This window comes from Schistosoma haematobium, chromosome 4, assembly GCF_000699445.3.
Source record: "Schistosoma haematobium chromosome 4, whole genome shotgun sequence".
NCBI lineage: Eukaryota > Metazoa > Platyhelminthes > Trematoda > Strigeidida > Schistosomatidae > Schistosoma > Schistosoma haematobium.
Window position 1 is genome coordinate 39,598,738 of NC_067199.1, and position 144,179 is coordinate 39,742,916.

Below are 144,179 nucleotides of genomic sequence, written 5' to 3' on the forward strand. Positions count from 1 at the left end.
ACAAAAGATAACTGAGAAAATCGACATTCAACATGTAACACTTAGAAGAGATCGCCAATGCTGGACGGTGGAAGAATTTTTCGGTATATTGTGGCTCGGTCTTGTGGGCGAGGTCATTACTTCCCGAATATTCTCTTCAGAAGTGCTTAACAATGTATTACTGATTGTCACGATACGACGGATCAGTGTGGACAGTGATGCAACCTCCACATGAGGTCATAGAGGTAAAGTTGTCACGTCAGGACATATCTACAGTTCTGGGAGTAAGTCTTATTTGTTAGTAACAAAGTTAAATGTACTAGTGCAGAAGTAGACTTTAATTCTAAATGTTTACGTCATAGCCAGTTTCTTGTCAGATCAACCAAAAGTGCCTATCAACATATGAGACAACTTGTATACTCCGATAAAGCTAGATATTAAATGTGGAAAAAAAACACTTCTGCTCAAAAGTATTCGTTTGTATTTGTCGACGAACATACGACTTGACCAACAGGTGCCAGGCCAGAGTAATTACTTGCATCGTTTACAGTGACATTTATCTAGTAACAAAATAACTTACATAGGTAATGAGAGCACAGTATAATATTGACATGATCATGTGTGAAACTTAAAGTCCTTATCTCAGTTTGTTAGAAGTCTATAAAAAATTAGTGTTTCATATTATATTACAAAAAGATAACCAGTGTCTATCTCTCACCGTCGGTTGACTATGTCTTTGTCCACACAGACAGAAACGGACAATAACGTCAACAATTACTGATAACAACTAATCGGAACAAAGAATTTCTACAAGTAACATTTGTGAAATAACCTTTTTAACTGTCCATATTTATACTGCATTTCAAGCCAGTGCACACCACTTCAAAATACTTCACATGCAGTTAAATCTGACGGTGAGTCGCAAACAAAACCGCGTCATAAAACCGTCCTCTGAACAGAAATGCCTTATAGATTCATTCTGATGTAGTAAACTGGGCAAATTACATTGTAGCGGTAAATAAATCCCCAAAATAAATAGCATTAAGTTTTCGACATTGGATGCTGACCATATGTTTTAGTGGACTCATCTAGCTGAAGGCGCTCGGTCAGGCATCCGCACCAGATCACGTGTGGTAACGCCGTGCTCAACATCAACCGCAATCGCTAGCCAGATTAGATCAGAGAATTCCGATATATTGGTCATCGCCAAATATACTCTTCCGGTCTCCTCGACTCTGTCTTTTGATTTCTCTTGGTGGGAACGAAATATATTAGAAGGTGTTACTGGTAGAAGCGTTGTCAAACACTGAATACCTGTGACATCATCATTGGTGAACCCAACGTGATCTGGTACACCTAATTGCAACTGTGAGTCTGTTCTTTTTTGGGATTTTTATATATCATTGCCTTATTTTTTTATTTTTATTTTTAAACATTGTGATTTTTTTTCGTGTTTTTTCTTGGATATATATATTTTCCCCTCGTTCATTATCGTACTTCATACTTCATCATGACTGAACAGACACCTAAAGTACTCAAGCTTAAGACTTTGTCCCCACCTTCGTTTCAACTGATGCCTTTCTGGCCCGACAACATCGAAGCCTGGTTTTGCTACGCAGAAGCCGACTTCTCCGAGCACGGCGTGATCGACACACGTGCACAATTCCTCGCAGTAGTCAAGGCACTACCGCGCGAATTCAACAGGTACGTAACACCTAGTATGTTTACTAGTGATGTTTCCGATCCTTACGAAATCTTAAAACGCTCGATTCTTAAACGAGGAGATCTAACCGATCGACAAAGGTTAGATCAACTCTTCAATAACATCGACCTGCAACACGGTTCTGCGACAGACATGTTGCAACGGATGAGAGAGGTTATAGGCCTAAGAACTTTCGACGAAGGTCTATTCAAACAACTCTTCTTGTCAAAACTTCCCCAACAGGTGCAAGCAGTTCTGGTCTCGTTCCAGAACAACGGCTTAGACGAGCTAGCTGCATCTGCCGACCGCATTCTAGAAATTACGAAACCTTCTACTACCGAGGTATTTTCAGTCAAAGAAAGGCCTCACACGACTCAGAATGATATAACCGACTTATGTCACACACTCACGCGTTATCTTAGTCTTCGTACCGACCGTAAGAGATCGCGCACACCACGTAGAAGCATTTCTCGTAAGCGATCTGTCTCTAGACCACGAGAGACAGATAACCCCGACTGGTGCTGGTATCATAACCAGTATGGAAAGCTTTCCAGAAATTGCAGAAAACCCTGCAATTTTCCCAACACGAAACCGACTGATTCGAAAAACAATTCGGGAAACTTCCAAGCCGGCACGCGTTAACGGCAACCGTAGCCGGCGAACAAAGCCGTCTGTTATTCGTCACAGATGTGACAACGAGAGTTCGCTACCTCGTCGACACTGGCGCAGAAGTTAGCGTTCTCCCAGCAAATCCTAACGACCGACTTCACGAATCGACCCTAAACTTACAGGCGGCAAACGGAAAACCGATCGCTACATATGGCAAAAGGTACGTTTACCTTAACGTGGGTTTACGCAAACCCATACACTGGATTTTCGTTGTTGCAGATGTTTCTATGCCAATCATTGGTATGGACCTTCTACAACACCACAATCTGATCATCGATACGCGCAAACGGAGGCTAGTAGACGGGAACACTAATTTGTCCGTTTGCGTAACTTCTTTTACTGGTTGTAGAGTATCCCCAGTCACAGTTAAACATATGATAGACCCACTCTATCAACCACTACTCGATAAGTACCCTGGGATACAACAAACTCAACCGAAACTACCGTGTGTAACCAGCAACGTTACACATCACATCACGACTACAGGACCACCTGTATTCTCTAAAGCACGACGACTAGCTCCTGAAAAGCTAAGGTTAGCGAAAAACGAATTCGATCACATGATGGACTTAGGAATCATACGACCGTCAAGTAGCCCATATGCATCTCCGTTGCACATGGTCCCTAAAAAGGACAGCAACGATTGGCGTCCAACTGGTGACTATCGGCGATTGAACGCGAAAACCATTCCCGATCGTTACCCGTTGCCTCACATTCACGATTTGACAGCTACCTTGAAAGGTACAACTGTCTTTTCGAAAATCGACTTGGTTAAAGCGTATAACCAAATCCCTATGGCTACTGACGACATACCGAAAACAGCTATCATAACTCCTTTCGGACTCTATGAATTTTTGCGAATGCCTTTCGGTCTAAGGAATGCTGCTCAAACATTCCAAAGATTCATAGACGACGTTTTTCGAGGTCTCAACTTCGTACACGCGTATGTTGATGACTGTCTAATCGCAAGTCCGGACAGAGAAACACATCTCAAGCATCTGGATCTTGTTTTCGAACGACTTCAAAAACATGGCATTACTGTAAACGTTCAGAAATGCCAATTCGGAACCGACTCATTAGACTTTCTGGGACACACTATCGATGCTCAAGGCATTCGACCTCTTAGGACCAAAGTGGCGGCCATTCTGGATTACCCAGAACCGACCACCGTCAAGCAATTACGCACGTTCAACGGCCTCGTAAGTTTCTATAGACGTTTCATACCCAAATGCGCATTACTTATGAAACCTCTGACCGACCAACTTCGTGGAAATGCGAAATCCATTAATTTGGACGACACCGCACGAAAAGCATTCTCCACAGTTAAGGAACTGATTGCTAAAGCAACAATGCTCGCACATCAGGACACCCGAGCACCCATTAGCATCGCAGTAGACGCATCCGACTCAGCAATCGGAGGAGTCTTACAACAATGGGTTAACAACTCCTGGCAACCCTTGGCATTTTTCTCTAGAAGGTTGCTAGACACCGAATCTAGGTACAGCACATTCGGTAGGGAACTCCTAGCTATGTATTGTGCTGTACGGCATTTCCAACACTATATCGAAGGCCGTGAATTCACTCTTTTCACGGACCATAAACCGCTCACTTTCTCGTTAAGCTCTCCTGACAAGTACTCTCCTCGTGAGTCTCGACAACTGGACTACATTTCGCAGTTTACTTCAGATATTCAACACATCTCTGGAGCAAACAATGTAGTTGCAGACGCTTTATCTCGTATAACTTCCTTGAACAGTTTCCAAGGAATCGACCTTCTTAAACTCGCCGAGCTTCAAAAGAAGACAGTGATCTTCAGCACGAGTTATCGTCCACAACACTTAAACTACGCATCAAACAGATGGGAACAGGTAAAGAAACCTTACTTTGTGACACATCTACAGGTAGGGATCGCCCAATCGTGCCGAAACATTATCGACGCAATGTCTTCAACACATTGCACAAACTTTCTCATCCACTTGTTCGTGCAACCATCAAGCTTATAGCAGAAAGGTTTTGCTGGCCTGGAATGAATAAAGACGTGAGGGAGTGGGCACGCTCCTGTGTAAGCTGCCAAAAATCTAAGGTTATCAGACACAATAAATGTCCCTTAGGCTCGTTTAAAACTCCCGATGCCCGTTTCGACCATGTTCATCTGGATTTGGTAGGACCTTTACCAGATTCAAATGGATACTCTTATCTCTTAACCTGCGTTGACCGTTTCACTCGATGGCCAGAAGCAGTACCTATTAAGGACATCACTGCTGAAACAGTGGCCCGCACCTTCGTCGAACGATGGGTAGCAAACTTCGGTTGCCCTTCAACCATCACTACAGACCGCGGACGTCAGTTTGAATCTGATCTTTTCCGTCGTCTGACCACACTTTTAGGAATCACTCGCTTCCGAACGACCGCCTACCATCCACAAGCAAACGGGTTGGTAGAACGTTTTCACCGACAACTGAAAGCTTCGCTATCAGCAGCAAACGTTTCACAGTGGACCGACGCTCTTCCACTCGTCTTACTAGGTATCCGCAATGCAGTGAAAGCTGACATTGGATACACTGCGGCTCAACTCGTTTATGGAACGACACTTCGACTTCCAGGAGAATTCGTGGATCCTTCATCCTCTTCAATGAACATGGATCTAACCTCCTACACGAACAGGCTTACAAACGCAATGCGTTCAGTTAAACCTGCTTTCACTCGACCTCAATCAACTGATGTTTTCGTTCAACCTGACTTACGATATAGTACACACGTTTTCATTCGTCGAGACTCGCATCGACGACCATTCGAATCAGCATACGAAGGACCCTTCAAAGTTCTTCAACGTGAATCTAAGTACTATATAGTCGATAAGAACGGAACAAACGATAGCATCAGCATCGATCGCTTAAAAGCAGCGTATTTAGAAGGAAATCCTATCCACGTCGATTTTCCTTCGGTACAATCGAACGACACGACTCCGACACTTATAATACCTCATCCGACAACCAACACACACGATGATACTTCGACAGTATCCGAAAATAAACTTAAAACGACGCGTTCTGGAAGAAGGGTGAGATTTCCAGAACATTTAAACGACTATTGCACGTAAGGCACTTCTCGACATTTTATATTATTTTTAAAAAAAAACAATTTTAATATGCTTATATATTTTTATTTCTATTTAAAAAAAACAAAACAAAAAAAACAATTTTTTTAATGCTATTACGTGTTCATGAGTTTATTTTCCATTTTTTCCGCCGACATTGTGTTTTTACGCACATACGAGTGTATTTCGACATGCACTTACATTTTCTTTTTCTTTTCCAGGACGGCTGGAAAAGAACGATGACGTTTATGAGGATCCGAAATTTTCATTGTACATTTTCTTTTTTACTATGTTGTACCTCCGTCCCATATAGTAAGGAAAGACGACCAGACGCTGCTAAATTTAGTAAGCTATCAGAAGAGTGTTTACCAACGACAAACTCGTTGGGTTTAAACTTCTGGCTGGCCACGTCTTAGGGTCGTCACTGCCCCACTAGGGGGAGTGATCTGTAGCGGTAAATAAATCCCCAAAATAAATAGCATTAAGTTTTCGACATTGGATGCTGACCATATGTTTTAGTGGACTCATCTAGCTGAAGGCGCTCGGTCAGGCATCCGCACCAGATCACGTGTGGTAACGCCGTGCTCAACATCAACCGCAATCGCTAGCCAGATTAGATCAGAGAATTCCGATATATTGGTCATCGCCAAATATACTCTTCCGATCTCCTCGACTCTGTCTTTTGATTTCTCTTGGTGGGAACGAAATATATTAGAAGGTGTTACTGGTAGAAGCGTTGTCAAACACTGAATACCTGTGACATCATCATTGGTGAACCCAACGTGATCTGGTACACCTAATTGCAACTGTGAGTCTGTTCTTTTTGGGATTTTTATATATCATTGCCTTATTTTTTATTTTTATTTTTAAACATTGTGATTTTTTTCGTGTTTTTTCTTGGATATATATATTTTCCCCTCGTTCATTATCGTACTTCATACTTCATCATGACTGAACAGACACCTAAAGTACTCAAGCTTAAGACTTTGTCCCCACCTTCGTTTCAACTGATGCCTTTCTGGCCCGACAACATCGAAGCCTGGTTTTGCTACGCAGAAGCCGACTTCTCCGAGCACGGCGTGATCGACACACGTGCACAATTCCTCGCAGTAGTCAAGGCACTACCGCGCGAATTCAACAGGTACGTAACACCTAGTATGTTTACTAGTGATGTTTCCGATCCTTACGAAATCTTAAAACGCTCGATTCTTAAACGAGGAGATCTAACCGATCGACAAAGGTTAGATCAACTCTTCAATAACATCGACCTGCAACACGGTTCTGCGACAGACATGTTGCAACGGATGAGAGAGGTTATAGGCCTAAGAACTTTCGACGAAGGTCTATTCAAACAACTCTTCTTGTCAAAACTTCCCCAACAGGTGCAAGCAGTTCTGGTCTCGTTCCAGAACAACGGCTTAGACGAGCTAGCTGCATCTGCCGACCGCATTCTAGAAATTACGAAACCTTCTACTACCGAGGTATTTTCAGTCAAAGAAAGGCCTCACACGACTCAGAATGATATAACCGACTTATGTCACACACTCACGCGTTATCTTAGTCTTCGTACCGACCGTAAGAGATCGCGCACACCACGTAGAAGCATTTCTCGTAAGCGATCTGTCTCTAGACCACGAGAGACAGATAACCCCGACTGGTGCTGGTATCATAACCAGTATGGAAAGCTTTCCAGAAATTGCAGAAAACCCTGCAATTTTCCCAACACGAAACCGACTGATTCGAAAAACAATTCGGGAAACTTCCAAGCCGGCACGCGTTAACGGCAACCGTAGCCGGCGAACAAAGCCGTCTGTTATTCGTCACAGATGTGACAACGAGAGTTCGCTACCTCGTCGACACTGGCGCAGAAGTTAGCGTTCTCCCAGCAAATCCTAACGACCGACTTCACGAATCGACCCTAAACTTACAGGCGGCAAACGGAAAACCGATCGCTACATATGGCAAAAGGTACGTTTACCTTAACGTGGGTTTACGCAAACCCATACACTGGATTTTCGTTGTTGCAGATGTTTCTATGCCAATCATTGGTATGGACCTTCTACAACACCACAATCTGATCATCGATACGCGCAAACGGAGGCTAGTAGACGGGAACACTAATTTGTCCGTTTGCGTAACTTCTTTTACTGGTTGTAGAGTATCCCCAGTCACAGTTAAACATATGATAGACCCACTCTATCAACCACTACTCGATAAGTACCCTGGGATACAACAAACTCAACCGAAACTACCGTGTGTAACCAGCAACGTTACACATCACATCACGACTACAGGACCACCTGTATTCTCTAAAGCACGACGACTAGCTCCTGAAAAGCTAAGGTTAGCGAAAAACGAATTCGATCACATGATGGACTTAGGAATCATACGACCGTCAAGTAGCCCATATGCATCTCCGTTGCACATGGTCCCTAAAAAGGACAGCAACGATTGGCGTCCAACTGGTGACTATCGGCGATTGAACGCGAAAACCATTCCCGATCGTTACCCGTTGCCTCACATTCACGATTTGACAGCTACCTTGAAAGGTACAACTGTCTTTTCGAAAATCGACTTGGTTAAAGCGTATAACCAAATCCCTATGGCTACTGACGACATACCGAAAACAGCTATCATAACTCCTTTCGGACTCTATGAATTTTTGCGAATGCCTTTCGGTCTAAGGAATGCTGCTCAAACATTCCAAAGATTCATAGACGACGTTTTTCGAGGTCTCAACTTCGTACACGCGTATGTTGATGACTGTCTAATCGCAAGTCCGGACAGAGAAACACATCTCAAGCATCTGGATCTTGTTTTCGAACGACTTCAAAAACATGGCATTACTGTAAACGTTCAGAAATGCCAATTCGGAACCGACTCATTAGACTTTCTGGGACACACTATCGATGCTCAAGGCATTCGACCTCTTAGGACCAAAGTGGCGGCCATTCTGGATTACCCAGAACCGACCACCGTCAAGCAATTACGCACGTTCAACGGCCTCGTAAGTTTCTATAGACGTTTCATACCCAAATGCGCATTACTTATGAAACCTCTGACCGACCAACTTCGTGGAAATGCGAAATCCATTAATTTGGACGACACCGCACGAAAAGCATTCTCCACAGTTAAGGAACTGATTGCTAAAGCAACAATGCTCGCACATCAGGACACCCGAGCACCCATTAGCATCGCAGTAGACGCATCCGACTCAGCAATCGGAGGAGTCTTACAACAATGGGTTAACAACTCCTGGCAACCCTTGGCATTTTTCTCTAGAAGGTTGCTAGACACCGAATCTAGGTACAGCACATTCGGTAGGGAACTCCTAGCTATGTATTGTGCTGTACGGCATTTCCAACACTATATCGAAGGCCGTGAATTCACTCTTTTCACGGACCATAAACCGCTCACTTTCTCGTTAAGCTCTCCTGACAAGTACTCTCCTCGTGAGTCTCGACAACTGGACTACATTTCGCAGTTTACTTCAGATATTCAACACATCTCTGGAGCAAACAATGTAGTTGCAGACGCTTTATCTCGTATAACTTCCTTGAACAGTTTCCAAGGAATCGACCTTCTTAAACTCGCCGAGCTTCAAAAGAAGACAGTGATCTTCAGCACGAGTTATCGTCCACAACACTTAAACTACGCATCAAACAGATGGGAACAGGTAAAGAAACCTTACTTTGTGACACATCTACAGGTAGGGATCGCCCAATCGTGCCGAAACATTATCGACGCAATGTCTTCAACACATTGCACAAACTTTCTCATCCACTTGTTCGTGCAACCATCAAGCTTATAGCAGAAAGGTTTTGCTGGCCTGGAATGAATAAAGACGTGAGGGAGTGGGCACGCTCCTGTGTAAGCTGCCAAAAATCTAAGGTTATCAGACACAATAAATGTCCCTTAGGCTCGTTTAAAACTCCCGATGCCCGTTTCGACCATGTTCATCTGGATTTGGTAGGACCTTTACCAGATTCAAATGGATACTCTTATCTCTTAACCTGCGTTGACCGTTTCACTCGATGGCCAGGAGCAGTACCTATTAAGGACATCACTGCTGAAACAGTGGCCCGCACCTTCGTCGAACGATGGGTAGCAAACTTCGGTTGCCCTTCAACCATCACTACAGACCGCGGACGTCAGTTTGAATCTGATCTTTTCCGTCGTCTGACCACACTTTTAGGAATCACTCGCTTCCGAACGACCGCCTACCATCCACAAGCAAACGGGTTGGTAGAACGTTTTCACCGACAACTGAAAGCTTCGCTATCAGCAGCAAACGTTTCACAGTGGACCGACGCTCTTCCACTCGTCTTACTAGGTATCCGCAATGCAGTGAAAGCTGACATTGGATACACTGCGGCTCAACTCGTTTATGGAACGACACTTCGACTTCCAGGAGAATTCGTGGATCCTTCATCCTCTTCAATGAACATGGATCTAACCTCCTACACGAACAGGCTTACAAACGCAATGCGTTCAGTTAAACCTGCTTTCACTCGACCTCAATCAACTGATGTTTTCGTTCAACCTGGCTTACGATATAGTACACACGTTTTCATTCGTCGAGACTCGCATCGACGACCATTCGAATCAGCATACGAAGGACCCTTCAAAGTTCTTCAACGTGAATCCAAGTACTATATAGTCGATAAGAACGGAACAAACGATAGCATCAGCATCGATCGCTTAAAAGCAGCGTATTTAGAAGGAAATCCTATCCACGTCGATTTTCCTTCGGTACAATCGAACGACACGACTCCGACACTTATAATACCTCATCCGACAACCAACACACACGATGATACTTCGACAGTATCCGAAAATAAACTTAAAACGACGCGTTCTGGAAGAAGGGTGAGATTTCCAGAACATTTAAACGACTATTGCACGTAAGGCACTTCTCGACATTTTATATTATTTTTAAAAAAAAACAATTTTAATATGCTTATATATTTTTATTTCTATTTAAAAAAACAAAACAAAAAAAACAATTTTTTTAATGCTATTACGTGTTCATGAGTTTATTTTCCATTTTTTCCGCCGACATTGTGTTTTTACGCACATACGAGTGTATTTCGACATGCACTTACATTTTCTTTTTCTTTTCCAGGACGGCTGGAAAAGAACGATGACGTTTATGAGGATCCGAAATTTTCATTGTACATTTTCTTTTTTACTATGTTGTACCTCCGTCCCATATAGTAAGGAAAGACGACCAGACGCTGCTAAATTTAGTAAGCTATCAGAAGAGTGTTTACCAACGACAAACTCGTTGGGTTTAAACTTCTGGCTGGCCACGTCTTAGGGTCGTCACTGCCCCACTAGGGGGAGTGATCTGTAGCGGTAAATAAATCCCCAAAATAAATAGCATTAAGTTTTCGACATTGGATGCTGACCATATGTTTTAGTGGACTCATCTAGCTGAAGGCGCTCGGTCAGGCATCCGCACCAGATCACGTGTGGTAACGCCGTGCTCAACATCAACCGCAATCGCTAGCCAGATTAGATCAGAGAATTCCGATATATTGGTCATCGCCAAATATACTCTTCCGGTCTCCTCGACTCTGTCTTTTGATTTCTCTTGGTGGGAACGAAATATATTAGAAGGTGTTACTGGTAGAAGCGTTGTCAAACACTGAATACCTGTGACATTATCAACATTGATAATATCCAGATGACTAAACGTTATTTAGAAACTTATCGTTAGGGATATATTGTACCTAATATTGTGAACGTCACTGATGGTGATATGTTAAGTGTCTAAACACAATTGATTAGAATGTGCGCGACTGTGACCATATTTTGGTAACATTGTCATTGGAAAATTGCTTGTAAGACTCCCAAGAAACCAGATATTGAATGCTACGCTATGGCGTACTACTCAGTAAAAACGGCCTTAAGTATAATCGTTACGAAGGATCTACAGAAATATACCGTTTTAAGCAACGATAGTTGTACACGGTTTTAGTAGAGGGAGCCTTTAGCCCACTATTTTCCACACAGACCCGAAATTCAGATTGACAATGGCAATATTTAAACTGAGAGAGTAAATTTATTTGGAATGAAGAATAAGCAGATGACCCATGTGGTCTTCTTTGTCTTGGTTGTGGTGTTGAGTTATAAGGCGTATGATCTTAAGAATAATATTGATTACTAGTGATCAATTGTTGTGGCGACGCTCCAATCAATTACGATAGTTTTACCTTCAAATACTCAGTAATCTCCCAAAATGGACAGTGTCTCACTACGACGCAACGAGAATATAATGCAAGTATTATACTCTAAGTTAAACTGTTTCTTCATGTTGATGCCTTTATTAAAGACAATATCAGTTTATGCTTCCGTCTCTTAACGAGTCCTTAGTAGTTTTATGAATTTCCCAAAAGTCCTCATGACATTTCTGCGCAAAGAGTCAGAGGGACAAATAAACGACATGGAGATAATAAATAGATTTTATCTACACCAGCAGAGGGAATGTGTACCGCAGTTTGTAGCTAATTTAAAAATAATTTAATAAAAGTATCAATTCGTGAAGGACAGAATGCTGGATGATCTGTTTTGATCTCCCTTGATCTAACTTTATAATGTGTCGACAGATGTAATTTGGATCGTGTTGATGATCGGCGCTCAATTTGAAACTTGGTCGTCAGCTGACAATTGGTTAGTTTGGGGTATTTAGCCTTTTTCAGCTCACTTATAAACCCTCTGTTTTGGAAGACGAAGAAAATCAAAGCGTGTCAAGTGCAAAGTTGATGTTAAGCAATTCGGGAAATCCAATTCGTTCTATATGATAATGGAATAGGTTAGTTTAGACTGTCGTCACACGACAGCTTTGCGATTGAGCAGATCAAATTAGTCACGCTCCCCTAAACTTTTCTCAACAACTCATCATCTTGTATGAGCTTTAAGAGAAAAAACCAAATTCATGTTCCAGGTAGACTAATTCGGGAACAACAATCGTCTCGTGTTACTTTGCTTTAAAGTAGCAGTAGCGAAAGCGTTTTTGATAAATTGCTTTTGGACAAAACTACCATGATTTCCTCACATATTCAGAATATTTATGGTATTTCGATTGTATGTTCCCCACAATAACATTCGGGCTAAGTTGATTCACTATGTAAAATTGATCTAAAGTAGCACTTACGGAATCATGGAAATATTTATTGACTTGCACATTCAGTTGTATCCTTGTCATTTCATTTTTCCACCCAAGCCATTACTGAATATGAAAGAGAATATACAAAATCCTGGCTTGCAAGTTAGTTGAACTGTTTAGAGAAACGTAGAGGGCTGAAAATATGGACCCCTGTTGTACCTAGTCTGTTTTTGTTCTAATTATCTATTTTATCAAGTGTTCAACCGCCTTCAACTGAATGAAAAATACTACGCTCTGTATATCGGTCGTTGTACTGGATATTAGGACTGCATTAAAAATAAAATGGGGATTTTGATTTTATAACTGCCAAGCAGTGATCATGCAATGGGTTTACTTTGAAATTATCCGAAAATTGATTTGTTTCTGTTATTCTATCCCCGACTCCTACACATACCATTATCGCTAGATTCACTTACTAAAACGTAAGAAAATATAATGGAACTACAATGTGGACTTCAAAAATAGACAGTTATATTCCAGAAGCATTTGATTGTCTTTCTGAATCAGGTTCTAGATATTGTCAGACCGGATAATTTGACACCTGACACTAATTCTGTTGAAAATATATTTAGTTTATTCTACAAAAAGGTACATTTGGTAACCAAAAATATTCCACCGAACACAAAATGACATTATTGTGAAGAAATGAAAAACAAACTAGAGGAATACAAAAGTCAAAAGTTTTGGTGCATGGAAGGACTCAACCACGGAGGGTTTTATTTAACAAGTCATGATGATCCAGCTGAAGATGATCCATAATAACTATACCTTGTACCATATTACCACAACGGAAGCTGAGCACTTCTCAATTGTCTACATAGTGCTAACTGAAAAGGTTATCATCCTCAAGCTCCCTCACTTCTTTATGTCAGTTTATCCCATTCTTGCTAGTTAATCCTAGTTAATTTCCTTGTGAATTTCATATTAATTTATTATCAGGTGAACTTTGATCTTAAGGTTTTTCACAAGTCCGGTATCTTTGCGGGTAATAGGATCGATGTTGATTCGTCATTCACCTCCTGGACCGCTATAATTCAGTTAGGTAGTGGTTGGAGATTAGTCAGCTGTTAGTATTATTTGCTTCAGTTTGGGCACCCGGGCAGTATCACAGCCCTCACACATATCAAATGAGATCTCTGTGGCGTATATGTATTTGATGCCTCCTTGTACCAATATCTATGTGTTGAAATAAATAAATAAAGTATTACTTGTATACTTAAGTAACTTTGCAACTTCGTTAACTGATTTGTTCTAAGCCGTATTTAGTTACTACTACTGGTTTTTGGAATAACTGACTGTCAATTTGTTCTTCGATTGCCGTCGGTCCTTACTGTATTTTAAGGTGGTAAAAATAGACCCTCTTTCATGTCTGTTAATATCTAGTATCTTTGTAAATTATGGTCATACTTTCGGTAGATTTACTGCTGTTTTTGCTGACTGGAAATACTGTAACTCACTGACTTTATGCTTTATCTGTAAGCGAACCTCATGTTTGGTTATTAAGACCGTTTTTGATCATGCAAACTTTATTTCCTGACTCGGTAGCCAAAAATCAAACACAAACTAGTAAGCCACAACTCAACCTCTTTTTTTATAGTATTGGAAATGCAACTTCTGTTTGAATCAGATTAAGGATTGCTACCATTGTTCAGTGGCCTCTTAAGCATTACAAATAGAACAAAGAAATACTTACCAATTTTATTTCGTCCATCCATTACAGTTCAGATATCTACCACAAAAAGTTTTTGTAGTATTCCTCTTCGATAGTGACTATTCTGTATATAATTTCTGCTTATTTTTGGAGGTATTCATTTTCATATTCCAAAGAACCATCAAAGGAATCATGACACCGTTGGATGTAATGTTAACGTTATTCAAAACTTACTGTTATAGTTTTGGTTCTTTGCTTTGTATTTTTTTTATATCTCTAGATACCAGTTCAATTTTCTATGCTTTTTGAATATAACGAATGACTTATTTGGGGGGAGTTGGCTGTACTCTTATTGGAGTGGGTCCTTGTTTAGTTCTTTTCCTATGTACAGTCGCCAATTGTCCAACAAAAGTCATTTTACTCACAGCCAGGTATTCATTACAATTTCATTAAAGTTATGTTTAACTGTGTTTCCTGTTTGCTCAGACAACTCTCAATTTTCTTGCATACGTTTGCTCGTATTGCTGGAAAGCCTTTTGAGACATTTTAATATGGTATTTTGAAGTTTTTCTTGTAACTTTCATCATTTATGAGCAAAACTTACAACCCTCAGGAGATTAGTAAACTACTTCGAAATTTTAGTTCAACAGTTTTAAAAGTGTCCCAGGTCACAGTCGATCATTTCAGACAACCAAGTACACAACGATTATATAGGATTTACTTTTAACAAACTTTTGTCAAATTTTGTCTTGTCCAGTTCATACATGTTTAACAACTGATCTTGTAAATCTTCAGTGCAGGTATTCAAAAGCCATACTGTAATGTCTTAGAGCCTCTAATTTTTGACAATTTAACCGGACACTTAAGTCTTTTCGTAGGTACTTCCGTTTAGGCGTATTTATCTCACTTTTGTCTCCGGATAGATAAGGGTTTCAACACGAACTCGTTCTTGACTATCAGAGAAAAAACATGAGTGTAAAATCTGGACCAAAAGCTAATTCGCATTGGGGCCTGTAATTTTAAACAATGTGAATCAAAATTTGGTTCTGCAACCGTGGTTTGTATTAATATACTTAGCTCATATACCTTAACTCTACTGTGTCATCCCTCCGAATTCAGACTAGTTTATTTCTAGCAACAAAATACCTCAAAATGATAAGGTGTATTTTTACTAAGTTTTACGAACTATGTGATAACTACTGGTGTTTCTTTGTGGCAGCAATAAATAATAATTCATCCATAGGAGTGATCTACATCCTCCCGTTTATGCTGATGACTTCAATTGAATGGTCTCTTTCGGCATACTTACATCCTAAGGGGATTACCATTAATTGAGTGACTATCTGAACTCAGTAGCTAGGTGGATAACGCTTTGGGTATTCGGAGCAAATATACTGGGTCTGAATATCGGCGTGAATATCAGCACAGATGCAGGCGTTATCAGTTGACGAGTCCCAAATGCTAAGAAACACACATCATGGATTCCACTACCAATCACTGTTCAACTGCTTAAAGTAAATATTAGTTTATGGTTATTCTCTCTCTATATATAATGGTCGATAATGAAAATACAAAATTATTGTGTCATTAAAAGAGGTACTAAAAGTCAATCAATATTTACAGCTACTTAGTCACTAAAAGATAATAAAATTGAAATAACTTATGAAAATAAAGTAATAAAGATTGTTCACTCGCTGGTTATAAGGAAGATAAAAATTTGGGTGAACATGTGTCAAAACAATTTACAAAATAAGATATAGAACAGATATCTGAAAGATAATTAATCTTTTTCATATAAATGACCACTGCAAATTTACCAATAAAAAGTGTTAACTTGATATTGGATTCAGGTCGTCATCGTATTTAAAATCTAATGATACATAAATATATAAACTAAATGCCCAGTAACATGCTTACGGTCACACGAATTAGGAAATACTATTAAATAGAGCATAATTGTTTACGTTTTGCGAGGATATGGTAAGAACTTCTTTTTCTTTATCAATGATCAGTCAGTCAGTTACAACGTAGGACCAGGCACATACATGCATCGGTCCAAGTTACCACACCTCCTTAGCACAGCAAGACGAACAATGATACAGTTATGGAAATAGATTGTTATTATATATGGGCTCCTAGGCATATATTTCATTTTTGAATATATGTGTCTAATGCGCCGCTGATAATAACTTATCATTCTTGCTGATGGCTTCATAAAGGAAAAACAACTTTAACTCATCGATCAGTATACTATCGATATTAAAATCTACCAGCCATTAATATGATTCAGTGCTAATCCCCTCTTTGAGACACTTGTTTTTTGTCATATCTTCTATTTTTCAATTCTTTCTTTTTTAAAATTTAATTTAGTGGATTTTTCTGGTTGGTGTCATTACTTATTACATCTGTGATGTGGTTTATAGTCACTCCACTACGAGCTTACCTTGCATTTGGGATTCTTATTGGTGTGTTATTCCAAGAAATTCTACGATTTCTATTCTTTTTATTGATTATGTACGTCCTTGTTTTGTCGATTGTATTACTTTTTTATTATCAAAGCTATTTACTTTTAGTGAGTGGGGCGGCTCATCTTAAGACAATCACTTTATATGTATATTCTGTCATGATAGAAATCAAATTACGACTGTATAAAACATTTGACACATGCTTACATTTAAGTAATATTTATGCTTGTGTTGCGATGCTTCCTAACCGTAGCTACTGCCTTGACGTAGTGATAGGGCGCAAGAGTCGCCATGAATAAGTCAGGTTAACTTGACTGAGGGAATTGTTCCTCTGGGTGCGAGGGCGAAGTTGTACTGCTAACTGCAATGGGGTTTAACGGTAGTAAGGCATTTCCTTCAAACATCAAGTCTAATACTGCTCAATAATAGGCTGTAGAATTGACATCGAGCAGTTGTCCCTTCTATACTTTTGTCACAATCCCGGTTTGCCAGTAGCATCTTTAATCCAGTTGTATTCTTGAAATACTTCAAGAAAAAGTATTCATCCACGACATGGAAAACTAGGAAGTATCAACCGCCATCATACCTTTAAAAATACTCAAGATCACTTTAACGTTAAATGAGAGATAAAATCGTACAGATTGACTGTATTCGCTATCAATAGTTATTATTCATGTACAACTGCATCGTACTTAAGATGAAATTGAAATCCAAATTGTTTAGATAAGAAAGTTGTTGATCCTCGTTAAGTAATAAATCACACATGTACACATATGTACTATGTAAAAGTGCTTTTTCTCACATGTTTTTCTATTCACTTTTACTTTTTGTTTCTTTTATAGCAAAGCTGAATCCGGCCTTCAGCTGATTGTAAGTAGTTCAACTACTACTACTACTACTACTACTACTACTACTACTACTACTACTACTACTACTACTATTTCAAGGCCACAGCTGGCTGATGGAATTAACAACGACAACATTATTGATAATCATAGTAATGGAATAGGAGAAACTGAAAGAAATGAAGTTCCAAATTTAACAAGAAATAGAAAAATATCTAGTAGTAATATTGTAATAACAAACGACTATGATCATAATATTTCGAATGATAATAGTAATAGTGGCAATATTAATAATAATAATAATGTTGTAAAACTTGATCATCTTACAGTCGCTTATGTCTCTGGTTTAGGATACGGTTTAATGAGTTGTATTATACAATCATTACGTATGCTTATCGATTCCTATGGCCCTGGAATAACTATGTATTCATCATGGAATTCGAAAACATTCTTTCTATTGTCGTGTAAGTGTATTATTATTAGGTTGTTTTGTTATGTATTCGTATTTTCTTGTGATAATTGAATTTATTATAATGTGATTCATTTACAAAGTACCGTAATTAGCTGTAAATTACATTTTTGCTGTGTGTTGATACCGATAGGCAATCAAAACTTGGTAATCTATAATAATTGCGCGCTACTTCACCATCTTACCATCCCAGTATAATCATATATAGCTACTTTAAAGGCGCCTCAGCATTTTCAACTCAAATTGTTATGGTACGGAAGTTTTAGAGCTGTACTTCACTGGTCAGTCTCCAAATTCCAATACTTATGTCGTAAGCTTTTAACTCTACCTTTGCTTGCTGAGATCTTGGAAACTAAATACTATCACTATGTGTTATCAAATAAATGTGTTACAGATTCCTTTAGTCTATGGACATGTACTTAATTAGTGATATACATTGTAACTCAATCTATCCTTTGTTAATTCTCTTGTTACTGTATCATTATTCAATAATCTAGGGTGCATTTTTCTGAAATGTCCTCACGATTTCCAATGATATTCTAGTTGACATATCAACGTAGATTAACGAACTACATTCATTGATTCCTAATTTGTTAGCATATTTTGTAAATGCTACTGTTATACAGAATGACTTTAATCTCACTCTCTACTAGATCCTAGTGCTATTAACGTAGTCTATAAACCAAAGTAGGTAAAGTATTGTTCGAACCTGAGACAAAGTATTTAAAAGTATGATGCGTTAGTCACCGTTTGATAGGACTAACGTTATTTAAAAGAAGCGCAGACCTACTTAATTTATTAGTCTGTAAAATGTTATCTTTAGTAATAAAATATAGACGATGTGATTTCATGTACTTAATGCATGATATTATAGTAAGCAATGAGTATTATCAATAATAAATGTGTTGTCAGGACTATAAAAGTTGATATACTCACTAGCTGTTCAAATAGGTTGTCTATTTATCAGGTATATGACTGCATTCTCCGAATTTAGATAAACTAATCTCTAAACCATGGGGGTTCACAAAGTCAATAGATCCACAATAGTTGTTTTCCTTTCTTGATTTCAGTGATATGGACTCACCTTAATAAAAGGCTGAACGTGGGGATGTCATGTTTTATGTCAGTAACGTTAAATTTGTTTATTTATGTAGAAAAAAGTAACCATTGGATCATGTTTTCTACCTCATACATATCATTAAGGATTGAATTTCCTTAAGCACTAAAGGTATTAGCCAAGTAGTTACAAATACACAGGGTTAATACTTTAATAAGTTAGCTTTTGTGGTGATCAGACGACAGTTTGACCATAAAAACACTGACGGTTAAATATATACACCCAATCATACTTTCACTCTTATTGACTAGATTTCGTCAAGTAATAATACCAATACATCAGTAAGAATCCTTGCATTTCTAATAAAACGCTTTTTTAATGAACACTAATTATGATGTGTTTGGCGATTACCTAGTATTAGGGTGGTGGATGCCACTCATAGGATTGCTTGCAAATAGTGCGAAGCCGAACATGGCCTTGAAGCTGTCACGAGCGTTAGACGGAGAAGCATTTTAATGCATCAAAAGCACGATGTAGACAGGACACTTGAAGGTAAGAAGAGAGTTCAGATAGCAGAACATACCACAAGATGCAAATGGATGGTCGAAGGCTATGTATACGTGTTATACAAAGACTTTGTGATTTTTCGCACTGAATATTCTTTCCTTCTGAAAATTGCCTTGTTTTACGATTGGCGTCACTGCCAGAATCAGGATGAAAGTGCTGCGGCCGGGGCCGTTCGAGGATGGAAACGTCGGGAGCTATCTGAGACTGTCCAAGACCGTGGCGGAGCTGGTCGGTGTGAGTGAGTAATAAGCGAGGGTGACAGTCTTGGGGACACTGCTGCGTGGTGGGGTGAAGGCAGCGTCCGGTGGAGTCGTTGAAGTGGTTGGGAAAGAATCTTGGGATGTCCGCACTTCTTGGTTGCTGATGGAGTTTGACAGCTTGGGTGACTTTCAAGTGGCATTATAATAGTTTAGAGCTATGCGTTTCGCGCCACACGGAAACCGGCTAATATTGATATCTACATTAACTAACCTGCATCGACGTGCGTTTTTCGCACTGGGCGAGGAATCTAAGGATCAACTGCTGGTGTCGCAACTCCACGGGGAGATATCCCAACAACTACGAGTGGATAGACCCGCACAACTAGTAGAAATCTCGGAAATGGCTAGGGCAGCTAGACAACTGATGAGTCTGACCGTATCATCGACAAAGGATAACTGTAAAACCTCAGTCGCTTTGGAGGTGCAGACCAAAGATCTACGACAACAACTGGCGGGACACGAGGAAGTTTGAAGACGGAAGTTAGGTTATTTGAGTGTTGGAAGGTCAAATATCACAGAAGGGATTGCCCCAGGCAGCGGAAACAAAACCCGTCTGGACGTTACAACATGCCTTTCGTCCTTAAAACGACGCTTGAGGTTGTTGGGTTAGTTAATAAGGGCTCAATGTACACGAGTAAATGGGAAAAATTGGTTTGCTTAGTTGAAACGGGCGCGGCGAAATGGTTAATAGATAAAGGGCGCTGTTAAATTATTAGGCCGTACAAACGGTGAGCGTACATACGCTTGAAATTTTAGCGGTGACGGACTGCTGCATCAAAATAAATTGATGTAGAGTGCAATATCCATTCATTGTAATAAAAGGGATACAACAGACGGTATTGGAAGCAAATTTTCTTAGAGAAATAGAGGTATTGCTAGACACAAAGAACAAGAAAGTAACCACTAAACGTGGACAGTTAATATACGGAAGCAACGGAGGTACAAACAGCAACCATAAGGGGAAACGATGTAATCAATCGTGAAATCATACTTCTGAAGGCGCAACATAAATTGCGTTTATTTCCTTTCGGGGATCTTCTACTGATGTTGCCTATTGTAGTGGCTTATGATCAGTCTCAACACGGAATTGTTGACCAAGTAGATATGGTTTCCATTTGCCTACCACCCACACGATCGCTTTGTTAAGCAAACCAGTAATGTAATGCGTCTACTTCAGTCATCAAGTAATTCCATGTAACTTATATATTGCATTTTTACCCACATATAATATCCAACTTATTGAAATCGTTTCTTTTTTTTGTTAGCGTGTCAGTGTATGTGTATATCAATGCTTCAGGTGTTTTGGTCTCTTATTCTGTTTTCTGCGTTTGTACAACGTGCATATGGTCAAATTATTCTTGTATACTTTATGCATTTCGGACTAGCTGGCATGGTTGGTGTAAAAAATTTTCTTATTGCATTTATGATACATTTTCGATGATAAATAATATTTATGTACTTTGTTTAGAACTCATCCATAAAATAAAAGATATGTCAGATTGATCTAAGATCTATGAAAATCAAACACTATGTTGGATTCTTGGCAAATTTATATATGAATATATGCAAGTAAAAGATGATTCTATATTGAATAATGATTGTGCTAGGTTAAAAGAAATCACAATTAAGGTGATAAACGCATCAGTAACAAGAAACAACAGTGACCTATTTCTGACTTAAATCACTTCACCATATACAACGACGATGTTGTGGATTTTCAAAAAATTGGATTTCTTCAAACCTACTTATCAAAATAACAATTGTGTACTAGTCAGTAATGGTTTATGATTGGATTTCTTAAGACTTTAGTTAAAGGGCACGATCTATGAAATCAATCAAACAATCGATCACATTGTAGGCAAATGCTGAATAACTGAAGTTGGTTATATTGACCAATGTATTCTAACGCAATAAATAAAAGTATCGTGGTTGCTACGAGACATCAGTAGGTGATGCATTGATTTGTTTCAAATTACGGTAAAACAACAATGGGTCTTGATGAAAATTATCCTAAACTTAATCAATCCATTTTTAAACTATACCGACATTATGTTTATATTTATTATTGATTTTACAGTCGTTAATCAATACGTTCTCATCACCTTGCTCAGAAATTGTATGTACAATATACGTGATTTGCCTCATAGGAATGATTATATTCGCTTATTATCGATTTCGTTCACAATTAGACACTAATTATGAAAGAAATAATACTGTCGATTTTATTAATTGAGACAGTAAGAGAAAATTTTATACAAGCGACAAACAATCAATTTCGTCAAAATCCTTTTTGCCGTTCAAAATTCATTATTCGGTACAATTAAAAATATAGATCGACCTTTTTCTTTTTTTTTTTTGTTGTTGTTGGAAAAACGCAATGGTTAATATGAGGAATCTTTAACTTCTGTATCTTGTTTCTTTGTAACTATATGAGTTATGTAACACTATGTTTATAACTGTAAACATTATTAATAACACACGTAATAAATTGATCTTTTAATATTCCATTTATATTTTCATGATCCTGAAATTTATTGAATCGATTTTAAACAAATAAGTTCAGCTAGAGAGAGACGTAATCTTTAATTAGATTCTCAAATTCTTGAACATAAAAGGTATTAAATTTAAAAGATGGAATTAATATCACACTAATATTTAAAAAAAAGAACTATATATGCTCAGTTATTAGACTACATCTAACATACATGCGGATTTATTCAAACCATTATTGAATAAATAGTATTTTTTACAATTTGCTACTGTTACTTTTGTGTCTAGATTTCATATCAACCAATAGATGAAATTGATACCTTACCACAACTCTTTATTTTTTTTGTTTAATTTAAAGCAATATTATTGTTGTGCTAAGCAGAGCTCTTATAAAATATCATAAATATGAATAAACAAAAGGTTGAGGTTTGTGATTAGCGGTGTAAATTACTGAACAATTAGAGAATTCAAGATTATATCGAAAGGATTAGATGGTAATTGTAGTGACCTACTTTTATCAAGAGAATGCGATTAGTGTAATGAAAACAATTTTTATTATAACTAACTGTACCAATGATTCTTTTACTGTGCTAAAGACAGTCACAATGCTCTTCTATTATTCTTCATTACTGTTTCGTGGTTCGTCACCCCGTTTGGACGTACTTTCTCATCTCAATTCCGCTAGTACCTTTTCTAAGCACAATCTCGGTATTCATTCGATACCACGAGATCACCAACGAAATAAACTTGGGACCATTTAGTAGCTATACGTGAGGTCGTCCTCAATTCTAATGTACCCAATGCTTACGATCGCCTCAAAGAGACCATTCTTCGACATTTCCTCCCATCGAAGAAGGAACGAATGAGGACATTGTTAGCATGTCACCCTCTGGGTGATGCTAAACCAAGCCATCACCTCACGCGCCTGCAATCCCTTGCAGGACCTACAGCAGCCGACCCTGAAATAGTTAAAGAATTATGGCTCGAGTCATTACCGGCTTATATTCAATCAACCGTGACGGCTCTGCTCGAGGATGCGCCACTTCATCAGGTCGCCCTCATAGCAGACAAGATTTTAGCGAGGACTAATAACAGAGATAGCTATGTAGTTTCCTCAGCGGCACGTCCTAATGTAAACAAGGACGCCGGTCATTCTTCGGCTCACGGTGACAGGGAAGGGTGTATCCACACACGTCTTAGTTTTCGAGACCGTTGTGACATACCCCAACCCTACGTCACCCGAGCTTGTCCACGTTCCCGCAAAGCCGCCACCACTCGCCCAACCAGGACATCTTCCAAGCCACGCCGAAAGGCGGCTCCGGAAGCGAGTGAAGGTTGGTGTTGGTTCCTTCGCGTCTGGCGGCCGCCATTATCGAGCACCGTGCTCATACAAGGCGGCCGTACTCGCCGGCCCTCTCCCCCAGGTTGGCCGTTTATTCTATGTGCACGATTACCGCACAAACGCTAGGTTCCTATTAGACACTGGGGCCCAAGTCTCTGTCGTACCACGTGGTAGCAGCAAGCCACAATGCTTCGACTACGCGCTGCGAATGGTTCAGTCATTCCTACCTATGGTACACGACAACTCGCGGCCAACCTGGGCGACCGACAACAGTATCTGTGGACGTTCATCATTGCCGATGTTCCCACAGCCATACTAGATATTGATTTCCTACAGCACTATGGATTGCTAGTCGATGCACGTAGGCCGCAGCTAATCGAACAATAAATTCATGAGCTGCAAAGCCCACACTAACGTGTAACGAATCCTTGGCAATTTTTATTCGCGTGACGATAAATTCCCCACATTGACTAAACCACTCGAGGAGGTTTCATCGGTGACCGATCGTGTGGTACACCACATAGTCACCCGCGAACCACCAGTCACGGCAAGACCACGCCGACTGGCACCGGACAAATTAGCCTTCGCTAGATGTGAGTTTGAAAATTTACTAGCTTCTCGTATTATTCGTCCTCACAGTCCCTGGGCCTCTCCTCTTCATATGGTGCGCAAAAAGGATGGGGTTAGTTGGAGACCATGCGGCGACTACCGAGCACTAAACGTAGTTACGCGCTTTGATAGCTACCCTATCCCCCACATACATGACATCACAGCATCGCTGAAGGGCACGACTATCTTTTCTAAGATCGATCTGGTACGAGCATATCACCAGATCCCAGTCGCTCTTGAAGATATCGAAAAACTGCTATCACGACTCCTTTTGGTCTGTTTGAGTTCCTACGAATGCCTTTTGCATTACGGAATGCTGCTCAAACTTTTTAAAGGTTTATCGATAGCATTGTACGAGACTTAGATTTTGTTCACGTCTATATTGATGACCTGCTAATTGCATCATCAAACGTAGATGAACATTATCAACATCTTACGCTATTATTCCAACGCCTTTCGGATAATGGAATAGTAGTCAACTCGGACAACTGTGAATTGGGTAAACCGGAAATAATATTTTTGGGTCACGTCATTAAGCAAGAGGGTATTCTACCTTGCGAGGACAAAGTGCTAGCGATAAAGGAGTACAATGTGCCGTCCTCACTCAAGGAACTGAAGGCATTCCTCGGTTTGGTTAACTTCTACCATCGTTTCATCCCACACGCGGCAGAACGGTTACGACCATTAACCGACTTACTTCGCGGCAACCCACGCAAATTAGAAATGAACGATACCGCACGTACTGCATTTACAGAGATCAAAACGGCTCTGGCGCAAGTCACACTTCTCGCTCATCCCGACCCATCAGCCACGCTTAGTATAGCGGTTGATGCATCTGATTTTGCTATAGGAGCCGTTATGCAACAAAACATCTCCGGTAGTTGGCAACCCCTCGAGTTTTTCTCACGACGCCTTACTCCCACGGAGACGAGATATAGCACTTTTGGTCGCGAGCTGCTAGCAGCCTACTGCTCCATCAAACATTTCCGGCACACCGTAGAAGGACGTCAATTCATCTTATTCACCGACCACAAGCCCTTAACGTATACCCTGCATACCAAGTCTGACCGCTACTCACCACGAGAGTGCAGACATTTGGACTATATCTCCCAATTCACGACAGACCTTCGTCACATCAAAGGCGAGTCGAACTATGTTGCCGATGCCCTATCACGTATCCAAGCGAATGCAATTACTTTACCGGTGCTCGATCTTCCTGCTATGGCAGCCGCCCAAGCAAACGATCCCTGTTGTACAAAAGCACCACAATCTACGTCCCTTCAGTGCCAGGAAGTACCACTAGCTACGAGCTCAGATACTATCCTATGCGATACGTCTACCGGTCTTCCCCGACCCATCGTACCCTCTTCTTACCACCGTCTCGTATTCGATGCCCTGCATGGATTGTCTCATCCAGGTATCGCAGCTACATTACGTCTCATCGCTGCACGATACGTCTGGCCGTCCATGAATAAAGATGTCCGTATGTGGGCAAAGCAATGCTTACGATGTCAACGATCAAAAGTGCACAGGCACGTAGCCGCCCCCTTGGCATGTTCGCTACGCCTGATGCTCGCTTCGATCACGCTCATATAGACATTGTAGGACCACTACCATCATCGCATGGGTATGATTACATGTTCACGTGCATCGACCGTTTTACAAGATGGCCCGAAGTTATACCCATCACGCCTATTACGGCGGAGACAGTTGCCCACCGCTTCGTAGAACGATGGATAGCGCTATATGGTTGTCCCTCGACTGCCACGACCGATCGAGGACAACAATTCGAGTCCGCGTTATTCTCCTCACTTACCCGGCTGCTTGGTACGGAACGCATACGCACTACCGCCTACCACCCAGCTTCAAATGGTTTAGTTGAACGGTTTCATCGCCAACTTAAAAGTGCTCTTCGAGCACACGAAAACGACAATTGGTACGAAACCTTATCGCTCGTCCTCTTAGGCATCAGAACGAGCTTGAAGGCAGATATCCAATGTCCCGCCGCTGAACTGGTATACGGCACGACATTGCGTCTGCCTGGGGAATTCTTCACACCACGGAGCAGTAACGGTTTCGGTAAATCAGACTACGTCCACCAACTGTCTGCATTTATGCGAACACTGTCTCCGGTGTCAACTCGTATACAACATCGACAGGTCGCTCGCCCTCGAGTTATCTACCTGTTCACATGTTTTCATACGAGTAGATTCGGTACGCAAACCATTGCAACAGCCTTACGAAGGACCTTTTCACGTGATCTCTCGTTACGAAAAGACCTTCAAGGTTGATCGACACGGCCGCGTCGAGATCGTCAGCATTGATCGTCTCAAACCAGCACATGTCGGTGACAGTGCCCTACCAGATAACTTGAAACTCAATGCTAGACCTATCAAACCTACTAGCGGGATCCTTACATCTACTTCAGGTCCCACGCTAGATACATTAGAGACCTCATTCTCACGTCCCGGTCAACAGCACGTGTCATCTGCGCCATCTACGAACGAGACTACCGTCTCACGTTCTGGTCGCCGAGTACGCTTACCTGTACGCTTTCGCGACTAACTGCACAGTCAATAACGGATACGGTGTAGGATTATTCCTATACTACATGCATGCTACACTTTTCTCTTTTTCTTTGATTTTTGTATCCTGAGCCTACGCCACCGACCATCGCCCGTTTGGTATCATCGACTTCAGTCAACCTTGGCGAAAGCTGGCCTGATCACCCACGCTCTTGTCAACGCACTCAGTTGATAAATTGGTTTCGAATGTTTGGCATACATATGGTCTCGAACCTGGTTGCTATGGTCGTTTCTGGTTCCTCGGCTCAACGTGGTTTCGTCCTACGTCTGCAGCGTTTTCTGGTCCGATTCCCTACGAACACAATCTTCAGATCCTGGATACAAACCACTCTGGTGTGGTATGCTAGCTCGAGCAACAAATACAGCACACTTCTCCCGGTACCGTTCTCCGTGAAAGACCTTCGTTGGCAACTCGAGGATCAACGAACGCTTCCTGTTCCGCCAATCCTCTTGTCCTACAATTGCACATTAGCCGATCAGTCCCGCAAATAAAACCGCTACTTATCGAAAGTGTAAACCCTTTCTAGCATGGGGCTCCTGTAGTGACCTACTTTTATCACGAGAATGCGATTAGTTTAATGAAAACAATTATTATTATTATTATTATAACCAACTGTACCAATGATTGTTTTACTGTGCTCGTTTGTTTAACTGTGCTAAAGACAGCCATATTGCTCCTCCGTTATTCTTCACTATAGTGGTGACTCACCAGTTGTAGATTGGTTTCGAGTCCGAGTTGAATATGAACACTACTACAAAGAAACACGTGCTAAATCAATCAGAAGGCGAATGCGGGTTGGAACCAAGTTTGTTTCGTTGACGATCTCGTGGTATCGAACGAATACCGAGATCGTGCCAAGAAAAGGTACAAGCGGAATCGGCATGAGAAAGTACGTGCGAACGGGGTGACGAACCGCGAAACAACTTGGTTCCAACCCGCATTCGCCTTCTGATTGATTTAGCACGTGTTTCTTTGTAGTAGTGTTCATATTCAACTCGGACTCGAAACCAATCTACAACTGGTGAGTCACCACTATAGTGAAGAATAACGGAGGAGCAATATGGCTGTCTTTAGCACAGTTAAACAAACGAGCACAGTAAAACAATCATTGGTACAGTTGGTTATAATAATAATAATAATAATTGTTTTCATTAAACTAATCGCATTCTCGTGATAAAAGTAGGTCACTACAGGAGCCCCATGCTAGAAAGGGTTTACACTTTCGATAAGTAGCGGTTTTATTTGCGGGACTGATCGGCTAATGTGCAATTGTAGGACAAGAGGATTGGCGGAACAGGAAGCGTTCGTTGATCCTCGAGTTGCCAACGAAGGTCTTTCACGGAGAACGGTACCGGGAGAAGTGTGCTGTATTTGTTGCTCGAGCTAGCATACCACACCAGAGTGGTTTGTATCCAGGATCTGAAGATTGTGTTCGTAGGGAATCGGACCAGAAAACGCTGCAGACGTAGGACGAAACCACGTTGAGCCGAGGAACCAGAAACGACCATAGCAACCAGGTTCGAGACCATATGTATGCCAAACATTCGAAACCAATTTATCAACTGAGTGCGTTGACAAGAGCGTGGGTGATCAGGCCAGCTTTCGCCAAGGTTGACTGAAGTCGATGATACCAAACGGGCGATGGTCGGTGGCGTAGGCTCAGGATACAAAAAATCAAAGAAAAAGAGAAAAGTGTAGCATGCATGTAGTATAGGAATAATCCTACACCGTATCCGTTATTGACTGTGCAGTTAGTCGCGAAAGCGTACAGGTAAGCGTACTCGGCGACCAGAACGTGAGACGGTAGTCTCGTTCGTAGATGGCGCAGATGACACGTGCTGTTGACCGGGACGTGAGAATGAGGTCTCTAATGTATCTAGCGTGGGACCTGAAGTAGATGTAAGGATCCCGCTAGTAGGTTTGATAGGTCTAGCATTGAGTTTCAAGTTATCTGGTAGGGCACTGTCACCGACATGTGCTGGTTTGAGACGATCAATGCTGACGATCTCGACGCGGCCGTGTCGATCAACCTTGAAGGTCTTTTCGTAACGAGAGATCACGTGAAAAGGTCCTTCGTAAGGCTGTTGCAATGGTTTGCGTACCGAATCTACTCGTATGAAAACATGTGAACAGGTAGATAACTCGAGGGCGAGCGACCTGTCGATGTTGTATACGAGTTGACACCGGAGACAGTGTTCGCATAAATGCAGACAGTTGGTGGACGTAGTCTGATTTACCGAAACCGTTACTGCTCCGTGGTGTGAAGAATTCCCCAGGCAGACGCAATGTCGTGCCGTATACCAGTTCAGCGGCGGGACATTGGATATCTGCCTTCAAGCTCGTTCTGATGCCTAAGAGGACGAGCGATAAGGTTTCGTACCAATTGTCGTTTTCGTGTGCTCGAAGAGCACTTTTAAGTTGGCGATGAAACCGTTCAACTAAACCATTTGAAGCTGGGTGGTAGGCGGTAGTGCGTATGCGTTCCGTACCAAGCAGCCGGGTAAGTGAGGAGAATAACGCGGACTCGAATTGTTGTCCTCGATCGGTCGTGGCAGTCGAGGGACAACCATATAGCGCTATCCATCGTTCTACGAAGCGGTGGGCAACTGTCTCCGCCGTAATAGGCGTGATGGGTATAACTTCGGGCCATCTTGTAAAACGGTCGATGCACGTGAACATGTAATCATACCCATGCGATGATGGTAGTGGTCCTACAATGTCTATATGAGCGTGATCGAAGCGAGCATCAGGCGTAGCGAACATGCCAAGGGGGCGGCTACGTGCCTGTGCACTTTGATCGTTGACATCGTAAGCATTGCTTTGCCCACATACGGACATCTTTATTCATGGACGGCCAGACGTATCGTGCAGCGATGAGACGTAATGTAGCTGCGATACCTGGATGAGACAATCCATGCAGGGCATCGAATACGAGACGGTGGTAAGAAGAGGGTACGATGGGTCGGGGAAGACCGGTAGACGTATCGCATAGGATAGTATCTGAGCTCGTAGCTAGTGGTACTTCCTGGCACTGAAGGGACGTAGATTGTGGTGCTTTTGTACAACAGGGATCGTTTGCTTGGGCGGCTGCCATAGCAGGAAGATCGAGCACCGGTAAAGTAATTGCATTCGCTTGGATACGTGATAGGGCATCGGCAACATAGTTCGACTCGCCTTTGATGTGACGAAGGTCTGTCGTGAATTGGGAGATATAGTCCAAATGTCTGCACTCTCGTGGTGAGTAGCGGTCAGACTTGGTATGCAGGGTATACGTTAAGGGCTTGTGGTCGGTGAATAAGATGAATTGACGTCCTTCTACGGTGTGCCGGAAATGTTTGATGGAGCAGTAGGCTGCTAGCAGCTCGCGACCAAAAGTGCTATATCTCGTCTCCGTGGGAGTAAGGCGTCGTGAGAAAAACTCGAGGGGTTGCCAACTACCGGAGATGTTTTGTTGCATAACGGCTCCTATAGCAAAATCAGATGCATCAACCGCTATACTAAGCGTGGCTGATGGGTCGGGATGAGCGAGAAGTGTGACTTGCGCCAGAGCCGTTTTGATCTCTGTAAATGCAGTACGTGCGGTATCGTTCATTTCTAATTTGCGTGGGTTGCCGCGAAGTAAGTCGGTTAATGGTCGTAACCGTTCTGCCGCGTGTGGGATGAAACGATGGTAGAAGTTAACCAAACCGAGGAATGCCTTCAGTTCCTTGAGTGAGGACGGCACATTGTACTCCTTTATCGCTAGCACTTTGTCCTCGCAAGGTAGAATACCCTCTTGCTTAATGACGTGACCCAAAAATATTATTTCCGGTTTACCCAATTCACAGTTGTCCGAGTTGACTACTATTCCATTATCCGAAAGGCGTTGGAATAATAGCGTAAGATGTTGATAATGTTCATCTACGTTTGATGATGCAATTAGCAGGTCATCAATATAGACGTGAACAAAATCTAAGTCTCGTACAATGCTATCGATAAACCTTTAAAAAGTTTGAGCAGCATTCCGTAATGCAAAAGGCATTCGTAGGAACTCAAACAGACCAAAAGGAGTCGTGATAGCAGTTTTTCGATATCTTCAAGAGCGACTGGGATCTGGTGATATGCTCGTACCAGATCGATCTTAGAAAAGATAGTCGTGCCCTTCAGCGATGCTGTGATGTCATGTATGTGGGGGATAGGGTAGCTATCAAAGCGCGTAACTACGTTTAGTGCTCGGTAGTCGCCGCATGGTCTCCAACTAACCCCATCCTTTTGCGCACCATATGAAGAGGAGAGGCCCAGGGACTGTGAGGACGAATAATACGAGAAGCTAGTAAATTTTCAAACTCACATCTAGCGAAGGCTAATTTGTCCGGTGCCAGTCGGCGTGGTCTTGCCGTGACTGGTGGTTCGCGGGTGACTATGTGGTGTACCACACGATCGGTCACCGATGAAACCTCCTCGAGTGGTTTAGTCAATGTGGGGAATTTATCGTCACGCGAATAAAAATTGCCAAGGATTCGTTACACGTTAGTGTGGGCTTTGCAGCTCATGAATTTATTGTTCGATTAGCTGCGGCCTACGTGCATCGACTAGCAATCCATAGTGCTGTAGGAAATCAATATCTAGTATGGCTGTGGGAACATCGGCAATGATGAACGTCCACAGATACTGTTGTCGGTCGCCCAGGTTGGCCGCGAGTTGTCGTGTACCATAGGTAGGAATGACTGAGCCATTCGCAGCGCGTAGTCGAAGCATTGTGGCTTGCTGCTACCACGTGGTACGACAGAGACTTGGGCCCCAGTGTCTAATAGGAACCTAGCGTTTGTGCGGTAATCGTGCACATAGAATAAACGGCCAACCTGGGGGAGAGGGCCGGCGAGTACGGCCGCCTTGTATGAGCACGGTGCTCGATAATGGCGGCCGCCAGACGCGAAGGAACCAACACCAACCTTCACTCGCTTCCGGAGCCGCCTTTCGGCGTGGCTTGGAAGATGTCCTGGTTGGGCGAGTGGTGGCGGCTTTGCGGGAACGTGGACAAGCTCGGGTGACGTAGGGTTGGGGTATGTCACAACGGTCTCGAAAACTAAGACGTGTGTGGATACACCCTTCCCTGTCACCGTGAGCCGAAGAATGACCGGCGTCCTTGTTTACATTAGGACGTGCCGCTGAGGAAACTACATAGCTATCTCTGTTATTAGTCCTCGCTAAAATCTTGTCTGCTATGAGGGCGACCTGATGAAGTGGCGCATCCTCGAGCAGAGCCGTCACGGTTGATTGAATATAAGCCGGTAATGACTCGAGCCATAATTCTTTAACTATTTCAGGGTCGGCTGCTGTAGGTCCTGCAAGGGATTGCAGGCGCGTGAGGTGATGGCTTGGTTTAGCATCACCCAGAGGGTGACATGCTAACAATGTCCTCATTCGTTCCTTCTTCGATGGGAGGAAATGTCGAAGAATGGTCTCTTTGAGGCGATCGTAAGCATTGGGTACATTAGAATTGAGGACGACCTCACGTATAGCTACTAAATGGTCTCCGGGTAGAGATTCTAGAGCAAGAGGATATTTTTGCTTTTGGCTCCTAATGAGGCGAGTCTCGAATTGAGATGGTAACAATGAAATATACTGGCGTAAAATGATAAGTGGAAATCTGACGATGATCACAACAAGTATGAAAGTTTACTGTAGTGTACCTAATATTTAGCACAGAATTCTAAACATTTCAAGCTTTTTGAAAACGTTTCACTAGTATTTAAATAAAAATTGTAATAAAAGAATTAATGAATATACAGATAATTTGCAGTAAAGTAATAAAGTCAACATTCCTAAACAAATCTATCCCAACTTTGAACTATCACTGTTTTCGGTATTTTTCTGTGAATGTCCTAGATTAACAAGATCTTCACTGAATGGTAGGAATTCAGCACGACACAATGGACACGGTATCTACAGGAATGGAAAAATATGTAGTTAGCATTTTGTTAATCAGATGACTGCGTTTTTTTTAGAAAACCTACTTCAGAATTAAACACGGATTTATAACTCCCAAATAATTGACCACTTATTATTTATGTTGCAAGTATGCTTACTTCTTGTTACGATATTGAGTGAAGAAGAGATATATAGACTATGTATTGATCTACTTAGTTTTTGTTAGTTATTCACTATCATTTAACTGAAGCAGGGAAATTAATAACGTTCATCCAGAATGTTTTCAAGACATTGGAATGATTTAACATATGACAAGAACTACATGACGAAAACGAGTCTTTTTTGCAAGTTTTTATGTGTTAATTCTATGTAGCTAACTGCATAATTATGTGAGCTAACAACCTAAACTATCAGTTACGATATAGCAATAAATTAATAGTATACTTGTAATATTCCTAACTACTCATTCAATTTGGACTATTTTTCTAAACAATCATAATTAATCCCTTCAAATTTTACTTAGTTAATAAATAAATCAGCTATAATCTTTTAAATCAAAAATATTACACCTTTTACAATAATTTACATACGCAAGTATGTCACCTCGGTCTGGAGATAATATGATCGAACTTATTTCTTGTTGAATTAAACATTATGTGCAGATACATGTACTTGACTCTAAGCCACAACCTCAAGTGTAAGGCTTAGATATACTAAACAGTTGCTCAAAACAAACCAGCTGGGACATAGTTCGAATCTGTGACTTATGGGCTGAAAGTCACATGCCTTGATAGTCATATGTTAGTCAGTCAGCTACAAATTAGTAGCAGGCAAATATATGCCATACCTCATTAGCACATCAAATTCATAGAAGTAGTTACTTCAATGGTATTAATATATGGAAGAAAGATTGCATATAAGGATATAATACAAGAAGAAAGAATTAACTTGTAGAAATAAAGGTATAAAGTAATTTTAATCTCACTGTTTAAGGGAAGATGAAGAGTGTATACACCTACGCCATTGTGATCGGTTCTGAGCCATGTCGTCCAGTCTCCAACCATTAAGTACGACAGTCGCATGGACCCTAACCAAGTAGTGTGCATCTACTAACATGGCTCAGACCAGAAAATAGTGACTTTATGGACTGATGCCACTTTTTGGTTTGACCTCTCCTAACTTTCTCCCATCCATCCCCAACACTAGTCAGCATTGTGCGCCGTGGTAATCGGTGTTCAGGCATACGCAACACGTGGCCCAACCATCTCAGTTGATGTAGACTCACGACCTCATCAACCGACTTACCATCATTCCCTAATACCCTGCATCTGAACCTCACTATTACTTACCCTGTGATCCCAGCAGATGCGAGCAATATTTCTAAGACATCTGTGATCAAATACTAGTAACTTAGTCAGTCAGTCATCAGTAATGTAGAACTTCGTACGTACGTACATCAGTTCGAGTTGCCATACCAGTCAGTCAGCTACAACGTAGGACCAGGCACATATATGCATCAGTCCAAGTTGCCATACCACATTCGCACAGAGATACAATTGTCGATTCAAATCTCATTGTGGTACAGGTAGTAAGAGTATAAGTAGTAATCGGAAAGATTAGGGTTTAAAGATGTTATTCAAGGAGTATAAACCAGTGAAACAAATTTGGGAAGATAAAAAAAGGGACATGAAGAATTCAGAAGATCAGAATTTGGGAGAACACAAAGAATGGATGCACCTGCTCCATTGCAAACAATTAACCTAAGAGTATCCTCTACCCTTAATGGTCATGTTTCGCAGCCGTAAAGTAGAATAGAACGAACTGCCGCGCAGTATACTCGTCCCTTAATTGATAGACGGATATCTCACCTTCGCCATAGGTGACGTAGGTTAGCAAAAGCCACACGAGTCTTTTGAGTACGTGCAGAGATTTTGTCAGATACCAACCGATTAGGGATGACCAGACTTCCAAGATAAGTAAAGTTGTCGACGCGTCCGACTACTCCACTCCCTATCCTAAGTCCAGGTGTTGACGCAGACCAGTCTTGAAGCAACAAGTTGCATTTCGAGAAGGAAAAATGCATTTTAAACGTCCTAGCATTGTTGCTCAGTGTTACCAAAAGACTTCATTTTATCAGCGTCTTCACCAAATAGAACTATGTCATTTGTGTATCCTAGGTCGATAAGTGGACCTACTGGAAGGGGATCAATGCCCGAAAATTCAGTCGACGAGAACGTTATTTCCATCAGTATGTCTATGAAGTTGAACAAAAATGGAGATAGTGAACAGCCTTGACAGACACCAATTGAGGTTGCAAAGACAGATGACAGTTCGCCATAAGCTTTGACTCGACTGCAAGTGTTCGAAGTGCTATGTACCAGGTGGGATTTTTCTGCAGGACAGCATAACTTGTCTTAATATCAGAATCTTCAGTACGAATGTCAAAACAGTTCTACTGTATGGGACGCAATCTTGGAAAACTACGTAAGTCATCATCAAGAAGATACAAGCGTTTATTTACAGTTGCCTATGCAAAATACTTCGGATCCGTTGACTAGACACTATCAGCAACAACCTACTGTGGCAGAGGACAAACTATTTGACAAGTAGGAGCTTATTTATCCAAATCAGGTTAGTATTTTGGGCAATGTTCTATATTGTGTGGTTATCGATAGTAATAGACTGTCGTAATTTTCGTGAGGGTCCTAGACATTTTACTTCTGTCACATATTTGTTTGTAAGAAATCTGAAAACATACAAGATCAGTTAAGAAGAAATCAATTATAAGACATAACTAGCAGCCACTATCTCTACCTAACCCTGACAGGAACGTTGTGTTTATGAATGATACGTGTACACTCAATCTGGAGAAAACAGAGGCATCCCTCTGGAAATATTAAGTGAATTCATATGTTGAATTTTAACCTGATCATCTATATAACTACGGCAATTTCATCAGTTAATTAGCGACAGAAATATGATAAATTACTGATTCTATTAATTGTACTATAAGAGAAGAATCAAATATACAGATATCACTGTAGAATTTAGACTTATTGAATGAGTAACAGATTATTGTTCACAAATCAAGATATGGTTTTTGTGCTCATTAATTTTTACTTGGTTAATTATTACGCACCCGATGTGAATTATAAATATAAGTGTGATTACCGCTTTCTCTTTGAATTGAGTGTCTGTTCATTTGTGACTACCAGAGTGTGTAATTTACTCCTGGAATTACCAGTCATTATACTGAATCCAATTCGTCAAACGAGTATACTTTTAAATACTCGGTTACTCAGACTGAAGCTGGAGATTTCAAACAGCTGAATTAAAATACAATCTCTAAGACCCCAGCCAGGGAGTCGTGAAGGACCAACACAAGCCAGCCCTTTGCAGATTTCTTTCATACCACTACACTATGTCATACACTGACCACCTCTCCGCTTCTTCCAACCAGTCCCAGAGTTAGCAAACAATGCACGACGTGGAATTCTCTGGGATGACATTTGTAGAACATGTCCAAGCCACCGAAGTTGGTGTTTCAAGATGATGACACCAATTGCATTATCGTCTGTGCCCGAACACACGATGCCGAACCTCTGCATTACTATCATGATGTTGCCAATGGATGTCAGCAATCCTTCGGAGACAACGACAATCGAACACAGAGAGTCGTCTAACATCCTGAACTCGGAGAGGCCAGGTTTCACAAGCATAGAGCAAAACTGCTCTCACCGACGCGTTGTAGATTCGACCTTTTACAGCCAGACTAACATCACGAAGGCGCCAAGCACTTATGCAGCTACCTAGATACAAGAACTTCTCGACTACTTATATCTGTTCACTACCCAGGGTGAGTACAGGACCAGGGTCCCGCCAGTCTGGTAGAAGTACTTTGCACTGATTGCCAACTGATTGAATGCGGATTGCATGGCTTGGGCATTATCGCACAGTAAGACAATATCATCCGCATACTCGAGGTCGAGAAGTCTTTCTCCAAGCAACATATCCACACTACCATTACCTACATCCATGAGAGCTGTTTCCAGAATGTCATCGATGGCAGAGTTGAAGAAGAATGGTGAGATTGGGCAACCCTGTCTAACCCCACTGCTCGAATGTGACAATGGGGAGAAGTGGTTGTATGCCCTCATTCTGCCTGAGGTGTTTGTATATAGGGCTTTTAGGAAGTTGATAAACTTCCCACGCAAACCGCTTTTCAATAGACAATCCCAGAGGACATTTGGCAGAGGGCGAAGATATGATCAATACATCGTCGACCAGAATGAAAACCAGCCTGCTCCTCGCGCGTCAATCTTTCTCAGGTTTTGACTAGTCTACGAAGTATGACAGAAGCCAATGGTTTGGACGCAGTCTGAAGTAGACTTATCCCCCGATAGTTGTTACAGAAATGACGTGAACCCTTTTCAATGATAGGGACAATAATCGACACATTCCACGATGTTGGGACACTCTAACTGCCAAACTTTTGTAAACAACACAGTCAGTTCCTTAACCAGAAAGTCACCACCATCTTTAGGAAGGGCCGAAGGTAAGTCATCTGAGCCCAGTGATTTGTAGCGCCTTAAGAGTTGGAGTGATCGGACGAGAACCGGTGCTTTCAACGTGGTATGGTCGCCCCCGAATGCCCTGGTATGGCTGAGAGTGGGGAGAGTTCGCTCTCCCTCTCGAAATGCTCTCACACGGCCACGCGCATATAGCCTCTGCCAGGGAAGTCCTACTCACTGCCTTCTCGTGGCGGGGGTGTTGTTTACGAAAATGAGAGGACGAAAAGCGAGTGTCCGGTGCTTCAACCGGATTCCAAACCAATGGTGCACATGGGCTCCAGTATTCTGCGGGAACATATGACGTATGAACCAATTGTTGATCACCGACTTCCATGGGATTGCATCTCCTTACGATGCTCCACTGCCTTGTGGATCAGACCTTCAGGTTGAAGGCTCGGGGAGTGGCCCCCTAAGAAAACCACCTGCTTCGGTTCGGGCACCCGGGCAGTATCACAGCCCCTACATATATCGAATGAAATTTGCGTGGCGCGTATGTATTTGGTGCCTCGTTGTACCAACATCTCTGTTAAAATAAATAATAATAAATAATAAATAGGAGTTGTAGTTCCTCGCGGACTTTCGCCTCATTTGGTGGATCAGTCGTCACAGGCCATGGAGCGCAGGACAGTCTGATCGATGTTGGCGGGGCAACAGACCACTTGAACTGCCCCTCAGAAAACTCTGCCGATCGTCCAAGACATCGATAGTTGTTAGTGATTGGTATCCCGTCATCTTCACAGATTGTCTCGCTCACACCAGATTTCTTGTTGCCAGTGCCTCGGATAAGTTGAAAGGACTTCCGGCAGTTAACAGATGCAGTTGCTGCTTCCAACTCATAGGCACGCTCCGACCACCAGGCTTCTCGATCCTTACAGAAGCTTTGTCCAATTTCATTACGCAACATCCTTCGTTTGTGGTCAAACTCACGGTCACCCAGGGTAGACCGATGGGTCCCGATGAGTTGTAAGGAACCTGAAGAAACACTGCTTATAAGCGAGACGTTTCGCGAAGCCGCAAGAGACTTTACTCGCCGTTTCCATGGCGTCTTGCAACTGGAACCAATGCCCATCTACACTTTTCGGTGGGATGTTAGCTAGCCTTGAACCTAGCTCGGTTTGATATTTAGTTGCAACAGAAGCTGCAACCAATTTACTGACATCAATCCGTTTAGGGCGATGAATTTCTTGGCCACTGAAAAGTAAGGTAAGATTAACGCAAACAACGGCATGATCAGAGTCCAGATAGGTACTTTAAAAGGAGCGGCAGTCTTGCACACAACCACGCCAGCTGTAGCTGATCGTGATGTGATCAATCTGAGTCCAGGCTTGAGATTCAGAGGGAGGAGGTCAGGTAGCACATCGGCGATTACTGTGCCGGTAGTTAGTGCTAGCCAGAAACAGGTTGTGGTCTGCGCACAGCTGCAGTAGACGGTCCTCGTTATCTGTCCTGCGACTAACAAGTCCACACCGGCCACCTAAACGACTCTTTTCTGTGTTTAAACGTCCGGTGTGAGCATCCAAGTCTCCAGCTAGTACTACAATATCTGTCGAACACACTTTCTATATAACAGTTAAATGATGGTAAAACTCATGCTTGATCGCATTCGGGCTGCAATCTGTCGAAGCGTATGCGACGACAAAAAGACATCGTTTCTCACGCCGATTTCCTCTTACTTTTATGGAACTTTCTAATCTAACAGCACATAACTGACCTTTAATGGGGATCTAATCAGCTAGTGTTGTCTCAGCTCTAGATCTTAGTACGACACCAACAAAACTAAACGAAGATGCTACAAGGTCCCCGAATAAGCTCACATAAAACAAGTTTTTCGAAGCGACAAATGGAGAGCAAATTTGTAGCACTTAACTAGAGTCTTGAATACGGGTCTCGGATAGACAACAGACGTCGATATTAAGACTTTCTAAAGACATAGCCAACCATATATGTTGTCCGATCTGCATTATTGTGTGAATGTTGAAAGAAGCCAGCTTGAATAGTATACGTGGTTTCAGAAAGGCTGTTTCAGTATTGGTATTCGGTGGTAGCATTCAACTCTCGACCAGTCAGTGACTCGAGATCGTTTAGATAATTACTCATAAACAAAACATCATTTCATAATAAAGAGTGTGTACTTACTTCAAGTGGTGGAAATTCAGTGTATGGGCCCTTGGCTTTTAATTCGCTTATTTCCTCTTCATATTCTACTCGTCTACGATTCATATACTCACCAATACAGTATGTATGAAAATAATGAAAATTTGTTGTACAATAGACATCACTTTCATTTTGGAAGCAATTCAAGCATATTGCACACTCAACAGTTGGGATGTTGGATGAAATAAATTCACGACAAAACTAGATGTAGAAGAATTAGGAGCATATTTTATGCAACATAATAAAATGAAACAATAAACTGTTTACGGTACACGGATACAGTTACTATAAAAAACTTTGAATTATCTAAATGATCTTTCAACAGTTACTACATGGTGCTGTTTCCACGTCTAATATGGTGGTAACTAAGTTTTAAATAAGGCCACTAAGCGAAGGGATGTAATCTGTTACCTTTTGTATTGATTTCAGCTTTTTGAGTAAAAGTAGTATGAAGCACCTGACTTACGTTTTGGCGAGCTTGTTATCCATCAGTTGTATATATTTAAGATCGTTTAGAGGACTCAGCGGTATGGAGTTGTGCAAGTGAATATGTTAGCTTTACACAATAGCATATGGCACATAAATCTATTTTATAATTTTGACAATCAACTTTATTTAAATTAAACTTAATGGATGTATCATAACATACTATTCCTAATCAATAATAAACTTACGTACATCCACAAGATCAAAAATAACTGCATCGCCGTTTCGTTCCAAAGTTAAATCTCTTAGAAGGGATAATAATTTTGCAATATCCTTTTCTTTCAGACCATGAACACATTCTACAGAGACTGTAGGTGACTCTATCGGATACTGTAAATAATAATATTCAATTAACGAATCAAAATATAGAAAAACTGTAGTTATAAACAAACCTTCAAAGTAACATTCAAGTTCAGGTTAAATTTTATAAACTTGTTTACGGGATTATTAAATCCTACTCCAGGAGTTACTACAAAAGTGACTGTATATTGATTTGAACTAAATAAGACTATCAAAGTATAGCTAGACAAAATAACCTACTCAAAGTCAACTTTGAATTCACCGGGAAACATTTCATATAATAATTGCAATTCATCTTGAATTCTTAAACAAAAGTTTTAATCAACACAGGAAACAAACAAACTTACATGTTGTCCATTCATCGGTAAAACCTGTCTACCCGGAATTGTTTGATGAAGGGAAATGTCTATCAGGGGAATAAAATTACGTGCAAAACATCCGAAAGTTATTAAAATGTTAGAATTACGGGTTAACTGTCTAAACTCAATAAATACAGATCCTAATACTCTGCGTGGCTTAAACAAACGACCGTAAAACGGAAAATAAAGGGAACAGTTCGAAAGAAAATAAAGGGAAAAACGCACTGAAAAGTCGATACTATCGCCCATCATGGGGAAATAGTGCTAAATTTACTCGTTTTATCGCCTTGTAGTCTACTTTCCACTTAGCTCCAATTGCCTTCTATGCTTACCTTTATTTCGATTACGAAACAAACGTTTGGACACCAGTCAACTTGGTTAAAAAACGGTACGTGGTCAAAGACATTGATAGGAAATAACTTCATAGTTTACAAGGAGATTAATGACGGACAGACGCTCGTCACTCACAAGTACAAAGTTCCACTGTCGTTTGAGGTCTACAAAAGGAATAACAGGTAATTCGTAATCTATTAAGAATGTGTCCTAAATGTTAAGTCCATGTAAAGTCAAACATGTTCTCACCACATACATTTAATTATTCTCGACGTAGCACATGTAAGTGAGAAAGTAAATTCATGTCAAGAGAAAGCTTTATTACAAAACTAGGTTTAACAGGACAATAAATTTGGAGAGTTCATACCCCATAGTGGCATGCATTAGCCACACCAATGAAAAGCGTTTAGATAACAGCGGTACGTTAACGAAGTGAAATCAACAATTCATTTTAGAGAGTAATAACGTTGACATGTGTCCCAAGATTTCGATAAACCGAAACGAAAAAATCAATATATATTCCTGATGAAATTGAAGATAAGTAGCAGTCAAACCATCAGAGATGATAGTTTTAATATTGATGGGTTTCGAGATTTTGTACCAGATTTACTAAAAAGCACTTAAAGTGTCCTGAGAGCATGCAACATCTTTCAGCAGTGGGGTTTACTACCATTTAGGATTGGAAACCAATCTGTTAAGATATGTCAAACTTTGGTTGGAATTACGCATTCATGCAGACGGACTATCCCTTTTAGACAGCTCAAATCAAAGTTCAGAACATACAAACAGATTATTCTGATTAGGAAAAGTAACACTAAGATTCAAAAAAGGATTTATTCTCAGAATACATTTTTCTGTCCAGCCTAATTTTATAATAAAGCTTTCTCTTGACATGAATTTACTTTCTCACTTACATGTGCTACGTCGAGAATAATTAAATGTATGTGGTGAGAACATGTTTGACTTTACATGGACTTAACATTTAGGACACATTCTTAATAGATTACGAATTACCTGTTATTCCTTTTGTAGACCTCAAACGACAGTGGAACTTTGTACTTGTGAGTGACGAGCGTCTGTCCGTCATTAATCTCCTTGTAAACTATGAAGTTATTTCCTATCAATGTCTTTGACCACGTACCGTTTTTTAACCAAGTTGACTGGTGTCCAAACGTTTGTTTCGTAATCGAAATAAAGGCGATATTCCAAACACAATGCGACAAAACGAGTAAATTTCGTACTATTGATACACTAGATATGATTCAAGGAAAGAGGAACAAGAAGGAAGCAATCAATACCAGCCGAACAGGAGCAGAGAAAACCATGGCACAAGCTGAATACACAGAAGTAAACAAGCAAATGAAGAGGAGCATGAGTACCGACAAACGTAAATATGTGAAAGATCTGGCAATGATGGCGGAAAAGACTCCAAGAGAAGGAAACATGAGAAAATTGTATGATACAACAAAGAAACTCGCTGGAAATTATCGTAAACCAGGACGACCAGTGAAAAGCAAGGAAGGTAAAGTAATCACCAACGTTGAAGAACAGCGAAACAGACTGGCAGAACACTTCAAAGAGCTCTTTAATAAACCAGCCCCACTGAACCCACCCAACATCGAAGCAGCACCCACGGACCTACCGATCGATGTTGGCCCACAAACAATTGAAGAGATCAGCATGGCAATCAGACAAATCAAGAGCGGCAAAGCAGTAGGACTAGACAACATTCCAGTGGAGGCACCGAAAGCAGACGTAGAGGTAACTGCAAGGATACTCCACATTCTCTTCAATATGATTTGGGATGAGGAACAAGTACCAACAGACTGGAAAGGACTTCTGGTCAAAATACCAAAGAAAGGCGGTCTTAGCAAGTATGAGAACTACACAGGCATCACTCTTCTCTCAATACCAGAAAAAGTCTTCAACAGGGTATTGTTAAACAGAATGCAGGATTCCGGAGACGCCTAAATTCGTGACCAACAGGCTGCATTCCATAAGGATAGATCTTGTACGGACCGAATCGTAACACTAAGGATCACTGTGGAGCAATCAAATGGATGGAATTCATCACTCTACATCAACTTCATTGACTATGAGAAAGCATTTGATAGCGTGAACAGGACAACACTATGGAGGCTTTTTTACACTACGGCGTGCCTGAGAATATAGTCAATATTATACGGAATTTCCATGAGGGATTAAACTGCAAAATCGTGCTGACGGACTCGTTCGAAGTAAAGATCGGTGTCAGGCAAGATTGCTTACTTTCACCCTTTATCTTTCTACTGGTGATTGACTGGATCATGAAGACGTCAACATCTGGGGAGAAGTATGGGACACAACGGACATCTAGGGTGCAGCTGGACGATTTAGACTTCGCAGATGGTCTGGCCCTCTTATCGCGGTGGATTTGATACAGACGTGAGGGCGCGGATCGGAAAGTAAGAACAGCATATTTACAACTGAAGAACATCTGGAACTCAGTCAGTAACAAAGTAGAACTTCGTACGTACGTACATCAGTTCGAGTTGCCACATCACATTAGCACAGAAATGCAGTTGTCGATCCAAATCCCGTAGTGGTAGAGGTGGTAGGAGTATAAGCAGTAATCGGAAAGATTAGGGTTTAAAGATGTTATTTAAGGAGTATAAACCAGTGAAACAAACTTGGGAAGATAAAAAAAGGGACATGAAGAATTCAGAAGATTAGAATTTGAGAGAACACAAAGAGTGGATGTACCTGCGCCATCGCAAACAATTAACCTAAGAGTATCCTCTACCCTTAATGGTCATGTTTCGCAGCCGTAAAGTAGAATAGAACGATTTCGAGTCATGTCATTCAAGGTCTCTAACCATCGGTTGTTATCATCTCGCGGTCCCCAACCAGATAGTCTACACCTACCAATATGGCTCAGTCCACTTGTCAGTGACTTCATGGACTTGTGCCATGTTGACTGGAACTCAAAACAATTGTCAACCAACACCGAGGTCAGAATTTTTAATACAAATGTCAAGACAGTTATACTGTATGGGGTGAGAACTTAGAGAACTACGAAAACCATCATCAAGAAGATACAAGTGTATATTAACAGCTGTTTACGCAAAGTACTTCGGATCCGTTGGCCAGACACTATCGGCGACAACCTACCGTTGAGGAGAATAAACCAGATCCCAGCGGAAGAAACCCGGAAGAAGCGTGGGAAGGAGATAGGACACACATTTGAGAAAAGAACCTAACTGCATCACAAGGCAAGCCCTCACTTAGAATCCTAAAGGTCAAGGGAGAAGGAGAAGACCAATGAACACATTACGTCAAGAAATGGAGGTAGACATGAAAAGGATGAGCGAAAATTGGACAGAAGTCAAAAAGAAGGCCCAGAATAGATTGAGCTGGAAAATGCAGGTCGGCGGCCTATGTTTTATTGGGAGTGACAGGCGTAAGTATTTCCCCACGGTGGATGAAAAAGTAGACTTTTCGGTGCGTTTTACCTTTTATTCACTCTGACCGCATTTCCTTAAGGAAATGCCGGTTTTACGGCTGCATACGAAGTAACTCATATTTAGTATTTAAACTTCGGGTGCGTCAACAAATCGCTTTCTATCATCCTCTGTCAACGAAAAAGACCTTGTGAAGCTGTACGACGTAGCCACACAAGTTTATTTTCACGATGTCAGAGACAAAGTGATAAAGCGTAAAAGAAGGAAAGAAGGGCAGGTATGTACTAGTTTAAAGTGATAAAATTCCTTACGGCTCTATAGTTACAGTCATCAGTGTTAACGGACATAACCGTAAGTTTAGCTTAAAGTATTTGGCTGTGCCAAGACATGTCATTCAGATATTGTTGTGACTTTTTCTGTTTTTTAAACTTATTAGTTCACAGGACGACTATTTCAATTATTAATAGGCGAACGAATGTGGCTGAAAGGAATAATCCATGCAATTTTTTGATGTTCTATGTGCATTTCAATAAAAATTATTTTGTCAAAGAGCTTACTTTATTACTTACTTGGGAAACTATAGAAGTGTTGAGAATGTGTGTTTGAGTGTCAGTTAACTTTAGATTAGATGCAAATGCCTTATGAATAATACATCACCTGTTTCATCTTTCGTGAATCTTTTCAAATAACAATGAATCGGCAAGTACAATGGATATACAAAACGATTGATGCTCAAGCTTCTGCTCTAATGTTGTACAATAATAAGATTTTCCTCTTAAATAAAAATTTTTTAAAATACACCGGTTTTCCAGTGCGCATTGCAGTTTTATTTCGGTCTGTTGTTGAAAATAAAGACGAACATAGGAAACCCTAGGGGTTATGTCAATGGATGTCTCCTCATTTGCGGATAAATCTTTCGCCTTTTACTAAAGATTTCCATGGGGGAGGCACAATACAATGAGTCTTAACTCATTTTTTCCAACTCCGTCCTTGCACGGAGTATAAATTTTTAGAGACTGGAAAGACTCCATAATAAGTCCGGTGTATAAGGCTGGGAGTAGGGATTTAGTTAGTAACTATAGACCCGTTAGCTTAACTAGTGCAGTTGTGAAACTGATGGAGAAAATCATTCGGATAGCTGTTGTAAACTATGTTGAAGGGCAAAATCTTTTCTCCAGGGCACAACATGGTTTTCGGAAAGGCCTGTCTTGCTTGACAAATCTTCTCATTGCACGAGAAGAGTGGGCTGCGGCAAAGGATCGGAATGCTCCCGTGGATGTAATTTTCATAGATCTAAGTAAAGCCTTTGATAAGGTTTCCCACTCTGGTCTTAAATTCAAGCTGAAACTTTTTGGAATCCATTATACAGTCGTCGATTGGATAAGTAACTTTCTCCATGACAGGAAACAAAGGGTAAGGGTTAATGGGGCTCTCTCCTCGTGGGTACCTGTAAAAAGTGGGGTTCCCCAAGGCACAATCCTAGGTCCTCTTCTCTTTTTACTTTATGTAAATGAATTGCCAACTGTAGCAAAATCATCCGTTCTACTCTTCGCTGATGACATAAAGATTTGGAGACCCATACATAGTATGTCGGATAGAATAGTATTACAGGACGATCTTAGCTCATTGGTGGCATGGTTAGACAGGTGGTCACTAGAAATAAATCCTAATAAGAGTGTAGTGATGCAGTTAAATAACTCTGATGAATCGTATGACTATACACTACGTGGATTCGTGCTACCCAAAGCAAGAAACTGTAAAGACTTAGGAGTTATATTAAGCAATGATCTCAAAACGACTAGTCACTGTAAGGCTGCTGCTGCAAAAGGCTATAGGGTATTATGGTCAATTCGTAGGTCTTTTCAGTATTTAGATGATGAAATGTTTAGATTACTATACCCGATTAATGTGCGACCACATTTAGAATACGGGATTCAAGCAGCGAGTCCTTGTTTCAAATATGAAGCAGATATGCTAGAAAGAGTCCAACGACGAGTTACTAAGATGGTACAAGGTCTAGCTGGCCTATCTTATGAAGACAGACTGAGACAACTTAACTTATTTCCGTTATCTTACCGTAGAGTACGGGGTGATCTAATATTGGCTTATCGTATACTGAACGATGACCTTGGTATTAACATGTCTTATCTTTTGCTTCCGTCTAGAACCGATCATTTGAGAGGACATTCGAAGAAAGTTCAAAAACCGAGATCAAACCGTTTACGTCTGGAGTTCCGTTTCTCGCACGAAGTAGTGAATTACTGGAATTTTCTACCGGAACACGTAATATCAGCACCGTCTGTTAATATATTCAAAACGCGATTGGACTTCCACAGTATTACAAACTGCAAGGATTAATATAGGTCGACAGACCTCCTATCCTTATTACTGAAGACTGGATCGAAAATAGGGAGTTCTGTGTGTATTTAGCCGAAAAGTAGACAATTAAGCGCATAAGTAGGCAATTCCGCTGAAATTCAGGCGAAAAGTAGACAATTGGGCGGACATTTAGGCGAAAAGTCGGCAATTTATCGACAAAGCGGCAAAAAGGGGGAAATCCGCATTATTTCCCCCGCACAGGCGATAAAGGCGACATTCCGCCGCATTTTCCCCTTTATTTCTCCTTTTGCTTCCAAAGTATTTACCCCTTTATTTCCCCTTTTTTGGTTGTTTGGGTCATTTTTCAGTTAGATACATAAAAATCCTATAGGGTTTTGATAACAGTTATTTTCGAGCAACGCATTTCACATTCAAGTGAAACATACTGTCCGTATTTATTCAGTTACTTGATACTTGCTTTTGATAGGTCTGAGACTTACGTAGCACAAGTTTATTGTTCTACGGTAAAGTGCTGACGGCCTTGAGAAAAAAATAAAATGTTGCGTAATTTTGAGACATGTAGTAGCGCTTTATAACGCTTATAGCAGGTTCTTCTAGCTGCTGAATGGACGAGTCATTTAGGTCGTATAGATTGATCGGTTTAATTTTCATTATTTATTTAATATCGCTATCTTCATATACATTTATGTAAATTTTGTTTATATGTATCTATCTCAGGCAGAAACTTCGTTCAAAATACTTTGAGCAAGATATCTCAGCCACGAGAAAAAGAAATTCCTCGTTAACGTTAGCAACTCAATAGCTACGGTTAAAAATCTAGAAACTGCAGAAAACTTCGCACTTTTCTTGACCTGAAATCTGATGTTTTTTTCGTTTTTCAGGAAACAACGCAACTCACACGCCTTAACGATGACCACAACTGATGGACCTGTCTGCCTGCTCTATGTGTGTGACGGAGGTTCGTTACGTCACTAACACTGACATTATCATTCTTCCGAAACACCTAAACAACTGTCAACAATATCCTGCGAGGGTTAAGTCGAAAACCTTTCACGGTATACGGCAAAATGTTCGATCACTTGATAATGGGTTTAATTAGATACATTAATTTTGGATTACCCCACCTAAGATGTTTCATTGTCCATCGTTGACACAGAACTGATGAAGATTCGTAGATTTTTTGTCCACCAAGGCAAACGTAAGTTAGTGGATGAAATCATCAAACTTTCTGTGTACAGAGCATTATTTTTTGGATCCAAGTAACCTCCAAATTGAGTCGGACACACAGTTATCAGGTGACTTCAAACCTCTACAAATTACAAGTCGGAATAATCCTGTGTCACCAGCTGTGTTACCAATAATCCCACGACCACGAAACTACCTGCACTCTTGAAAGCACGCTGACTGGTTCCGGAGAGCCAAAAGCTGGCAAAGACCGAACTCGACAACACAGAGAACATGAGAATAATTCGAACAATGAACTATCTTAACTCCAAACAATGACATTTTATCATTAAAACCAATACAGAACACTATCTTCTAACCAATATTCATTAACTGACAGTTAACTTTAGAGGTATGATCGTCTTTAAAATCGAAGTTGCAAAAAATTTACAGCCTAATTCCGATTACTAACAAGTGTATTAATTGAATGGATATAATCACTTCTTATGAACCTTATCGATTGTTGCATATCCTTTGGGTTGTTAAACACCATGAACTCTTTTCAAAGTACAATTTATAACGACTTCAGATGTCTCGCTTTTGAGCATGCATAATTCAAAGATATTCCTATAGCTAATCCAGACAGAGAACTTTATCTTCGTCATCAGGACTTTGTTCTTCAACGACTTAAACATCATTTTATTAACTAAAACATATATAAATGAAAAATTTGAACAAACTTTAGAATTCCTTGGGCATACCGTGAGCGCTCAAGACATTTTCTCTCCGAAAAATAAGGTAATATTCATCAAGCTCAAACTATCCAATTCCAAAAACAATTTCCAAAATCACTAGGAATAGTCTATCTGATTGGCGAAACTATGGTCATAATAAGCCAGAAAATACCTGAAAACGTACCGTAACATCACGAAGAATGCATAGAGAAATCATCTATTTTACAGTCCTCATGACAAAGACTATGAATATTGCAAACTTGTAGTGGCGTTGAGCCCCAAGTACACAATATTCAAAGCTGAACACGAGATAACTGGGAAAATAGATATTCAATATTTAACGCGGAGAAAAACCCAACGATGGAGAAGGCGGGAAGAATGAATGAAATGAATCCGAACCAATCAGACGGCATGGTTCAGGCTTGCAGGCGTCATCACTCTTAAGTGTTGTACCATAATTTCTTATTCATATTAAATATATTGTTTTATCTCTAGCCTAAGTTTGTTCATCATATGTTGGTGATTGGTACGATGCAATATGTTGGTGTAGACAATGATGTGACTTACACGCGAGGTATTGTTGATTATGCAGTTACGTCATGAGAAATGTACGATTTTAGATATAAGTCTATTACCAGAGCAGTACTAATATCATAGTAGACCATAATTCTACATTGGTAAGCCTGACTAAAGAAACACAACCTATTATTATTCCTCATTTTCACTTTGACTTTCTAGATCGATTTTTATTTATGAAAACCCATTATTCTAATAGTCCTCTGATTAATGCTCACATGTATTTTCGTAATGTTATGTTGATCAGTACTCATAACTTACTAGCTCAATCGATAATAAAAACTGGTCATCTATACTAATTTTTAGTTTTGATGGTTCATTAAAAAGCTTTAATAGCACTTACATGCTTCAAGGAAATAAACTTGTTTAAGTGTCAAGCTCTAACAAATATGACCTGTAAATGACGTAAATATATATTGACTAGCAAAGTAAGCAAAGACTGAATGGTTATCTGGACCTAATTCTTCATATTCTTTCTTCACTTAACATTTCAATGTTTTAAATTATGGACTATCCTGTAATATCTTTTTTTCCGACCACTGCCTGCCTAATTTGCAATTGCTGGATTCCATGGCCAAACTCAGGATACGAATGCTAGAAATTCGCGATGAGTTTGAATTATAAACTTCCTGCAATCTTCGATCTCATTTAAACTGTTCGTTAGGGAATGCTACGTATTCGGTTTCAATTAATTTTAGATGTAAACACATTCAGTCTACAATACTGTGTTAGTTCAAGAACTTAATCAACAGTGCCTCATATTTTAGCCAGATTCGAACTACTGTATAATTCAAATTCTCATTACTTGGAAACAAAAATAACCTTGGCGAGTTTTGCCCTTTTTCCCTTCCTTGGTTCATTTACTGTGATTTAAGTACTTCCTAATTTATATAGATTTTCTCCATCAGACTGGTCGTATATATTTCATACAAGCCACTCCCAAGACAGTAGAAATATTCAATACTTTTATACTACAACATACTACTAAGAAAAAAGTGTGTTGTTTAAAGATATTTCTTAATTCTAGTTGATTTTGACACATATTTGTAAATATCACTAGGCTAAATGCAGGAACTTCTTATGGAAATTTTCTAACGCATCATATTCCTACCTAAAGTTACGAAAGTTGTCTTAACCATAAAATTATTTTTCTGGCCATGTTTATTATTTTCAAATTGTCATATACCTTAATAATCTGCATTTTAACCTGGCCCGTACATACGTTGCACTATAACTCTATGTCTTTTAAATTTAAAAATCATGTGAATCGCCCTTAACCTTTTTCAATAAACCCATCATAGTCGTTATCGCTAAACCTATTTAGGTTTATGAAGTGGTCTGCCATATTAATAACCTAAAAAGACGAACATAATTTAGATAATAAAGTTACGAATTTAGGTGCTATCAACTGCGCTAGTATAATAACTAGACTCTCAGGTAGTTGTTGGCTAAACAAACATTTAAAATCAAAACTCCGGAACCTACTACTAAAGTTAACACTAGATGAATGATTTGAATTGAAAATCATAGTATAATTAGACAACTCGGATTATTTAATGCTACAAACTTCTGCTATTTCAGAAGCACATAAAGCAACAATACCCATTTTCAACTGGCTACTCTTCAATCAACAATAACTAGTTAAAAATGATGGTTTAGAATATCGTCATAAAAGCACTGTCATAACTTAACGACCACGTAGTATGCTTGATAAAATTGATGAAATTATTAATCTATCTAGATTAGGCAGTTACGCCATGACAAATGTACGATTTTAGGATTAAGTCTATTACTAGAGCAGTACTAATATCATAGTAGACCATAATTCTACACGCTCATATAAAAACAGTGATGGTTATGAGGCGATTGACTAACCAAGCCAAAATCTGACATGAAAATGAATAGATTAGCTTATATGGGCGCTAGAATAACTCATGTGGGCTTGGCGTTGTACCTTACATTGCAAATGGATGATTTCTTGTACTCACCAGAATGACTGCCATAAGATCTGGGATATAGAACGTTGTCATGACCATTGGTTTGGACCCTGTAATGTGCCTATTGATGGACTGAGAAAGTGGGGGTTTTATGGATGAGTAAGTGAGTATGTATAAGAAGGGTTGCGATGGTGATGATCATGTGACGGTTAGGGAACTGGAGTTGTAGTCCCGTCAATATCATCGGGGTATGCTGTGTAACGCACTGGATACTTCATGCTAACAACGTTTGACTCATATTATCTGATTGTCTTCGTTTCACGTCTATGTTAATCGTTGTCCGTTGCCTTTATTATCAAACCTAACTGCATTTTATGAGCGTACCGAAATTCAGATGAATTTTTCTCTACCAGACTGAATCACAGTACATAAACTATCTCCAATTCGTACGGTAACCCAGCAAGTGCTAAACGTTGCAATGGTTTGTGATTTGAGTGACAGAGTGGTGTAGGCTATTTACGTCGACAGGTATAAGTAGTATGCAGCACTAACAGAGAGTGGAAAACTTGACAGCAGGAGGGTATGAAGGTTGACTTCATGAAAACAGAAATGGAATAAGTAAGAGATTGTGAATCTGAAGAACCAAACAGAATATGAGGGACAAATTAATGAACATACCAAATGGAGTTCTTAGTGTCAGGTTCTCATATTTAACCAAGCGACTTTGTAATTTTGTATTAAAGTACATTTACTTGAACTCAGTTGTATTCTCATTCGTTACAATGATATTAAACACAACTGTAGATATTATATAGGGAGAGACAGCATGTAACCCAACACAGTTCTTACAAGAACTATGAAGATTTATTCAGTCAATCTGTGTGATAATTGATGTTTTGTATTCGTTCAATCTATTTTGCGATAAGGTCATCTCAAAAACTAGATTTAGAATTAGTCGAATCAGATAGATTTGCATTTTGTTGCTTTCAGTTGATCATGTTAGCACTACGTTAATAAAGACGTCAGAAAACAGTCTAACGGTTTAAGAAAAGTGGTAACTTGGCATAGCTAACAGAAGAGCATTTTTAAACATAAAGATATGTTTACAATACATGTTGCTGCCACCATGTGTGTACATAACATCACTGGTTTATGCGTCAACATAAAATATAAATATTTAATGGGCGTTGAATAAACTCATCGTTGTATTACACAGTATGGTGTAAACGAATTTGTTGACTAATGCAGTACCTGCAATGCTAGTAAGCTCGTAAGAATAAAGTTCTTACTCAGTGATAAGGTTTATGTATAAAAATGTATGAGTACGCATTCGAAGTTAACAATAATGGTCCGAAAGACGTAGCGTGGCAGTCATTATATGTGTAAACAATTACTTAGTAATCGGCAAACGGTTACAAGGGGAGAATTTTAATGTTGTGAAAAAGCAGACAAAAATAACGAAAAAGGGAGTTGTCATAGAATGCATCATGCTTCACAAAGGAAGAGTATAAATTTTCTGGTATGATCTTATGTACGAAGTTAATATCCAAATTCATGTCAAATCTGAGAACAATAAGATATACATATGAAAGAGGTCAAGTGCATGAATTGCGCATATCAAATAAGCATAGTCGTTTCAGAGAGTATTTTCGGCTAATGAAGGTGTGTGAAAAATCTCGCCGTTCTTCTCTATTTGGTGGAAGATGTATTGTGGCTGATTCCACTCCTATAGTAAGTTTCCAAATATATTGCGATGTGAGAATGCAGTTTCTGTTACCTATGTTCGTATCACGAGTAAAAGTAGGTTCAACTCCACAGACTCTAGTAGTGTCTTTCGTATCAATCTCGTCAAAAATAATGACTTCGTTATTTCTTTCAGTGACTACTTGACAAATACTCCACAGGTTGCGACGACTGTAGAACGCTAGCTTATCTGATTAAAAATCTCATACTATTAGCTACGCGTCGAGTAACATGATAAAGCCCGCTATCCACCTTTATAGCAACAGCATGCAGTAGTCTCTAATCAACTCTTTCGTGGACCATTCGTTATAGCTGTTATCAAGTACTAATCGTGGTCTGGATGTTGAACCCTGATTCTTAATATTCGTACTTTAAACTGTCTCATTCGTCCTGCCCTTAAGATTACAGATTAGGGCTTCTGTTGTGATGTAATTTGTTGGCTTGGCCGCTTCTAGCCACGTCATCAATAACACAAGTTAGCAAACACTAACCGCGATTTCTGACTCCGTGTCGAAACTTCATCAAGTACCAACCCACCAGGACTGAGACTTCCAATGATAGTGAAACAGTCAATACACTCAACTAATTTACTCCATATCACTGGGTTAGGGATCGACGCACACCAGTACTGAAGAAATATTTTGCATTTGCAGGGAAAAAGTGTATCCTGAAAATGCTCATACTGTTGCTCAAAAAGATAAGAAAAACTCTAGATCTTGTCAGCGACTTCACCAGGCTAAACAATTTTGACAGTAATAAAATTGTGGTGACGGAATAAAAGGGATAAGTTTACGTAAAAAATTACAGTCATATATGCATTGATGTGGTGGTTAGTGGATGTCACTTGACCCTTGATTAATGAAGTAGCAGTTGAGGCAGGGTTCCAACCTTCTGTATAACAGTCGAGATTCGAGTCCTTTCATCTCCTCCAAAATAAAAACTATCTCTTGACACTTCGAATAATCCGAAACCTGTTCATATAACACATTATTTACTTTGCAAAACAACCAAAGAGAATATGTTTGCTAAACTTGATAACCAACAATTTGTAACATTGTAGATTAGGCCACTAACTATGAACGATGATATTACGATTCGTAAGGGTTTGTATATTCTTATTGTTGACATTTAGAAGCACGGAGTACGATGAACAGCTTGAATACAACTAGATGAATTGGACTTTGCAGATGACCTAGCTCCTCTGTTCTATACACATCAACAAATACAGGTGAAGCCAGCCAAAGTAGTAGCAAAAATGGAGCAGTTGGCTTCAACATACACAAGGGGAAAAACAAGATTCTCGAATGCAACATGAAGAATACCAACTCAATGACACTTGGCAAAGAAGCTCTGGAAGAGGTCGAAACTTTAACATATCTAGGGAACATTTTATGCAGGTGCGAAGGTATAGATTGGCGAAGTACGGGTAACAGTTCTACAATTGGAGAACATATGGAGCTCAAAACAACTGACAGACAACAACAAGGTTAGAATCGTCAACAAGAATATCAAGACAGTTCTCCTGTGCGAAGCTGAAACTTTGAGAACTACCACAACCATCATCAAAAATGTACAAGTATTTATAAACAATTTCCTACGCAAGTTACTCTTGGTTTACTTACCGGATACCATCAACAACAGCCTACTGTGGGAGAGAACAAATCATCATCCAGCTGATGACGACATCAGGGAAAGACGCTGGAGGTGAATAGGATGCAAGTTGTGAAAACCACCCAACTGTTTATTTAGGCAAGCGCTAACTTGGAATCTTAGCCTCAAGGTGACCCCTGACATATAGTACATTAAATAGTGAACACTTGATTATGATAACGCTTTTCATCATGAGCCAGCCCATCTCTAACGCCCTCCCAGTTGGTGAGGTTGCGGTACTTCCGGTTGTCTTTTATGAGAAGAGGCTCAGCAGTCATGTACGAACCCATGGTTTATAGCCTTCGGTTCGGGATGAAAACTGACTACAATAAACAAAGAGAATTCACGTTGTTTGAAATTATCAGACTCCCTTCACTGTCTTATATTTTTTCAATCATTGCTATAACTTTGCTTGTCCAGTTTATCACTTGTCATTTCTTATCGGCTGCCATTTTTGTACATTCTCTTTTTTTCTTAGTTATTTATTCACGTAGAGAAATAGTTTGCTATCTTCCCTCGACTCCTTCCCATAAAAATCTTACTCATTGCGATCATTGGTTGAATGCTTCGTAGTTTGATAGCTTCTGAGTATAAAGATCTCATTTCTTTGAGTTAAAGGCATTCATGTTTAATCGAATACATTAACCTCTAAATAACCGTCAGATACATGAGGACTAATGTAGCCGAGCAACTAAGCTACCTATGTCGACTCATACCAACAGACCTTGAGAAGTGAGCGTGAAGAAACCAGCCTGTTCACGCACACATTTCGGTTTTTGAACTCGACAGTATCATCGTTCAGTTAATTTGAATTCGTGCCATACAGTTTCTGCTCTTTTCTAAGTGTCTCGAAACTTGAAAACAAGTGAGAATATACTTAAATAATGCGTACAGACCGGTTGTTCGACCTGAAATAAAGTTGTACCGGATTTTTTCACTATTTCTATTCTACTCGTCTGGTCCGAGTAGCAATTGTTTCAGTTACTCAGTGTGGCCTTTTACGAAGACCGGGATTTTAACATTACGTGGCGCGGTCATATTGGTTGTTGGCTCTGTTTGGATTTTCACGTAAGTTGAGCTGTTCAGTTATTTGTAATATTTTCAACATTTTGACTATACAAACACAGATTTATCTCTTTTTCATGTTTACGTTCGAGGTTTACGGATCCAAGACTTCGTTTCATGACATGATCTGCCCAGTCATCTGGCTAGCCAGTTCAAACAACTGGTTATAATCAACTTTGATGTGCAACGGTCCTAAGTTAACGCTATCAGGTGGAGAAAATTTCGCTTTTATAACTGGGAATGTGGTTTAATATGTCATCTACTAATGCGAGTTAGATATACTGTTTGCTTTAGGATTATGCTCGTCTTCTTGTATCGGTATTGTCTTCGAATTTACTGCCTTTTAAATTATATTGCAAAGCGCCGTGCAACAATCTATTGCAATTGAATACATCGAGAGCGTATATCACCTTTAATTTTGCCATGATGTATGTCTTCATATATCAATAAATAAGGTAATTAGACAACTTTCTTCCACTGCTTTCATCTCTAAGTTTAACAAGAACCACGATCTCAACAGCAGTGACAGTTCACCCACTTCACAATTTATTATCGGCCACCTACTTGAAAATAGCGTCGTTAAATATTTCTCATATATGTGCATATGTAATATTACTTAAAACAAAAACGCTATCATCAATGAAGATTGGTGAAAGATAGTTACTAGGATGTTATAAAAATACTCGTAATTTTAAATGTGAAGGCCGTCGTTCATGTTTCATTTTGTTATCTTTATAAGAAAGTGTTTATGAAATCCTAGTTTTCCACAATCGGTTGTGGGCTGATTATTTCGCTATTAGTTACAAGAAGCGACAAACTGCTTTTGTTAGGTAGTTGCTGTTTAAGGTGAAGAGATTTTCATGGAACTCACTGACATCTCGCCGAAACTTAGTGCGACCATTTTATCACTCTATCCATGAAATTGATAGCACTCACCAAATTGAGTCACCAATTAAGTATGGCTTGGCAGCACATATATTGTGTTTCATCGCAATTTGCTCCACGGTATACCTGAGTAGAAGAGTCTGTTAACAATACTCTCCCAACAACAGTCATACTGTCATTGGTAGTACCAGTCATAAGTCAGTTTAAGGGTTTTGATTAGTGAAAATAAGGTAAAATGTAAAAGAACACGTTATCAACTTCCTTCTGAACATCTCATATGGTTTCATCTGCATACGTACCTTAAATAGATGAAACTTGATAACCACAGTCAATCTTGCCAGGAAAATATTATTTATGCCTCGCTGATTAATATGCCATACTGTGAAATGAAGTGCAAATTGTTGCGTCCTTAAGGCCTCAAAGCATCTGTTTAGTGAGCACATTAAGGTGCTAGCAAAAGCGAGGATAGAGAACCAATATTTTATAATTTGTTCTGGTCAGATTTATTATAATCCCTATTATTGATGCTACTCTGACGTGGCGGTCGGGATTGCTTATCGAGCTATACTAGCTGGAACAATCGTACCTCAGGGTCCGACTATACCAAAAAGTCGGTTGAAGTGCGGTAAAACTGAAAGCATCAGTCATATTGCTGGCTGTACAGAGGTGCGATGGCAATAAGGTGTTTCCCTCAGACAACCAGCATAACAATGATGCTGCCTTTCCACAAGGAGGGGTGGTGTTAGAAAAGGTTGATCCTAAAAATGCACACCGCCCTATCCCACGAATTTCCATCTCCGAGGGTAAGGTCTCGAGAAGTACGGACTTACTTACGCCTGTTACTCCTCGTGAAGAAGCATAAGCCGCTCACCAACATTCTCCATCCAACCCTGTCCTGGGCAATCCTTTCCAGCTCCTTACGGTTGTTATTCTTCCTTTTCATATCTGCTATTTCCCGACGTAATGTGTTCTTTGGTTTTCCTCTTTTCTGTTTCCCTTTAGTATTCCAAGTTAGAGCTTGTCTCGTGATGTAGTTTGATGATTTGCGTAATATATGTCCTACCTATTTCCATCGTTTTTTCGTAATTTCTTCAGCTGGAAGCTTGTTTGTTCTCTCCCAGAGAAGGCTGTTGCTGGTGGTATCCGGCCAATGGATGTTGAGTATCTTGCGTAGACGACCATTTATAAGTACTTGTATCTTCTTGATGGTGGTTGTTGTAGTTCTCTAAGTTTCAGCTCCATACAGTAGAACTGCCTTGACGTTCGTATTGAAGATTGTGACTTTGATATTGGTTGAAAGTTGTTTTGAGTTCCATATGTTCTTCAATTGTAAGAATGCGGCCCTTGCTTTGCCAATCCTCGCTTTTACGTCTGCATCTAAACCTCCTTGTTCATCGATGATGCTTCCCAGGTATGTGAAGGATTCTACATCTTCCAAAGTTTAGCCATAAAGAGTGATTGGATTGCTGTTCTACGTGTTTTATTCGAGGACCTTGTTGAGGTGTCCTTCTTTCCAGTCCATCGGCACTTGTTCCTCCTACCAAATCTTTTTGAATAAAAGGTAACGCATGTTTGTAGTTACTTCGATGTCTGACTTCAGTGCTTCAGCTGGTATGTTGTCGGGTCCTGCTGAACAAGTACGGAGCTAACGCGGAAATTGCTTACAAAGAGGCCGTGTGTGATCAGCTTCAAGCAGTTGTCCCTTGGGAACTGCGGTCACGCTCTCAGGTCGCTAGGACCACGTCTAACCCAATTCCCTTTACAGGTAGCACTAGACGAACCCTTTCACGGTGTGGGGAACCGGGAAGTAAGAACCGCCCTTATACCTCTAACAGCACTCAAGATCACTGTATTTATAATCAATTTTCCTCTCCAATTCATATTATTCCTTCCACACTGACTTTCAACTCTAATTGTCCTCTTTTGACTTCTTCCTCAAGTGTCACCATGGCAAACGATTCTAGTGCTCAAAACAGTGTCCCAGGTCTACTGAAACCTCGCTCCAAACTACACATTGGAGTCTTCAACGTACGCACCCTATGTCAAATCGGTCAACAGGCTTCCTTGGCTAGAACCCTAGAATCTCGTACCATTGATGTATGCTGTCTCTGAAACACGCATACAGGATCCCAGTGTGGTCATTCACTTGACCTCACCTCGGCAAAACGGAGAGCCAACAAGATACACCCTCCGTGTATCTGGTGACCCGACGGGCAGCTCTCGTGGACTGGCAGGAGTAGGCATAGCACTAAGCATGAGGGCGGAACAAGCACTGTTAGAGTGGATCCCCGTTAACAGTCGTTTATGTGCTGTTCGGCTTAACGGCTCCGTAAGAACTCGGAATTATAGGGACACACGTCATTGCCTTTTCGTTGTTTGTGCCTACGCTCCCACTGACTGCAGCCCGGATGAACTGAAAGATGGATTTTACAGAAAGTTTTCTAAACTTCAAAAAGCTAAACACTCAAACATAGTACTAGTCGCAGGTGACTTTAATACTTAAGCAGGTAGGTTAAACCAATCAGAAAGACATTTAGGTGGGTATTTTAGTATTCCAGATCAGCGGACAGATAGTAGTGACCATCTGCTGCAATTGTTCTCAGATAATCGTTTGTTTTTAGCAAGCACTAATTTTAAGCATAAGGAGAGACATTATCTAACATGGCGACCCCCTGCACCAAATCAATGATGGACTCAACTAGACCATATTGCCATCTGTCATCGTTGTAGAGGATCGATAGAATACTGCCGCTCGTCCTGGAGTACATGTTTAGACTCTGATCATGCTCAAATACGAGCATGCATTTGCTTGCACCTCACTGAACTTAGAAAAGCCACATTAAGAAGACCCATTAGAGTTGAACTCAGTGACGAGAAAGCCAAAAGTAGATTTCAGGAACAACTGAGGTCACACTTAGTTCTGGAAACGAGGCTGACCCAGATGTTGTTTGGAAAGATATACGAACAGCTGTGGAAACAGCAGTGACATCTATTAGTGATTTGAACCATAGGGTCATGGAAAACTAGTGGATTTCTGCTAGGCCTATTGCCCCCAAACGCCCTTGTACGGCCGAGGGTGGAGTCAGCTCTCACATGGCCATGTGTATACAGCAGGTGCCAGGGAAGTCCTACTCACTGCCTTCTCGCGGCATTACGAAATTGAGTGGACGAAAAGCGCTTATCTGGTGTTTTTAACCGGGTTAGTGGACACGTAGAATTCACCTAGGGGAGTCGGAAAACCTTGATTCCAAATCAATGTTGCACATTGGCTTCAGGATCCTGAGAGAATAAAATGGCATATGGACCAATCATTGGTCACCGGCTACCATGAGACTGCATCTCCTGAAGTTGCTCCACTGCCTTGTGGATCAGACCTTTAGGCCGAAGACTCGGGGTGTGGCCCCCTAAGAAAACCACCTGCTTCGGTCTGGGCATCCGGGCAGTATCCCAGCGCACACACAAACCAAGTAACTTGTGTGGCGCATATGTATTCGGTGCCTCCTTGTACAAATATTTGTGTTCAAATTAATAAATAAATACCATCCGATCAGGCTTCAAACATGATGAAGAGCGAAAACAAATCAGATCTTGGTAAACCAAAAGTCTACGGAACGACGTGAGCAGTGGTGGGCAACGAAAGCAAGAGATGGAAAGGACAGCGGCTGTAGGTAACATTAGACCGCTTTTCAGACTAATAAAAGAAACTGGAATTAAGAAGTCAAGTGTAAGTGATACGATCTCGGAAAAAGCCGACATTCAACCTAGATGTTCAGAATAATGGGTGGAACACATTATGGAACAGTTTAGCTGACCTCCAGCACTGCTACAACTACCCATCATTCTCAAACAGCCTGAATGGAACATTGAAGTAGGCCCTCTAACCCTAATTGAAGTTCGAAAAGCCATAGCTAATCTGAAATGAGGAAGAGCAGCTGGTCCGTATGGATTGGCTTCAGAAGCCTTTAAGGATGGTGGTTCAGCTTTAGTGATTAGGTTGACTAATATTTTAGCTAAAATCTGGGGATCGAATGTAATCCCATCTGAATGGTCTAAATCACTGATCGTCCAAATAAAAAGAAAAGATCAAAATCATCCTATGACAACCACAGAGGGATTAGTTTGATTAATATAGCGTCTAAAATACTAGCTTCAATAATTATCGGACGCCTAAAATAAACTCGTGAACTTTAAACACGAGAAAATTGGCTGGCTTTAGACCTGGTTATAGTTGTATCGACCACATATTCACCATTCTCCAGGTTCTAGAACACAGGCATGCCTATCGGAGTCCGGCAATAGTTGTCTTTCTTGACCAAACAGCAGCATTTGACTCTAGACCGAGAGGTTCTGTGGCAGTGTCTGTCATTGGAAGGTGTACCTCACAAGTACATAAACCTTGTGAAGGTTCTTTATTGGAACACTACTAGTCGAGTCAAAGCTTATGGCGAACTGTCATCTGTCTTTGCAACCTCAATTGGTGTCTGTCAAGGCTGTTCACTATCTCCATTTTTGTTCAACTTCATAGACATACTGATGGAAATAACGTTCTCGTCGACTGAATTTTCGGGCATTGATCCCCTTCCAGTAGGTCCACTTATCGACCTAGGATACACAAATGACATAGTTCTATTTGGTGAAGACGCTGATAAAATGAAGTCTTTTGGTAACACTGAGCAACAATGCTAGGACGTTTAAAATGCATTTTTCCTTCTCGAAATGCAACTTGTTGCTTCAAGACTGGTCTGCGTCAACACCTGGACTTAGGATAGGGAGTGGAGTAGTCGGACGCGTCGACAACTTTACTTATCTTGGAAGTCTGGTCATCCCTAATCGGTTGGTATCTGACAAAATCTCTGCACGTACTCAAAAGACTCGTGTGGCTTTTGCTAACCTACGTCACCTATGGCGAAGGTGAGATATCCGTCTATCAATTAAGGGACGAGTATACTGCGCGGCAGTTCGTTCTATTCTACTTTACGGCTGCGAAACATGACCATTAAGGGTAGAGGATACTCTTAGGTTAATTGTTTGCAATGGAGCAGGTGCATCCATTCTTTGTGTTCTCCCAAATTCTGATCTTCTGAATTCTTCATGTCCCTTTTTTTATCTTCCCAAATTTGTTTCACTGGTTTATACTCCTTGAATAACATCTTTAAACCCTAATCTTTCCGATTACTACTTATACTCTTACTACCTGTACCACAATGAGATTTGAATCGACAATTGTATCTCTGTGCGAATGTGGTATGGCAACTTGGACTGATGCATATATGTGCCTGGTCCTACGTTGTAGCTGACTGACTGGTATGGCAACTCGAACTGATGTACGTACGTACGAAGTTCTACATTACTGATGACTGACTGACTAAGTTACTAGTATTTGATCACAGATGTCTTAGAAATATTGCTCGCATCTGCTGGGATCACAGGGTAAGTAATAGTGAGGTTCAGATGCAGGGTATTAGGGAATGATGGTAAGTCGGTTGATGAGGTCGTGAGTCTACATCAACTGAGATGGTTGGGCCACGTGTTGCGTATGCCTGAACACCGATTACCACGGCGCACAATGCTGACTAGTGTTGGGGATGGATGGGAGAAAGTTAGGAGAGGTCAAACCAAAAAGTGGCATCAGTCCATAAAGTCACTATTTTCTGGTCTGAGCCATGTTAGTAGATGCACACTACTTAGTTAGGGTCCATGCGACTGTCGTACTTAATGGTTGGAGACTGGACGACATGGCTCAGAACCGATCACAATGGCGTAGGTGTATACACTCTTCATCTTCCCTTAAACAGTGAGATTAAAATTACTTTATACCTTTATTTCTACAAGTTAATTCTTTCTTCTTGTATTATATCCTTATATGCAATCTTTCTTCCATATATTAATACCATTGAAGTAACTACTTCTATGAATTTGATGTGCTAATGAGGTATGGCATATATTTGCCTGCTACTAATTTGTAGCTGACCGACTGACATATACGAACTTAGTTTTGCTTTGGTAAGAGGAGCTTAATAATTTTGTTTGACACATCCGAATCGTAGCCCAGTTTCGGGTACTAAATGTTGTACTCGTTTATTAAATTACTTCTTGGACCGGTGCATGTATGTGCGTGGTCCTACGTTGTAACTGACTGACTGACTGAAATCGCATTTACTGTTTAAAATAAAAGCCTGAATCAATACCAAATGGTTGGATAAAAATTCCCAGCTAAAATAATGACGAATGCTGATGATATATATGACTGCGTAAAAATATTAAATTCACATTGCTTAGACTGCTTTACATCCAATAACTAATGATGCGTTATATCACTCGATTACATTCGATCATATCGCCTCATTTCTCAACGGGTCAAATCAATAAAAACAGATATTAAAACGTTTTAACAAATCATAATTAGACTGTATGTAGGTAGATTTAAAGGATAGATATCATACAATGCAAGACAATTTTTTTTCAAGCAGACAAAAAGATCACTCATCAATAGTTGCTTTTATTCTGGTGCAAACACCAAGCTAACACTTGTAATCGTGTTATTTTCTAGTAACCCACCCTAGTTGCTATAATCGATTGTAATTCAGCAATCGGGTTTTTAAAAGAACGGAGTAGTTGGTTGTTATTAAAATTTCATTAATTAACCGACAGATAATTTCTCCTACTTTGTTCTACCCCAAGTCTACTAATAGTTCTTTCTGTGAACTGAATTGATGTAAAAGCTTGTATTCGTCCTACTTTGGACACATTTCAACAGATTATGTTATGACAAATTCAGTCGAAGTAGTTAGGTACGTAGTACAAATGTGTATTCATGTGCTGAGATACCGTTGACCTTTGATACATTTCATTGAAATGTTATTCGAATATTTCTCGACAATTTCCTAATTTTGTATTTCTCTTTGGTGTTTTCATCAACAGGTATAACTCCTCTATTAAACTTTGTTCAGATGTCAACGGTTGAACTAAAATTATCCAAGTTAGATCAACGACTGAAGTTGGCTGTCAGCGAACGACGTTTCTATGAGGCTCATCAACTATACAAGACCATACATTTCCGTTGTATTATGCGGAAAAATTATCAGGAAGCATTAAAATATTTGAAACTAGGTTCTGAGTTTTTACTTGATAATGAACAATGGGAAAGTGGTACTGAGTTAGCTTGCCTTGTACTTGAAGTGTATAGCCAGAGTGAAACAGTTTTGACTGAATCTCATCTAGATGAAATTTGTGAACTTTTGATACGAATGTGTCCTGGTGAAGAAAGGACACGTTTTGTCCACAAGACACTTCAACTTCTACAGAAGCAAAAAGATCTTCTGGCTGTGTTCAATGGATATCTCGCTCGTGTATTGTGGCAAGAAGGATCTTTCAGTGAAGCAAGGTTGCGTATCATGTTATCTTCTAATGGCTATGCGGCTGGTGTCTTCCTTGTTGCTTTGCATCAGCGATACGGGCTTCGATCAGAAATCGATTTATTTATTGCACAAGCTGTCCTTCAGTTTTTATGTATGAAGCAAATCTCAGTTGCCATATTAACGTTTTACACATATACACGACGTCACCCTCGTTTAGAGCCTGGGCCACCGTTTGCAGATTTTCCTTTATTAAATTTCCTATGGTTTCTGATGTTAGCCATTGAAAAGAAGTGCAGTCTAGCTGTATTTTCAGTACTATGTGAAAAATACAGTCCCCAACTGAACAGAGACTCTTCTTATTTAAAATACTTGGATAAAATCGGCCAATTATACTTTGGTGTTAAACCTCCCGCAAATGAAATGAATAACTTTTTTTCACGGATAATGCAAATGTTTAATGATGGAGACAAAATGGAGGATTCTGTGTCAAGTGATGACTTAGGTCGTTGTGCGCTGAATGGGAGTACCGATGTAAATTCACCAGAGGAAATGTGTTTTGAAGATGTGGATTAATGATTTCGCATATATCTCCACCAACTATACAGTGCCTTTCGATTTAGAGCTGGTAGTATGCACATACTCATCTTTATAGGCGGACTACAAATACCTACCCACGTAACCGACATTTGAATTCTGAGCGTTTTTGGACAATAATTTTGTCTTGCAGTTATGCTTTGTGGATCTGTTTTCCTCATGCATCTTCTAACAAATATTTATTCATTGGATGATTTTACTGTCGGTTTCTTTCTTTTTTTCCTGCTATAAACTTCTTGAGAATGCACAAAATTGTTAATATTGAAATAAATTAAATTGTGTACAGATTCTGTTCTAAATTTTTCAGTTTTGGTTGTTCATGCTGTGTAGCGTCTTTTTGATTATATCACGGATTGTCTTGTTAATTTGACACGTTTTTTTGACAGCCTTGGTTCAAAAGGGATATCTTGAACTGATACACTTGTTTGAGATTCTTTGCTGTGGCTCTCTGTTACGGTTAGAATTGTAGTTATAACCTTGAAAGCTCTTAATTCTTTACCAGATAAATGTAAAATTATTTGTGATACTAATAAATAACTGATAAACGAAGATAAATAGAGATCAGGTGTTGAAGTTTTCACTGTACAAAGAACAAAAGGAATTATATAAGTACTGTAAGTTGACCTAGAGTAATAATACTGAGGTCGTTTACAACTTACCTGATGCCACAAGATTAATACAATGTATACTAGAGTTAGTTACACGCGTATCGATTGCAATTTACATTATCCATCAGCTTACGTTAATCTGCCTGATTAAAACAGTAACCTAAGCAATTCTGCAACCTGTAATCGAAACGGTACGATGAACTTTTAGATCAAGCAGTTCGGTTTCCCGATTTTTTTTATAAGGCCCGCGCTCAAATGCATCTTGATGTCAGCCAGTGCCGGGTACTCGTCTACTAACTACTGTGGGCTTTTTAATTCCTTAGTATTTGAATAGAAAATTTTAAAATTTTTCATTCACTCTTTTGCAGTCAATATAAACCAAATTATTTAGCATTTAATGTTTACTTAAGCCTACTGCGCAAGCCATTACAATATAGTGTTACATTTGACCTTAGTCTAAGTATGATAAGTTGTAGTTTATTGATAACTTAAGAATCTACCGAATTACCTATTTTCTTTGAGTCAATATGCTCTAGTTTTCAATATTTTCGCAGTGCTCATTCGACCCAAACCTAAATAATTACACCAGTTACCCCTCTTGCCGTAGCACCATTCAGGAGTCTCTAACAAGCTCCATTCTAGACTCTTCTTCCCAGTTGTTATCAAGTGTTATTCACGGCATTAGTGTTGGCCTCAGATTCTCAAAACCAAAACAACCTTCACTCTTTTGTTTACTTATGTGTATTCAGCCTGTGCCTGCTTTTCGTCGGTTTATTCTGACTGCTGTCTTGTTTCATTTCCTTGAATCATGACCAAACTATCTACTGTGATTTGTTCTTCATTCTGGTGCCTATTGGGGCCCGAAACACACTGGAATTTCGAAGTTATTGCTCGTTTAAGCCTTTTCGAGTTGCTCTCTGTGGGGATTTTCTCTACTAGTAGGTCTTGTAACAATTAGAACTTGTTGCTGAGATCTATATTGGACTGACTGAGTTTGTTAGCATTTTGAAGGAAGGCGGTATTAAAATTTTCCGGTGTTGCTTGCTCATTTGTCCAATACGCCTTTGGCTTATGTTCCAGTTTGTCTATTACCATGTGGTGATATAAAGTTATATCAGCTTCTCTCTTTATCCCTACTTCTTCGGTTGAGCTTCCGAATTTTTTGTTCACGCAGACGTGATCGATCTGGTTTTCTGTAACGTGTTCAGGTGAAACATATGTAGCTTTATGTGTCCGTTTGCGGGTAAAATGCTGCCTCCTATGACCATGTTGAGAGCACATAAATCCCACTTCATTCCTCTGATTGTCTATCCCGGCCAACGAGTTTATCAGATAGATATACGTTTTCAAAATTCATCCTCGTATTTGACCTATTTTATTCCGTTATTCCCTGACGCGAATTAAATCGACTATTATAAATGAGAGTGGATGGCGTGTTTATTTCGTTGACATCATCATTCTATCAAATCGAAGTCCGTTCAACGTGCCACTAAACTGTTATTGGTTGGTGCGTAGCACTTGACGACATTCGTCGTAATACTTCCCCTCTTTAGTTCAACGGATGCTTTGGTGATCCTAGAGCCGTGAGTTTTCAACCAATCCAGTCAGCAATTCTCATGCTTCTTTGGACAGCGTCAGAACAATTTCATGCGTGTGTGGGTATTTTCTTCCTCATGTTTAGAATATAACATCTGTCCTGGAGTTGGTTTGTTTTGCTCCGATTGTGTTCGTTGGGAATCACCTATCCCAATGAAGATCAGGTTGTATCTTCTCACTTCTGCCACCATTTGAATGGTCCTCTTAGCCTCTCACTTTGTCCAGACATTCCGTGTCCCTATATTAATTGTTATTCTGGTCGTCAGAAGGAACACCGTTTCCATGGCCTTCAAAGAATCTCGGGATTTTTCCTGAAGCTTCATAACTCTTCTATATCAAGATCCTTCAACTACTAGTGGGGAGTGTGAGTTAGTTGGTTGAGTCTGGTTAGCGTTTTTCCAACGACTTTGTATTTAGTGAGGTGGGTTTGGTAGGCACATACCCAACCCTTCTCCTTTATCCGGCTTTAAGGACTTGAAATAACCCTTATGACCTTCAGACTACTTGTGTTCGACTCAGTCTTTTACTATTTTGAAAGACTGCTATATGTTTCCGAATGTTGTTGTTTAGTTTAATCTACAGTTCTTGCTTATTTTTGCATTGCATGACTGGCCTTATGTATAAGGTGTTCGTATCAATTTTCTTGATTACCTTCAGTTCCTATTCACCTTAAAAATTCCATCTTTGTTTATAATATCAGTATCTCGACTACGACGAAGTGGGTTACTGCTCATGATCCTGTGCATACACCATAGTTGATTTTTTGAGTTGAATGATTTCAGTAAGTTTAAATATTTAAGTAAATCACGTATGTATCACAAAATCCGTAGTTTAACCTGAATGTTGATTTGTTTCCAACACATAGGTATATATTTAAGGTTGAATTGTTGCTGAATAGTTTAAGCACTCATGAGTTAGTTTATAGTTTCGTATCTTTCTGTACATACTTTGTACAAATCTGCTGTGTAGTACAAATAGCTTTTAAAGTGTAGTTGATTCACGACTAAGTTGCGTAACGATATGTTTTCAGGGTTTCCCCATCTAAACTTGGTTATGTCTTATTAAATGTCAATGTGCACATGTTTGTTTCAAAGAGGATGCCTTTGATAACTAGAGGGTTGTAAGTTTGTGTGTAATTAGTTGAATATATATAACTCAGGTCCGGTTTCTTATTTCTATTTTAGAAGAAAAATGTACTAATACTCATTATTACCAAATAAAAATGTCGAATAGTGCTTTTGGACCAGTTTTAAGTTCAGGGACTGCTCCTAATTTAGGCAGTGTTCCATCTGCTAAAGAAGAGCATGCCTTAGGCTTAAAAGCTATTTATGCAGCTTGTCGACTGTTGTATCCTGATCAACCTACTCCACTGCAAGTAACAGCTGTTCGAAAGTTCTGGATGGGTGGACCAGATCCTTTGGATTTTATCAATATGTATGCAAATCCAGGATCAGCTGAACTGCAAAGCCCTCCTCACTGGCATTACGTAACTAACGGTTTATCAGATTTGTATGGTGACTCGAGGTTGCATGGGTGAGTTTATTAGTACTTTTTTGCTTCGTTTATTTCTTTGCGAGTTTCAAAGAAACATGTTCTTCATCATAATTGACAATAGTACTGGTGATTCTGACTGAAGTTTATTCTGCTGCACTGGCGGCGTATCTAGGTTACAGAACCGGGACTCCGACTCTTTGGTTTTCATGGAAATAGTAACCGTATAGCAGTATTATAGTTTACCATCTGTAAGACTCATTTAATTATGGTTATCATTATTACGTAACCAACATAACACACTGTTGTGGAATGATTTTTGAACTAAAAATTGTTTAAAAGTGTAGATGCTTAGATCAGAACACTACAAAAGAGTATGACGTAAGTGAATTGTTGTACTTATTTACCTATTATTGCCACAACTTACATACTCTGCTACTTGATATCATTTATTGACTTTCAATAGGGGAAGTTAGCTTTAAGTAATGATAGAATAAAATTGTGCAAAGGTACGTAATACAAATGAACTTTTGGTGGTTTATTGGGATATATCTCATGATCTTCCAGTAACAAGTTTAGTTCCATCATCTAGCAATACATTAATTACCAGGAGATATCAAAGAATCAACTCTAAGTTTATTGATACCAGGAATTTTTCCATATGACTGATTCATTTTTTCCAATAAATTCTAATTAGCTATGAATGTTATAAATTGTCAGGTAGTGTTCCGTCATGAATCAATCGTAGTAAGAGAAACATTAAAAACTCAGAAGTATTCTAAAGATCTAGTCCTTTCAACTTTCCAGTGATCTACACTACCCACTCTCTTTGTAATAGATGTAAAGCTCACATTTTTTGTGACAAACGTTAAAATCAATGAGTCAATTCGTCAGTACTGACCTGTATCAGTAGTTTTCAGGCAAAGAGCTTCCATAAGGTGTATTTACCTCTTTAAACTCATTGAGACATTAAAATGGTTCCAGTGTGATATAGAATTTGATTACTGGTATATATGGTATTTTAATCCACTAGTTTTATTGTGCTTATGTAAATATCAGAACAATTGATTACTCAAAATAACGTCAGAAATTTAGGTTGGTCGTCGTCGAACAAGTCACTATCAAACTCTGAATATCTATTTCTTAAAAATAATCTGAGGATTATCATACATTTTCAAGTGTTTTCATTACAACCGCATCTTATATTTTGTCATGTATTAATATGAAAGACATACCACACACCTTGTTTATTTCATTTTGGCGTTCCGTAAACACTTTACGTAAACTACCTAGGAATCTGAAACCCGTCAACGTGTAAACAACCATGCTGTCCAATAACCAGTTCACACACATGTTTCAGTTTTTACGTTACATCCAACCGACTGACTGTCCTAATTTCTCCTTTCCACCATAATTTTCCTAGTTTGTTTTCTGCATCATAATGTGGAAAAAATTCCATTTTACTTTTCCATAATAAAAGATTTTTGTTTGTTAATTTCTACTATATATATATATATATATATGAATTGTAGCCATTGTCATTCAACTGACGGGCCAAGTGGTTTCGGTTTCGAGTTAACATTTCGAGTGAAACGTGAAGCAGGTGAAACAAATCCACCAACATGGCCAGCGCATTTACTACAAAGCTTAGCACGTTATGTTTTCTATTCACAAGCTCAATTAATGGCAGGCGATCATATTCCATGGCCTACGTCTTTAGATAAGCAGCCTAATTTTTCATCTCAACAGTCGGAAAAACGACGACGGCATCATCACCACCAGCAACAACAGACGGATAAAGAAACGAATGTGAAAGAGTTGGAAAATGCAAGAAAATCCATTGCAATGGCGGCTGCAGCAACTGCGGCTTCCATATTAGCTGCAAACAGTGCTAAAACAGGTATGGGATCTTCATCGGCTGCTTTATCCGCATTAACCAATCCTTCGACTTATGCATCCATGGTCGCAGCTGCTCTAGCCGCTGTCAATAATAACAACTCGAATGATGCAGTTGGCCAGAATGAAACTAAGGATAAACTAACAACTAATTCAACAAATTCATCACGTATTCATCATATGCTACTGGTAGAAGATCCTCAACTGAAGAAAATCACTACACCATATGGTTATGTTCAATTTTTACAGGTTATTACTTTTCTTTGTAATTCTTATGAATTTTACTTTCTAATAATAGTAGCGCAAATGTATACTAGAGTAAGTGAAAATTCGGTTAAAAATAGTACAATTGTCGAACGACTAAAGGAGTAGATGGTCTTAAGTAGCATTATTGGATTTTACAAAACAAATAATGTTAAAGTGTGTAAAGTAATTAGTTTTCTACAACATATGTTTGTATAAATACTTTCCCATTTTTTGTACACCATGAGTTTAACCACTTTTAAATTGATCATTATTCTATTTTTACTGGTTTAAGGTAGGGTGTATTTGAGAGAGGCGATTCTGCTCATAAGATTCGAACGCTCATCGCCTTGTTTCACGGTTTAGGACGTTACCATTTAACTAATCATGTTGCGAATAAAATCTTTATTTTCACATTATTGTATTTGGTAGAAATTTAGTAAGTTTAGTCTTTTAACGAATTTCTTTTTAGCTATTTTTAACCTTTAGTCTTAAACTTCAATGTTGTTATTCTCAATAAATTTGATGAAATGCAATTAGACAGTATGAAATTATGATATAGAAGCACAAAAGTATCCAGTTGATAACTACCTTTATCCATTCATTACAAAATTAACCGTAGGACTCACTTTTATTTTCCGAATACTCAAACATTTTTAAATATAAAGATCATAGTCGACTGTATTTCTTAAAAAAGAATTCCACATATTCAGCGACACTCTGTATTGATTTAATTTCTCATTAAACGAGACTGGGTCCAAGGTCATCCGTGTTTTTATCACCATTCCCTTCTACGGAACAACCACAGACAATTTCTGTGTACGTGAACTGCAACTGATTATGATAATTACTATAAATATATTTACATACTAGACCAAATTTATTTGTTGGTCCTTTTTAATAAATTGTATTCGTTTCATAAATTTTAAACTTTCGACAGCAGTATACGTAATTCTGTTTGTGTGACCGTTTAGAATTGATACCCACCTTCATTTTATGTCAGGTAGGTAGGTTAGTCGAGGTGTGGTATATTATGAATTATTATTGTTATTCAGTATACAGAAACACTGACTGAAAAAAACAAAATTGAAATCTACCATGTATGGGTATATGGTTGATTGTTTATGTGTATAGATTTTAAGTCATGAACATCACATTAAAGATAAAATTATCTCTTGAATGACCAGATTTCAGTTCGTTTTCAACATGGTCTGATGAATAATAAATAAAGGTGGTCTTCTTATAATCATAAATATATGTCAACAAACGAATCAACATGTTTTGAAACTCAGCAGTACATATCCACACGTTATACAGTAATTAATTTAGTCACGCGGTAAGCGCTATACCATTCAGTCAGTCATACAATATCAAGTAAATAAATCAGGCTACGAGAGGAAAGTGAATCTGTCCTCATTATTAACTTCCATCATGATGGACAGTCGCACTGTATCTCGGAAATAAACTGAAGTTGGAAAAATGATTGAGTGAATTTCAACATAGTATCTAGGTAGTGAAATGATCTTTACGACTGACATTTTGTGATTTCTGTAAGGACTAAATAAACTAGGAGGATTGAATTTTGTTTGGTCAAAACAACCAAATGCCTATTATAGGCCTTTGTCAGTTAAAGTACAGAATTTTAACTTGACTTTGTCTAGGAGTCCGAAAATATTCACTATTCGATCAGCGGCGTATAATACAAATTGTCAGTCTAAAAAGTCTATATGAAATATTACTGTATAAACTTGGTATAAGCTAAGTTAGTATGATAAATAAATTATGTCACTATCTATTCCGCTAAAACAATTAGTTTGAATGGTAACACAATCTAAATTTTTTGCTACATATAATTTGACATCCAGTTAGTGGGTAGCTTAACTTCTACCAAGCAAAACGGTGAATTAATTGTTAAAACCCGATTTTCGAATATCTGCTTGCGGGTTTGAATCCCACACTACCGGTTTCAGTAATTTATGACTCACTTGACTGCATAAACCTAAACGTATTTTAATATTATCACTATGATTTGATTAAAATTATTGTTAATAGTCTTCTTAATATTTATCTATCTATATCTATCTACCTACCTACTTATCTATATTTATAAAATGACTGCGTGAAGCATGTCATGACTGGTTCATTTTTTTCACGTATACACTAGTGAATAATGACTTCCGTTACCTACATCTAACTCCATAACGATCATTTGGTGGTCCCTTGAAATCTAATTGGTTTAGTGGTCGTTAATTAGTTATAATCCTCTAATGTTGTGTTTTGTCTTAAAGTCGTCAGTATAATAACAAAAATGACATATTAGTTCGATGGAGGCTCTCTGAATTCGTAAATATTTTTCATAAAACACTTTGGACAGTATGCAATATGATTATTTTAAAATGCACATTATTTAAAATAATAGATGGTCAACTAGTTGTTTATTTCAACACAGTATTTTTGACATTTTCTGATAGTAATCCAAACAATTAACCTGTCAAGCTATCATCTAGACCGCTTATTCATAAATTACTTTTCACTATCAGTTATGCTTCTTAAGATTAAATTTAAGTTTTATGTTTTTTATTTAGTTGGTTGGTCTTTGCGATGAGGAACTGCGTTTGGTTCAACGTTGGACTGGTTCTCATGTTGCCGAATTAATGAGTTGTTCACTAGAAACTGGTGGTGGTCTTCTTGTCACCGATATGAGAAGAAATTTAAATATTTTTGAAATGCAACCAAATTTAGTGGATTATATCAATGATAAATTAAAACGTGAAGGTTCGAATTTATCTGGTGTCACAATATCCTATTTTGCTTGGGCACCTATAACTATGGTCACTTTAGGTGAGCTACTACCAGGTGAAGTGGAATCTCGTCGATTACGTCGTCAAACACAGAAACGTGATTCATCTTCAACTAGTTGTCTGTATTCTAAATCAGAAGTTCAGTCTGGATCCAAGGCTGTATTGTTTCATAACCCTTCAACTGATTATAATACCCACAAATCAGATACTGATATTGGATCTAAAACTGTGGCCATGGACACAGATGATACATTGGTGTCGTTTGCAGTAAAAAAACGAATTGAAGATGATGAATTTATAGATGTTGTTGGCGGTGGTGGTAACGGGGGTGGCGACGAGACATTGCAGAAGTTGACAGCAGAAAGTTACATCAATTCATCTACTAGTGCTTTAGCTTCAGTGTCTGCTGAACCTAATTCACTAAAAATTTCTCGTTTTGAACCAAAATCTCGTGTTTCTTTAAGCAATAGGTTGAGCTCCGGACATTTAACTTCAGATTGTTTTCCGCATTCATTAGGAAATCGAAATGTAATCGATGGACAAACTATCAGTGCACCTGGTGGTTTTTCTGCCTGGTGTAATCGGGTAGGACCTATCAATCAGTTTAACCAATCACCTATGAGTAAGTTTAACTTACCTTGAGTATTATTGTATGTTAATCCACTCAATTCCATTTTGTCTTTCGTTTAGAAAGCTTTTCTGATAAGTTATTATGAATTTATTATTATTAATGGCTTTATTCAATATTATATTTTGGTACAATATAGAATTCTCAGCACAGGGTATTTCAACAAGTTACTTACACAGCAACAAAAAAAACACAGTAACAAATACAATAAAATAAAATAAAAAATTTTTTTTTAAAAAAAACGGAAAAAATGTACAACTTTTAAAAGTAAAGACATGTTAAGAATGCAGGTTATTGACTAGGTTAACTCTCACAACCTGTTCGTCACAGAGTATATTTGCTAGGTAAGGTATTGTAGAACTTTTATACTTTTGCTTGCGTGCATGGATTTTAATGTAATTACGTCTCGTTCTACCAGAAGATATACAAGGAGAAAGACAAGAGTGAAGTGGAAGGTTAGTACCTGATAAAATAACACCTGCCAGGAGTTTGCATGACTTTAGATGTCTATCCACAACCATATTAATTATGACCTCGAAAGATTCACCACACAACTTGCTAACTACCTTCAGCACTCTTCGCAATACAGCAAAGTCTTTTCTCAAAAGCCCGGGAAAGAATAATGGAGAACAGTAAAGCATAATAATAGGTAATATGCAAGAATTGACAAATTGTAAGAGTAAATGACGAGTAATCCCAAGAACATGCAATCTCTTTATGTAGTAGGTCAGACGGAAAACCTTCTTTGATAACAATAAAACGTGGGAAGACCAAGACAGATCAGAGGAAAAGGTGACACCAAGATAATTGACCTTCGAAACTGTGCATATCAAAGAGTCTCCGATGGTACAAGCATTATGGGATCTCAAAATGGTGTTTAGATGCCGTTCATGTCTCATGCTAAAGTTAACAGCTTGACATTTAGACGGATTAAGTATGAGACCATTACCAACAGACCAACAATCAATACGAGACAAAAACTCATTCATTTCTATGGGATGTAAAGAGGAAGAGATAGGTATACATACAGTAAGATCATCCGCATATTTCAAAAAAGTGTTTTCTGTGGAAGATGGCAGATCATGCAGAAAAAAAGAGAAAAGAAGAGGTGAAAAAACAGCTCCTTGTGGTACACCTTCATGAGACAGCAGAGACTCTGAACACTTTCTTCCAAGCACAGTGTACTGTCCCCTTCCAGAGAAGTTGGGACATAGCCAGTTCCATTCAGTTGATTGTTCAACAATCATCCTCATTATCGTATTTTGGTCGGTGTACGATCAGTCGTTATGAAGTCTAGCTTGTTAATATCGAAGTTGAACGTCTACTGAATTTTTCGTTTGGTTGATTAACACTGTTGAAAGCTTCGTATAGTACCAATAGCAACGTAATGCCTTTGTATTCCTCACATTTAATAAGATTTTTTTGATATCTTGGTGAAGTATCTCATTCCATTCTCTTTTGTCTTTTCGTCCCAAACCTTTTTAAATAGAAAAAGAGTCATTTTTACAGTTACCTCCATATATTACTTCGGTGGTTCAGCTAGTGTTCTATCTTGTCCTGCTTCTTTGCCATTCTTGATTTGTCTGATAATCGTATTAATTTCTATTGATGACGGAGTATCATCCATAGGGGTTTTGCTCTGAAACGGCAGTAATCCTAAAGGGTTCCAGATGGCGTTAAGATGAATTCTATAATGGTTGGAATGATATCAGTTTCAGTTGTTGTTGAAAGCTTTGTTATTAGGCAATGTAATTTGACAAGAAAAAAAATTTGCGGAGCAAAAAGGTATAAGATTATTTTAAAATTGGAACAGTGTAAGTGCACCTGAACCTTTACGTTTAGTTCTTAACCATTCCTATAAGAAAAAGAGAATTCCACGAAGAGAATTTTCTTTTCGACGAAACCATTTACTTAAGCTGTACTTCTGTATAACCATTACGATAATCGCGCGGACCGTAATCCATTGCGTTACACCCATGAACACGGCTTAGTTTAACAGTCAATTAGGGTTCATTACTTGATTACAGTCTCAAACCTCACTCCATCTTTTTCGATTTAGTTTACTTAACAGTATCGCTATTTCTTAGACAAAAGTTTGGCTTAAGACCATATGCATAAATGAATTAATGGTTGGTAAATAAATTTCATTGATTTATTCTCATTGAATAATAAATAAATAAATCATTAGGTATCAGCCGGAAACAGGACCTTCTGTCTCTCACGAACGCTTAACTTCTATACCACAGTCGAAATCCAACGGTTTTAATGTCTAACATCAACCAACACCACTGGATGCCGGCTCGGTTGTCTAAAGGCTAGGCGTTCCTGTGAGACCGAAGATTATGGGTTCAAGGCTTGCGTGCGGGATTGTCGGTGCGCATTGCTAAGGAGTCTCATACTTGGATGAAACGGGCGTTCAGTGTTTTCAGATTTTCAGTAGTGGTCTGACATTGATCCGTTCATGATTTCAATTAAAATCATTAGGTGTTACATGTAATTAGTCAACAATATCCAGAATCAGTTATTAGTACACTGTTCATTGTAGACATGTTTTACATATTCACGTTTCAAAGAGTTGTTCACATTTGTGTACTTTATATGAACTTTTTGTTTTTAGTTAGATGCATAACCTGGATATTTTTAATATTATCTACCTAGGTATATTATCATAGCTATATATATAGCCGAAAAGTAATTCATAGTTGTCTTCTTTGATTATGTACCAGCAGATATCAACTACCTGCGTCCGTATAAGGACTTGCTTAAACATCTTCCATAATCACATATTATTTAATTAAGTTTTCTATAGAAAAATGTGAAGTGCAGAAATACAAACAGGAAACTCAAGATTTATGCAGAGATTTTGTCTTATTTATTCACTCTTAGTTTTAATTCATTCATTTTTTCAACTTTACGTAGGTCGTCAAAGCACAAACAAAGTCGGCGCTAATACTTCATCTACAGGTGGTGGAATATTCAGAAGTACTTTGGTCAATTCACCTACAGAACTGACTAATGTAGTTGGCGGCGCGCTTGGTTTTCGAACATTCAACTCAGAACTACCAATATCCAATATGATTACAGATAAATTTATAGATACCAGTATTGAGCCTAAAGGTGGGAATCTTACACCTGGTGGTGGTGGTAGTAGTAGTACTACTGGTGATGGTTCTGCACCATGTACACCTTTAGCACATTTATCACTTTCTCCAGCAAGTTTGGATATGATGCCAACACGGATTATCGATTATTTAGATGTGCATTTATGTCGTGAAGCTGGTGAAATGCTTCCTTTAGCAGTGAATGATCGACTACGTCATGGAAGACATTTTACATTTTTAAATGCAAATTATCCAGATCATGCTATTACGTTAGTGCCATCTGGTGTTTCTGGAGCTTTTGTTACAGAAGAAACACCCTATGTTGCCCGTGGACCATGGTTACAAGTAAGAGAAATTTTAAATGAATTGTTTTTAAAATAAGTAGTTATTCTTAAGAATTAATGCAATAAGTGGAGTGTATTAACTTACAAGAAGTTATAATCCCGTAGTTGGTTATAACTTACTGATCTGTAATCATTTCTTCAAATCCCCCTCTTTTACTGGAGTTGCCACTTTTTAAGTGTTGGGTAGTCTAGTCATCTTCCCTTTCATGTAATTCGTTGAGAACCAGGCATTCATGAATTCTATATTTTGTTCTGGTGTAAGAAGTTCTCAGCAAAAGATATCCTGTATCATTATACGTAGTAATCAGCTTCAAACAATCGTTGAATGATAACTAGATTTTACAAGACAATTAACTTCCAATTATCAAGTTATACATATTCGACTTGTGTTCTATCAGTTTTAATAATTTATTAAACAGACGAGTTATTTTAATCCATAAACAAACTGCATTTATTTGATCTGGAAAATAACTGGGTTTTTTGCTTCTGAGAAACTTTATACTGGGATATGACGAGCTGCCTTGATCACTCTTATTTTCTTTTTAATTTCCTCTTTTATCAGTGTTATGTTATTTTGGTTTTTAATAATACTGATATCAAATTGTATTTTTATTCTTTATTTGTTATTTTTTTGTTGTTGAAATTTATCTAGATCTTATTGACAGACGATTTTCTGGAACAGTTGGAATTTCAATTTTCATGTTTATCATATCCTAATGAATTGCATTTGCCGTTAGTTTTTCGTTGGCCAGAAAGACATTTACGTATATGCTTGGTTGATGTCAGTTCATCATCATCATTGTCATCATCACCACCACCATCATCAAACGGAGGCTTACCATCAATACCTCTCCCGCATTCACAGACAGCATCTGTAACAAACCCGGTGTCTTTAATAAACGATACTAATAACAATATTGGCAATAATAGTGTCGACAATAGCAACACTTCAGATAAATCGAATATTTCAAAACTTATGGGTACTCCTACTACTTCTAGCATTCATTGTAATTGGAATACATCAGTGGTAGATAATAGATTGATATCTGGTAATAACAGTGGTAGTGTTGGGAGTACTATACAGTCCTCAGTCATTCCGAGTGCATTTGCTAAATCTGATTTACTTCCTTCATTCTTATCATTATTCCCACCGGGATGTATACCACCGCCAAATGTTTTATCATCGTTGTTCAGTGCCATGGCTACAAATAATTCTAGTAGCACTAGTGACAATATTAATACTACCAATAATGATCAATCTCAAACAGAATTATTCAGAAAATCATTTCTCCCAATAAATCAGACTGTAACACCAGTGCCTATATTTCAAACATCGTCGTCATCACCTACATCATTAATCCAACCATCCGCATCAACGTTGCCGAATTCATCTCATATACATCACCATCAAATCACTCAGCAACAACAAGTACGGCAAGAACATCAACCAAGTACAACATCTCTTCCTACTGAATTAAAGGTTGATAGCCTAATTGATCCTAATGTATTTGCTAATAACTGGTCAATGTTTTTGCAAACATTAATGCGTAACAGTAACATTCATACTAATAATACGGATTCATTAAGACAAATAATATCTGGTAGTCAGAATAACAGCGTTGCTACTACTAATATCAGTAGTACTAATCCAACCGCTTATTTCATGGAGTTTTTGCAAAATTTTCCTTTCAATAATAGTAATAATAATTGTATGAATATGTTGTCTGCTTTAACTTCGTCAACAGCACCGACAGCATCAGTATCATCGTCATCATCATCAATGAAGCATTTTTAAATTTTGTTTTCTCATATGTTTTTAAAGCGTACTGAGCTATTGATACTCCTATGAAGTATACATTAAAATAGCATATGTGTATTCTTTCATTAAAAATTTATTCTAAGGTTATATTTTTTTCTGCTTATTTCCTACATTTCCTTATTTTCTTTCTTTCTTTCTTTTTCAAACATCAATTTCTTCCTATTCCATCATTAATATGTTTACATGCAGTGTTCTCTCGTAAAACAATCAACAACAAATGCGGTATTCTAGTTAGAATGCAAAGAAATAAAACCATGTTTTATCTTTTGTTCGCTCAGTTTTTGGCGCCAAGTAATCGTATCATTGTGTGTATGTGTGTGTACTTTCAACAATCAAATCAATGATAATATTATTATTTTCACATGACCACTTTCTTGTTCTCATGCAATTCATAAACATAATGTGTATATTAACGAGTAGTAAATAATTCCTTCAACAATTATTTTGAATGTTTCAATTGAATTATTTCATGTTTTTTTATTATTTCATTTAAAAAGAAAGCGCCAAATAATCAACTTTTATGAAGCACACAACCTACTAATGATTTATTTGGACAAGAACCTTTTTTCCCTTCTTTTTAATATCTCAAATATACATTTATCTGTTATGGTAGGTTAAAGAAGCGCCATCTATTTATTTAGGGTTATTTCTCCCCCTTTTTGTTTTCACTTCATTTTACCCGGTCACTTATATAGGAGATAGTATGAAAGTGTTTTCATTGGAACCTTCTCAATATAGTACATTGATTTGACTCATTCGAACTTTTTTATTATTTGCATTTGTTCTTTTTCATTCACTATCGATATTGTTCACATTCGGATTTATTCTCCAGTAGAAACTTGTTAGATTTAATTGACTTTAGGGGTTAACATACATTGATTTGTGTACCCGTCTGTTATTACCGATGATTGACATTCATTGTACTGTTATAGTTCGAAAAAATAATTCACTTTCTTAAAATTATAAAATGTATGTATGTTTTGGTTTCATGCGCATTTTTCTTCGATAATACTTTCTTTGTGAACGGAATTAATTTTCATCACTTTTTATTTTTATTATTTACACTTACTGAGATGAGATAGTCATAATGATGAGGTTTAGAATTGGAAGGAGATAAAAGAATGAAGTTTGATTTTTGTTTTTCTACATCATATTTTTTATCAGACTATTGAAAATATATAAGTATTATATGTAACCTTTTCATCATTAGTATTTTTTAAAAAAATTTTCATCTTTACCATGCTTCTTAATTTGTGTTGAATTGCGTCTTTTTTTACCCCCCAGTTAATTAAAGGCATGAAATCTATGAATATTTCCAAAGAAGAAAAGTATTCTGTGAATATTGAAAAGTATACTAGTTTTAAATGTTTATTGGTTTTTAAATTCATTACACGAAAAATCGATGTCAGACGAAGGCATCCAAGAATATGACTATTCATAAGCTTGTCAATTGATGTGTTACAATCGACGTATAGAATGTAAATAGTTTTAAAATCCCTTAACTCATCATATGCGAATGGTGACAATCAATCTTTGTTCTGTTGAAGGAGACGGTTTTTCAATTCATATTTCTTTTTTAATCCTTTAAGAGTCAGACAAATCGAAAATTAGGCATATTTCTCATAATGTAATTAACGAACTCATCTCGTTAACCAAAATATCTATTCATATTTTCAGTGTGATGATTAGCAATATTCCCCAACTTACAAAACGAAATTAGTTTGAATAGGTAAATCCTGTAACCAAATAGTTGGAAGTGGAATGTTCTGTACATGTCTGTACTAATAAATATACAAACATAACTTACTATAACTTGGTGCACTTATCGTACGTATAATTACAGTACTTCCTTTCATTAGCGAACTAGGAAGCATTGAACTATTGTTTCGTCCTAGATTGGATATCTTAAGCAATGCGCACCCACTAATTCATACGACATCCATTACCGAAATCATCTGGTTCTCGCGGTAAGCTCATCGAGATTAAATCAATGAGTTTACCTGCATTTATGCGTAATTTAAACATCGGTCAGTTTGTGATATTGAACTGCTAATCCTGCTTTACCATTAAGCCACTGTCTCACTTTTAACACTGTCGACTTCACAGGTTATGAATTCACTCTTTCTGATGATATTCTTGTTGATGTTGTAAACATTAAGTGAATCATCACAAACCGCATAAATATATTAAGAAAATTGCAAATAAATACATCTGTTCATATGAAAATATGACTAAATATTCGCTTATTCCTACACTGACTACTAATCATTGAGTAATTTAATCCTGAAAGTTGATTGCAGTGGAACAGTCGAGTAATATTCTTCCCGCTTTAAGGAAGCTGTGATTATAACGTTTTAGTTCAGTCAAAGGCTCAATCTAGAGCTTAAAGAGATATGTGGCGATTTTCTGCGCATTAAATGAGTTGTTTGTTCTACTTAAACTGGAAGGAGGTAATCGTTCACACTTTTGTATATGCTGTTTCTGACTACCTTCTAACTGGATATATTGTTAAGTAAACGTCTTGTGGTTTTTCTCCGCCAATTAGATAGTTCAAATATCTAAAATAATAGGATCTTGAAGGAATTCCGCGTTTATATAACTTTATACATGAGCCTTGTGAAGATTGTTTACTTTTGTAGTTTACATCTCACACTAATAAACATTGTAAAAAATGAAACGTGTACTTCATCCTTACGGTACTTTTCACAATTCAACAATAATATTTGTAATAGTTTTCCTGAAAAATGAGTTTAATAATAAAATTCAGAGGACTTTTCCCGGAAAGACCATTTAATCCGTAAAATAATATAAATCTCATTGTAAGTCAATTTATCTACCAACTATATTTTTGTAAGACTGATGATTCTTTTCATTATTAATACTGAAGTAAATGGAGTTTTGAACGGAAAACTTAATGCCGTTCGTTGTAAAGTGACTATTTAAACAGTTTAGTTACTGTTGTAATCATTCAATATAACGTAACTTGGGTTTCATTAAACATGAATGTTAATGCATTATGTTGGGATTGATATGTTTTTTTTCTACGATACTATTTGCTTGCCCAAACCTTAATAAACAGAATATAATGAACATATGTAATCTCTTGATTAGAAATTAAGTTTTTGAACAAGTCTTCATTTTATATGAATGGTACGAAACTATATCACTAATTAAACAAACTGGTTCCAGTTAACTGGTGCGAAATACACTAATATCGTTTAAGGCTTGACATTCATTATTAACTCCAGTTATACACGTTCAGAATAATTTTGATCGGAGTGTTATTCAGCCATAATTAACGTAGAATCTGTCACAACTATGGGTAAGCTCAAGTTTTCAGACCAAATCTTCACGACTAGATAAAATGAACAAGATAAATAACACAGGAGTCGAAATAGTGATTGTATCAGTAGTAGTCAGGATAAGTTCGTGTTCAGGAAGTGGAATGTGGCTAGCAGTAGAAACATCATATAGGACGAAACTCGTCCCAGCCACATCCCATCGATTCTATAGTAACATGTGTCATTATTGTCTTTATCGAAATAACCTATATATGATGCATATATGCAAACTCAGACTGTTTGAAATTCAGTCAAAATATCAACAGCGAGATAATTCAATCCATTTGAAGTAGATAACATGGTTTTAAGGGTTATGTATAAAAGAATATCACTACTCAAGATTTAGCGGAAGATCAAAATGAATACACAGCATCATTCTTAATCTGTTTTCAGCACTGTCACTTAAAGTTTTCAACCATTAGTCACAGTAATAGCACATTGCCCCAATTAGATAGTTTGCACTTACATATTCGCTCAAACCAATGATCATTTACTCTATAAAGTGTTGCTATGATGTTCAGTTTATGTTACAGTATCAGTCTTTTCGATATTGAAAACATGTGTTTTCAAATAGGTACGGTGAAATTAAAACGGCGGTTATATACAAATTTCTATTAATCTATTTCACTTATCTGATATTAAGACAATTGAGAAAATTGTATATTTATAGATAATAGATATTTTTGTGAACAAGTCAAATTGACAAGAGAGATAGACACAATAGTATGGTATATTTTCAGATTTTCCAAGTCATTCATTTCATTTAATCATATTAATGGAATTAAGATGGATTTTCTTTGTAATTCTTATGTCTACATCACTTTTGTACAATGAATCGTTAAAGTTAACTTTCAAATACTGAATGATGGTTATAATTGTTACCTTTCGCTTTAATTAATCTGTCGGTAAAATTTATCTTTCTTATTGTTTTAGAAGTTTGAATTAATCTTAAAATTTCTAACTGCACCCCCCCTCCATGTTCAGTATCCAATGAATCGTATCTTCAATATCCAAGCGTATTTAATCGATAGTATATACCGCCTGTTGATTTTTTTCTACTCATTTTATTGTTAACTATATCCGTTTGTGTACTTAGTACTAAAGTGATATTTTTATTTAGAATATGTCAGGTGGTTGGAAATAGTTAGCAATGAGGTATGGAATTCAGCTTCATGCTAGTTGACACTCATTAGTTGTATTAAGGTAACTGATACCTTCACTGAGGTTCGAACTTATTTCACATCCAAAGGCCTTATCAATCACTTGTAATTAGCCTGCTGTCGAACCGAAATATTTACGCATTAACTAATGTCATGCTTTCTAATCCAATTGTTATGAATAAAGACATCAGTCGATATCAAGTGGCATACTCACTAACCAGAATTCCGATTATATTTTTTTCTATATTACGTGTACTATTCTTTCTATAGTTAAGAGTCTTGGACTTGACCAGTTATACGTTCTAATCTGTATAGATAATCTTGAGCCAACGTAAGCTGTGCTTTTACTGATCTGCTATCCTCAGGTTTCTCTCTATTCCATGCCTTGAGTTCTAAGAGAAGTCGGCAGCCATTAAGGATAGTAGAATGTCTAACGACAGTTATTAGATCTGCTGGGAGCTTACAATAAGGAGAATATAGATATATATGAAAATATAGTTGCCTATTAATTATACAGTAAAAATATAATAATAATATTCAAGAAAACATTTACAAAAGCTTCAAATTTCCAGGACTCATTATGACACAAACTTACCATGAAAGTCATAATGTAACTTATAGAGTTTGTATTCAACGGATTACATTTTTTATTCAGTTTCTTATAATCTTCAATGGTGTCCAAGATTTTGTTATCGAGTAATGAAAAAAAACAACAGTCAATTCAATTATTTTTTCAATATCTCTAGCCAAACCATCAAATGAAACGATCTCCGAAGGTCACTTAATAAGTAAATTACAAGTGTAGACAACAAACAAAATAGTTATTTGACCAAAGTTGCTGGATACACATTACTGAATCAATCTGGCCACTTATAAATATACATCATTTGTGACTAGTTTTATTCAGTTCTTAACAACACAAATTCTAATGAAGCTCTTAACGAATTCCTTTGTTCGTTAAGTTGATTAAGTGTTTAGTGTGTGTACAATTGCTAAACAGTAACTCGTTCTTATACAATTTTATGTACTATCATCATTCCCTTTAGCAATTATTTCCAGATAACCTAGTTTTCTTTTTTCAATAACAAATTACTTTACAAATGTTCTGGTTTATTTATCTGAAGTAATTAAGCAGCTCATTATAATTTATTTGTTTATTTATTTAAACACATAAACATAGGTAAAAAGAGGCATCAAACAGATATGCGTTACATAAATCATTCGATTTGTGCGAGGGCCGGGATACTTCCCGGGTGCCCAAACCGAAACAGGTGGTTTTCATAGGGAGCCACACCTGGAGCCTTTGACTTAAGGGTCTAATCCATAAGGCAGTGGAGCAACGTAAGGAGATGCAGTCCCATGGTAGTCGGTGAACAACGATTGGTTCATACGCCATTTGTTCTTTCGGAATACTTGAGCCCATGTACATCATTGGTTTGGAATCACGGTTTTCCAACTCCCCTAGATGGACTCTCCGTGTCCACCAACCCGGTTAAAGCGCCAGACATTCGCTGTTCATCGTCTCGATTTCGCAAACAACAGTAATACCGAGAGAAGGCAGTGAGTATGAGTTCCCTGGTAGTGGTTGTATGCACGTGACCATGTGAGAGCATTATAATAGTAGTATATTTATCTAAAATTTTTTACTGATGTGTTACTATTATTTAAAAATGAGTGAATAATTCGTTGACACTGACCTCAATACAACTCAGAGCAAAAAATATCAATAAATAAAGTGGTATTAGAACCGGGTCTTCATAATATTCACATTATATTACTTGGAAAATTATCAGTGATTACAGGATAATTTCAAACCTTTCTATAATAAACAAACTGAATGAAGATGAAAAATATGTATACCAGTGGATCATAACTTATTGATGGTTAGATAGTTAGAAGTGGTCAGTTGGAAAACTTGCTTGACCTAAGTTTCCTACCAGTTAGAACTCATTAATAAGGAGTGCCTGAACACCTATGGGATTCGATTACCTCTAGTCATCTGACATTTTCAAATAAACTACTAAGACCAGTGACTGTACTGAAAATTGATAGACAGAATCCAATAAACACTAAAATACTAGATAAAAGTAACATAAACCACTATTCAGTTATGACTTACTGACTCAGTATTATATGTCATGAATAAGATGAATAAGAGCAAAATTGATTCGAAAAAGATCTTTCCTCCAAGTCCCATTGCGAAGATTTACATTGGGATTTAGGTACATCCAAATGAATAACCTAATATAGGTAGTAACATATGTTCTCGAAATCACTGTTAGCCACTTATCAAATTTAACTAAAAGTTGTTTTTAAATTACAATCCGGTTTCCGGTCAAGGCGATTTATAAGCGACATGTATGTAAATTTGACCGAAATGACATGATACTGACTTGTTCAGACCTGTTTTCTGATTGATCGCACATAATATTCTTGCGTTGTTCCTTTTTACCATTTGAAGTTGGATTAATTTTGATTTTGTTATTTATTCTCTGAAGAAGTGGCTTACACTGAGTCACGAAACGTCAGAAAATCTAATTTTTCTACTCATTGGGATATTACAAATATATTATTTATTTATAAAAATCTACCCAATGCTCAATTTATTCGAAATTATCAGGTCAAACTTTGGGAATGATACCTAGAAATTACAAATGTTTACGGAACATATGAATAATAGATTTACACTTAAATTACTGTGGTGTGTGCTACGGATGTTGACAGATATAAGTAGTGTGTATCATCAATCGAAACTGAAATGCATGGAGGCAGAAGGTTAAGATGTAATGAAAGAGAACGAGAACAGAGGATGATTGGTGTGAAAACGAAGAAACAATGAAGTTTGAGACGATTGATTAGCATTTTGTAAATGAAGTATTTACTGTATGCTTCTCAGATTCTACCAAGACGTTCTGTAATTTTGTATTCAAATACATGTGGTTTTCCTCAGTGATATTCTTGTTCGTTCCATTACAACAACCTAAGAACAGAAAAAGACAACAATAGTGCATGAGCCATATGGAAGCTTAACACTAGGACAGTATAAAGTTTAGATAAACTGAGTGTTTAAATAATAAATACACAATAAAAGTGTCAATACTAGTCTCTCAAAAAGTAGCTTCCAAACTTTTCTTTTATTCATTTCACTCTAACACCCCTACTCACTCAGCATACTGTTTTGCTTTATGTTCTTATTCTATATTCCCTTCAAGTTTCTCAATATAAAAGACTCATTTCTCTTATACACTTCTATAGCGTAAGTGTACTATTTTTTCATCAATGATGTTTTATAAGTATGTAGGCGTAATAACTGCTCCCTTATATTTATTCTTTACTTAGTCAAAATACAGTATTTCTATGTATGGACTAATTTAATATTAGTGTAGAGAATAGAAAGAGAATTGAATCTTTTCTTTGAATACACCTATCAAACTCACAACTAATAATCAGTGTATTTTGTTGGAAAATTTCTATAAACTAGGTTATTTTCTGAAGTTAGATTTTGTCACACATTGACTTTAATCAAGGAACTAATGAAATCAATGAACCACTTGAAAGAGGTATCGAACCCCGAAATTTCAGATCTTGCAGCAAATGAGTTTGAATAGTTATTCATATATCTAATTTTAATAAGTTCCTTACATAACTCATTAATCATACCTAGTGTTCAGTGATAATAGTTTAACTCTGAAGGTGAATAAGTGTCCTTATGAACTTAAAAGACTTAATTCAGTACAATCACTTAAATAGACGCAACACCTAATTAGTGATCATTGGTTTCAAATATCTCCGTTATTAAGGTCAGTCCATGACAAAAACTATCTTTAAAAATTTGCATCCATTTCCTTATTAGAGAATTTTTCATTTTGCAGATGATTTTTTCTCTGAATCCATTAAGGATGCTACATTCTGTCATTGAATTTTTCTGGTATCACATTTATTAAACTTTAATGCTTCGCCTGTGGAGATACTTGTAGGTAACACCAAAATCTTCTTACATTAGCTCAGTAAGAACATCATTATTATCATCATCATCATCATCTCATACTGGAAATTATTTTTTTGATATGAAAAAGAACGAAAATCGTATTCCAATTCAATCAAAAGCTGAATGTCATCAAATAAGCTCTTTTAAAAACTGATCGATAAAAGAAAATTAGTCATCCTTCAGCACAGGAAGGACAAAATGATACTGCATATCTATTTTGTATATTATAAAATGTAAAACAAATAAAGTACATTAAAAATTTTCATATCAAATATCGTTTGAATCCCTTTATTAGTTACATTTCTTAAATCTTACCTTAGGAAAATCATTGAGAGATAATTTATGAATAAAAGTGCTTTAATTTTTAGTATACAACTGCCAGTTTTAACCATACCAGATCTTTTGAAATTTTGGCAACTAGATAGTATCAATCACCATGACTCTTAAACTAATACAGTACCTGATTACATTTTTACATAAACATCAAATACAATCGAACATTTATTTACATCATTAATAAACTTAATTCCTTTTTACTTTGTATACAAGATAGTACTTCGAAGTAGGAAATTACATATTTTGTATAACAAAACTTCTTATATTGATTAAATTCATCTATCTAATGATATTTTTCTATTGTGATGTGAAATATTTTCTTTCTCTTTACCCCTTGATAAAATCACAAAATAATTAATATCCAGGACAAAGTACCCGAATTGACTATCAAATGACAATGTTACTGAAATAAGTCTTTCTTTTTCTTCTTTCTTTCAAATACCTGTCTATCTACCTAGTTAACAAGAAATTAAAATATAATCGTTCAATAATTTCAGTGACACTACATCATTTTATCATTTAAATAAACTAAATGATCACAAATGATTATCGTTTGGAGATTGATACGTAGGGAGTTAGGTTATTCGGTTGTTAATATTGAAGACTAAATTCTGATAAATCTTTGTTGGTGAACTCACTCCGCCTATATGTCTTCCAGAGTTACTACCGGTCTCAAGCCTGTGTAAAGGATCATGGTTGGGCATAGGATTAACGACCCCATCTCGTAGAAAACTAACTTACTAAAAAAACGCTAACCGGAAAAAAATAATTCAAACCATATAAACTCTGCCCTGGGAGTTAGAAGGTCTTCATTTAGAACAACTATAACGCCTCATGATGAAAGCCGAGTTCCTTCGGAAGTCACGAGGCCGATACCCTTTCTAAAAACCAGAGCAACAAGAATAACAACTGGAAAGTACTTCAAAGGTTTGCCCAGGATATGGTTGGATGGAGAGTTCTGGTAGGCGGTCTATGCTCTTCCACGAGGGTTAACAGACGTAAGTATGTTAGTTAGTTGGCGTATTGTGCGTTGTATATTGACTGAATCGATAAAGCCCTTATGTCACACTTATTATAAATTAGGTGGATTTTCAATAACAGTAGAATACAAGATACTTATTTAGTTCAATTTGAAACCCAATAACTAGATATTTCTGTATTTTAAACTGTTAAGAATAATGATATAAATTTCATACCCATTGAAAAAAGTTAAACGCTATCTAGACATACTAGTTAAATGGATAATACAATAGTGTTTAAAATGAAAAGTATTATGTCAACAATAAAAGCGACAACACTGGAATAAAAGTACATTCATTTGTATGAGTCTTAAATAGGTTAAAACGCACATCACTTATCCCACTGCTAACCAACATTCATTTATTCTACAAACATGTTACCCCGCCCCACCTTTAAATATCTTCATAGCAAAGGCTGTGGTTGGATACTAATATTTTACAATGTGATATTACTTATTAATCATTTCAGTAGTAACTATAATGCTTAAATTCATGTGTATTTTTTCTTTCTTTAAAATAAAACTTACATAGATGCTTGCCCAAACTTTAAAGATTTATCAAATATATTGATTAGAAGAATTCCATAAAACATTCATATGGGAATAAAATAAAAAAACACAACAGAAAACATCAACAACTTGGCATTACAATTCCATTGAGATGATAAAGTCAAATGTTTTTCATTTTCTTTAAGAGGCAATTTTAAAAAAAAGGAACTAATACCAGAACAGTACAAGAAGGAAATAGTAAACATGGTTATGGTTAATCAATAACTTGAAAGTGAATAATTTAACAAAAAAAATAGTTGTGAAACAATGTATTAGTCATGTAAGTTTTGAAGATAGGGAAACCATAATTAGTCTAGTACATATACGTAATAAAGAAGGAAATAAGGTTAGTAACTATAAAATGTCCATTTTGTTCATGATAATGTGATATGTGCTACTTATATTGACATAAATAGTATATAACGCCAATTAGCAACAACTAACTGTGGAAAAGAACAAACCAGATCCCAGAGGAGGAGGAAATCAGGAAGAAGCGCTGGAAGTGGATAGGACACACATTGAGGAAAGCACCCAACTGCGTCACAAGACAAGCCCTCACATGGAATCCTCAAGGTCAAAGGAAAAGAGGAAGACCAAAGAACACACTACGCCGGGAAATGGAGATAGACATGAGAAAAATGAACAAGAATTGGATGGAATTAGAAAAGAGGGCCCAGGACAGAGTGGGTTGAAGAATGCTGGTCTGCGGCCTATGCTCCATTAGGAGTAACAGGCGTAAGTAATTAACGCCAATCAGTAACAGAATGCTGGGTAAAAGGAAGTTGAGAAGATCAAAGAGGAAAGAACAGGAACAGAAAGTTATTAGTATGGAAATGAAAGAATAATGAAGTCTGAGACAATTAATGAACATTTTGTAAATGAAGTATTGAAGGATGGTCTTTCTACTTGATCAAGTAATTCGGTAATTTTGTGCTAGAATTATAATAAAGGACACTATGATTTTAAAGAATATAAATGAAATAATCGAATACGGAAACTTAGTTCTATATTCATATAAGTGTTCCACTAGTGTAAACGATAAAGTTTTTGAATGTGTTGTGTCAACAATATAGACCAAAGGATTCCAACTTAGTAGTCATTACAATCAACTTTTGAAATTACTATTTAAACCATCTTCAGTTAATAACGTTGAAGAATCTTGAAGACAGTCTATAAATGGATTAACATCAAAAGAGTTTAGATATACAGCATATGATTAACTTGGTCAAATCAATTTATCTAGTAAGTATAATTGCACAGAATTGATTAAAACATAAATGAGATCGTGAATTATAGACTCAGTAGGTAATTAATAGGCTATTAAAATATAAATTATTGTGATAAAACCTAATAAACTATTACATGGAATTCAAAATATATTTCAAATGTTTAATAAAATGAGTCATTAAAATGTTGACAAACTACTTGTGAGTAGTATAATACATTCTAAAAATTCACTTCACAGAGTGATGAAAATAAAGTATATTCAATGTCACATGGTTTGAATTTCTGTAACTTTAACACGTTTCAATTTCATTAACTCAATAATTTAATATCAATGTCTATATTATCAATAAATAATTATATCAAATAAATACTCTATTATTCTTATTTACTAACAGCTAGGATGCAGCTGGACGATCTAGACTTCGCAGATGATCTGCCTCTTCTGTCGCACACGCAGCAACAAATGCAGGACAAGATGACCAGTGTGGCAGCAGTAGGTCTCAATATACACAAAGGGAAAAGCAAGATTCTCCGATACAACACAGCATGCAACAATCCAGTCACAATTGACGGAGAAGATTTGGAAGATATAAAAACCTTTACATGTATGGGTAACATCATAGATGAACTCGGTGGATCTGATGCCGATGTCAAAGCGCGGACCAGCGAAGCAAGAAAAGCATATCTACAACTGAAGAACATCCAGAACTCAAAACAATTGTCAACCAACACCAAGGTCAGAATTTTCAATACCAATGTCAAGACAGTTCTACTGAATGGGGTGTGAAATTTGGCGAACTACGAAAACTATCATCAAGAAAATACAAGTGTTTATTAACAGCTGTCTACACAAAATATTTCAGATCCGTTGGCCAGACACAATCAAAAACAATCTACTATGGGAGAGGACAAAACAGATTCCAGCGGAGTAAAAAATCAGGAAGAAGCGCGGGAAGTGGATAGGACACACATTGAGGAAAGCACCTAACTGCATCACAATGCAAGCTTTCATTTGGAATCCAAAGAAGACCCAAGGAGAAGAGAAAGACCAAGGAGCACATTAAGCCGAGAAATGGAGACAGGCATGAGAACAATTAGATAGAACTAGAAAGGAAGGCTCAGAACAGAGTGTGTTGTAGAAAGCTGGTCGGCGGCATATGCTCTATTGGGAGTAACAGGCGTAAGTAAGTAAGTAGATTTTATTTACTCTAACGTCGGTTGTTTGGAACTTCATTTGAATGTGTTATGTTTCATCTTCTTAGGCACAGGCATCTATCGAACTCTGTCCTGGGCAATCGTTTTTAATTGTTTCCAGTTTTTATTTATTCTTTTGATGTCGGTTTCTGATTCCTGACGCAATATGTTCTTTGGTCTTCCTCTTTTCGTTTTTCCATCAGGGTTCCAAGCCAAGGCTTACCTCATGATGTAGTCTGGTGATTTCAGTATGGGGTCAACAACTAAATTATGTAAAAAAACAACCTTGCAAAAATAAACGCTAGCTAGAATAAATAATTTCTAAGGTAAATGGCTTAATTGTAAAGTTTTCATAGCCTTTCTGGAAAACATTATATTAAACTTGAAAAAAAGATGTAAGTTAATGAAATGTATTCACTTGTGGTTGACAAATTGTTCTATTTCTACGGTAAATGTTTGGTTATCGTCGGTAATATAACTGTCTACGTTTACAAATCTGTTTTTATCACTCTTTTTCTGTCCTAGCGGACGGCTATCATCTTCCTTTTCAAGCATAATTTTGAGTCGATTTCAATGTTTTTTATTGTCGGGTGTTTCTTAGTATTAGGCTTCTGAGAGTTTTATGGGTTAAGTTGTTTTGTTTCTATTCAAGATTCTAATTTTTTCTCAAATTAAGTCCATACCCTCAGTTAGCCACATTTAAAAGTGGATATATTGTAATACTTTTTATCTGACTGATATCTGTGCAGACAAATTAAGAGATGGAAGGCATTTTACAGCAACACAGTTCCCAAGTACTTACCCAGTTAATGTATTTTTTATGGTGAGATTTTTTGTTCAACCGATATATGAATCCGTGCAATTCAGGAGGTGAGGTTAGGCTACATTTCAGTATAACTCAATTAAATTAAGCATATTAACACTATAGATAAATCCCAAATAAAATTGCTAACTGTTATATTTGAACGAAGAACAAATCTATGGTAACTGTCAAGAGTTACTACAGATTATTATTACACATATTCTTGTTGGATAATTATTGAGCAACTAGACTATATATTATATATATTTCCTTTATCATAAGCTTTCATTTGACCTGTTGTCCACTGTTGTAAGATTCAACATTCTTAACTTATTCCCAATTTATCAGTCACCGTATCTCACACTCACAGCCACTTTTGGCTTGACCTTGTTTAATTATTCTTTTTCATTTTATGGTGTGATGTTGTCTGGTTTGCTTGTATTTCTGAAATATACAATTCATACAGTGGAGGCTGATATTTATGTTCTGGATTGGACGGATTGAGTTAGACGAGAAGCTACTGTACGGAGGACCAATAAGGACTCACAGCTGACTCAAAACTCCTAGTGCTGTTTGACTCATCATTGGTTTAACACATGAACAAGGCCATAGAAGTTGGTATTATGATTGGAGATTTTGCCACGTGATAGTTGACAGGGGCATAGGACAGAAAACCAACTAACATCGGATTGAACAATCTCAACAGTAGCCAAACTCATGACTCAATTAAATTTTGATACAAAACACAACACATTCAAAACTTTATCGTTTACATTAGTGGAACACTTATATGAATATAGAACTGAGTTTCTGTATTCGATTATTTCATTTATATTCTTTAATATCATAGTGTCTTTTATCATAAATCTAATTCATTTTGAGTAGTATATAGTATGTACAACTGTACTTTTTACAAATCATGCGGGAATTGACGTGCAATAAATCAAATAAAGATTAGCTGTATATAGTATTTATAGTGATGGTCATAATGATGTTAAGCCTATTCAAATTGTTCATGATGGTTTTTACACTTATCATCAAATACAAATGACTGAATTATTCCCTGTAATGTTGGATCTTACCGAATCTAAAATATACGAAAGCCTTATTTTTACTACAACTCGAGTTGAATAAGTCAGAGAATCATATACAACTTGATCTGATATGTGATATAGATTCATATATAAATTCATGATCATCTATGTATATTGTTGGATACAATAAAAATACAGTATTCTCTTTGACCTTAATTACATTCATACTATGGTTGAATACATATTCTACATGGTAGAATTCAATATATGCGAGCATGCACAAGTGATTGATTCTAAGTATTCATTAAATCAACATATTAAATAATTATTTTGTTTCTATTTGATTAAACCGATAACGTTATATCTTAATATTGGGATACTTTCAACTACTATTTGTTTATAAACAAATGAACATGGCATCAGCTGGTAAGATACTAAAGACAAGAAAATTCTGAATAGGTATTTTAATCTAGTTGAAGACACTTTGGTTATATTCAACCAATACTCTGTGTAAGATCGAACCAAAAGCTTTAAGATTTACTGAGGAATATGTTAATTTTAGACTATAGTTTATATTCTTAAATACTAATCATCTGATACCATTGAATATAGCTACCTCATACAGCATTGTTGAACTTCATTAGATATAACTTCTCACTAGAAATTCAAAAATTCACATCAAAATAAGTCGCAACTTTTTAAAAGGATTTTTCTACACAGGCTAAAGCATCTTTAGTCATAATTACCTCACTAAGCAACTGAAAGTAACCTACCATCTACCATCATTGTTAAAAGCACTTGCAAAAAATAAATGATTCATAACTGTAAGCTATTAATACGTATGATTGACTTTAATCATAATAAATGAGATTTTAATACAAACTGTTTGAGCATCCTTGCATTTGCAAGTTATTTATATTTTGGATAGTTAGTAACTGTGGAATCTGGAATACTCATTTTATAAAGTCTCGTCAGCAGGATAAACTTGAATCAAAGTGTTACTGTTTACACTTACAATTGTACACAGTACCTATAGATTCAAATGAAATAGTTTTAACTACTAGGCTAATAAATCACAAAAAAACATTAATCCTTACAGTTATTATACTCGTTTAGAATCATAGTAGCTGTTATAATGACTTTTAACTCTCTCCTTTGAAACTATGGCTAGTGGCTTGAAATCTCACTGTGGACGTCAAAAGTGAATGCTAAATGCAACAAAATATTCATCTTTAATTTCACTACTAAACAACATGCGAATTATAATTCGCCCTAAATATAATACAAACATAATATACTTTAGTTCAAAATACTTTTCATTGTAGTTGTTTAGCATAACAAGAAATTCCAAGTATGTAATGGGTTGGATATTTGAGCCAAGAAGAACTGGATTTGAGTATATTTAGTCGATAAGTTCCAAATAGGATGAAATACGCTTTCTGAATTCCATTGTTAGTTCTCTGATCAACTCTACTTAAAAGCAGTTATAAGTTAGTGGAAATACCGAGGATCTTCACTTAGAATGTATATCAGCCAAAAATCGACTGATTGATCTCAATTCTTAACATCAAAGAGAGGAAGTTTCAAACGTGTACATATGAAATACGAAATTCTAATGTTAGAATAATTAGTTACAAATATAAATAATTAAGTAGAAAGTAAACCCATAAAGGATTTGATAATTGAAGAAAGAGTAAAAGAGATGAACGAAGAAAAACACAAATAAAAATCTAATTTTATTTTCAATAATTACGTTCATTTCTACTGAAATGAATAGTCATTTAATCATTGGTATTTTGAAAGCACTACTAGAGGCTTAATGTATTTATATTAGTAACATAAATGTATGGATTAGCGGTATTTACAGGGTTAAATAACAATTTATAAGATAAAACAATTGAACTTGCATAAAGAAATATATGAACTTGAGTGGCAGTAACAAAATCCGAGAAAACAAAGCGGATTCAATGAAAATTTGCGCCAACACTTAAGAGTATTACATTAACCGCGGAATTCCAGTATACTGAAATATTATTAAATTATGCAGTAAAACAAAAGAAACAGCGGGAAAAAAATACACAGAACGAGGAAAGCCGACCGCCATTGCACACAAAGATGGCGGATATGATAATTCCCGATTCATTCTGATTGGTCGCTAACTAAACTGACATAATTACGAAATGAAGTTGAGTTTAATTGCAGCCAATTTTTACATTTCAAAAAAAAACAAAACAATATTTTCTTATCTTTTTGCATTATAGTCAGTGATTATTATTACTATTCATTGTGAGACCATGTTATGTACTGCATTGTATAGATTAAATAAAGTTAATTTTGTTAAAACGAAAAATCCGAAAGGACTGTATCATTAGATTGTATTAGTGTATTATTTATGTAAATTATAGGTTATCATAGCGAGGTATACAGTAGATCTGTATCTATGGATATATAATTGATCACTCGAATTAATTACAAATATACATGATTTACTATTAATCATGGTAAATGATATAATGAAGCAACGTACTCAACCAAACATAAATGTGAATGTGTGGCATAGATTTTCATGGTCATTCATGATCAGTTTTTGTGTTTTTTTTTTGGGGGGGGGCAAACAGTTTGAGCATGCTATCATAAATCAGAACTATCTTTTCACCCAATCCGCGTCTCATAGTGTTGTGTGAGTTACTTATATCCACACAAGTAGTATACAACGGTGGTCAGACATAGAATGTATTTTAGTAGAAGGTCGATGAGGAAAGAACGGGAACGGGATGCAATTGGTATGAAAACTCATAAACAATGAAACCTGAGACAATGGATTGATGTTTGCAACAGGAACAGTCAAGTTTGATATGATGGATTGATATTTTGCAAACTAACGATTTACTATATGGTTCTCCACTGGTGTTCTTGTTCACTACAATAGTAATTCGAAGATTTTTGTCTTCATAGGTTGATGTCATTGCAAGAAGATACTATCTGAAATCTTATACTAAGAGAAAGTCTTGGAACTTTTCTTTCTGTCTCCAGGTTATGTAGACATCAAATTTCTGTTACTAGTTAGGCAGTACGTTTGTACTTAACATATTTATTAAAAATCGCTGTCTTTTTTCTGTCTTGAAATCATTCAAGGATCCATAGATAGTTAATTTTTAGTGGTACTTGTCGCAGATTGATCTTTTCGAATATACTACTAAACGTTTAGCCGCATTGGACAGTTTGTTCTTTCCAGTATTACTGAAGTTGAGAGTGTGTACCGTTAGACGCCAATAAATTCAACTAATTGTCAAAAGTTATCCGAGAGACTAAAAGTTATTCGGTTCAATCCCTTGTGGGGTTGCTAGTTTATGCCCCTGAAGAGTCCCACACTGAGACAAAACATCTGTCTAATGTTCTTGTGTTATAATTTGTACTTCAACTGAAGTCAATCTATGACGAATATCGTCTACCATTTAAAAGTAATCTCTACAAGACCATTCTATGTAGATTTTATCTCTTTGATTCTGTTGTGTCTTGTGACTGAAGATTGTAGCGAAGCGAATTATCGATCGGACCAATGATACGTAAAACACGTAAGAACGGCCTAGAGTTCCGATTGATCTCGCTCCCCTGTCTAGCCCAACCAGTGGAGCACAAAACGCAAGCCTCAGCCTCTGATATATGAATCACTAAATTTCAGACATACTCTGTTTATATATCAATTAAACAGACCACATCGTACCATAAAATAGAAAACAACATTTGTACAATATTTGACAACTTTAATAAACATTAACCAATAGGAAGTGTCCATTTAAAGTCCAAGGACACCATTAGACTTAACAGGATAATTATTGGTATATTTTTCTAAATATCCCAACAGATTCTTTAGATACAATAATTCAGCCCTTTTATTTAACATAAGCAAGTTTAGTACAAACACTCGTTAAAATCTCAACAAACAGTTCAATAGAAATTAAGAATTGCATATAATGAAGACACTACATGTAAAAATTGTATCTGAATAATCTTGGAGATTGAAATTGAAATAATTTCAACTTTCTGTCAGACGAAATGATCGAAACTTATTCAGAGCGAATGTAATTGATCATATAATTAATCCTTGCTTTAAATATGTTGTTGTTCTGAAAGTTTCCTATTTCTGAAGTTATCCATAGCATGAAAAATATTATTTTGAGAAAAACTCCATTCATTTGTAACGTTTTACGAGAAATTAAGTTTCAACTGACGTCAATATTTGTGCTTGTAAACAGTTAGTTCAATGAAATTAAAACAAATAATTATAAAGTTTATTCTGTCATCATTTATTATTTAACAGTTAACTTAAATACTTTAGAGTTAAACTATTGTGATGTATACTACTTACATCAACATAACCAGTATATAGCATCAATTAGAATTGGAATACCTGACAGTAGAAGGTTGGGAAGATCGAATCAAAGGGAATGGAAACAGAGGGTAATTGTTATAACAATGAAAGAATGACAAAGTTAGAGACAATTGATGGAAGATTTGCAAATGAAGTATTGAATGTATGATTTTCATGTTTTATGAAAGTACTCAGTAATTAAGTATTAAAACTCAAGTGGTTATTACCACCTGTACACTCGTTCATTACACTACCATTGGTATTTATTATCCTGCAAATTAATTTGTTAATAGATCAAATCTGATAATACATTTGAAGACTATTTTACAAATACTATTCAGAAATTGGATATATATATATATATATATATATATATATCATGCCTGGTAAGAACCTAATACGTGTACTGTGGATTTTGAAGTGAACACACTACTTTTAAATAGACAGTACTTAAATAGTGATGTAACTAAATCAATTACCAATCCTTTTAGTGTTATGCCAAAAATTATCATTTTCTAATTCTATTATAAATTTCTTCAATGAATAGGGGCTGTCATTATTTCTTAGGTGATATTCAATATGTAATATAAACTGTTTTTAGCATATTTTTGTAAACAATGATGGATAGTGGCTAGCAGTGGAATCCTGGACGCGCGTTTCGTCCTATTTGGGACTCGTCAGCTGGATGTAAATCAAGGCAATATCGAGGCATACGCACAGAATGCACATATGCCAATAACAGACTGATCAGTTGCAGTCTTAAACCTCAATGGGAAGATACAAGCCAAACAATACCATGTGTTTTTAGCATTTTAAATATTATGATATCAGTTTGTATTTCTCAATTTGTTGATTGATATTTTCATTAGATGTTAAATGATCATCTTAATTCAGAACATTTTCTAATAATTATCTGACCTTCGGAGAAATCAGGACTTAGTGTAATGTCACCCAGACAAGAGTTCAGGAATTTTCCTTATGAATTGTCTTGACTATATTACCAAACAATCTTCGATATTATCTGATTCTGTCAAATTCTCCAAAAAAAACCGTTCAAAATGACGCAACTGAAAAAACGGAATAGATGATCGTTAAAATTCTAAGGAAGATGAAACATGAGTTTATTATCAATTGTGACCTATATGAACATCTTAAACCATCGGATTCCTTTATACCAACACTATATGAACTACCAAAAGTTCATAAAAATAATACACATCGACGTCTTATACTTGATATGAACAAATCTCCGTATCACCTGGTTGCTAAATGGTTAGCTGATATTTTACAACCCGTTAAAAATCATATCAATAGATACAACTCTCGTGATTCCTTTGACTTTGTCGACTCAATTAGAAATATCAATGTAAGTGGTAGGAAAATTATCTCATTGAATGTCACTTCTCTTTTTACGAATGTTCCTCTCACAGAAACTATATGCTTTTTATATGACCCTGATATTTCCATCTTAAAACATTATCTAAAAGAGCTACTTTTACGATATAGCCTCAGTGTACAATTTAGATGTAATGAAGATTTCTATAGACAAACAAATGGAGTTGCAATGGATTCTCGATTAGGTCTCCTCTTGGCTGATTGTTTCATGGTCAATCTACAAAATACGGTACTTCGATCATTTATCATTTATTTGAACACATAAATATTGGTACAAGAGGGCACCAAATGTATATGCGCCACACTTTTGTGTGAGGGTTGTGATACTGCCCGGGTGCCCAGACCGAACCAGGTGGTTTTCTTAGGGGGCCACACCCCGAGCCTTTGACCTAAAGGTCTAACCCAGAAGGCAGTGGATCATCGTGAGGAGATGCAGTCCCATGGAAGCCGGTGACCAACAATTGGTTCATATGCCATTTTTTCCCGCAGGATACTGGAGCCAATGTGCACCATTGGTTTGGAATCCGGGTAAAGCACCGGACATTCGCTTTTTATCCTCTCATTTTCGTAAACAACACCCCCGCCACGAGAAGGCAGTGAGTAGGACTTCTCTGGTAGAGGCTGTACACGTTTGGCCATGTGAGAGCATTTCGAAAGGGAGGGCAGGCCCACCCCACTCTCGACCATACCAGGGCATTTATATCAGAAATATATGGATGATATTTTCATTATTCGTGAAGATATGAACCTCAATGATATTTCGAATAGTTTCAATAATTATCACCCCTCAAATCAATTCACTTTGGAAGCAGAGGCAAACGAGGAATTTCATTTTCTTGATGTCCGATTGGAAATAAGGCTGGATGGTTTTTACAGAGATCTATATATAGGAAACTGACCTGAAATGGACAGTACACAAATTTCCACAGCTGAGTCCCATTGAGTAGAAAGAAGAACTTAATCCATTCTTCATCCTCAAGGATCAGGCGAATATGTTCTACTGACACAATAGATGAAGAACTATTTCAACTTCGAAAGACTCTCATTAGAAACGGTCATCCACCGAGATTCGTCCATAGCAACTTAACACCTAGACTTCATCATGAAAAATCATCGACAATACAGAAGAAAACATTGTTTATGAATATGGAATTCAAAGGAGATACGGCTGTTGAGATTTTGAATAAACGGATTTCGAAATCGTTAGATTGAACGTTCTAGCCAGCTAAGCTCCGTATTGTTTTCGATAGCCAGCTTACCATCTATGGATGTGTTAAGGATAATCTTGCGCTTTTGACCACACCAATGTACATCTATACATTTACTTGCTCATGTGGAGCAGATTACATTGGCTGCACAAAGCGATCACTTTCCAAGCGCATCTCAGAACACTATCCGGCATGGTTTTTAAAAGGAGAATGCAAATCAATTACCAGTTCAATACAGGAACATTTAATCAACTGTGAACACATCGCTTCAAAAGAGTCTTCTTCTAAAGTAATCTACACAGTCAAATGAATTGGATCGAAGGGATGTCGAATCAGTAGTTTATGGATTGTTGAGACATTGGCAATCCACGAACTCAAGCCCGAACTTTGCGTGAAAAAACGATTCATTCAACTTCTCATCCTTCCTTAGCTCTAATTCCCTTTATTGGTGTGTTTCGGAGTTTCCTCCTTTCTTCGTCCCTTTTACTTGATTATTATCGATCTTACAATTTTAATCTCTAATCTGTTATGATTATTACCTCATAGAAGTTTGCTTGATTATTATTCAGTTTATTATTATTATACCATTTATGTTTGTCGTTTTTTCTTCATATCAGAAACGTTTTTCAACAAGATCGTTAATTTTTTGAAACTTTTGTAAAATTCTTTTTTAAGAGAAGATTGATATTGGCTACCAGTGGAACCCAGTTTGACGTGCGTTTTGGCCTATTTGGGACTCGTCAGTTGGATGTACCTGCATCCCGCAGTTGATGTTCACTCCGGGAGCGACTCGAACCCAGTACCATTCGCTTCAAACGTCATCGCGTTATCCACTTAGCTACTGAGTTCTGGTAGCCACGTGTTTGTGCACTGTGGTCTATATTATCAGAAATAAAAGTAATCCTATTTAATATTATGAAGCAGATATGGTTAATAGTGTATATGAAGTAAGCGGAGATATAGTCAAGCTGACACGATTGATGAATTAATCATTTTAAAAATTGTTCACTTTTTCGTTTCAATGGCTTTATACAGCTGGTTCATAGAGGGCATTTTGTGTTTGAAGTGCTTGAGGTTGGTTGTATGTGTGTAGACTAACATAATTTTTTGGTATTCACATACTGCCTAGTCTGTTGATATTAGAAAACCACAAAATTTCCGACAAACAACATTTTTTTAGTGTAAAGTTTCATTTCCTTGTTCCTCAGAAGGTGTTTTTTTAAATCTGGGATGGACTCAATAATGCATTGAGTGAATTTCAACATGTAAAAGAATCATACTATTGTCTTTGTAGACTACTCACATCTATTACGTTCATTCTGAAAATCATGTGAATCTAGGTCTAAGTTTCTTAATTGTTAATCATTATTCCGTAACATCATGCAACTGGAAGGATGTATCTTTACATCTGTTAGTTGATTGTACATGGTTTGTCATCTACTGATTAGAAGGTTGTTAACTGATGATAAATATAGCAAGCTAGTGATATCACTTCATCCGAAGATGAAGTAATTATGTGTATGCATAAGCAAATCGACAGTATCACTGTCAGAGATATAAAAAAACTATAAAAACTATAATCTTCATGGGTAAGTGCAAGTTACGAAGTTTCGAAATTCTCAGAAAATGTTTGATGTTCGTTTGCAGCTATACAAATACCTCATTATATCTTTTACTATAATCTGAAAGACATTAACTTTCACAGATATATGTAGTTAATTATAGAGATGTCTAACTTACTGATTAAGCGGTATTTTGGATTTCTACAAGAATTGTATGTAAGTGCTGGAGCAGCCCTATTGACGGTGCAGTTCAGTGGCTTTCAGAGTTATCAGACGTGGTATAGACTATAAATAGATGGGAGTAAGAGAGATAACTATATTCAGTTAAAGAAGTCCTTCCTGACTAAGTTTTAACCTAAACTATGTTTCTTGTTGTTGTAAACAACAATAGCTCATAAAACTGTAAAACGTTATTAATGCTAGTATACTTCAACCGTAATTAAGAGACGAATGTTTCGTCACAGGCACAATAAACAAGTTTATCAAATCAGTCTACGAATTTTATGAAAATGTTGCGTTGTACACATGTCACATTCCTGATGATAACATATTCGGATGAATTCTAGCATGATTTATAGCGTAAAATGCTACAAAGCATCATGAAACTTACGAAGAATATGATGTGTTGCATGTTTTTCTTGTTTACAGTACACCATTTCCACAATACGAAGAGTAAATAGACCATGTATAGTTGTTACATTCACAAATAATCAACTAGATAAAGAAATATATGTTTTAAGTATCAAACATAGTTGTCCTCAACTCGTACAATGTTATTCAGTATACTTTTCCGTATTCATGACTGAACATGTCTGTGTTGTGATTTCTTGTCAAACCTTATATATCCTTTGATAACGTTAACTGATATTATCTTTCTAAAGAAGCTTGATCGAATGTTTATATAAAAGTTTGACTTAATGCAAATAAAGACACTGAATCTCTTTTGGTACATAATGATATCCTTACATATTGCACTTTACAATTTTACAAAACGTATGTAGGCAACGTAGAAACTGTTCCACAAATTTCAGGTAATTTTTTGAAGTTCAGCGGAAACTTAATTACTTACATACTTACTTGCTTACGCCTTTTACCACTCGTCGAGAAGCATAGGCATTCAACTTCATCCTGAGAAATCCCTTCCACTTCTTTCCAGCTTCTATTCATCCTTTTCATTTCTACTTCCCATTCTGGATTCACTGTGTTCTTTGGTCTTCCTCTTTTCCGTTTCCCTTCAGGATTCCAAATTAAGGCTCGCATCATGATGTAGTTTGATGATTTTCGTAATATAAGTCTTATCGACTCACAGCATCCTCTACTAATTTCCTCTTCATATGGAAGCTGGTTAGTCCTATCCCATAGTAAGCTGTTGCTCATGGTATCCGGTCAACGGAAATTGAGTGGACAATTAATTACAAATACTTGTACTATTTGGATGATGGTTGTGGTAGTTCTGTAAGTTTCAGCTCCGTACCACAGAACTGTTTTGACATTCGCATTTAAGATTCTGACTATGATAGTGAGAAAACGAAGTTACTGTATTGTTATTAATACCATTGGCACTTGGTTCATATCAGTTAACAAATCACTGGAAGGAAGTGAGATATTTTTCACCCATATGTGTTATTTGAATAGAATTGATCAATGGTCGCGTGTTTTTTTGAGAGAACTGACATAAAAATAAAATGTCCACTTGACAGCTTCAGGAATTCATTAACCGTCTGTAGTCGACACTTTATAAGTGTGTACTAATTACCTAGAGGTTTGTGGTAGTGTTTTTGGAGTAGATATATATTATCATCGCCAACTCCAAGCAAACTATGATGGATAAATACATAGGGAGGCTTGGAAGGACATAAAAGTCATACTTTAAGAGGAATTCGGTGTAAATTCAGGGAAATAGTGGAATTTTCCTTCTAAATGTCTTCCTTGAAGGAACCTTAATGGCTCGTTGATCTGACTTCGATTTAATAGAATGATGATGTCAGCAAAATATGCACGCCGTCTACTCTCATTTATAATAATCGATTTAATTCTCGTCAGGGAACAACGGAATAAAATACGTCAAATATGAGGATGAATTTTGAAAACGTATATCCATCTCATAAACTCGTTGGCCGAGACAGACGATCAGAGGAATGAAGTGGAGAAACAGATCAGAGAAGGCGAACATACCAACTCACTTTGATAAAGTGTGATTCAATATTTACAGCCACACCAAAATAATTTAAAAATATGTGATGCATTGGTTAAGCGATACACACATACGCTCATATAAAAGCAGTCAAGTTTATCAAGTGCATAATCGATTCAAGAAGTATAAATAAATTGGCCTGTGGAGACTAGAATAAGCTATGTGTTCTTGACATAGTACTAGACACTACAAGACATTTCTGTATCGAAGTCAACTAGTTCATTTCCCTCATTAAATTCACAAAAAAGTCTACTTTTCAGCTAAATTTGTTTAAAACATTCCATTTTCCATAGAAAAATTTACATCAACTAGTCTACTTCCGGTCTAATTATCCCCGATATTTGACACAATTTTTTTCGGGGAAAATAACTTTTCTACATAATTGATCCGAATTAGAGAAGTGGTTCATGAATGAAAAACCATTTATTAACAGGAATTTTCATTACAATCTACAAAAATATTCACACCATTAATGTCTCGTCTACACGTCTCCGTTGTAACTAACAGGTATTATTAACTTCCATTGAAATCTGAAAAAAAAAGAATTGAGCAATTTAAGCCATTTTCACAAAACAAAATAATTATTAAGGTTGCCTCCTATTCTCAACGAAATATTAAGTCATACAAACGTTTCCCAGATATCTCTCTCACTTTTCTGAACTCAGCAGACTTAATTGTGGATACTGGTGTGTGTGTGTGTGTGTGTGTGTGTGTAAAAGCACTTAATTAAAAACAATTCCTTAACAGTATCAAAGACTAAGACAAAATAAACATCCAGACTATATGCTTACCCACCTTCAATCAGATGCTCTACTTTCATCAATGGAATTCTGAAACAGAATAAGAATCAACATTCATAACGAGATCTCTTAAAAAATGTTTGTTGAAAAAAATGTAATAACTTACGTTAACACTTACAGTATTTTCAATGGTTGAGATCATGAGTCAATTGAAGCTAGACCACCGGGGAAAATCTGAAATCACTGGAGTATTGTTACACAGAATTGATGCATATATCTAAAAGCTGTAAAGAATAAATTATCAGTGAAAATTGTTATTAGTATTATTCTTTTTTCTTTCTCAGATAACTAACATAATAATCTATCAGTTTTATGGGCATATAATAACACCAACAATGATTAGGATTCATTAAAGTTGTCCACAAGGAAAGTATTCAATATATTACCGAAATAAAATCAATCTGTAAATAAATTGTATTCAGACACTGTTTAGTGTAATAATCCGTAGAGCTGAAAAATAAGCATTCTAAAAACCCTCAGTAATATGGGAAAAACGCTCAAATTGACTTTTCTACCGTGTTACCAATTTAAATTACAAGTTTAAAGGATGCAAATTATTGATAGGCTTGATGAGTACACATATATCACATGTTTGTGTACGTAAGAAATTTCAAAGTCAAATGTTACTCAAGATATTTTAAATGAAACACACCATTAGAAGTCGAAAATACCCTTACTGAAGAGTTCAGACCGTATATTCTAGTTTGATTCAGCTTGGTAAATAATTTTCCCTATCTTTTCATTTCAATAGTGGATTTGATACATCGTCGGATGTGTGTCGTAAGTGAATTGGTCAGTGGAAATTAACAATTAGTCAGTTTGACAATGAATAGATGTGTTTTAGCTCTAACTATACTGAAAGTGATTATATTTGCATTAATATTTTCCACAGGTCATTTCATATATATATTAGCGAATCACTCTCAAGATTGGTACTGTACAGAAATATCTACTTGCTAAACCTCCATTCCTATTATTGATAAATCTTATGACTGAACACCTGATTAAATTTCCTAAACTGTTCTAGTAACCCCATTCAAAATCTACACAAAACTCGAAAAAGAGAGGAAAGGCATAAAATATGGAAAGAACGCTTTACTCCATGGTTCGTTTATGTACAGAAAATCTAGGGTATTAATAGCATTTTAGATGGCCTTAGGCTTCTGGAAGTTTCTGGAACGCCACTAAACATGGTAACAGGATAGGTAATCATCCGACCGACAATGTAACACGCGACTCTTCGCTTTTTAGAAGTTTGTGATAGGCTTCTACTCAGTGCTGATTGGATAAAATGTTTCCTAGAGTTTTCAGGGCTCTACTGACACTTATTTCCATTTATCTTCACCTACACCTATGTCAATACATTAAATTAATCAAATATCTATATATCACTTAATGAAATTAAAATATAATCATTGACAATAATCTGCTTCTTTGAAATGAATATCCTTAAGTTCTAGTGTAAAGATATCATCTACAGAATATCCATGTAGTTCCCTTATATCATTAATTAGATAACTGGAATATTGAATTTTAATCAATTAATCGTATGATACCATAATGATAACTTGAAATGAAAGTCCTATATATGTGATATTATTTAATGTATGAAACCTTCGAATCTGATAGGTCGCATGATATCTTTGGATTATTAAAGCTGTAACCAACTTGAATTCAATCAATTCACCAAATAGCTTGTTACTAACTCCATGTTATCGACCAGTTACTGGTCACATCTACAATTGATTGATTTCACATGTAATGTCTTCTGACTAGAACTTTTCGGTTCATTTTTCAAATAGACATTCACATTTGTGCAAAATGACATGACACTAAGATGTGCCACAATTGTTTCATGTAATTATGATACAATTTACAAAAAAACGTTAGACCTGACACACAATATTATTTGATAAGTAACCTTTGATTACTATCGGTTCCTCATTAACTGGATATGAACAAATTTTATATATATGGTGAACTCGTCAGTTGGATTTACCTGGATCTGAGTTGATGTTCACCCAACCACATCCACCACCAACTTGAACCCAGTAACGTTGTGGTGTATGCTACTTATATCGACAGATATAAACAGTATGTAACATCAATCAGAAGTGGGATGTCTGGCAACAGAAGATTGAGAAAATCGAATTGAAGAGAACAGGGATTTAAACATGAAGTAATTGTAATAATAATAATTGGAATGAAGGAACAATCAATTTTGTAAGAGACAATTGATGGAAGATGTGTGAATGAAGTATTCAATGTATGGTTTTCGTATTTTATGAAAACATTCTGTAATTTTGTACTAAACAATGAAATGGTTATTTTGCACCAAGTCTTCCTTCACTTGACCATTAACTTAAAACATTACCTCGTTTCTCTTTCAACTACTAATTCCACTATACCACTAACTTTTGAAAAGTGCATCAGTTTTAATTCAATTTGAAATAATCAGAATTATCCCGTTATTGGTGTTTTGATTGAAATTATATGTTAATATTAATGATGGTTGAACATGTTACCATAGAAACAAAACAATTTCTCGAAAAGTTGAAATGAGAGTATCAAACATCTGAATGAATAGTATCAAAATCATAAGATTAGTTATAATTAATCTTACATTAAAAATGACTTGATCATAATGAAGAATTTTTGTAAAGGATATAAGTTAAACAAACAGAACTCAGTATGAAATATCTTGGAAACAAGATAAGAATGAAAACAAAGGTAAAGATATTAATAAACTTTTTGCTACGTTAGTCTTGTGTGGCTCATCAGCTGATTGTACGCAATTTAAAAGTTAAACGTTCTTTTGTCTATATTCCACTCAAAATGTAGTATTGTAGTGAACAAGAACACCAGTGAGGACGATCGAATGTATTTAACACGAAATTACAGGACTTGTTAATAAAATCTAAATGTCATAAAGTAAATGCTTAATTTGCAAAATGTCCACCAATTATCTCAAAATGACTCAGACTTCATTATTCTTGCATTTTCATACAAATTGCATCCTGTTTCCATTCTTTACTGTTCGATCATCTTGCCTCTCTGCTGCCAGACCTTCTGTTTACGACTAATATCATATCCTAGTTATGTCAATATAAGTAGCACACACCACAGTATTAGCTTCTACTGAACAACTTGTATCTATTGTATGTATTCTTATGATGATACTTCTGGTTAGTTTAAATCATTCACAACCAAACTGTTTGACATATGTTCTGTCAGTCTTTTAGTACAGTTCTCTCAACATACTTGCTTACACAGGTACAGTTCAATAAATAAATACATTTGGAAGTAACTACAGAAGATCTCTTATCAAAGTAAGATTCCATTAATTTTTCAATCCAATAATACAACTCTTAGCCCATGATTTTTCGAATTTATTCAATAACTAGTGACTAAACTACTGTTGAATGTTGTTTTCTTCAAGGAAGGATAAAGCGATGAATTACAATCAATTCAAATCAAACTAAATTAATAGAACAGAGCTTTTTATTCTTTTTGTCTAATAGTTCTTACATTGGTCTCAGTTACAATGTTAAAATAATAATTCAATATGTAATTAATTAAATCATATTTGAGTTTTTGATTTGATTTGATAATTGTGTAGATTATGATCGATCGCGTGAACAACGACCTAAAATGAACTAACTCAGGTGATTTAACTGGTTCTTTTGTTTGGTTCAGTTTGTTTAAATAATAAATTACCCCTTTTCATTAAATTAATTCGACCTATTTGAATCAAATATAAAATTGGACAAATTAGATTAAAACAATCCTTAATAAAATATAACCGGATCATAATTAAATCATATTAGATCTGTACAGAAATGCCTCGTAAGATAAAGTATGTATATATATTCAAAAGTTAGTGGTATAGTGGAATTAGTAGTTGAAAGAGAAACGAGGTAATGTTTTAAGTTAATGGTCAAGTGAAGGAAGACTTGGTGCAAAATAACCATTTCATTGTTTAGTACAAAATTACAGAATGTTTTCATAAAATACGAAAACCATACATTGAATACTTCATTCACACATCTTCCATCAATTGTCTCTTACAAAATTGATTGTTCCTTCATTCCAATTATTATTATTATTACAATTACTTCATGTTTAAATCCCTGTTCTCTTCAATTCGATTTTCTCAATCTTCTGTTGCCAGACATCCCACTTCTGATTGATGTTACATACTGTTTATATCTGTCGATATAAGTAGCATACACCACAACGTTACTGGGTTCAAGTTGGTGGTGGATGTGGTTGGGTGAACATCAACTCAGATCCAGGTAAATCCAACTGACGAATTCACCATAATCACATTCCTTGTACTCACTCATATTACCATGTCTCTGTTGCTTATTCCGTTTTGTCTAGAAATCACATTAACATGAATATGGTAAGCGACTATAATTGTTTATTTTTTTATTAATAAGCTAAAATTTATATGAATGTTTCACACAGACACCAGATTTGTTAAACATTTTACTGAATCATCCAAGTTAGTGCATACTCAGAAATATAGAGACTACATGAAATGATTAGATGAATTGACTTCATCTATCAACTAAACTTATATGAAACAAGTGACTGACTTAAAATGTTATTTATCAAAGTAGTTTAGAAAGAAAACTTGTTTCAATTCATATGAAAATGATTATTTTAAAATATTTTATTCAATTATCCGAAATATACATTAAAACAATTGTATATTGCGATGTATTATCATTATCACATGATTACTACTGACCAGTTATTCAATGAACTCCTTGAAATTCTTTACTCCAAAGTTGTGAATTATGGAAGTAATCAAGTCATTGGTTATATAATAACATAGGCAATAGAATTCGTTAAGCACTTAAGGACTGGTAGAACATGAATTCGATTACTACTAAGTGGCCAATTAATTGCAAATATCTCAATCCTACGTCACGAAGTAAAAAATCCTCCGAACACTCAGAGAATTGCTCTGATGCTGTTCAAAGAAGCACGAAATGGGTGTTGACGATTTCCTCATGTACACCATAATGTTGAAGAAGTTTCCATGAGGTTCTTATATCCACTGTCGAATGCTTTCCTATAATCAACGAAGTTGATGTATAGTAACAGGTTTCATTCACTTGCTCAACAATGATCCGTAGTGTTACAGTTTGGTCCATGCATGATCGTAACTTACGGAATCCAGCCTGTCAATTTGGACTTTGGGCGTCTACTGAGTCTTTTATCTGGTTCAGATTATGATAGACTTGTCAGCTGGATTTACCCGGACCACCATAGTTTGCTTGGAGTTGGCGATGATAATATATATCTACTCCAAAAACACTACCACAAACCTCTAGGTAATTAGTACACACTTATAAAGTGTCGACTACAGACGGTTAATGAATTCCTGAAGCTGTCAAGTGGACATTTTATTTTTATGTCAGTTCTCTCAAAAAAACACGCGACCATTGATCAATTCTATTCAAATAACACATATGGGTGAAAAATATCTCACTTCCTTCCAGTGATTTGTTAACTGATATGAACCAAGTGCCAATGGTATTAATAACAATACAGTAACTTCGTTTTCTCACTATCATAGTCAGAATCTTAAATGCGAATGTCAAAACAGTTCTGTGGTACGGAGCTGAAACTTACAGAACTACCACAACCATCATCCAAATAGTACAAGTATTTATAATTAATTGTCCACTCAATTTCCGTTGACCGGATACCATGAGCAACAGCTTACTATGGGATAGGACTAACCAGCTTCCATATGAAGAGGAAATTAGTAGAGGATGCTGTGAGTCGATAAGACTTATATTACGAAAATCATCAAACTACATCATGATGCGAGCCTTAATTTGGAATCCTGAAGGGAAACGGAAAAGAGGAAGACCAAAGAACACAGTGAATCCAGAATGGGAAGTAGAAATGAAAAGGATGAATAGAAGCTGGAAAGAAGTGGAAGGGATTTCTCAGGATGAAGTTGAATGCCTATGCTTCTCGACGAGTGGTAAAAGGCGTAAGTAAGTAAGTAATCTCAGTGCTACATGAGATCATTATTGGCTTGAATAGCTCATTGATAACGTCTGAGGCTGTTAAGCTGGATGATACGTTATTGAGCCTGTTATGGAACATTTGATCCCTAAAGATTACACGTGAGCCTTACTGACAGGTACCAACTAGTATGGTACCTAAATCCGAAGATTCCTGCTGACTTCCTTCAAAGGCCCAACACAATAAATGTCGATGACTTGAGATGAGGACCACGCTATGTAACAAAGAAACCAGAGCTTTGAATTTTATTCATTGAATCTCTACTTAGCAGTTTACATTTGCCATGCCTGCCATAAGAACTGGAGGTTCCGGGTGTACTCTTGAATGGAATAACGTTTGTTAATTCTATCTTGGGTGTCAAATCAAATCTAAACACCTATTTTATCATATCATGTTCTTTATCTGATGAAACTTATCACTCAGATATGTTTGATTATCTTTTTTAAGATATAGTTCTAAGCAAAACTTAGAACATATAAATTTATCTTTCAAACTGGGCTTATTTACACAAAAAATGTGATCAATTAGATTGGAATATTTTCTTAGTTAAAAGTTATACTACTATCAAGTAGCTTAAAACATCCCTAAAAAACGTATTCTCGAGTAATCACAGCAGACTATATATATATACCTTATGAACAATTAACCTTATTCAAATATTTTGTCGAAAATTGACCTTGTAAGTGAGTATCGTCATACGCAAATTCACCCTGACTATATTCCGAAGACAGCTATCACCTCCCATTTCAGCATTAAAAACGCAGAGAAAACATTCCAGCAGTTTGCCAATCAGGTTCTGCCGGGTTCATCGTTTGTATACACATATAAGGAATCGCTGCTAATGGCTAGTAAAGACGAGACAGAGTCTAACTCATTTAAAAAGACTATTTGAAAAGCTGAATGAATACGGCTAAGCAACTAGTCTGGCAAAATGTGAACTCGGAAAGTGGTTTCTTATTTTCTCGGTTCATATACTTAAGAATCAAGATATCATGAAAACTTACCCTCCAGTAGATTAATTTTAAAAATCACATCTTTTCAGGACCCGTTAAATTCTGTCCTTGATCCATCCCTAATTATGTTGCTATTCTTCAATTGTTGGTAGATAGTCTACAAAACTGTTCACAAACACCTCACCCCAAGTCACACAATCATTCAAAAACAAGAAAGATACGCTTAATAAACAATCATTTTTATATATTAATAATAACAATAAATTTATACATTTTCGATTTTAAAATGAAATAAGTCTGTACAAAGTAGCTATAATGTGTATGCGGAAAAGAGGTATACAAAAGAGGAGGTAAGATTATGAGTTAACGATCAATGGGTCAAAGACTAATGAATATATCTCATAAATTAAAACAATAAATATATTCCAGAAATTAGTCATCATTATAATTAATACATAAATATTTTGTTAGAATTCTTTCAGTATCAGTTGTAGATTACTAAGACTTAGTTTATCAGTAGTATCCAAGATGATCCGTGCAAAAGTAAATCTATTTACAACTTTTTAGATAAGAGACATAATTACATTTTTTTTAAAATAATTAGATGCAACATGTCGTTTTTAATAGTAGGCAGTCATCTACTAATGATTAGTAGTACACAAAACACATATAACACACAATAGTAAAACAAACAAAATCAAAATTAACAAAACTAAAGCCAAGAAATCAAATCAAAGGAGACAACACAATAAAAAGGTCAAATACTACAAACAAATATACATAAGGGGCATTAATGAGAGAGAAATATATCATTAAAAATAATTTATAACTGTATTGATGCGAGACAGCGTTGTTGTTGTTGTTATAACTATGGATGTCAATATTAATAAGCGATTGATGAATGACATATATAGACAATTATTTAAAGGAATTCTGAAGTTCAATATTCACTATAAATTATGATTCAGTTTTGTATTTCTTTGTACTTCTTTATCAATTATTATTATTATTATTATTACTATTACTATTACTATTATTATTATTATTATTATTATTATTATTATTATTATCATCTAAGATATCATCTCGTGCATAATATAAATCAAGACAATTCACTCCATGAAATTGATCACGACTAATTTCTTCAATGGACATATGGGAATCTAATAATTGATAAGTATTTGTACTTTCATGATAACTGTATAAGATGAATCGAACACTTTCATCTTAATCAAAAAAAAAAAAGAATGAATAGAAATTAAACAAATTAACAAAACAGAAACGATAAATATTCATTGAGATTATAGATAATTCAATGTAATGTGATCATATGAAACTAAAACTCAATAGGATTATGGTATAAGAATTTTGATGAACAAATATATAAAAAGAAATATTTATTAACATATGCTCACTAGTGACTGGCTTCAAGAGGTATTTCCTAGAGTTTCAGTGAGAAGCAGTGACTAATGCAGTCCAATCAGGTCGGTTGTGAGATAGTAACTCACTGATGACAATGGTGGATGGGTCGCTCAATTTCGTGGATTGGATGAAGTTGGACATTAACACCGTTAGATGACGGTCGGCTCAGTAGTCTAGTGGTTAAGCGCTCACGCGCGAGACTGATAAGTCCTGGGTTCGAATCTCGCGAGGCGGGATCGTGGATGCGCATTGCTGAGGAGTCCCACAATAGGACTAAACGGCCGTCCAGTGCTTTCGGGTTTCCCATGGTGGTCTGGCTTCAATTGACTCATGATCTTAACCATTGAAATATTTATTCCTTTATACTTAACTAATATGTCTCGTCAATTTGTTATAACTGGTTGTCGTCGCTAATTGTTATATCGGAATCGTTTATTACTTGTACTTGAAAAAAAAACGAGAAACCACTGCAATTCTCACAACACGAAGTAAGAACAAGAAGACTGGTACAAATGAAGATTTATTCACTACAAAACACGACGACAACCCTAGTCGAAGATACACTCATTATTATATATTGGTTTGTACACCTATTTTGATTATTAATTAGAATAAAATCACATAAATGAAAAACAAATATCCAGAGCTATAACGAACGATGTCATGCTGAGCATAGTCCATGTTAATTGAATACAAGAATATTATATCTTAAACAATCATTACACTCAATTGAATTAATATTATACCGAATGAATTATCATACTGGATAAACAAAATAAATATTATACTGAATAATCATCGAGTTCAATTTTTCTTTAAAAAGACGCCAACAATGTTGCACAAAAATCACAATAAGTAAAAGAATGCAATTTTTCTTTCTTTTTCAATTCCCTCTTATCATTAACAGTTTGCGTTACTGAATATAAATTAAATTATGAATTAAATTCAATCGGTGTTGTTTACTTGTATCTTCTCATTGTTATTTAGGACTGCACAACTGATCAGTCTCTTGATGGTATATGTGCATCCTGTGCGGACTGCCTCACAATATTGCCTTAGGTCACAAGCTTTATAAACAAAGATGGATGGTGACTAACAGTGAAATCCAGGACACGCGTTTCGTCCTATTTGGGACTTGTCAACTGGATGTACCTGCATCTCAAAGTTTATGAACACTCTGGGACTCGAACTCAGTACCGTTCGCTTCAAACTCTATCGCGTTATCCAATTAGCCACTGCTTGTGCAATGGGGTGAATTAGTTTGAATATAATATTAATTTGATTTTTCAGAGATTACCAATTTTGTCTTGGTTTTGTTATGTTAAACGAAGTAACCAAAACCTAATTTTTAAGAAAAATATTATTGTGTATAAAATGGATGAGAAAATGATCGTTAAATAGGAAACTATAATTTTTCTACTAAATAATCCTTTTATAATTATTATTAAGCGAGAAATGGACTTAGTATAATATGTATAAATATATATCGTTTTATATGATCATCGAACAAGTAGTTTCATTTTTTTTAAATGGTCATTATTTTTACTGATCAACTACTAAGTAGTAGCCAATTTCATTTCTGATTAGTCTCCTTTAGTACAAATCAGATTCGACAGACGAAATTTGAATTTGATCGCTAGTCTAATAGGCTTAATATCGAGTACACTATGTTTTGATTTTAAGTGGTTAGAGATAATAAGTAGGACACCTTGAACCTAGGTTTAGTGCGTATCGGTTCTCGTCACAACGAGGTGTACTTGCAATTCGGAAGGAGATTATGATTCTTGGTGAAATTGAGCTTTACATGAGATCAATTTAAGATCAAATAAATCAGTGGTAACGCCTCAGAAAGTGAAACTGATTGACATAGATCAGAATCTATCAAGAAGCATCCTTAGCAGAATGTATGACATAAAATGAAGTAAAGTCAATATGACCATATATAATATTCTAAATCAAGACAAAATCAAATAAATATTTAAAAGAATAGAATAGTTGAACTATATTTTTAAATTAACTAAGATAATAAGTCATTTTATTCATACAATAGTAAAGATTATATAACTATGACTGCACTTACCAGATACTTCTCTGTTTATTCTTTGAAGATTAATACGTACAGTTAAATATCTACATAAATGATCAACTAAATTGGAGGTGAATAAGAATAACAATAAAGAAATAAACTGTAGCTAGGAAAGGATTATGTTGAAAAATGTCAAAATTAACTTATAAATTTCAGTTTTATTTCAATGAAACGGCTTAATAGTTTACTCTAGAGACTGTGTCTAATACAGGATTGGTATATCAAACAGTAATTTGCTCTTAATAAATATATGGCTGTAAAAAGCATCATAAGAAGATATGGATGATTTATTAGTGTCTGGTCAACATCTTTTCGAGATAATACTTACATCTGATAAAACCATTGAGTAGGTTTGGTTGAAGAGGTACGAGACACATCTCCAACCAATGCCAAAGCTAACGTGCTATACTAACCAGCGTAGAAGTAGACTGGGTAAAGATTACTTAAGACCAACTCATAACAAGGCATAATTCTATGACATCTGTATATGTGAATAATGTTGGGAAGTGTTAACATTTTGATTGAGGTCTATGAGGTAAAACCTTAAGTGACATAGTCTAAAATCGATGGCAGTAGGGTAGATGTAAACCTTTTTTGTATTGCAGTACACATAAACAGAACCCTACTCTTTCTCATTTATCTCAATTAATAACTTTCAGATGGATAGTCCATGAGTTGCAAATTAACAACAAAAAGAATGTAATCATTCGCGTTATAAGTTATTTATACATATTTTTATCAGAGCAAAACGTAACTAAATGTAAATTATTGATGCCTGTTTACAATATAAGACATACAAATTCGTTTACATGGCTTGAATTCACACTATAAATGTGAAGGATAGTGATGCGATCCGGTTAACCAAATCGAATTTGGTGGAGCGGTGTACAAATCTATGATGTAGGGTCAGAAATCAAAGACTAACAACTGAGCTACCGATTACTTAGGTTTGGGTGAGCAGGTATTATTATAGTTATTATTAGTATCTCTCAATCAAGAGTATTACTCAGTATCTGTGTACATAAACCTGTACTTGATAGACAAGTTACAAATAAGACAGAAATAGTAAATTAATAAAAGTTATTAAATGTAGATACTGTAAGGTACGGCTAACCTGTAGTTATTGTCGGAGCTTTAAGATATTTGATTAAACCATTTCCTTGATCATTGTAATTACTATTAGGGTTATTATTACCATTACTACTGTTAGCATTATTGTTATTACGATGTCCTGTTGATGTAGATGGACTACATGAAGTAGATGACACCATAGCAGTGGAAGTGGTATACTGCGAAGAATAACGTGGATGTGGTTTCAATAAAACTTCAATTTCAGGAAATACAGATGGTGATAACATAGATGAAGTTGAATTATTATTATGCAGAATACTACTATTATTGTTATTGTTATTAATAATACTACGATCCATGGAACAATTGTATTGAGTATGAGGATGATTTGAATCACCAGCACCGCCAGCAGTTGTAGTGAACATAGAAGAAGTAGCTGATGTATTATTACGATCATGTAAAACTGGTAAATCGGATACAGAACTATTTTCGCCAATTGAATTTGTATCCATTCCACTTTCCGTATCGGAATTATTAGTTAATTGATGCGATGTAGATGAGACACGTCGTGTTGAACAAGCACCATTACTGATAAACTGAAGAAAAACGGAATTACCAACATGATAGAGAATCAGAAATAAAACACAGATATTAAATAGACAGTAATGTTAGGATTAAAGAAAGTTAAATTATTTTCATTATTACTATTGTAAAATAGTTATTGATACGAAATGATGGAGATTTGCAGTTCAAGGGGATACTTTTGGTGATATTCACATTGTCTAAGTTGGAGGGTTTAATCTCAAAGTTTTCAGTATCGATCTGAACAACATTAACAGCGCCTAATTCAAGTAGAAGTGAAGTAGGGCTCTGATGATATTGTTTAGAATGATAATGAAAGGTCGCAAATATACTATCCAGCACAGAAAATGAAAAACCACAAAAAATTTTTTTGATTTTCAGTTGTCTATTAGAATCCAAGTAAATCCAGCTGACGATTCTGATAAGATTTTCTACAAAGAAAGGTGTATCCTGTAATATATTGCTAACAAGCATTAGAAGAATGAAACTCACTGTGGTAATATCGAAACACATGCGCAAAAAGCCTAAGACGTACTAAAAGCCAATCAATTTCCGTCTAGTTAATTGATAACAAGGAAACTTCACCAACTAATAACTGGTTTCGGTTATTAGTTCGCACAGACGATAATACTTAAGCAACTAAGTGAGTTTTAGGCATAAGACGAAACTGAACCAGAGGAGATACCAGTCATGTTGTGTTTAGGACAATTACTAATGACATTGTAAGACGGTCAAACCACGATATACTATCAATCCATGAGGTCAATGGATGTTGGCCTGAGCTATGATGATAAGTGCAAACTATACAGTATGGATCCACATGATAATCGTGATCAATGATTAGAGCTCGTAGGGAACTTGATTTAAAATCGGTCTCAGTATCACCAGTGGCTTGGGAACTTTAACCGACTCAAGTCTGAATGATGTTCCAATCTGATCAAAACTGAATGAATCCCTTTCTAGAAAATGTTATTGCTTTTAAAAAAACCATGCTCATATTTTCCAGAATACTTTATTTTGTCCTCCTTTCAAACATTCTAACTTTATATCTACTTTACATGCCACATTATTCACTGTACCACAATCATTTTCGGAATTTTATTTATTTATTCCGTCTCCAGTAAATGACCCATTTCCCCTAGTTTTCAAAAGAAAGCGAAGAAACGTTAAAGCCGTATTGGCCTACTAACAATTGTCATCAAACACTTTTACAGAATTAACGTAATTCAATCTGAATAGGCATATGATAATTAAAAGTAGCTCAGTAGTGACTTACTTCAAGATCTTCTTGAAGTTCTAGCAAAAAGTTATAACTGGTAGAGTCCAGTTATTTTGAAAACGAAACAGTTGGTACCGATAGCATTGGATTGCCATCGCATCATGTTGTAAGTTAATAAAAAATAGGAATTTTACCACTGAGCACAGACATAGTGGTTCTAATAGTTTAAACCTGAAAGCCCTATGCTCATGGGTACGCACTGCTAAGGAGCTTCATACTGAAAGGAAATATTTGTCCAGTCCTCAATTGTTTTGAATAGTACTCCAAGTGAGATCGATCTGTGATAACTACTATCTACAAATCAAACCAATCTCTACAAAGCCCCTTCAAAAAATAAAACTTACATTTGACGGTGTTTCTTCTTCACTTATTCCAGCATCTGTATGTACTTCACTTGTTCCGCCATTACCAGCATTACTATTGACTAGTGTTTGATTACGTCCAGTGTTGGTTGAATTTCGTGATCTACTGCCATTACTACTATTGGCAGTAGTATTGTTGTTGCCATTTAAGCCTAATTGTTGTTCCAGTGATCTTGTCAATGCTGCACTTAAATGTTGACGATTTAAACGTGCTAAAATCTTATCTTGATGTGCTTCATACTCCTTTTTTGATTGATGATAAAAACCAAAAAATGAAATAATTACTAATGAAATGAAACTAAAAAGACAGTTTATATATTGATTAAACCAATGAAGAGTAAAGAAAGACTCTTACATTATATTAAAACACACACAAATAATTAAATAAAATTGCAAGTTCTGATAAATTCTTAACAGGTTCTACGACAGATATTAATACACTCAAATTAATGATTGAAGATGGATAGCCGATTTGAGCCAAGTACATTTTTTATTAAAGTTGTATAGTGGATAATAGTGAAATGCAGAATGTGTGTTTCCTTCGATTTAGGACTTATTGGTTGAATGTAACTACATCTCAGTGTTGACGTTCTCACAAAAACTCAAGCCCAGTGCCTTTTGCTTCAAATTTTCACTGAAAGCCACCATTAAACTTTAGCATTTCAAATATATCGTTAAAACAGCTTAATTACAATTCCGAATTTTTTGTCCATTTTTTGGAAGAAAATGTATTTTATTTGCATGGGTTTACATTTTCAGGCTGTTGATATGTTAGAGACTATAACTGATCAGTCTCTATTGGTGTACATGCATCGTTAGTGGATTACCTCGATATTGGTATTTGGTCACAAGTTTTTGTTAATCTTTTCGTTTTTAAAAAAATTACATGAAATGACACAGGCTAACTAGAGATTTGTTTATAAACAATTTGATGAAACACACTTAGTCAATCATATGAAAAAAAGAGAATATATGTGAATATGGAATGACTTTTTAGCTGTTCTACTTACAAAGAGAGTAGATAGACCTATCAAAAAGAATATCCATCCATTTGCTCCTTCAAGATACTGGAGCCCATGTGCACCATTGGTTTGGAATCAGGGTTTCCCCACTCCCGGACATTCGCTTTTCGTCCTCTCGATTTCGTGAACAACACTCGCGCCACGAGAAGGCAGTGAGTAGGACTTCCGTGAAAGAGTCTATATACGAGTGGCCATGTGATTGCGTTTCGAGAGGGAGAGCGGACTCTCCCCACTTTCGGCCGTACCAGGGCATTTGGGGGCCTTCAGCTTAAGGCAGAGAGGATTCCCCTGACAGGTGGCATAAACGCATGGCGGTGGAAGCATTTTTAGAAAGCAGACTTTCTCTACTTTTGGCCGTACAAGAGCATGAAAGATCGTGAAAACCTTGCAGTATAATTTGGCAGAGGGTTAGTTAAGGCAATCTAGTTAACATGGACTACACAACACTATTCACCCATATTCAATAAAATATCATGTTAAAAGTAAACCCAAAAAAGTAGTCAGGCCTTAAAATCTTTAAAAATTAAAGTGTGGCCATTCAAATCAAAAATATTAAAGATTTTCACCTACGATAATCACAAATAACTGATTAAAATTTAATAAATAGATAATATTTAGGCTGAACATTACAACATGTATTATTGTTTAGATTTGTATAAAAATCGTGAAACAATCGTCAAATGTTTATTTCACTCTGATATTTAAAGAGAACACACAATTAATTCCTATTTTTAGTATTATTTAGTGACAAACTACACAATTCTGAAGTCGACTACGAGTCACATTTTTTAAGTGCTAGTGATACCAGATGGTCGCGCAAACCGATATACATGGAATATTGTTAAGAAAAACAACTTTACGAGTTAGGTGCTTTAAGCTCTAGCTTTCTACACTGATATAACCTACAATATACATACAGTAAAGAAATTATGAAAGGAATTGGAAATGAGCATTACTTGACGACTTGGATAAATTTTTGAAATTAACGCATCAAAATTTGGATCTCTTCTTAACGATCTTTTCGACACCAACTTTTTACGACATGTTGGACATTCTTTGTTGCCATTACGAAGAGCGGTGATAATACATTCAGAGCAAAAACGATGTAAGCATTCTTTCGTTGTCATAGTCACTTTTAATATATCCAAACATATTGGACACATTAGTTCACTCTTTAAGCTTCGTGGACTAACAGCAATAACTGTTCCATCGGTAATAGGCTCTTGTGGTTTACGATGTAATTCATACAAAGTAAGCTCCCAATTTTTCGAAGCATTCTCAGTACTCATTCCTAAAATAATAATAATAATAATAATAATAATAATAATAATAATAATAATAATAATAATAATAATAATGATAACTAAGAGTAATATGCATGCATACAGTTTGTAATAAATAAGAAGGTATGGGATTTCGAACTCAACAGATATTTGAGCAAAGAATTGTTTTTTATAACTTCATCATCAAGCTCTACATTTACAAACCCATAATTACTGTATTACAATGGTCAAAATATGTTTTATTCGAATTATTCGTCACTTACACATTAGCGTACTTGGGTTTAAGCAACACTAGAAGTATGAGAACTATTGATACTATTCAGTTGCGCAATTCAAAATAAGTAGAGTGGAGCCCAAACCTGTGACCTGGTGTCTGAAGGTCGGACGCTGTAACTATTGAGCTGCCGATGACATAGTCCTTATGCCCATGACATAGTTCTATTTGGTGAAGACGCTGACAAAATGCAGTCTTCTGACCACTATAAGCAACAATGCAAGCATGTTCGGAACTCGATTCTCCCCCTCGAAATGCAAAAATGGGTGACATCGACACCCCAACTAATGATAGGAAGTGAAGAAAATGAGCGTGTCAACCGCTTCCTTTGGGAGTCTCATCAGCCCTTTTGGTTTGGTGTGTGACAAAACCTCAGCACGGATACAGACAGCTCGACTAGCTTTTGCCAACTTGCGTCATTTATGGTGTAGGCGAGATATCCGTCTAGCAACCAAAGGACATGTTTACTGCGCAGCAGTTCATTCCGTCCTACTTTATGGCAGTGAAACATAGCCGGTAAGAGTAGAGGACACTCGTAGGTTACTAGTATTCGACCATAGGTGTCTTCGAAACATTGCTCGTATATCCTGGGGCCACCGAGTAAGTAACACAGTTGTTAGGAAACGAGTACTAGGTAATATTTACAGTTAGTGGTTAGGATTAAGAGTCAGATATCAGGTTTTCATCACAAACTGACATCAGCTATAATGCTAAAACTCTATTTAACCAAATGGATGAGTGAATTTTGCGCCAAAATTTAAGATCTGTTATCGTAAATCTGACTGGTTCGTCCATAAATTATAGTCTCGCCAGAAATTGTTCAAAAAATGATTCAAACTCCAAAGATTTGTGTCTAAGTATAGTGAACACTTATTTAACTTGTAAACGTCAAGATATTTAGTGTCGAGATCTCTCATAAGTTAATTAGCTTGTATCACACTGGTATTAAACATAGTTGAGAAAAGAATCACGCATTGGTATATTAGATTTTAATTACCGATGAGATGATGGTGAAGGCTTGTTTCTCAGGAAAAAGGTCAAGAGATGGTGTGTTGTTTGACCTCGATGGTCTAATAATGAATATTTTACTGTCTCTCCAGGCAACATCATTAGCATATACTTTAATAAGTGAGATACTGAAACTTCTTTACAAGTGAACAACTCGTTCTGCTGAGATGGAATTTGACTGACTTTTTTATTGCTCGAATATCTTTTTTAATGCCTTCTCTAATAACGTCATCTTTGACCTTACTGGGTAACAGATCATCTATGGTGATGGCCGAGAGCGGGGTGGGTTCGCCCTCCCTCTCGAAATACTCTCACACGGCCACGCGTATACAGCCTCTGCCAGGGAAGTCCTACTCACTGCCTTCTCGTGGCGGGGGTGTTGTTTACGAAAATGAGAGGACGAAAAGCGAATGTCCGGTGCTTTAACCGGATTCCAAACCAATGGTGCACATGGGCACCAGTATCCTGCGGGAACAAATGGCATATGAACCAATTTTCGGTCACCGGCTACCATGGGACTGCATCTCCTTACGATGCTCCACTGCCTTGTGGGTTAGACCTTTAGGTCAAAGGCTCGGGGTGTGGCCCCCTAAGATAACCACCTGGTTCGGTCTGGGCACCCGGGCAGTAACGCAGCCCACACGCAATTAATGAACTGAAATTGTGTGGCGCATATATGTTTGGCGCACTCCTGTACCAATATATATGTGTTCAAATAAAATAAAATAAGATAGGAGAATTAAGCTTACTTGAGAATTTAAGGGATGTGCTATGAATCTGCTAAATATATATCTGTCGTTTATAAATAATTAAATGATCTAACAAATCCACTTACCTAATGTGTTGACTCAGTTGGAATGGATTGATGATAAAAGGAATCCTGATCTCGACACAGAAAAGTTACTTGTCTTTTCCAAACTTGAATGAATTTAGACTCAAGTAGTTATCTAAATGCTCATTTAAAGTATGATATTTATTACAGCTGTCCTTCTCATGGTACTAGGACTGTTGGGAATAGAAAAAGCAAAAATACTATTAGTACTGCATAATCAGCCATCGAAGTATGGTCAGTGTGTGTGAGAATAACAGGTACTAATGAGATTATGCACCGGAATGACCTTTGGGGTAGAAATAGAATATAAGCGGCATTATAGTGGCCAAATTGGTTCATTACGCTATTTTGCAAAGTCGATGTGGTAAACTAAATTGTGGAAAATTCCAAGTCTTCTGGCTATTGCTTTTGGAATATCGGAATAGAGAATTTTCCGACAATAAGTTATTACGCAGAACCTGAAACAGACTAATGCGTAACATCATTCTAAATTACAACGAGCATTTTTTAAACTGGAAATCTTGGAAAGTGATGTATTTTGGATGCTCTTCATTAAAAAAACGGTCGGGATATATGAAGTAAATGGTATATCCTGGATACTCATTCAAAGATTTTCAACTTCATGAACAATAACTAGAAGTACCTTATTAAAGCTTAAGGAAAATTGCATAATCTGTCAAAATCCAAAGCATGAGGAATTATTAGGAAAGACATATGGGTATATCATCATTCATAGAAAGTGACTTAGCCAAATGTCAGAAGTATAGCTGAAAACTTGTTACTGTTTGGAACGGCAGATGCCTATGCAGTTTAATGGACCGATCCAGTGTGTCAAATGCGAGTTATATTACCGATGACGAAAGGTAACTACAAGTTATTAGATAGTCCAGGATCAAACAACTCGATGCATCACTTACCTCTTTATACATGTAGCATTGTATTCGATGAGTTCAACCACGAGATGTGGCTCAGAATCAGTCATAGTGGAAGAGGTACATTCACTTTATTTTTTCCCGAGTATTTAGCTTTAAAGCTACTTCTTACATTTTATTCCTCAAACTCACCTCTTACGAACTGCATTGACCAATGTTTGTTCTTTTACGCTGTTATTGCTACTAATATTCTTGCTCTCTTAAAATTCTCGATAATGTTAATGTGGTATAAGAACTCAGCTTGACGGATATTTATTTATTCGAACACATAAATATTGGTACGAAGGGGCACGGAATACATATGCGCTACACAGGTCACTTGATTCGTGTGTGAGCTGTGATACTGCCTGGGTTCCCAGGCCGAAACAGGTGGTTCCCTTAGGGGGCCACCCCGGAGCCCTAGACTTGGTCTGACAGATATTTGCGTAGGGTTTTATGACTGACCGACCGTAACTAGTTCATGAATGCAGATTACTTTAATATCGAACTGCAGAATGCTGATAAGTTGAGGCTAGAAACTTTGTCATTAATACCCAACGTTCCCGCATATACCGCTCTGCCTACTCTAATTTTGATAGCCTATCAGTCAGTCAGCTACAACGTTGGACCAGGCATATATATGCATCGGTCCAAGTAGCAAAACGTTATCTCGTTTTGTTAATTTATTTCATGGTGTGCCCAGAAGTAAATGCTACTATAAAAACAACAAAACCCATGAAAAACACACTTGTAGCGCAAAATACGTATGAACCGCAACACTCCAAATGAAATGTTCAAATGGTTCAAATGGTTGTGGACGGAATAGAAGAAGCTTACGCTTAACGGGCTTCCGTGTCTAGCAGTAGTAGACCACCAATACATCCAAAGGAAACCTAGGTATACTAATGATAACAGAGGAAAAAGAAATTAGTAAACCATGGTAAGATATTATCCTTAGTCCTTAGGAATATGTCAAGTTGCCTCCTAAAGGACTCCTGCGAAATTGCTTGGACTAGACCAGCCGGCAGAGTAGAAGTTGTGTCTACAGTCCGTTCAGATGTGTTGTGTTTCTACTTTCTGGATGTTACCCCTTAATTTTGTATTTGAGCTAAACTTAAGTAGGTGTTTAAAGGGATGTCCAGAAGTGTCAAGGATATTGTAAGTCATTAAAAGGTTACCTCTAAGGCACCTATAGCTTAATGAGTAAAGATTTACCGATTAGAGGCGCTCTTCCTAAGGCTTGAATTTGAGTCCGCGGACTGATTTCGTGGCTCACCTTTGGTTACGCTCCAGAGTGTCCTTATCCTTTTGGAGTGGGGTAGGAAATGCTATGTTTCCGTACTCTAAATGGGGACGGATAAAACTAATGATTATATGGAAAGTTCTTCCGTCAAACTGTCCAAAAATGCGCTTCAATGTTACCAGTGCAAGGTTGGCTCGGAAGGCATTTTTGTCACAGTTAGTGTAAGACTTCAAATCGCAGAGTACCAGCACTCCTAAATCTTTTTCGATTTGGGATACTTCTAGAGAGGAGTTTCTTAAGTTGTAACTGTAGTCTGCAACATGTCTCAAATGTACTACCTTACACTTTGAAGTATTAAGGGCAAGTCCGTTCGAGTCAGATCCTCTTGAAGTGCCAGTGTGTCCTCTCGGTTGCATATCACTCCAAAGTTCCACATCATCACTAAAAAGTAATATGTCAGACAATACCTGTTGTGGAAGATCGTTTATATAAATCAAGAGAAGAAGTCCTAGTACTGAACCCTGTGGGGACCCCACTTGGACATTGCATAGCCTGAGAGAAAGTGTAGTCAACCCTGACCCTAAAATGTCGATTTTTAGATATGAATTGATCCAGTCAATTAGAGGTGATTTGATACCCAATCGTTTGGGCTTATTGATAAGACATATATGGTTGACACTATAAAACGTTTTTAAGAAGTTAAGGTAAATGACGTCAAACTTCACCTTGCGATGAAGGATGGTTGTGCATCTGTCCATTGCAGTCACCAGGTTGGTTATGCAAGAATGACTCTTCCGGAAATCATGCTGTTGGGGTGAAAGGAAGTTTAAGGATAATTAGTAGTCGTGCTTATCGTCGCATATCAGTGGCCCCATGATTTTTGGAGGTATAGAGAGAAGAGCCATCAGTCGGTAGCTTGAATGTTCGCTGCGTCGACCTCCTTTGAAAATTGGTGTGATGTGAGCCCGCTTCCAAATTTCCGGTAGTTGTCCTCGGCTTAGCGCGTGTGGGAACATCACGCTAAGCGGTGTTGTCAAGATTGGGGCTGCTTCCCTCAGTATAGCAGCATGAACCATATACTGACCATGAGAAGTGACTTTTGTTAGGTGCTGCAGTTTCCGGTACACCAAGTCAGCCCTCAGGTTCACTTCGGAAAGTCCTGTGCAGTTGCAAATAGAGCTTTCATCAATATAGCTGATGTGTGTTGGTTGAAATGTCCGAGAGTATTGTTCAGTCAAAAGGTTAGCGGCATCGCCGTCGTTATTGGTTAGGCCATTAGGACCTAGTAGTTGAGAAACTCTTGTTTTGGCCTGTCGAAGAGAGGTTGCATAACGGAATAAGCTTTTCTCATTGGAGACAAATTTATCGATAAGCTTTTAATGTTACTGAGGCTTGTCTTCTCTTTTCGCCTTGGTGCATATGTCTGTACTCGCCGTTGTTATCAGTTCGTTTGTATTCTGCCTAATAGTGCCTTTTGCGACTTAGCAAACGAAAAGTGCGGTTCTTGAGGAAAGTAGGTTGCTTGTAGATTTTGGGACCATTTGAAGAACAGACTGCTCGATGTCAACAGTGGGCTTCCTGTAAATGACTCCAACTAGACAACTCGAGGTGGTAGACAGCCTTACTGAGCACCATATGTATTCATCAAGCATGATAAACTATTGGTTGTGCACTTGATGTGCCTCTAGGCAGTTACCCCCCAATTCCTGTTTTTCTGGCATTGCGAAGCAAAGACATCCTAGCTAGCTCCTCTTCCGTAAACTGAGAAGACATCCAAGTTTCAGATAGTTCTATCACATGAGCATTAGTAACATTGTTAAGATTACGTAACTCATCCGTTTCATTTGGTAAACTCGCGGCGTTCATGTGCAGGCAATTTATGCTTTCATTTTGGAACATGTGCGCTTCTCATCCCTGTTTGTCTGTATGAGCCTTACTTGAATGGGCAGGCAGCCTACCTATACAAGGTTTGCCGAGTTGATAGCCCCTATCCTTTACACGTTTTCTTATGATCAAGACAGTTCAGAAGTAAGAGTGGTCAGCTCCAACTTGCATTTGTGCTTGATCTTGGCGTCATGTGGTCTATCCGGATGCATATGGATTCTAGTTGGCAACCGACGTCTGTTGGCAAGGAATGCTTTCAGAGTTGCAGAGTTGCAGGATAGGGAATTTATCCTCACTAACCTGGGTCTAGAATCTCCGTCCTTCTTGGCTAATCCCATCACTTGTTGAGTCAGTATGTCTTTAAGCTTCAAGGATTGTTCGATGAATTTCCATTCACTAATATCAGAGTTTGTGTGAACAGGTTTCGTGTTTTCCGGTACACCTTGCACAATTATATTTCTTCTGCGAGATTCTTTAGGGATGTTCTCGATGAGATTGCGCTCAGAATACGGTATGTCATGTAGTATTCCTACGTTCCCATAAGATTTCAGTAAATGACTAGCTAGTAGGATATCCTCTAAGTCGGTGGCATTGGTAAGTGCTACACGAAGTAGCCTCGAATGATTTTGATGCCTAGAGTCCTTTCACCGAGTGAGCCGTGTAACCGTCAGAGGCTCTGTTCTGGGAAGCTTCTTGTTTAACTCTCCTCAGAGAATCCCGTCATTTTTATCCTGCAAACTGGAGAGGAAATCAGGGCTGTCGTTAAGGTTCATGATTATAAGAGAATCGTCACGAACCTTTATTGTTTTCCCAGGTTTTCCGGGGCGTTCAGGTTCAAGACCTTGCTGTTTGGAGGTCGAAGTGCGCTTCCGATTCCTAGGCTCTTTGATGAGCGGACGAACATTCCTGGGGGTAGACTGTGCGACCAAGTCGCCCGTTCATTTCCCTACAGTACTTAGGATTTTCAGCTTCTTAGACGCTGACAACTGGTCCTTTTTAATTTTGGTAACAGGAATCCAGTCACATACAGAGTTCTTGGGAACCACCGTTGCATTTAGGGACCCTGTGTTCGGAGGACCAAGTCTGCTGAGGGAGTCTATTAACGTCGATGTTATGATGGCGCTGAGTTTCAGCATGTTACCACCAGTGTTATTACATGCCCCATCGATAGTAGCGCTGTCGAGATCCCTCTTCTTGTTTTCATTGCGCGCTCTCATTTGTCTACCCGTTTTATGACTGTCTTTTTCCAAGTTTGCTGACAACTTATCCCTGTGCAATGGTGTTACTCAGCAAAACTTCAGCATCCGTGTTGCAGATCACACATACTTACCTATAATCCGACTTACTGAGTCGGTTGTAAGCAGTTGCTGTGTGATCTGTGCACACTTCATGGCCTTTGCAGTTTTTACACTGTATGCCAGATGTAACAGCAAAACGGCGTTCATGTTGTTTGTATGAATTTTTCACGATTATAACGACGTGAACTGTTTTATAGATGCTATCAAAAGACTAAGACCGTGAAAAAGCAGTAAACTAAAAACAGGCAAAAATTGATAAAAACGGATTACGATGAAATGAAACTAGCCTTTGCGTGAAAAACTAAAAAAAGAATAGTGAGCTGAGGCAAAACCACAGTTATCTATTAAATTGGGTGAAACTTAAAAATGTAATTTACCGAACGTATGGCTCAGAATAGATTCTCTAGATCAGAAATCGTACTATAGTTGTGTAAGAACACAACAAAAGTTTGGGAAGTTCAAATCACATTAGGACTAAACTTCCCATTCGAAAAGCGTCCGCGTAAGTTATGTTCTTGGTTGTCAGCCTCTAGTTGTAAGGATGATAAGTCAGCCAATCTATATTAATCCTTATAATTCTCAGTCCCGTAAAGATCCAATCATACTTTAAATGTACTAACAGATATTGACCGCTTTAGTGGAGAGTTCAAAGAATTCACTACTCCATGACGAAGCCACGTAACTCTAGATGTAGACGTCTTGATCTCGGTTTTTGAAATATCTTATCAGACAGTCAGTTCTAGGAGGAAGGAAAAGATAAGACATAATAACACCAAGATCATCTATCTGTTTGCGGTAAGTCTACAGACAAGATCACGCTATTATGGTGATGCAGGCTACAATATAGGAGGTTACACAAGTTGATATTTTATCAATTAAATTGGTCATACAACTAGGAGGGAATAATAACCCTCATATATGAATGTAAAATATACTAGTGAGGCTTTTGTTGTCAATATAAGAGTTGGCGCGGTTTTTGAAGTTTGCAGAGATAAATATAGAAAACCGATCTGGAATGGACAGTACACGAATTTTTACAGCTGAGTCCCGCTGAGTGGAAAAAGGAACTTAATCCACTCTTCATCTTCAAGGATCAGGTGAATATGTTCTACTGACACAATAGATGAGGAACTATTTCAACTTCGAAAGACTCTCATTAGAAACGGTCATTCACCGAGATTCGTCCATAGCAACTTAACACCTAGACTTCATCATAAAAAATCATCTACAGTACAGAAGAAAACATTGTTTATGAATATGGAATTCAAAGGAGATACGGCTGTTGAGATTTTGAATAAACGGATTTCGAAATCGTGAAATAAAACGTTCTAGTCAGCTACGCTCCGTATTGTTTTCACTAGCCGGCTTACCATCTATGGATGCGTTAAGGATAATGTTATGACCCTGGATACCTTTTACCCCGTTGAAACTTTGTTATGACTTTACCTTGATCTGTTTAGTCTAGATTATGACCTTGACGCGATAGGCTGAGCGGTTTAACCTTGAGGCTATTTCGCGTGAGTTCGAGATGGGGTAGATAGAAAACTATTCTAGAACCTGATTGGCTGGCAAGCACGCAAGAGAGAGAAGAGAAGACAGCTGGAACACTCTGAATTCTGAATTCGGATTAGTGCGAAAAGGTACATGAATAAATAAGTTAATATCCTGACCACAACGTACGATAATTTGGGAAAATACAGTTATGTCCAAAGCTGGGAATTAGGGTAGAAAATAAGGTGCAAAATATTATGTTTAAATTACAACAGTTTCGGAACAAAAAAGGGTATGGCAATGAATGATACATCGAACGAAAGCTCATGTTCTGTAGAATAAAATAGGGACAAAAATAAATATAAGCGTTTTACAAGGTTTGAATGAAATGAAATAACGTCCCAAGAAATAGCTTTCGTAGTTTGTCTGAGCTTCTTATTTCCCTGTTCACAAAAGATAATCTTGCGCTTTTGGCCACAGCAGTGTACATCTATACATTTACTTGCTCATATGGGGCAGACTACATTGGCTGCACAAAGCAATCACTTTCCAAGCACATCTCAGAACATTATCCGGCATGGTTTTTGAAAGGAGAATGCAAATCAATTACCAGTTCAATACAGGAACATTTAATCAACTGTGAACACATCGCTCCAGAGGAGACTTCTTTCGAAATAATCTTCACACGGTCTAAGGAATTGGATCGAAGGGATGTCGAATCAATAGTTTATGGATTGTTGAGACATAGGCAATCCACGAACTCAAGCCCGAACTCGGCGTGCAAAGACGACAGGTCCAACCTCACACTTCCTTGGTCTTAAATTCCCTTTTCTGGCCTGCTTTTGATTTCATAATAATTGTTACTTCTTTTTTTATTTTTTTAGAATTAGTATTTTGTAACTTTAGACGGTAATCAGTTGTTATTATTATCGTTCGGCAATTTCCCTTGATTATTATTCAGTTATTATCATGAAGTTTAATTTTTTCACTTTTCTTCATATCTGTCAAGTGAACAATTGCCCTTCAGAATTCTGACCCGTTAATCATTTCCATCCTTTTTTCCTCCTCTTGTCCGCTGATTATTGCGTTATCTCAGTTGATAATAAGACTCTCGAATGAATTTATGCTGAAACATTTTCTATCCTCCTACAGGCATTTATTTACCACACAATTAAAATACAAATTTACAGCTCTAGTAAGTGATTTCGTTGAAAAGAAAATTTTCCTCGTTGAATTCTTATTATATATTCAATTCGTGGATTTTTCATCTCAAATATATATATATATATAAACTCTAACACGAGCTGGCTTACAAACACGATACCTTCAGTTAAACCTATTTCCACTAGACCTCAGTCAACTCACATTTCCGATCTGCCTGCCTTAGGGTATAGTACGCAGGATTTTGTACGTCACGATTGATTGCGATGACCTCTCTAAATGGCACATGAAGGAGCCTTCAAAGTCCTTCGTTGTACACCTAAGTGCTATATCATTGATGAGAATGGAACTAACGATAACATCAACACTGATCGTCTAAAAGCCGCGTATTAAGGAGGATACCTTAATAATGTTGATTTTCCTCCCGTACAGTTGAATGACACAAGCCCCACAATTACTATATCTTACCCGATAATCAACAGTCACAAAGAAACGTCAGTAGTATCTGACATCTGAACTAAACCAATGCATTATGGAAGAAAAGTAAGTTTTCCGGAACTCTTGAACAGTTGCTGCACGTAAGACATGACATTTTGTTTCATCAAGATTTTTGTTGTGTTTAAAAACAAAACAACCAAGAAAATTTCTACTAATATGCCTAATATATACAAATACATATTTCCTAAAGGGAAAATCCAAAAGATTAATCGTGCGAAAATTGTCTCTAATTTATTGCACGTCAGCAGAATGCATGTGAATCCGTTTGTTTTCCTTTTTCTCTCATTTCGTGTGTCTGAGAGAGTACGAGTGTAATTCAGCATGAGCATACAATTTCTCTTCTATTTCACGGGAGGGCTGGAAAAATTGAAAATACCTACGAAGTTTACGATGAATCGAAATTCGCACTGACATTTGTTCATCGATATTATATATCACATGACCCCTTGTATTAGGGGAAGACGGTCAGACGCTGTTGAACATAGCGAGCTATCAGGGTGGTGTCTGCCAGTGGCAAGCGCGTTAAACCTAAACCTCTGGCGAACCACGTCTTGGGGTCACCCCTACCACACAAGTGGGGTGGCGTGAATTGTAGTGATAAATCACCAAAAATAACTAGTTCCGTAAGTCTTCGACATTTGATGGTGACCTGACTAGTTTTAATGGACACATGTAGCTGAAGGTACTCGGTCACGCAACCGCACAAGATGACGAGAGTGTATACCGTGCTGTGCATCCCTCTCAACTGTTAGTCAGCTTAGATCAAATGTTCCTCGATATACCGATAGTCTTTGAAATGTATCTTCAAACTCCTTCATTTCCAACTCCCGATTTGACTGAGTTGACGCACTTCGACTATAACGGCGTTGGGTGTACAGGGTTTTTCAAACTCCGAATACTTGTGATATCCTTACTTTTGTTTTTCTGTAAACATTTCGCACTTTTCTCTCATATACAATTTATCGAGGAGATTTAGTCTGCGATAATCAGAAGAGCTTGAGAAGCCGGCTGAACTTTTCAGTCAAAATGTTTGTTACTGCCTTAATCTTCTAAGCTAACAATCCAACTGATGGAAGGTGATCAACTATACAGAATCGACTGAAGTTTGGAGAACCGACTGTGAATAATCAGTCGAATTTGCTTTCTTTATATACACAACCAAATAATCCACCGATTCATTATCTGGGCATTTCTCAAGAAGAAGAATGAATCCATTCGTAGATAAATGTGCCACTTGATGTATACTGTGACAAAATAAAAGACGCTAGAAAGTTCACAGAGGCTTTAGTCCAGCAGATGAGGCTGAACGATACAAGTAGATCTAAAGCAAATGCATAAACATAATACGAAGATTATCAAGAAACAACCTCAGCAAACGCATCCACAGAGAGAGCACTTTCTCACGTTATTAACTGAGTATTCTACAACTATTCATACCTAATTGTTAAGAAGAACCGTTTAGGGTCTCCGTACATATGAAATTGTGCGCAATAGTTTCAATACTATTCACGAGATACAATATTTAAGGATTTTGGAAAATTTATACAGGTATTAAGGTTGCGTCGATGCATTTTGAGAATCATGAATTCGTAATGGAATACGAGTACAAAACGTTATGCACGTAGCACATAGAATTCAATGGGATTCATAACCATATATCACACAGATAAATGTATAATAAACATGTTTATCCGTAGTTCATGCTGTTTGTTTAAGTAGGTTCAATAATATGCTGTTCCGGGAATGTCTAATGAAGTATATATACATCCCATGCTCCTCATTCCCGTAGCTTGGCTTGGTAAGTGTCGTAAGTTTGGTGTGATGAAACTGTGGACTAGAGTCTCATATCCCAATGTGACTGTCAAATCTCCCTCTGATACCTCTTAATTTATTTTTAATGTGGCTAACGGTTTTTCGGTTTTTTATTTTCAGTGTAACACGTCCGATGCTTAGTAGTGGTTCCATGATGGCTACTTGTATCGTCTTAACACATAACGTCCTCAGCGTGTCCAGAAATGAAGTGCGGTGACGCTTTTCATGTCTGTCATCAAGGAAACGACCAACCTTTTTGTTCATCTGTTTTGCGCGGACCCAACTCGTCGCTGAATCGCAATAGATTTCTCATACCTAAGGAATGGCAACTTTGACCGATGCATATATGTGTCTGGTCCCACGTTGTAGCTGACTGAAGAAACATTGTGGAGGTTAACTACATCTAGATGCAAGTGTTCCGATCACCTTCTGTCAGATGGTAGCTATAAATGTGAAAATAAATAGCTTGTTTGAAGCTTTCTTGGTTACGACTTATAGCTTATCTCTGTTTATGGCGTAAGTATGGTTGTCCGGCGTACTAATCCGTCACGTTAAGGCCGTCTTGGAATGGTCACATGTGGATGCTTAGTATTGCAAGTTATCCTCCTACGTGCTGTTTTCGGCTGGTAAATTTGATTGTCTGTGTCCTCATTTCACACTGTTGGGGTGGTGGTAACTTGAGTTTGACGGTTCGCTCATAAGGTAGTAATAAATACTAAGTGGGGTTATTTGGTTTTCTGGTAGCACCAAACTCCTGGCAATGTAATTACGAAAACAGGGGTCCTGTTGGCATGTTTCACAACACTTCCGTGCATCTCGGTGTCGAGATTTCCTTCGCAGTGGTCGGCTTTTTCAGTCCTGTCTCTAAAACCTTTGAGGCCTGGTGCAAGACTGCACTTATTAGTCCTGGTTGACGACAAGGTTGTCGTTTACGACGGCATAACTATGGGGAACAGGTAAACTTGACGGTTATTGTCACCGAAAAACTCGTTTTTGTTTACTATGATCCGGAAACAAGCTGATTGGCTTCAAATCAAATGGATCAGCGTAGATTTATTTCACTATTCACTACTATCATTGCAGAATGGCCTAACCAGTACTTAGATCATCTGATATAAGTGGTAATGTCTTTTCAGCAAGTGAGCCACACTCCTGTAAATCTGGAATTTTTGTTCAGTGAAGTATTTGAACATGTGTTTGGATTTCCCGTTGCATGTCCCTGCTAGGAATATTCTTAACAAACGAGTTGGGCACTGCATCTTTGTGCAGGAACAGTCGTAATATAAGAAGACAGCTTTAGCCTGCGCTTACAAACATCGAGCTTCGGGTTTATGTTTGAGGGGTGTGCGAGTGAATTTTTTTATCTTTAAGGTGACAATGTGTTAACGAAGTTCACAAGACATTCCGGTCGGGTGTGCGCTACCAATATTGATGCACAACCAAGTTACTTACAATATGAAACTGGTCCAATGATGTAGTTATCATGTTTAGTTCGGTGGAAATGTTTGTACTACACGAACAATGTCTTTTAGGCGTTGGCGATTATACACTAAGTAGGTCAAAGGTCTTGTGCACGCTAAGTCATTCTACAAGTTTAGAGTATCTTGTGGTTTTCCTTATATCGTTATATTACTTGTACATATTCAGTCTTGAGTCATGGACTGTTTAGTTTCTTGTTAATCACCTCTTTATAATGCAGTTAATCCCGAACTGGTCAGCTTAGTGGTGGTTCCTGGCTATCACTTAGATAAGATGAAAGGCTTTATTGTAGTTCATGGGTATAGAGTGAGAAAATATTGGAAATGTTCGTCATGATAACCAGTATTTAATCGACTGCCCGAAGGCTGTTCTTGATCCTTTAGATTTTATGCTGTACTTAAATGAACTTCTGGGTATCGTTAAGTTTCAAGTGCTGTGGACGTCAAAGTTTGACGAGAAGTAGCGTAGGACACTTGTGTATTCCAGGTCGGCTTAGACGTTATAGTTAGCTGGTCTAAATATTTTCACGTGCTCAATGAATACATAAAGATAAACAGGTACTGCATTTATAATGCGTTAATGCCCTTAATTCTTTCACAATGGTTTAAGGGTTATGGTGAGCCACGATCATAAGACCACAGTCCACTGCCATGTGATTGCAGCCAACAATCCTATGGATTTTAGGATAGACTCAGATATTGTTGAGCAGTTTTGAAGCATGAAATACTTATGAATGATGTCGAGTCTGATATATCCTCTCTCCCTCTTATCAAACTAGAACAACGCAGAATAGCAGGCGAGTTTGAAAGCCATGAACGAACCGAATACTCATGGTTGGAAAAATAATAATCGATGTTTCTAGACATCAGTTATTGTGTTGATGATTTGTTCATAAGTGTCCAACTAGAATCTGATTCACCATTGTATTTGGGGGTTGTGAAACTAATTGATCAACTAACCATCGGCTGGTTAAAGAATGTCAACTTTCCTCTTCATGATGGATCTGCAGATCCAGACATATGAAGAAATCATGATTTCCTCATGTCGATCATTTTAATCATGTAATTGTAGCATCACTGAATAATGAATCAATTACTTTAAACCAATATATGGCAGTCTTTGTCCGTTCAGTAGGATGAATACTGCAGTTTACATTAGCAATATTCGTTCTAAATACTTAAGACTGATGTATGGATACCTTTAGGAATCTACATTAGAAAGCACGTTCCAACTAGTGGCGCACCAATGACTAGTATTTGTAGTTGTATAACACACTAGTTAACTCACATCACGAAGCACTAGAGCCGTTAGTAAAACTGCTTATTTGGAAGGAGTGAATCCATAATTAACCAACGTATATGTATCTAGATCTCAGCGATCAGCTGCTTTTTCTCTTGAATCATGTGTATAAGGAGTGAACTGATAACATCTGTCCTTAAAAATAACAAACTACGGTATCTCTATATGATTATGATTCTAATACGAAAGACCAAATGAAATTCCAAAAGTGCAGCGAGATAATAATTATGACGATATGCAACTCATCATTTATCTTATACTTTGCGTGCATGGACAAGTGTCACATCTTAAATGGGGATTAGTACCAGTATTCATTTTAGTTAGACGTTTCTAGGCTCTAAACTGTAGGTAATTGCTCCAATCATTAGGTCTTCTGACATGATCCTCCCTATTTTATGATTCCACAACAAACACCTGCTTTTTGTGTAGAGTGCCCCACCAACCAAACTATAAGGCAGTCGATCAATGAAAACGGAATTTTGCAACTCATCCAGAAAAGCATCAGTTCGATATTATGAGGTGGCAAGAGCGGTATTTATTTTTTAGTTCTGAAAAGCGAATGTACAATTTATGATAAAAACCCGTATAAATCAAAACCTCGTGAAGAATTGTACGTAAATCTGATTAGTTCAGCTCTTCATCTTGGCCCTTTAAACTATCACTGTACGTACTGAAGTAATTTATTCTGAACTCGTAATTACACGACTGTGTACGTTGTCCCAAATTACCATTTCTTTACTCAACTGAGAATACCTCTCCCAAGCCAATCCGTAAACATTCAACTGAAGTTTTTAACGTCAAATACAGTTAGTAGGTAAAATAATATACGTTATAGCCAACGGTGACCTTGAAAACTCAGGTGTGTATTACGGGAAGTGCGATTGTGTTCTTCATATATCAGCCATAACGCTAGTTTACAAGACGAAGGTTTCATTTGTTGCTCCGTAGTTTAGATCTCCATCTTTAATAAATCACTTTGCATATGGGGTTGGTAATATCGCACTCAAGTTAATTTTTTACACAAATGAAAGCTCTAATACACTTAATTCAAGTATTGTGTTGATGTTTTTGTAATAACAATATCAACAAAGCGTCTTGCCATAGTAGATACATGTTAGGTTAGTGATAAGTACTAGTGGGAATTGCATTTCCTAGTGTCACGCTCATCGGGGTCCAACACTTTACAGCAACTGGATATCCTTTATTTGGAACTAGAACTTCATGAAACAACTAATCACAATCACAAACAACAAGAAACTCCGTAACCTATGTGCTATATAAGAATGACTACCTTAGGTCATTAATATGTGGTACGACTAGAACTGGACTGATTCCTTCTTTCGAATGAAGGGATTTTCTGGTACTATGAATTTATTGCGTATTACTATAAACTAGTTATGTCCTATATCTTCACAAAACGTAGTCTGGAAGACGCAATTGTTCCGTCTTAAAGTATCTTAAATAGGTGTCATTCCTGATTTAAACACACCTTAAGGGATACATAGTACGATCCAATAGTACATTCCTCCTAAACGTAGTTCTAAAGGTATTTAATTATACAAATATCAGAATCTATCGGAAAATTAAACTATACAAAAGCCTATCAATTATAGATACTGGTACTACTATAGCTATAGTTGACGTGATATTAAATAGAAAGGAAAATAATGACAAGCGTGATAAGACTGCACGACCCCATCCTTATTCGTAATTATTTATCGAGGTTTAACAACCGAATGTTTGCTTATAAGATTATTTAGAAGAAGAATAGACAAATTAGTAGTCTTCCATAGAATTATAAACCCCACCACACCTGCAAACATCGATTTACTTGGGTCACTGGGTAAAAACTTTTACGTTTTGCAGAGAAACCAACCAGAGTTAGCTTATCAAAGGACAGGTAGATATCAACAACGTAGAGCCTGGCAAAGGCAAGTATGTAGATGAGCAGTCATATTAGAGGAGATAAAAGTAACAAAAGAGATTGACAAGGAATAGTAACAATTAATGAGAAATTAAACCTCGAGAGTAAGGTTTGCAAAGATAGTTCGAAAATAGGCACTGCTCAATCAAAGGGATAGAAATGCATTCTGAAAATACTAGTACTGTTGCTCAAAAACATCAAACAACTGTAGATGAAGTCAGTCAGCTACAACGTTGGACCAGGCATATATATGCCACACCTCATCAGCACAAGATGAACACTAAATTCATAGTAGTCATATCAATTGTAGTGTATAAGGATATAGTACAGGAAGGAAGAACTAGTTCGTAAAAAGAATGGTATAAAGGAATTTAGTTATCACGGTGTAATGGAAGACAGAGGGCATAAACACACGCCAATGTGAAAGATTCTGAGTCATATCACCCAGAGTTTCCAACCACTGGTTTCGAGTCACACGGACCACAACCAAGTACTGTGCATCTACCAAAATGTCTAAGAATACAGGTTGGTGAATCTAGGGACTGATGTCACGTTTTGATTTGGCCGCTCCTAACATTCTCCCACGCGTCTCCAACACTACTCAGCATTGGGCGTTGTCGAAAGGTGTTCAGATATACGTACCACGTAACCAACCATCTTAGTCGATTTATAACCTCATCGACGGATTTACCATCATCCACTAATACCGTGCGTCTAACCTCACTATCACTTGCCCAGTGATCCCGGCAGATGCGAGCAATATTTCTAAGACATTTGTGATCAAATACTAGTAACTCGCAGCCGTGAACTACAACAGAACGAACTGTCTCTATTTAAATTAGACATAACTACACGTTATAAATCGATGATAAACCTAGAAAATTAGTGCGATGCCATCTCAAAGACGTTAATGGTGAATTAAACGCAAAAAGGAGTTATAACACAACTTCACTATTTTGTGGATTTCCCCGAAGTCTTGGGTTGGAGAAAAACCTCATAGTTATAAGATTCTGTGGAAATATTGGGGAAAACACTAAATATCCTCAAACATTTATGAGATTTTCACAAAACCTAGGAAATTTTTGGGCTTCTTGTGCATTTTCCCACAAGTTTCTACTGCAGCTTCCCCGAAATCTACCCAAAACGGACAAACTTCTTACTTAGATTGTTTATTAACTACACTTTTCGATCACTTGAAAACAAACACTTTCCGGCAAAGTCGGAACTAATTCAGAATTCTACGTTAGGACACAAATTAAAATATCGAGTTTTATTAAGAAAGTCCTGATTTAGAAACTGTTAGAAAGTTCTGACGTTTTCTGATCCACTATAAATGTGCCACAAACCCAATAACACGTATCGAGCTCCTATAAGTAAATAATTGAAGCATTCATCTAACGAATCATAATTTTTTAAAAAGATGTGGACACAAAGTTTGGGGAATTACTATGAACTGACGCCAGACTAGATAGCGCAAGAAAATCGAGTAGTGAACCTTTTGTCGACATAAGCGTTATTCGATTAAACCTTGATTACATCATACGACTATGCACATTAGGAGCAAATCATTTAACACTGTATATTTTCGCAACGTATGTACATTGTAATTGGCATGATTCACTCATCCACCTTCATCTTCTTCGATTTCGGTTGACCGTCCTCTGACTTTAATCCCCGCTTAATCGCCGATAATCTCGGGTTAAACTAAATAAAAGCGTTAGTGAGGTAAGTTGAACTTACAGTCCCAGCTTCCAACTGTCGAAGTCTCTTTTCCAAGTATGCTCTTGCTCGTATCCCCATTTCTGTGTCAACACCCTCTTCACCAAGAGCGTCAAGACGCGCTGATAATGATGCTTTTGCAGCTAACATTCGTGACATTTTACCCTTGAATTGATTGTCTGATTGTGTTACTAATGTGGCATGATACAACAGACCGTATTTTGGAGTGTTATGTCGTGTTTTTAATGCTCGGAATAATGCCTTCTCAGCGCCTAGTATCTGTACTGTTGAAGCAGGATGTTTAGCTAGGTTAACAAGTGTTCCTGCCCGAGCTATGAGTCTTGCACCCAAAAGTTCCCCGACGAGAGCTGTCAAATTTGGAGCTACTGCCACCATCCGCTTGATAAGATAATCGTGGAGCTGAGTACGGGAGGCAGAAGCTTCAAGTACCTGATCGCACAGTTCGTTGATCATAGTAATGTCTTCATCGATTACTTCTGTTCCTAAGGAGACGATAGAAGCTTCTCTTATTTGACTAGCTATTTCATCCGGTACGAGGTCTGATAAGTCAACACTTGAATTTGTCCTGTGACCTGAGGAAATGATAGAAACTAAATGACTCACCGATTCGTTTGACTACTTTGACGTATGTTACATTATCCAAAACTATCTTCGACAATTCAGGAAAATGCCACCCGTACATTTCTTTAGCACGCATAATATAGTTGTTTATTTCTTTGTCTAGCTCGTCCATGAGGCCTTACGTAATAAAAACAATACGTGAATTTACCGACTGCCTGAACTATCATGGTATCAATTTTGTCTGGGTTACATTTCAGTTTATATCTATCAAGACTGTGAGCCAAACCCAAACGCATCCTCATCATGTGACTATCTTCAACAACAGGAAGGAGGTTATCGATATGTGTCCGGATTCCTCGCATAAGATTTTGCACTAGAGAATCACTAACTGTTGGTATACTCATTTTTGTCTGAAACTATGTTAAAGCTGTATTCATACTTACATTAATATCCACTGACAACTTTTTATCGGCAACTGCAAGCACATCGTCTCTTAGCTCCTTGATGTACAACTTTTTCAAAAGCTTTTTCAATTTCTTAGACAATTTTCCTTCCATTATGTCCGAAGCGGCTAAAGGAAAAGATATAGCAATTAGTTTGTTCAATAAACTTCCTAATAATCGAATTGAATAATTAAACTGCAGCCCAAGGTTTCACACACAATAATAAACGCTCTATGTCAACTTACCTACTAATGCATCCTTCGTATCTTTGAACTGGACAAAGCGCTCAAGCTGAATTCTTACTGGAGCATGAAGTATTCTCGAAAAATAAACTTACAGCTGATTCATTGTGGCTGTATCTTCGAATGCCTTAGCCAAATCGTCGATTTCACGAACACCCTTCTCATCATGGACCTTAAATACTGCATAACCTGCAGCTGTCTCGAAAAGAACCAACATATTCACGCCTCCTCTTCAAATTAGCCACTCTACGCAAAGTTTACTTAAACAACCACTGCAATCTTAAGCTTTAGTTGTTCTGACAACCAATCAAGGCCGTTTTCCTATGGTTTATGATCCATTCTTGTCATATTTACAAATCATGAAGTTTTCTATTTTGTACATTATTCTGTTTTGCCTTATTCGCAGTTTTACTGAGGTTGTTGACCATTAAAATGACTTATATATTCTTATTTATACTAGTTTCACAGTGTTAATGCTACTTTGCGCTGGACAAAATAAATCGCACCTCGTTTTACATGAAAGGATGGTGATTAGTTGACTTTGCTATAAGTTTTCAAGAGAAGACTGGACACTCACAGAAGCATACTAGAAAAGGAATAATATAGGCCGTAGGCCTTCTGTCCTTACTACACAAATCTGAATCTGAATCTGTAAGGAGTTCAATCACTGTTCTAAGAGTTGTGCTGGTTTTTCAGTTTAGTAAACAAGACAGATTTCATGATACCCACTTTTTATACGCTCGTGATCATGGGCAGGCAATAAAAAAACGAATTATATAGAACAAAACCACACCAATCCCATTTAATAAAGCATGACTCATTATACATACACAACTTAGCCAAAGACACAGGAAGAATAGAGTGAACATTATACACAAGTTCATACAAAATAGTTGAGGTCATTTGTTGATAACCGAAAAGGTTGGAATGTGTGAATTACGACTCAAAATGAATAAATATTGTTGTCTAACCAAAAGCTAGAACAACACATGTAGGAGGGTCATGGTATAAAATATGTAGCGATCAATAAACCCAACAGTAGATAGTGTTGTAAGTTTTCAAGTTTCGATGCTGACCTAATTGGTTTTAATGGGCACATCTAGCTGAAGGCGATAGCCTTCCAAATACATCTTCGAACTCCTTCATTTTTGACTTCTGATTTGACTGGGTTGACATACTTTGTCCGTAAAGGTGTTACAAGTAAAAGCATCGTCAAACTCTGAATACTCGCGGCATCTTCAAATATGAGCAAGACGTGGTCTGGTACACCAATTCGTAAACTGAATCTGTTCTTTGTTGAAGCGTCATACATCATTCATTAATTTTTATGTTCATCTATTGCGATATTGTTTTCATATTTTCGGATATTTTTTCTCGCTAAATGATACAATATATCCTCATTGTTATAGGACAGACACCTAAGCTAATTAAAATTAATCCTCTTTCGCCTCCCAACCCTCAACTCATGACATTGTGGCCCGACAATATTGAGGCCTGGCTCTGCTATGCAAGAGCTGGCCTTCACGATTACAGAGTGACAGACCCATGTTCACAATTCTTTGCCAAAAAGAGAGTGTTTTCTCGTCGTTTCAACGGGTAAGTCAGACGTAGTATGTTTACCAGTGGTGTTTCTGAAAATCACTACTCTTTGAAGAAGGCTATCCTTGAATGTGAAGACCAAACTTACCGAAGAAAGTTAGGTCAACTCTACCAAACATCGAACTCCAACATGGCTTACCAAAAGATATGTTGCTGCGAATTCGAAAGGTAATTGATCAACGGACCTTAGACAACGGCCTGTTTAGACACCTCTTCTTGTCCAAGCTTCCCTAGCATGTGCAGGCGAACGAGTTTGTATGAACCGATTGATTTATTAGCGCTTGCTTCTTGTTGTCTCAGCACGGACACTGGTCTTTTGTGATGTTCACTGTGTGATTGATTGGACACACGACCACACTTATTCTGGTCAGTTTGGTAGTTGTTGGTGAGTTTATATTATCTTATAATCTACGTGAGTGGGTCTGATAGTATACATGCTCGTATATTTTTCATGTTTATAAAGACTGAGTCACCTTTCACGCACTGAGTTGGGTCTTAATACCACTACAGTTCATGTTGGCTTATTTTTGTCTTTTATTTTTTGCCTACATTGTCGAATATGTGAAATGTACGTTCCTCGAAATATGACATTTTATATCTACGTTGTCATTGAAGGGATTATTCGGTAGAGTACGCACAGATTAGATAACATGTAAATTCCATCAAAAATGATACCATTTAATCATAATGGATTTGGACCAAGGGGACTCGAGGCAGTATTAAGAACTTGGGATAGTTAGGAAAACTAGTGTGAAGTTTGTGACTGTGTACATATGGTGTTTGCATCAAATATCACAATTTTGTCTGACATACTGCGAAATTCTAACTTCAATACAATAAATTCACGAATATACACTGCTTTAAATTTCTCTTTTATTTTGGTTTAGGCGGGATTGATAAGGTACTTAGTGGATGGCTCTGGGGACCACTAGCTTGTATATCACATATGATACTACTATAATTGCTCAACACGGTAGTCCTTATCTGGATTACACGGCATTAACACAAGAAAACTTTCATAAGCACTCCAGTCATTAAATACGCTTGCTGCTTTACATGAACTTATCGTATTCGACATACTCATTTTCTTATGCCTTTTACACT

General features: G+C 37.2%; 5 protein-coding genes across 10 annotated transcripts; 3 read left to right on the forward strand and 2 right to left on the reverse strand.

Annotated features, from left to right (window-relative positions):
* The first annotated feature begins 11,985 nt into the window (after nt 1–11,985).
* On the forward strand, nt 11,986–22,672 carry APH1B (anterior pharynx defective 1). Its single transcript, XM_051216381.1, has 6 exons — nt 11,986–12,264; nt 14,550–14,700; nt 16,640–16,783; nt 17,577–18,043; nt 21,198–21,325; nt 22,010–22,672. The coding sequence occupies exons 2-6, from the start codon at nt 14,588–14,590 to the stop codon at nt 22,163–22,165; spliced, it is 1,008 nt and encodes a 335-aa protein (XP_051066971.1). The 5' UTR covers nt 11,986–12,264; nt 14,550–14,587; the 3' UTR covers nt 22,166–22,672.
* Nucleotides 22,673–32,065: 9,393 nt separating this feature from the next.
* On the reverse strand, nt 32,066–47,439 carry RNF25_1 (RING finger protein 25). Of its 5 annotated transcripts, none has more exons than XM_051216382.1 (7): nt 47,332–47,439; nt 40,728–40,786; nt 40,621–40,683; nt 40,473–40,578; nt 40,273–40,410; nt 39,577–39,795; nt 32,066–32,884 (listed from the first exon to the last, which is right to left on the reverse strand). In XM_051216382.1, exons 2-7 carry the CDS (start codon nt 40,736–40,738, stop codon nt 32,774–32,776), a joined length of 648 nt encoding a protein of 215 aa, XP_051066972.1. In that variant the 5' UTR covers nt 40,739–40,786; nt 47,332–47,439; the 3' UTR covers nt 32,066–32,773. The 5 variants fall into 5 exon arrangements, with proteins under 5 accessions (XP_051066972.1, XP_051066975.1, XP_051066974.1 ...); XM_051216386.1 differs by having other exon boundaries at nt 32,688–32,884; nt 40,473–40,588; XM_051216385.1 differs by having other exon boundaries at nt 32,688–32,884; nt 40,621–40,786.
* An 8,234-nt stretch (nt 47,440–55,673) lies between these two features.
* On the forward strand, nt 55,674–65,116 carry GET4_1 (Golgi to ER traffic protein 4). Of its 2 annotated transcripts, XM_051219385.1 has the most exons (4): nt 57,697–58,017; nt 58,052–58,167; nt 58,207–58,413; nt 63,528–65,116. In XM_051219385.1, the coding sequence occupies exon 4, from the start codon at nt 63,557–63,559 to the stop codon at nt 64,535–64,537; it is 981 nt and encodes a 326-aa protein (XP_051066977.1). In that variant the 5' UTR covers nt 57,697–58,017; nt 58,052–58,167; nt 58,207–58,413; nt 63,528–63,556; the 3' UTR covers nt 64,538–65,116. The 2 variants fall into 2 exon arrangements, with proteins under 2 accessions (XP_012795373.1, XP_051066977.1); XM_012939919.3 differs by lacking the exons at nt 57,697–58,017; nt 58,052–58,167; nt 58,207–58,413 and adding an exon at nt 55,674–55,724.
* A 2,829-nt stretch (nt 65,117–67,945) lies between these two features.
* On the forward strand, nt 67,946–80,295 carry MS3_00010977 (uncharacterized protein). Its single transcript, XM_051219388.1, has 5 exons — nt 67,946–68,295; nt 69,786–70,398; nt 72,978–73,815; nt 76,741–77,267; nt 77,919–80,295. The coding sequence occupies exons 1-5, from the start codon at nt 67,985–67,987 to the stop codon at nt 79,059–79,061; spliced, it is 3,432 nt and encodes a 1,143-aa protein (XP_051066978.1). The 5' UTR covers nt 67,946–67,984; the 3' UTR covers nt 79,062–80,295.
* A 31,606-nt stretch (nt 80,296–111,901) lies between these two features.
* On the reverse strand, nt 111,902–125,189 carry RNF2 (E3 ubiquitin-protein ligase RING2). The gene is made up of 7 exons (XM_051216387.1): nt 125,150–125,189; nt 123,494–123,663; nt 121,050–121,384; nt 119,054–119,314; nt 116,892–117,444; nt 115,772–115,837; nt 111,902–113,495 (listed from the first exon to the last, which is right to left on the reverse strand). The coding sequence occupies exons 3-7, from the start codon at nt 121,380–121,382 to the stop codon at nt 113,263–113,265; spliced, it is 1,446 nt and encodes a 481-aa protein (XP_051066979.1). The 5' UTR covers nt 121,383–121,384; nt 123,494–123,663; nt 125,150–125,189; the 3' UTR covers nt 111,902–113,262.
* Between the last annotated feature and the right edge of the window lie 18,990 nt (nt 125,190–144,179).

Excerpts from the sequence above, each read along its gene's own strand:
- RNF2 (XM_051216387.1), bottom strand. The coding sequence starts at position 121,382 with ATGAGTACTGAGAATGCTTCGAAAAATTGGGAGCTTACTTTGTATGAA. Across the intron at positions 119,315-121,049 it reads AAATTTATCCAAGTCGTCAA|GAGTATGAAGCACATCAAGA; the intron begins GTAATGCTCATT and ends CAATCAAAAAAG. Across the intron at positions 115,838-116,891 it reads AGCTCCGACAATAACTACAG|TTGATCATTTATGTAGATAT; the intron begins GTTAGCCGTACC and ends CCTCCAATTTAG.
- GET4_1 (XM_012939919.3), top strand. The coding sequence starts at position 63,557 with ATGTCAACGGTTGAACTAAAATTATCCAAGTTAGATCAACGACTGAAG.
- MS3_00010977 (XM_051219388.1), top strand. The coding sequence starts at position 67,985 with ATGTCGAATAGTGCTTTTGGACCAGTTTTAAGTTCAGGGACTGCTCCT. Across the intron at positions 68,296-69,785 it reads GGTGACTCGAGGTTGCATGG|CCATTGTCATTCAACTGACG; the intron begins GTGAGTTTATTA and ends TATGAATTGTAG. Across the intron at positions 73,816-76,740 it reads GTTTAACCAATCACCTATGA|GTCGTCAAAGCACAAACAAA; the intron begins GTAAGTTTAACT and ends AACTTTACGTAG.
- RNF25_1 (XM_051216382.1), bottom strand. Across the intron at positions 40,411-40,472 it reads ACTTGAATGTTACTTTGAAG|TATCCGATAGAGTCACCTAC; the intron begins GTTTGTTTATAA and ends TATTATTTACAG. Across the intron at positions 32,885-39,576 it reads CTGAATTTCCACCACTTGAA|ATACCGTGTCCATTGTGTCG; the intron begins GTAAGTACACAC and ends CCATTCCTGTAG.
- APH1B (XM_051216381.1), top strand. The coding sequence starts at position 14,588 with ATGACTTATTTGGGGGGAGTTGGCTGTACTCTTATTGGAGTGGGTCCT. Across the intron at positions 14,701-16,639 it reads GTCATTTTACTCACAGCCAG|TGGATTTTTCTGGTTGGTGT; the intron begins GTATTCATTACA and ends AATTTAATTTAG. Across the intron at positions 18,044-21,197 it reads AACATTCTTTCTATTGTCGT|CGTGTCAGTGTATGTGTATA; the intron begins GTAAGTGTATTA and ends TTTTTTTGTTAG.